At 41.3% G+C, this 125578-nt stretch overlaps 2 protein-coding genes across 2 annotated transcripts in view; both read left to right on the top strand.

Moving 5' to 3' along the window:
- Positions 1-11317: 11317 nt before the first annotated feature.
- Positions 11318-95581, top strand: LOC307064923 (phosphatidylinositol 3,4,5-trisphosphate 3-phosphatase TPTE2-like; the record flags this gene model as incomplete). The annotated part of the gene is made up of 23 exons (XM_079721630.1): positions 11318-11457; positions 32211-32255; positions 33060-33113; positions 36991-37044; positions 38494-38562; positions 39217-39270; positions 40926-40991; positions 49979-50029; positions 51201-51362; positions 52858-52977; positions 54460-54559; positions 54702-54765; positions 55524-55588; positions 61806-61866; positions 62639-62720; positions 62825-62913; positions 67713-67774; positions 69457-69537; positions 72847-72952; positions 78754-78845; positions 90283-90381; positions 91678-91748; positions 95455-95581. The coding sequence occupies 23 exons, from the start codon at positions 11318-11320 to the stop codon at positions 95579-95581; spliced, it is 1914 nt and encodes a 637-aa protein (XP_079577756.1).
- A 12833-nt stretch (positions 95582-108414) lies between these two features.
- Positions 108415-125578, top strand: part of LOC307064924 (phosphatidylinositol 3,4,5-trisphosphate 3-phosphatase TPTE2-like) — a gene marked incomplete at both ends in the record, with an annotated part of 90162 nt that continues 72998 nt past the window's right edge. Inside the window, one exon of the mRNA XM_079721631.1 lies at positions 108415-108554. Within this exon, the coding sequence (XP_079577757.1) occupies positions 108415-108554 (140 nt within the window). The remainder of the gene's footprint in view (positions 108555-125578) is intronic.

Consider the following 125578-nt stretch of genomic DNA (forward strand, 5'->3'; position numbering starts at 1 on the left):
CTGTGATTTATGTCATAGAGTGTTCTGCCTATGTTTTCCTCTAAGAGTTTGATAGTGTCTGGCCTTACATTTAGTTCTTTAATCCATTTTGAGCTTATTTTTGTGTATGGTGTTAGGGAGTGATCTAATCTCATACTTTTACATGTCCCTGTCCAGTTTTCCCAGCACCACTTATTGAAGAGACTGTCCTTTCTCCACTGTACATTCCTGCCTCCTTTATCAAAGATAAGGTGACCATATGTGTGTGGGTTTATCTCTGGGCTTTCTATCCTGTTCCATTGATTGATCTTTCTGTTTTTGTGCCAGTACCATACTGTCTTGATTACTGTAGCTTTGTAGTATAGTCTGAAGTCAGGGAGCCTGATTCCTCCAGCTCCGTTTTTCGTTCTCAAGATTGCTTTGGCTATTCGGGGTCTTTTGTGTTTCCATACAAATTGTGAAATTTTTTGCTCTAGTTCTGTGAAAAATGCCAGTGGTAGTTTGATAGGGATTGCATTGAATCTGTAGATTGCTTTGGGTAGTAGAGTCATTTTCACAATGTTGATTCTTCCAATCCAAGAACATGGTACATCTCTCCATCTATTTGTATCATCTTTAATTTCTTTCATCAGTGTCTTATAATTTTTTGCATACAGGTCTTTTGTCTCCTTAGGTAGGTTTATTCCTAGATATTTTATTCTTTTTGTTGCAATGGTAAATGGGAGTGTTTCCTTGATTTCACTTTCAGATTTTTCATCATTAGTATATAGGAATGCCAGAGATTTCTGTGCATTAATTTTGTATCCTGCAACTTTACCAAATTCATTGATTAGCTCTAGTAGTTTTCTGGTAGCATCTTTAGGATTCTCTATGTATAGTATCATGTCATCTGCAAACAGTGACAGCTTTACTTCTTCTTTTCCGATTTGGATTCCTTTTATTTCCTTTTCTTCTCTGATTGCTGTGGCTAAAACTTCCAAAACTAGGTTGAATAAGAGTGGTGAGAGTGGGCAACCTTGTCTTGTTCCTGATCTTAGTGGAAATGGTTTCAGTTTTTCACCATTGAGGACAATGCTGGCTGTGGGTTTGTCATATATGGCCTTTATTATGTTGAGGAAAGTTCCCTCTATGCCTACTTTCTGCACGGTTTTTATCATAAATGGGTGTTGAATTTTGTTGAAAGCTTTCTCTGCATCTATTGAGATGATCATATGGTTTTTCTCCTTCAATTTGTTAATATGGTGTATCACGTTGATTGATTTGCGTATATTGAAGAATCCTTGCATTCCTGGAATAAACCCCAGTTGATCATGGTGTATGATCCTTTTAATGTGCTGTTGGATTCTGTTTGCTAGTATTTTGTTGAGGATTTTTACATCTATGTTCATCAGTGATATTGGCCAGTAGTTTTCTTTCTTTGTGACATCCTTGTCTGGTTTTGGTATCAAGGTGATGGTGGCCTCGTAGAATGAGTTTGGGAGTGTTCCTCCCTCTGCTATATTTTGGAAGAGTTTGAGAAGGATAGGTGTTAGCTCTTCTCTAAATGCTTGATAGAATTCGCCAGTGGAGCCATCTGGTCCTGGGCTTTTGTTTGTTGGAAGATTTTTAATCACAGTCTCAAATTCAGTGCTTGTGATTGGTCTGTTCATATTTTCTATTTCTTCCTGATTCAGTCTTGGCAGGTTGTGAATTTCTAAGAATTTGTCCATTTCTTCCAGGTTGTCCATGTTTTTGGCATAGAGTTTCTTATAGTAATCTCTCATGATCTTTTGTATTTCTGCAGTGTCAGTTGTTACTTCTCCTTTTTCATATCTAATTCTATTGATTTGAATCTTCTCCGTTTTTTTCTTGTTGAGTCTGGCTAATGGTTTATCAATTTTGTTTATCTTCTCAAAGAACCAGCTTTTAGTTTTATTGATCTTTGCTATCGTTTCCTTCATTTCTTTTTCATTTATTTCTGATCTGATTTTTATGATTTCTTTCCTTCTGCTAACTTTGGGATGTTTTTGTTCTTCTTTCTCTAATTGCTTTAGGTGCAAGGTTAGGTTGTTTATTCGAGATGTTTCCTGTTTCTTAAGGTGGGATTGTATTGCTATAAACTTCCCTCTTAGAACTGCTTTTGCTGCATCCCATAGGTTTTGGGTCGTTGTGTCTCCATTGTCATTTGTTTCTAGGTATTTTTGAATTTCCTCTTTGATTTCTTCAGTGATCACTTCGTTATTAAGTAGTGTATTGTTTAGCCTCCATGTGTTTGTATATTTTACAGATCTTTTCCTGTAATTGATATCTAGTCTCATAGCATTGTGGTCAGAAAAGATACTTGATACAATTTCAATTTTCTTAAATTTACCAAGGCTTGATTTGTGACCCAAGATATGATCTATCCTGGAGAATGTTCCATGAGCACTTGAGAAAAATGTGTATTCTGTTGTTTTTGGATGGAATGTCCTATAAATATCAATTAAGTCCATCTTGTTTAATGTATCATTTAAAGCTTGTGTTTCCTTATTTATTTTCATTTTGGATGATTTGTCCATTGGTGAAAGTGGGGTGTTAAAGTCCCCTAGTATGATTGTGTTACTGTCGATTTCTCCTTTTATGGCTGTTAGTATTTGCCTTATGTATTGAGGTGCTCCTATGTTGGGTGCATAAATATTTACAATTGTTATATCTTCTTCTTGGATCGATCCCTTGATCATTATGTAGTGTCCTTCTTTGTCTCTTCTAGTAGTCTTTATTTTAAAGTCTATTTTGTCTGATATGAGAATTGCTACTCCAGCTTTCTTTTGGTTTCCATTTGCATGGAATATCTTTTTCCATCCCCTTACTTTCAGTCTGTATGTGTCTCTAGGTCTGAAGTGGGTCTCTTGTAGACAGCATATATATGGGTCTTGTTTTTGTATCCATTCAGCCAATCTGTGTCTTTTGGTGGGAGCATTTAGTCCATTTACATTTAAGGTAATTATTGATATGTATGTTCCTATTCCCATTTTCTTAATTGTTTTGGGTTCGTTATTGTAGGTCTTTTCCTTCTGTTGTGTTTCTTGCCTAGAGAAGTTCCTTTAGCATTTGTTGTAAAGCTGGTTTGGTGGTGCTGAACTCTCTCAGCTTTTGCTTGTCTGTAAACGTTTTAATTTCTCCATCAAATCTGAATGAGATCCTTGCTGGGTAGAGTAATCTTGGTTGCAGGTTTTTCTCCTTCATCACTTTAATTATGTCCTGCCACTCCCTTCTGGCTTGTAGAGTTTCTGCTGAGAGATCAGCTGTTATCCTGATGGGGATTCCCTTGTGTGTTATTTGTTGTTTTTGCCTTGCTGCTTTCAATATGATTTCTTTGTGTTTAATTTTTGACAGTTTGATTAATATGTGTTTTGGCGTATTTCTCCTTGGATTTATTCTGTATGGGACTCTCCGTGCCTCCTGGACTTGATTAACTATTTCCTTTCCCATATTAGGGAAGTTTTCAACTATAATCTCTTCAAATATTTTCTCAGTCCCTTTCTTTTTCTCTTCTTCTTCTGGAACCCCTATAATTCGAATGTTGGTGCGTTTAATGTTGTCCCAGAGGTCTCTGAGACTGTCCTCTGTTCTTTTCATTCTTTTTTCTTTATTTTGCTCTGCAGCAGTTATTTCCACTATTTTATCTTCCACCTCACTTATCCGTTCTTCTGCCTCAGTTATTCTGCTATTGATTCCATCTAGAGTATTTTTTATTTCATTTATTGTGTTTTTAATCGATGCTTGATTCATCTTTAGTTCTTCTAGGTCCTTGTTAACTGTTTCTTGCATTTTGTCTATTCTATTTCCAAGATTTTGGATCTGGGAAATAGAATCTTGGATCATCTTTACCATCATTATTCTGAATTCTTTTTCAGGTAGACTGCCTATTACCTCTTCATTTGTGAGGTCTGGTGGGTTTTTATCTTGCTCCTTCTCCTGCTGTGTGTTTTTCTGTCTTCTCATTTTGCTTATGTTACTGTGTTTGGGGTCTCCTTTTTGCAGGCTGCAGGTTCGTAGTTCCCGTTGTTTTTGGTGTCTGTCCCCAGTGGCTAAGGTTGGTTTAGTGGGTTGTGTAGGCTTCCTGGTGGAGGGGACTAGTGCCTGTGTTGTGGTGGATGAGGCTGGATCTTGTCTTTCTGGTGGGCAGGTCCACGTCTGGTGGTGTGTTTTGGGGTGTCTGCGGACTTTTTATGATTTTAGGCCACCTCTCTGCTAATGGGTGGCGTTGTGTTCCTGTCTTGCTAGTTGTTTGGCATAGGGTGTCCAGCACTGTAGCTTGCTGGTCGTTGAGTGAAGCTGGGTGCTGGTGTTGAGATGGAGATCTCTGGAAGATTTTCGCCGTTTGATATTATGTGGAGCTGGGAGGTCTCTTGTGGACCAGTGTCCTGAAGTTGGCTCTCCCACCTCAGAGGCACAGCACTGACTCCTGGCTCCTCAATTTGGGATGATTTGTTGTCTATTCGTGTATTCCACAGATGCAGGGTACATCAAGTTGATTGTGGAGCTTTAATCCGCTGCTTCTGAGGCTGCTGGGAGAGGTTTCCCTTTCTCTTCTTTGTTCTCACAGCTCCCGGGTCTCAGCTTTGGATTTGGCCCCGCCTCTGCGTGTAGGTCGCCGGAGGGTGTCTGTTCTTCGCTCAGACAGGACAGGGTTAAAGGAGCAGCCTCTTCGGGGACTCTGGCTCACTCAGGCCGGGCGGGAGGGAGGGGCACGGAGTGCGGGGCGAGCCTGCAGCGGCAGAGGTCGGCGTGACGTTGCACCAGCCCGAGGCGCGCCATGCGTTCTCCCAGGGAAGCCACCCCTGGATCCCGGGACCCCGGCAGTGGCGGGCTGCACAGGCTCCCGGAAGGGCGGTGTGGACAGTGACCTGCGCTCGCACACAGGCTTCTTGGCGGCGGCAGCAGCAGCCCCAACGTCCCACGCCCGTCACTGGGCTCCGCGCTTTCAGTCGTGACTCGCGCCCGTCTGTGGAGCCCCTTTAAGCAGCGCTCTTAATCCCCTCTCCTTGCGCACCAGGGAACCAAGAGGGAAGAAAAAGTCTCTTGCCTCTTCGGCAGCTCCAGAGTTTTCCCGGACTCCCTTCCGGCTAGCTGTGGCACATTAGTCCCCTTCAGGCTGAGTTCTCGCCGCCAGCCCCAGTCCTCTCCCTGCGCTCTGACCGAAGCCCGAGCCTCAGCTTCCGGCACCGCCCGCCCCGGCGGGCGAGCAGACAAGCCTCTCGGGCTGGTGAGTGCCGCTCGGCACCGATCCTCTGTGCGGGAATCTCTCCGCTTTGCCCTACCCAGGTATGTGGGGAGTTTCTTGCCTTTTGGGAGGTCTGGGGTCTTCTGCCAGCGTTCAGTAGGTGTTCTGTAGGAGTTGTTCCACGTGTAGCTGTATTTCTGGTGTATCCGTGGGGAGGAAGGTGATCTCCGCGTCTTACTCTTCCGCCATCTTACCCGGAAGTCCCCCTGCTTTGTTTTACATTTGTAATTTCGGATTTGTTAGAAAAGTAATTTCTAATTTCCTTCTTCTTCTTGATTTACAAACTATTAACGAGCATCAGAAATGGCAGCAAAGATTGTTTTAAAACCCCTCACCCCAGCTCACAACCAGCTTCACCTAAGCTTGGGGAACTCTGAAGTAAGGTCAAGTTTTCATTATAGACACTGGTTAGTCCTGTGTCCACAGGGAATCATTTTCTCTTTGGTACCAGGTGCTACTTTATTCTAAGTACTTTCACTGCCATTATCTTAAGGCCCTAATTGTCTTTGAAAACAGTTCTATGTTGGCTTGACTATTTGAGTGATTTTCCTTTTATTGGCAAGGCTCTCAACAATCTAGCCCAAGTTGAATTGATCAGGAAATGAAAAGTAGCAAATGATGAGAACCAGCGCCTCTGCTAAAACACAGGCACTCGTTACTGAAAAACCTTGCACTTTGCGAAAAGCACACGATAAACAAAATAGGGTTTCGGGGGTTGGGACAGACCATTCCAACTAAGCAGTGTTGTAACAGAGCACTAACCACTGGCCACTTGGGTTGGCAGCCCCAGGAGGTGTGGAGGTTGCCACAGGCAGTATTTTTTAAGGGAAACTAGAGCAACAGTTTATAGAGAAGGGTTGGTGGGTGCCAAGCTAGCAGGGATGGGAGGAGAGCCGCCAGCGTGGTGGCGTGGAAGGCCATGCAGGTGCTTCTCTCCCCCTCAAAATAGCCCCCAAAAAGCCCAGCTGCAAAGGTTATTCTACTCCCCTTAATCTGACTCCCCTTAGAGGAAGAGCTCTTGGAGACACAGCCTTTCAAACTCCTTCCATGTTATGACTACATTATTCCCTGTCATTTGGGTTACAGAAATGTATTGTGGCAGCCCAGGTTATTGCCTTTAAAATTCCTGCAGCTATAATCTGTGGAGGGCAGATCAGCGGGCAGGCCTAGGTGAATGGGAAAAAAAGTGAGGAGTAAGATCTACCTTTAATACTGGCACAAGTTGGGAAACCCCAGTTTTTCAGAATCTTGCTTTTTGAAATAAAGGAAATTAAAGTTGGGGGGGTTCTCTTCCCTAACCCTCCAAAATGGATTAAAATTTCTGGCAATTATGAGCTGTCACACTGGTCTGCTTTTGCTCATAAAGAGAACTTGTTCAGGGCCTCCAGCAGGGCTGCTTTCCTAGAACCCAGTGCGAAGAATTCGTTAAACAACTTGAGAAACTTAGATCATAATATATCAGAACGCTACTGGTTTTCTTGAATAGAATTTACTGATCTGGAACAGAACTATCCAAAACTTGATATCCAGAAGTTGATTTTAAAAAATAGAATGGCATCCTGCCAAATGAGTCACATCACATACAGAGCCTGGTGGAGGGAGAGTAATTCTAGTGGGCCACATTTCGTAACTGCAGTGTATACAGAATATGTATATCAGTAGTTATTTTACATCAGGAATCTTGCTGACAAAAAAAAACAATGCTCGCTGCAATAAAACCATCACCTTAAAATATCACCATACATAACTCAAACATTCCTGACAGTTGGTTCTTAGCCCGTAAAGTACTTAAAGAAATCATATAGTCAACTATTAGGCAAATTTAATGATAGAACACGAGAATTTCTTTAAACACAGTATTTCAAGTTACTCTATTTTTGTCTGGAGTACAGATTTGAAACGGTACAAATTGTACCCAAATACTGAACCATGAATTAAGCAAACAGAATGAAACGTAAAAAACACCAACTCTGTGTTAAGCTTCCATTCATTACTCCCACTCACTCTTACTTGCCTTAGACAGTTTCTGTTGAAGATATTCAGTTAAATGTTCACAGGACAACACGTGAGAAGACCTACTGCCAACAGGGCTTAGACAACAGGGGCCCGGTGGGCTCTGGAGCAGGTCACTTCCTGAGGGAAGCCAGTCCCATTTGCTGTTTTTGCTTCAATCCAGGCCTGTTCAGAAGAAGCACCACTCAGTAGCTACTGACCGTTTAAGTACGGACAAAAGTAAGGCAGAAAAATTGCTTTTCAAGAAAAGGCAAACGGAAGACCAGGCATAGCTCTGGAGCCGATCGCGCACAACAGCGGGCATCCCCCCTCCACTAAACGTCTGCCAGCAGCTGGCCTTCCCGACCCTCTCTGGCTTCTGGCCGGAGTCGCCACCGAGGCTGCAGGGAGAACAAAAACTTGTGCAAACTGGAGGTCTCACACAAGGCTTCCGTTCTGCCGACAGGGGCGGACATACCAGTGTGGATCATGATTACCACATCAGCCGCGGGGGTGGATTAAGCACTCTTTATTAGAGGCCTGGGGGGTCTCGGAGCAGCACAGAATGAGGCGGCTGACCTCACTGGTGACGACAAGGGCTCCCGTAAACCAGACGACCAGGGAACAGCTGCCCATCCCAAGTCTACGGGAGTCAGATGAAAAAGGGTTTGTTAGTAGTGCATACGTACGGCATAGTTTAATGAAATTACCTTGGCTTCGTTGATTAAGTCACACCCCAGAGACCACCATCACTGAAATTCACAACAGCCAGTACCCCACATTAAAGGCTCCAGCATGGCAAGGAGTGAGGGATCCCGAGACAAACTTCAGCCTGAGTCAGCCCTGACACCCCTCACGGGGAGTGCAAGCACGACAAAGACCACTTTGCCCACAAGCACCACCACTCCGTCCCCAGACGGGGAGCCAGGGCCTCTCTCGGCTTTGGCACGCTGCTCCCTGGAAGGGCTTGTGATGGGCAGAGGCAAGAAGGGCGTGGTCCAGAGTGGATCAGCAGCCCCACAGGTGGTCCCACAGACTTCTCTGGGATCCCGCCCAGGCCAGGACACACAGAGGCAGAAGCTCGGGGCCGCTGTCGGCCACAGTCTAAACAGAGCAGCCCAGGCCCCTCCCCTCAGCCCCTGCCTTGAGCTCAAGCCCAGCAGAGAGGAGCTCCTTGGGACGGGAGGAGGGGCTGGCACAGGCGAGGGCCGTGCTGCTTCCCAAAGGCTCTGGGCCACACCCAGCAATGTGTCCAAGCCTGGACTGTGATCCCGCCTGGACTGTGATCCCACCTGGAAGAAGATGGATGGCACTGTTGCCACCGAGGAGCACCTTGGGAAAATCCAGGACGCTTACTCTGAAACTTAAACCAAGAACACGGGAGCCACACCAGTATGCAGGTATATTCTCCTCTTTAGAATCTAGACGGACGCCTTAGTTTTCAAGCACCACAGGAAAACTTTTTAAAAACTTTAACCAATTATTATAGGGTACGTGCTCAGCAGATTTTAAAAGAGACCCACATCTAGAATGGATTAAGCATTTATAACCATCCTCATGAAACATGGTTACCTCTGTTTTTTTCTAGTGAGATCTGAGATTAAACATGGAACTAAATTGTGCTTCACTCACAACGCAGAACCATCTAAACTACATGTACACATACAGGTTTATGCAAAATCCCTTGATAGAGCTCTACTTAGCCTTTCTGATTAGGTACCTAGGGCCAGCAGCCCACCCTGTATGTCCCACCAAGGACAAGAGCAGCAACTTTTCCATTTCACTACAATTATGGGCAGAAATTATATAATATAAAAGAGAAGCTCTTCTATAAAGTTTAAGGTAGAAGATAGAAAAATGGAAGACACACAAAAAATTTCCACAAAATCAAAAAATTCCATATTGGTCTTATACTCCTCGAAACCCTGAGAACTGCAGTCCTCAAACAGCTTCACTTGGATCGAGGTTTGCCAGAACACTTCAGTATGCTTCAAACTGGCTCATCATCAACTTCCTGCTGTATTCATAGGCCAAAAAGAGCGCCCCATTGGCAGGGAACTCACGAATCATGGTAGGTTTCAGTCCAGAATATAAGGCCGTTATTCCTAGAAAACAAAAGGGTGACCAGAGACTGAACTCCTCCTCCTTGGAAATATCCCAGGAACCCACACAGCACAGATATTTTTACAGTTACAAATCCAGACAATAGCGCTAGAAACCAGCAGTGATGGAACAGGTTTCCCTGGGCTACTGGAAGTAGACAGACTAGTAGAAACAAGGGCAAGGGCAGGTCTGCAGCAAAGCTGGCGAGGCTCAGGGAACAGTCACCGATCCCGTGCCTGTTACCTCCTGGTAAGCGGGTCAGGCAGAGCAGGGGGCCTCACGTGGGCAGACAGGAGGCAGCCACAGAGCCACGGACGACAGCAACTTCGCAGCTTCACCTGGGGTGGCGAGGACCACGAGGCCCTGGGCCAGAACACAGAGCACTGACATTGACGTCGAAGACCTGTTTCTAGTATTAGCACCGCCCAAGGCAGTTCTGAAGATCCAGGCAGATGAGGGAGGTGTAAGTACTTTGGAAAACTATCAAGTGTAATGCAAATTTAAAAGGGGTTACTGTTAGTAATATGCAAAATGTCTGTGCTCTATTTGGGGTTAAAGCAACTTCTGCATGCCGTTACTGTGCTCACTTTCTCTCAAAATCAAGACAGAAAAGTGCACATCCAAGGTTTAAGACGTACAGTGGATGCTGGAAGGACAGGTCTTTACTCACCAGTGGCATAAAATTGGCTTTATACAAACACTACTTCAAACGTCTTTATCCACCTGTATAGCTAAAAACTGATAGCAAATCACCTTCAGAAATTGCTTAGTGCCTTTCTCATTGCAGAAGTCTTATCATTAAGGATGTACATTCTTTTAAATGCCTTACTGATATGCTGTTAGAGCTCATCTCCTGATGATATTGTTTAAAACAAGTGGTGCAGGACTTCCCTGGTGGTCCAGTGGTTAAGACTCTACGCTTCCACTGCAGGCGGAGTGGGCTGGATCCTTGGTTGGGGAAGTTTCACATGCCCCAGAGTGCAGCCAAAAAAAAAAGTGGTGCTAACTCTGAAACATTTGTCCTCTTAGACAAAACACATACTTCATAAATTCCCACCAGCTACTTACAAACAAAATGCTGGCTCAAAGGTTAGGAATCAGAGCTTTAAACATTTTTGAGGGGACTTCCCTGGTGGCGCAGTGGTTAAGAATCTGCCTGCCAATGCAGGGGACACAGGTTCGATCCCTGGCCCAGGAAGATCCCACATGCCGCGGAGCAACTAAGCCTGTGCACCACAACTACTGAGCCCGCACTCTAGAGCACGCAAGGCACAACTACTGAGCCCGCGAGCCACAACTACTGAAGCCCATGTGCCTAGAGCCCGTGCTTCGCAACAAGAGATGCCACCGCAATGAGAAGCCCGCGAACCGCAATGAAGAGTAGCTCCCGCTCGCTGCAACTAGAGAAAGCCAGCGCGCAGCAACAAAGACTCAACACAGCAAAAAATAAATAAACATTCTTGAGAATAATGAAGTAAGCTAAAGAAAGGGGTCTGGAAACAAATCCACAAATGTGAATTACATACACTGTTAGAAAAGTGAGGTGGTGGAAGAGAGCGATTACCCATCTGATCAACTTCGACAAGACTAGCAGCCAAATGACCACTCTCTATACGTACCTCCTCTGTTTCAGCAATTGGCAGACTCACCTTCATTTTTCACGATGCTTATAAAAGTTCCAATAAATCCTGCCTGTTTTCCAGACATGGAGAGAACTTGAATTCTGGATTTGATACAATCCGCTGGGTAATCAGCAAGCCAGAGGCAGATTCCACCAAATCCACCACTTAACATCAAAGGGACAGGGCCTAGAGAAGAAAATGAGCAAACAGTGTTTTGTCTCAAGAACAGCTGATGTGATATTTCCAGAGGTCAACGTAGTAGTGGCTGCAGGTAGGTGCAAATACAAACACTAAAGCTGAGGAACACAGTTCTCTGGGGCAACTGTCAAACTGTCTAAGAGCACAGGTTCTGTGTGGTAGCCTAGGGCTGTCCCTCATGACTCCAGGACAAGGGGCAGCCCTCGTGAGGGTCAGATTTAGGCTGGTCTCTGGGGCCGTCCTGCCCCATCCTCCAGAGGCCTGCCCCCCCAAGAACCAGCAGGCCCCCAGCAGCATGCCAACGCCCTACCATGAGGAGTGAGAACAGAGGCCACTGAAACCCAGGCTGCATCTTTTTCAACTTTCTCTTAAGTATTTTAATATATTAATGTCCCACAGCTCTGATTCTTCCTTTGCCATGAAAAAGCAAAGTTATTAAACGTAACAGTTAAGCCTAGGAGCTTGACTATCCCCAGAATAGGTCCAGAATACTAAAGGGATGTATTTAAGAAAAAAGTAACCACTCATGTGAGCCAAACATTGATACAGTTGTGTCAAGCAGTTAATCAGGATAAACTAGAAAGAAGTACACTTCTCACTGCTCTCAAAACACCATCAAGATTTATTACTAAGTTTAAGCTTATTGCAAGATGATTTATAGGAGATTTCCCCATTGGTTGGTGATATCCTACAGGGAAAGTAATGTCTGTATACTCCCCTAAAATGGACCCAGAGCAAATGGACAAATGTTATTCCAGTAAAAAAGTTTTGGTGGTGGGGGGGAACCTTCAAGATGGCGGAGGAGTAACATGCGGAGATCACCTTCCTCCCCACAGATACATCAGAAATACATCTACATGTAGAACACCTCCTACAGAACACATACTGAACGCTGGCAGAAGACCTCAGACCTCCCAAAAGGCAAGAAACTCCCCGCGTACCTCGGTAGGGCAAAAGAAAAAAGAAAAAACAGAGACAAAAGAATAGGGACGGGACCTGCACCTCTGGGAGGGAGCCGTGAAGGAGGAAAGGTTTCCACACACTAGGAAGCCCCTTCACGGTGGGGCTTGGGGTGGGGGGAGCTTCCGAGCCACAGAGGGCGCAGCAACAGGCGTGCAGAGAGCAAAGCGGAGAGATTCCTGCACAGAGGATCGGTGCCGACCAGCGCCGACCAGCACTCAGCAGCCCGAGAGGCTTGTCTGCTCACCTGCCGGGGCAGGCGGGGGCTGGGGGCTGGGAGCTGAGGCTCGGGCTTCAGAGGTCAGACCCCAGGGAGAGGACTGGGGTTGGCTGCGTGGACACAGCCTGAAGGGGACTAGTGCACCACAGCTAACCGGGAGGGAGTCGGGGGAAAAGTCTGGACCTGCCGGAGATGCAAGAGACCATTGTTTTGGGGTGCGCGAGGAGAGGGGATCCCTTCCCTGTCTGCCCACAGAAGGCAGAGCACCGCCTAAACGAGCTCCAGAGACAGGCACAAGCCGTGGCTATCGGCTCGAACACCAGAGATGGGCATGAAATGCTAACGCTGCTGCTGCAGCCACCAAGAATTGTGTGCAAGCGCAGGTCACTATCCACACCCACCTCGGGAGCCTGTGCAGCCCACCACTGCCAGGATCCCGTGATCCAGGGACAGCTTCCCCAGGAGAACACAGCACACCTCAGGCTGCTGCAACGTCACGCTGGCCTCTGCCGCCACAGGCTCACCCCACATTCCAATTACAACTACCGTACCCCTCCCTCCCCCCAGGACGAGTGAGCCAGAGTCCCCTAATCAGCGCTGCTTTAAACCTGTCCTGTCTGGGCGTGAACAGATGCCTGAGGGCAACCTACAGGCAGAGGCGGGTCCAAATCCAAAGCTGAACCCAAGGAGCTGTGCGAACAAAGAAGAGAAAGGGAAATGTCTCCCAGCAGCCTCAGGAGCAGCGGATTAAATCTCCACAATCAATTTGAGGTACCCTGCATCTGTGGAATACCTGAATAAACAACGAATCATCCCAAAATTGAGGCAGTGGACTTCGGGAGCAACTGTGGACTTGGGGTTTGCTGTGTGACACTGACTTGTTTCTGATTTTTATCTTAGTATAGTTTGTAGTGCTTGTTATCATTGGTGGATTTGTTTATTGGTTTGGTTGCTCTCTTTTTATTACTTTTTAATTTTATTTTAACTATTTTATTTTATTTATTATTTTTCCTTCTTTTGTTTTTCCGTCTCTTTTCTTCTGAGCCATGTGACTGACAGGGTCTTGGTGCTCTGGCTGGGTATCAGACCTGAGCCTCTGAGGTGGGAGAGCCAAGTTCAGGACACTGGACCACCAGAGACCTCCCAGCTCCATGTAATATCAATTGGCAAGAGCTCTTCCAGAGATCTCCATCTCAACGCTAAGACCCAGCTCCACTCAACGACCAGCAAGCTACAGAGCTGGACACCCTCTGCCAAACAACTAGCAAGACAGGAACACAACCCCACCCATTAGCAGAGAGGCTGCCTAAAATCATAAGTTCAGACACCACAAAACACACCATTGGACACAGCCCTGCCCACCAGAAAGACAAGATCCAGCCCCACCCATCAGAACAGGCACTAGTCCCCTCTATCAGGAAGCCTACACAAGCCACTGAACCAACCTTACCCACTGGGGGCAGACACCAAAAACAACGGGAAGTACGAACCTTCAGCCTGCAAAAAGGAAACCCCAATCACAGTAAGTTAAATGAAATGAGAAGACAGAGAAATATGCAGCAGATGAAGGAGCAAGGTAAAAACCCACCAGACCAAACAAATGAAGAGGAAATAGGCAGTCTACCTGAAAAAGAATTCAGAGTAATGATAGGAAAGATGATCCAAAATCTTCGAAAGAGAATGGAGAAAATACAAGAAACGCTTAACACGGACCTAGAAGAACTAAAGAGCAAACAATGATGAACAACACAATAAAGGAAAAGAAAAATTCTCTAGAAGGAATCAATAGCAGAATACCTGAGGCAGAACAACGGATAAGTGACCTGGAAGATAAAATAGTGGAAATAACTACTGCAGAGCAGGATAAAGAAAAAAGAATGAAAAGAATTGAGGACAGTCTCAGAAACTTCTGGGAAAACATTAAATGCACCAACATTTGAATTATAGAGGTCCCAGAAGAAGAAGAGAAAAAGAAAGTGTCTGAGAAAATATTTGCAGAGATTATAGTTGAAAACTTCCATAACATGGGAAAGGAGATAGTCAAGTCCAGGAAGCACAGAGAGTCCCATACAGGATAAATCCAAGGAGAAACACTCCTAGACACATATTAATCAAACTATCAAAAATTAAATACAAAGAAAAAATATTAAAAGCAGCAAGGGAAAAGCAACAAATAACATACAAGGGAATCCCCATAAGGTTAACAGCTGATCTCTTAGCAGAAACTCTGCAAGCCAGAAGGGAGTGGCAGGACATATTGAAAGTGATGAAGGAGAAAAACCTGCAACCAAGATTACTCTACCCAGCAAGGATCTCATTTAGATTCGACTGAGAAATTAAAACCTTTACAGACAAGCAAAAGTTAGGAGAATTCAGCACCACCAAACCAGCTCTACAACAAATGCTAAAGGAACTTCTCTAGGCAGGAAGCACAAGAGAAGGAAAAAACCTACAAAAACAAACCCAAAACAATTAAGAAAATGGTAATAGGAACGTATATATCAATAATTACCTTAAATGTAAATGGATTAAATGCTCCAAACAAAAGACACACACCAGCTGAATAGATACAAAAACAAGACCCATATATATGCTGTCTACAAGAGAGCCACTTCATACCTAGGGCCACATACAGACTGAAAGTGAGGGGATGGAAAAAGATATTCCATGCAAATGGAAATCAAAAGAAAGCTGGAGTAGCAATTCTCATATCAGACAAAATAGACTTTAAAATAAAGACTATTAGAAGAGACAAAGAAGGACACTACATAATGATCAAGGGATGAATCCAAGAAGAAGATATAACAATGGTAAAATATTTATGCACCCAACATAGGAGCACCTCAATACATAAGGCAAATGCTAACAGCCATAAAAGGGGAAATCGACAGTAACACAATCATAGTAGGGGACTTCAACACCCCACTTTCACCAATGGACAGATCATCCAAAATGAAAATAAATAAGGAAACACAAGTTTTAAATGACACATTAATAAACAAGAAGGATTTAACTGATATTTATAAGACATTCCATCCAAAAACAGTAGAATACACTTTCTTCTCAAGTGCTCATGGAATATTTTCCAGGATAGATCATATCTTGGGTCACAAATCAAGCCTTGGTAAATTTAAGAATATTGAAACCATATCAAGTATCTTTTCCGACCACAATGCTATGAGACTAGGTATCAATTACAGGAAAAAAACTGTAAAAAATAAAAACACATGGAGGACAAACAATATGCTACTAAATAACCAAGAGATCACTGAAAGAATCAAAGAGGAAATCAAAAAATACCTAGAAGCAAATGACAATGAAAACACAATGACACAGAACCCATGGAATGCAGCAAAGGCAGTTCTAAGAGCGAAGTTTTTAGCAATACAATCCTACCTCAAGAAACAAGAAACATCTCAAACAAACAACCTAACCATACACCTAAAGTAATTAGAGAAAGAGGAACAAAAAAAACCCCAAAGTTAGCAGAAGGAAAGAAATCATAAAGATCAGATCAGAAATAAATGAAAAAGAAATAAAGGAAATGATAGCAAAGATCAATAAAACTAAAAGCTGGTTTTCTGAGAAGATAAACAAAATTGATAAACCATTAGCCAGACTCATCAAGAAAAAAGGGGAGAGGACTCAAATGAACAGAATTAGAAATGAAAAAGGAGAAGTAACAACTGACACTGCAGAAATACATAGGATCATGAGAGATTACTAGAAGCAACTCTATGCCAAAAAAATGGACAACCTGGAAGAAATGGACAAATTCTTAGAAAAGCAAAACCTTCCGAGACCGAACCAGGAAGAAACAGAAAATATAAACAGACCAATCACAACCACTGAAATTGAAACTGTGATTACAAATCTTCCAACAAACAAAAGCCCAGGACTAGATGGCTTCACAGGTGAATTCTATCAAACATTTAGAGAAGAGCTAACACCTATCCTTCTCAAACTCTTCCAAAATCCAGCAGAGGGAGGAACACTCCCAAACTCATTCTATGAGGCCACCATCACCCTGATACCCAAACCAGACAAAGATGTCACAAAAAAAAGAAAACTACAGACCAATATCACTGATGAACATAGATGCAAAAATCCTCAACAAAATACTAGCAAACAGAATCCAACAGCACATTAAAAGGATCACACACCATGATCAAGTGGGGTTTATCCCAGGAATGCAAGGATTCTTCAATATACGCAAATCAATCAACGTGATACACCATATTAACAAATTGAAGGAGAAAAACCATATGATCATCTCAATAGATGCAGAGAAAGCTTTCGACAAAATTCAACACCCATTTATGACAAAACCCCTGCAGAAAGTAGGCATAGAGGGAACTTTCCTCAACATAATAAAGGCCATATATGACAAACCCACAGCCAACGTCGTCCTCAATGGTGAAAAATTGAAACCATTTCCACTAAGATCAGGAAGAAGACAAGGCTGCCCACTCTCACCACTCTTATTCAACCTAGTTTTGGAAGTTTTAGTCACAGCAATCAGAGAAGAAAAGGAAATAAAAGGAATCCAAATTGGAAAAGAAGAAGTAAAGCTGTCACGGTTTGCAGATGACATGATTCTATACATAGAGAATCCTAAAGATTCTACCAGAAAACTACTAGAGCTAATAAATGAATTTGGTAAAGTAGCAGGATACAAAATTAATGCACAGAAATCTCTGGCATTCCTGTATACTAATGATGAAAAAAAAGAAAGTGAAATCAAGAAAACACTCCCATTTACCACTGCAACAAAAAGAATAAAATATCTAGGAATAAACCTACCTAAGGGGACAAAAGACCTGTATGCAGAAAATTTTAAGACACTGATGAAAGAAATTAAAGATGATACAAATAGAAGGAGAGATATACCATGTTCCTAGATTGGAAGAATCAATATTCTGAAAATGACTCTACTACCCAAAGCAATCTACAGATTCAAGGCAATCTCTATCAAACTACCACTGGCATGGCATTTTTCACAGAATTAGAACAAAAAAATTCAAAATTTGTTTGGAAAAACAAAAGACCCCGAATAGCCAAAGCAATCTTGAGAACGAAAAACGGAGCTGGAGGAATCAGGCTCCCTGACATCAGACTATACTACAAAGCTACAGTAATCAAGACAGTATGGTACTGGCCCAAAAACAGAAAGATAGATCAATGGAACAGGATAGGAAGCCCAGAGATAAGCCCACGCACATATGGTCACCTTATCTTTGATAAAGGAGGCAGGAATGTACAGTGGAGAAAGGACAGCCTCTTCAGTAAGTGGTGCTGGGAAAACTGGACAGGGACATGTAAAAGTATGAGATTAGATCACTCCCTAACACCATACACAAAAATAAGCTCAAAATGGATTAAAGAACTAAATGTAATGCAAGACACTATCAAACTGTTAGAGGAAAACATAGGCAGAACACTCTATGACATAAATCACAGCAATATCCTTTTTGATCCACCTCCTAGAGAAATGGAAATAAAGACAAAAATAAACACATGGGACCTAATGAAACTTAAAAGCTTTTGCACAGCAAAGGAAACCATAAACAAGACCAAAAGACAACCCTCAGAATGGGAGAAAATATTTGCAAATGAAGCAACGGACAAAGGATTAATCTCCAAAATTTATAAGCAGCTCATGCAGCTCAATAACAAAAGAACAAACAGCCCAATCCAAAAATGGGCAGAAGAGCTAAATAGACATTTCTCCACAGAAGATATACAGACTGCCAAGAAACACATGAAAGGATGCTCAACATCTTTACTCATTAGAGAAATGCAAATCAAAACTACAATGAGATATCATGTCACACCAGTCAGAATGGCCATCATCAAAAAATCTAGAAACAATAAATGCTGGAGAGGTTGTGGAAAAAAGGGAACACTCTTGCACTGCTGGTGGGAATGTGAATTGGTACAGCCACTATGGAGAACGGTATGGAGGTTCCTTAAAAAACTACAAATAGAACTACCATATGACCCAGCAATCCCACTACTGGGCATATACCCTGAGAAAACCATAATTCAAAAAGAGACATGTACCAAAATGTTCATAGCAGCCCTATTTACAATAGCCCGGAGATGGAAACAACCTACGTGTCCATCATCGGATGAATGGATAAAGAAGATGTAGCACATATATACAATGGAATATTACTCAGCCATAAAAAGAAACGAAATTGAGCTATTTGTAATGAGGTGGATGGACCTAGAGTCTGTCATACAGAGTGAAGTAAGTCAGAAAGAGAAAGACAAATACTGTATGCTGACACATATATATGGAATTTAAGGAAAAAAATGTCATGAAGAACATAGGGGTAAGACAGGAATAAAGACACAGACCTACTAGAGAATGGACTTGAGGATATGGGGAGGGGGAAGGGTAAGCTGTGACAAAGCGAAAGAGCGGCACGGACATATATACACTACCAAACGTAAGGTAGATAGCTAGTGGGAAGCAGCTGAATGGCACAGGTAGATCAGCTCGGTGCTTTGTGACCGCCTGGAGGGGTGGGATAGGGAGGGTGGGAGGGAGACGCAAAAGGGAGGGGATATGGGAACATATGTATATGTATAACTGATTAAATTTGTTATAAAGCAGAAAAAATATATATAAAAACAAAAAAGAATGCACACAGACTACAAAAAAAAAAAAAAGATTTCCTTTAGCTTCCAGAAAGTCGAGTTTAGAATGCCCTGGAATCTTAATGATAGCTAGAGCAAGCAAGTAAAATTATTGCACCCAATAATTCCTAAACATAGGGGGCTTTTATTTGCACTGGAGTTAAGGAAATCACATTGCTTACACGACATTTTGAAATCATGAGCTGTTCTGAAAGCATATTTACTATCAGTATAAATATTGGCAGTTTTGCTCTTGGCTAAAGTGCAGGCCTGTGTAAGAGCATATAGTTCAGCCTCTTGGGTCAACATAGCCATAGGTAAGTGTGCTGCCTCAACCATATCAGAAGGAGTTGCACTAGCATACTCAGCACAATATTTGCCATTGTCACCGTTTAAATAAGAACCATCAGTGAGCCATGAGAAGTCAGTGTTACCCAAAGGAATTGCCTGCAGATCATCACGAGGAGTCAGGAGGTGATCCATCAGCATTAAGCAGTCAGGAGGGACTGTGTCGGGGACGGAGGGGAGAACAGCAGCAGGGTTAAGTTTACTACAATGTAAAAGGGTCACGTGAGGAGAGTTAATGAAAGGACTTCATAGGAAGTGAGCGACTGACTGAGAAATGTTGAGTATGATGAGAATTCAGGAGGGCTTTTACTGCATGAGGTGCCAAAGTGGTTAAAGGGGATCTCACAATGATATTCTCAGTGGTCTTAACCAAAAGGGCAGTGGCTGTAAGGCAAGAGGGGGTATGCCAGTGTCACAGGGTCCAGTTGCTGGCTATCATAGCCTATGGGTAAGTGGTGGGCCCTGTGTTTTTGAGTGAGTACCCCAAGGGCATTGCATTACTTTTCTTATACAAAAAAGGACAAAGGCAATCTGATCATTGGGGTGCCCAAGGGCAGATGGGTTCATCAAACTCTCCTATAACGCCTTAAAGGCTATGTTATGTGGTTTTTCCCATAAAATTGGGTCAGGGTTGTTATTATTTAGTCAAACATACTAAAGAGGTTAGGCTATAAGAAGGAAATTCGGAATCTAATTTTAGCAATAACCAACTAGCTTTGGTGCTTTTAGTTTGGGGTTTGAGGAAACTTAGGACATCATGAAATCTATCTGGATCTGGGTGTAGCCCTTGTTCTGATAGTAGATGCCCTAAATATCTAAAGTGGGTTTGGGCAAACTGTAATTTTCCTTGCTGACCTTATGTCCCTTTAAGGCTAAAAGCTTTAGCAGGTGGCTGCTGTCTTCCTGTGAAGGGGCTTGAGAAGGAGAGCAGAGAAGCAGATCATCCACATATTGCAACAAAGTGGAACCTCTAGGGAATTTTTTTATCATCAAGATCAGCCTTCAGGATTTGTAAGAAGTAAGCAGAGGTCTCAGTAAACTCTGAAATATTACTGTGCAGGTGAATTTTTTTTTCTTCCCAAGTGAGGGGGAAAAGGTATTGGCTAGTTTCATCAACTGGAATACTAAAGAATGCACTGTATAAATCAATTTCAGTAAAGAATGTGCTTCCTGTAGAAATGGATGTTAGCAATATATGAGGGTTAAGAAGAACAGGGTGGGGCTTCCCTGGTGGCGCAGTGGGTGAGAGTCCTCCTGCCGATGCAGGGGACGCAAGTTCGTGCCCCGGTCCGGGAAGATCCCACATGCCGCTGAGTGGCTGGGCCCGTGAGCCATGGCCACTGAGCCTGCGCGTCCAGAGCCTTTGCCCCGCAACGGGAGAGGCCACAGCAGTGAGAAGCCCTTGTACCGCAGAAAAAAGAACAATAGGGTGTTTAGGGATAACAATGTTGTTTCTTGTTCAGAAGTCCTAGAAAAACCCCCACCCTCACCCTTAGGTTTCCTCACAGGGGCAATAGGAGTATTACAGGGATTAGTAAAGGGATAATGAGACCTTGAGCCTGTAATCTTCTATTATGGGCTTTATGCCTTGAAGGGCTTCTTTACTTCTACGCTCTTGATTAATTCTGGGAAGAGGTTTTGAGGGGTCTATCTGAATCTTCATGGGAGGTGCACTGTGAATTTTGTCAATATCAGTGGAGATTTTGCCTGTAAGGAGGGTGGTAGCTGATTCAATAGGGACAAATGATTAGTGTTTCCAGGATCAGCTGTAGACAGAGCAAATAAAATATGTCACAGGGTCATTTAATTCATCTGATTGGCTGCTTTGATGCCTACTGTTAAATTCTAGAATTTTTCCCCCCAGAATTCCCTGGTGGTCCTGTGGTTAAGACTCGGGCTTTCCCTGCCGTGGACCTGGGTTTGATCCCTGGTCGGGGAACTCAGATCCCACCAGCCACAGTGTGGCCAAAAAAGAAAAAAAAAAAAAAAAAGAATTATTCCCCCCGTCTGAGAGAAGGAAATTCTGGCATGATACTCTAGGGGTGAAGGAACTAAGGAGAGAAGGGTGTGTGTCTCTCAAAGGGCCTAAACAAAAGGAAATAGGTTCAGAGACAGAAGCATCTTGAGGTTCATTAGAAGTCCCTACTGTTTGAACTGTTCTAGTACTCCAAGGCAGGGGCTACTTTATAGTAGTGGGGTTGATAACCAAGAGTGTGAATCTGATGTCAGTTAGGACTGGCAGAGATTCAGCCCCAATCTGGAGAAATGTTTCTCCAAGCCAGTTAGAGAGAGGATTGGGAAAGGCCCCTGTAGTTCCTCAGAGCTCCCTCATTGAGAATTGAGAGCCTGTTCAAAGGCTGGTTAGAGGGCTGCAGGTGCCTGAAGAGCTTACATTTCCAAGTCTCTTTTCCAGTGTCTCTGCAATAATAACAGAAACGAGGAGGGTTTTGCTTTTCAATTGCTGGAGTTGAAGATTAAGAATTTTGGTGGTCTTCCTTTTAGGTGACTCATCTAGCATTCAAGAGAGCTAGATTAACTAAATTTGGAGTGGACATAGTTTCCCATTTCATCCTGGTCCTTTTTACTAGAAGGAAAAGGTCCTGGTTTAGCCTGTAAATAAATATAGAGTTAAAAGCTACCTGAGTGGAATCAACATGTGAAGGAAGATCAGAATTTTCATTTAAAATAATCTGAAATTGACCGTAATACTCATGAACAGGCTCATCAGATTTTTGTGTGCAAGGCTGAATTGTGTTCCAATCAACAGGCTTTGGAAAAGCCCTAGAAATTGCCCTATGAAGCCACCTAGCGATCGTTGAGCCTGATCATATAAATTAGCAGGCTGGTTTTGAAACTGAAGGTAATCATCCGTTAGATCCATTACACCCGTAATGATCAAGTTCCCTTTAATTGTTTTTACAAAAACGTGCAGGTCCTCGAGTAGCCTAAACAATAAGAGGTTTGCCTGAGTTGTTTTTCAGGAGCTTGGAGTCAGCTGTGTCCAGTTTGAGCTCCAGCTGGTTAAGACTGGTTAAGACCACCGACCCTCCAACTGAGCATGCTCGGTGACCTTGTGACATCGGAAGGCAGGAAACGTCATCAGAGCGTGATAATACCAGTATTCTGAGCATGCGTACTGGGAAGAAGCCGGTAGGTTAGGTGTATCTCCGCAGAAAGAAGATCACCTCACGTTTTGCTTATCTCCAGTTAGCTTTCCCCGTGTTCCCCACGCCTTAGTTTTATCCCATAAATACCCCTAGCTCCCGGGCCGTTGAGGAGGTGGATTTCAGACTTGTTCTCCTGTCTTCTCGCTTGGCTGCCTTGTGAGTAAACCCCTTCGCTGCTACAAACTTCAGCGTCTCAGCATTTGGTGGCTTGCTGCGTGTTGGGCAAAGAAACCTGGTTCGGTAAGGCTTTTCCAGTTGTATTTCTCGGTACCTTTTAGGGTTTTCCCAATTAGCAGTCTTTATTCAGTGTTGGGGCTGGCCTTTGCCGACCAGCATATGGACTAGCTGCTACAAGTCAGAGAAAGCAGGCTGATAAGTTGAGTATCAATATTAAATTCCTCAGCAAGTCTGTGAGGCTCTTCCGTTACTTTGGGAAAAATCTGTGACGATGGCTCCAAGTTCAGCTTTAGCTCAGAGACTAGAAGAAATGAAGGGTTTAGTCTCTGGATCCTCAGTAGGCTTAATTTTAAAGGGACAGGTTCTGAAAAGTTGAGAGGAAAACGGGAGGGGGGAGAGTTTACGAGGAAAAGGGAAGTTAGCCAGGAGAGTTAGTGTGGGAGACGTGAGGGTATAGAGGAGGGGTGGACGGCAGAGAGGGGAAGAGCTGGTGCCAGAGGCCCGAGCACAAGGAGCCGAGGGAGAGAGGCAAGATGGGGCCAGAAGCCATTGTCTCTGTCTTGAATGGTAACCACTGGGCGATTCGGCGGTTCCGGGCACCTGAGGGACCCTCTAATCACTAGCTGACCATTATGGTGACCAAGCTGACTTCAGTAGTCATGCTGTACACAGAATAGAGTTCAGAAAGGTCACTTAACAAACAAAAAACAACAGTAGACCCTGGAGAAAGGGAAAAATCTGATTTCTATTTACATTATATTAGAAGTCCAGTTCTCAACAAAAATGTAAAACAGATAAAGAAACAAGGGGTGTGCTCTTCTGAAGAGTTTCTGAGTCTTTTTTCCGTCCTCTTATCTGAGACAGGAAGGCTGGAGGGGGCTGGGGTTATCTTACCGCCCTTCCCCAAGGTCAGATAAGGCTCTGGTAAACTAGGTTTCTTGAGGGCAGGTCTTCCTCACAGAAAGTAGGATGCTCTGGGCATATTTCAGAATGGTCTGGCCTTGAGGTCATCAACCTGACACTGAAGTCAGTGACCATGTTTTATTCATTTCTGTAACTTGCCAAGTGCTTTACAGACATAATACTAAGTAAATATGGCTTTAATCTTTTTTCCATGTCTTCAAGTGACCATTGATTCAGCTTCATCACATGTACCAACAGAGATGTGCAACTGGTATATTATTCCTCTTTTGGGGGTAATTTTTATATTGTAATTTCCATACAAAAATTCTAATGTTTCACCTATGTTTTAAAAACTTTTTGGGGGGAATTCCCCGATGGTCCAGTGGTTAGGACTCAGCGCTTCAGTGCCGTGGCTGGGGTTCAATCCCTGGTCAGGGAACTAAGATCCTGCAAGCTGTGGTGCGGCCAAAAAAAAAAAAAAAGTTGAAATTTAAAAACGTTCTTTTCCATATTTGTTTGGTATTAGTTTACACCTTTCAGATTTACTCAGGAAAATGGGTGTGTTTTTAATTTACAACTAATACTTGATTGTTTCTTCTCAATCCTATGAATTGATACCTTGAGTAAAATGATTTTGTTTCCTCCTCATTCCTGTATCAACCTTGCTTATTTTACTTAAAGTTAATATTAGCCAGAAAATATTCAGCCCTCTGGTCATTCTCTCCAGCCCATAGGGGAAGCCAAAAGCTCAATGTAACCTTTTTTAGAATGAGAATATGTAACAAGCATCCCCTCCATTAGATGCAAAACAAAAAGTAACAGGGGAGACAGTCCGCCCTGGGATGATTATCCTGGGCTCTTTGACCATCATACCCCACCCCTGCCCTTAAGGAGAACAGTGTCTGTTTTTAAGCCCTTGCAGCCTGGAACCAAGTTCATTGTATTCCCCACTCTGGTACATCTCCGGACCACCTGGAATCTGTTGTTTAGTGTTGCTATGGACACGGAGTTGTTATTCTAGCGTTGGCTTGCTAGCAGCACCAGGTAAAGACCTAGGGTGGAGGCCTCTGCCAAGGACGTCCCATCCCATCCTCTGCCGTTTATGTCGGCTCCTGTGGCCCTGTCACCCTCACATTGTGAGAAGAGTATAACGTTTTAGAGGCACAGCTGGAGGGTGTGGCGAGGAGGCACAGGAAGGGGGTCTTCGGACCCCGTAGGCAGGAAGGTTTGCCTTGTGCTCCGCTGTGCGGGGCCCTGATTAACGCTCCTCTTCCCTCCCGCTGACTCTGCAGAGCCCATCAGGGCATTGGGACATGGGACATGGGACCTGGAGGGGGAGGGGGCACTAGGCCGATGTAGGACCAACTAGCGGTAACTTTGTGGCTGGCCAGGAACTGGGCCGAGATTTCACTTAACGGATTTGATTTGGGGAAATTAAAAATAAGAAAGAATGGAAAAGAAAGAAGGAGAAAGGCATTATCCTGAAAGGCAGCGGGAGAGAGAACAGCTGCCAGGATCTTGAGGAAAGTTTGATCCCGCCTACGAAAGGCTGTACCCGACTCACAAAATGCTCCCCACTGCCCCGCAGCCCCTTCCGAGAGGCAGCGCCTCTGCCTTTGCTAAAGCAGCCTTGCCTGCAGGTAAGTGGGTCTAGGGCTTGCAGGGAGGGGGCCCAAGAACCCGGCTGTGCCATGGCCACCCTGGGTCTCGGGTCCACCTCGCCCCTGGAACACAGGCGGTACCTCCAAGCTTTGGGCTTCCTACTCCCACTGTGCATGAGCTGGTATGTCTCAAAGGTATGGGATTCACATGTGGCTGGGCCCCAAGCCCAAAACTCAGAATCAACATTTATGCCCAAACTGGTGTGTTTTTGAAAAAAAAAATGTGTTTTCTATTTCTTTTCAAATTTCTCTCCTTGCCCGGAATTTAGGGGCCGGTGGCACATTTCTGCCTGTCTCACGTGGACGTAGTATTACTGCTTGTTAACTTGGCCATCTACTTGGCAATGTGTTACTCTCCAGTGATTTCCAGTTTTCATCCATGAAATCTGCTCTATGAAATGCTGAGGGTCACATCTCTTAGCTTTCCCAATTCTCTCATTTATTCTGCAGAGAATACTTCAGGATGGAAATATCATAAGTCACTATGATGATGTAAAATTGGTTTGAAATGGGTTTTGCTTGGCTTCCTGGGTCCTGTCTAGCAAGTGGGTAATCTTTAAAGAGTCCTGTGCTTGAGCTAAGCTTAAATTTTATTGAACACACAAAAAATGTTTTTCTCTATTTCTTGAGCTAAAATGCATGTTTCACAGGATTGATAAAATTGCACAGTATTGGAGATTTTATGTTTGTGGATTCAAGACCTTGGAAATGCTGACCCATATGTGTGACTTTCTAATTGGGAGGATATCATATGTGTTTTAAACGTATCAAATATATAATGCATACATGCTTTTCTTTTTCTTAGATTAAATGCAGATTAAATTCAAGAATAAAACAAACCATGCCGAGATTAAAGAAGAATTCTTTATATGCCTGGTTCGTGCATCAAAAAAATAAGTAAGTGATAAGATTCAAATTTCCTGAATTTTAAGCATAATTCTCAGCCTTGGTTAACAGAATGGGGAAAACACGTGTACCTTCTTTTATAATAAATGTAAGCTGTATGCAAATGAAATTAGCAAACTCAAAATTTAAAGACCTTGTTTTATGCCTGTAATTTCCTTCAATACCACAGGTTAGGCAGTATGTCAGTAATAGTATGCATGGTCCCTTTAAACTTGTCCTTTAGCAGTGCTGGTTGCCCTAATGGAGGATGATCTGTCCATGGGTGGTGACTATTTTCCAGGGACGGCCACTACAAGGGCTCCAGTTGTCACATCTCCGTCAACACCTGAAATGTTGCTAATTACCACAGTGAAGGTCACAAATGCATTTTTATTAGTGAGATTAGTGGTTTACAAATCGGCATGATGGATATTAGAAATACAAAAATATTCAAGGTCTGTGAACTGGTGAAAATAAATAATAGTAACTATCTCAAGGAATGTAATGAGGACCAATTGAAGTAGTATTTGTGAAGCATCAGCACAATGCCTGGCCCTTAGTAAAGACCATTTAAATGTTTGTAAGGTGAAAGATCACTTTGTGATATTTCTTTAATTTTTGGAAAATTTATCCTTATTTTTTTTCAGCTTTTTCTTTTCCTTTTTTTCTCATTTATTCTCAGATGTCTATAATCCAGATGTTAGATATGATTTTATGCTCCATATCAGTTGGCTTTTCTTTGGTATGTTCTCCCTCTATATTCCTTTTTTTTCTTTTTAAATAAATTTATTTTTGGCTGTGTTGGGTCTTCGTTGCTGCACGTGGGCTTTCTCTAGTTGTGGCGACCAGGGGCTACTCTTTGTTGCGGTGTGTGGGCTTCTCATTGCGGTGGCTTCTCTTGTTGCGGAGCACGGGCTCTAGGCACACGGGCTTCAGTAGTTGTGGCACGCGGGCTCAGTAGCTGTGGCTCTTGGGCTCTAGAGTGCAGGCTCAGTAGTTGTGGCACACAGGCTTAGTTGCTCTGAAGCATGTGGGGTCTTCCTGGACCAGGGCTCGACCCGTGTCCCCTGCATTGGCAGGCGGATTCTTAACCACTGTGCCACCAGGGAAGCCCTCTCTATTCTTTTCTACTATTTTCTGGGAGAGTTTCTCAATCTCATCTTCCAACTCTAATTTGCTTTTCACATGTACCCAAACTACTCTTTATCCCATGAATGGATTCTTTATTTCAACAATTACACTTTTACACTGAAGATTTCCTCTTGGGTTTTTTCCTTATGGTTTCTTATTCTTATTTCATATTACTAACATCTTGTCATGTATCATTAAGTGTGCTTCTCATGTGTGTATTGAAAAATCTTACTACAGTAATCAAGACAGTATGGTACTGACACAAAAACAGAAATACAGATTAATGGAACAGGATAGAAAGCCCAGAGATAAACCCATGCACCTATGGTCACCTAATCTATGACAGAGGAGGCTAGAATATACAGTGGAGCAAAGACAGCCTCTTCAATAAGTGGTGCTGGGACAACTGGACAGCTACATGTAAAAGAATGAAATTAGAACACTCCCTGACACCATACACAAAAAACCCTCAAAGTGGATTAAAGACCTAAATGTAAGGCCAGGCACTATCAAACTCTTAGAGGAAAACATAGGAAGAACAACACACTTTGACATAAATCACAGCAAGATCTTTTTTGACCCACCTCCTAAAGTAATGAGCATAAAACCAAAACTAAACAAATGGGACCTAATGAAACTTAAAAGCTTTTGCACAGCAAAGAAAACCATAAACAGAACAAAAAGACAACCCTCAGGATGGGAGAAAATTCTTGCAAATGAAGCAAACAGCAAAGGATTCATCTTCAAAATATACAAGCAACTCATGAAGCTCAATATCAAAAACAAACAAACAATCCAATCCAAAACTGGGCAGAAGACCTAAACAGACATTTCTCTACAGAAGACATACAGATGTTTTGTTCATATCTGTTTGTTCTTTAATTCTTCCAGGTCTTTGTTAAACATTTCTTGCATCTTCTCAATCTTTGCCTCCATTCTTTTTCCGAGGTCCTGGATCATCTTCACTATCATGATTCTGAATTCTTTTTCTGGAAGGTTGCCTATCTCCACTTCATGTAGTTGTTTTTCTGGGGTTTTATCTTGTTCCTTCATGTGGTACATAGCCCTCTGCCTTTTCATTTTGTCTCTCTTTCTCTGACCATGGTTTTCATTCCCTAGGCTGCAGGACTGTAGTCCTTCTTGCTTCTGCTGTCTGCCTTCTAGTGGATGAGGCTATGTAAGAGGCTTGTGCAAGCTTCCTAATGGGAGGGACTGGTGGTGGGTAGAGCTGGGTGTTGCTCTGGTGGGCAGAGGTCAGTAAAACTTTACTCTGCTTGTCTGCTGATGGGTGGGGCTGAGTTCCCTCCCTGTTGATTGTTTGGCCTGAGGCGATGCAGTACTGGAGGCCAGAGGCTCTTTGGTGGGGCTAATGGTGGGCTCCAGGAGGGCTCATGCTAAGGAGTACTTCCCAGAACTTCTGCTGCCAGTGTCCTTGTCCCCACGGTGAGCCACAGCCACCCCCTTCCTCTGCAGGAGACCCTCCAACACTAGCAGGTAGGTCTGGTTCAGTCTCTATGGGGTCACTGCTCCTTCCCCTGGGTCCCGATGTGCACACTACTTTGTGTGTGCCCTCCAAGAGTGGAGTCTGTTTTTCCCTCAGCCCTGTCGAAGTCCTGCAGTCAAATCCCACTAGCCTTCAAAGTCTGATTCTCTAGGAATTCCTCCTCCCATTGCCGGACCCCCAGGTTTGGAAGCCTGATGTGGGGCTCAGAAACTTCACTCCAGTGGGTGGACTTCTGTGGTATAAGTATTCTCCAGTTTGTGAGTCACCCACCCAGCCGTTACGGGATTTAATTTTATTGTGATTGCACCCCTCCTACCGTCTCATTGTGGCTTCTCCTTTGTCTTTGGATGTGGGGTATGTTTTTTGGTGAGTTCCAGTGTCTTTCTGTGGATGGTTGTTCAGCAGTTAGTTGTGATTCTGATGTTCTCGCAAGAGGGAGTCATTTTGTTTACTTTTGATTCAGTGATTAGTTAGGAACTGACATTTCTATAAAGAAGACATACAGATGTCCAAGAGGCACATGAAAAGCTGCTCAACATCACTAATTATTAGAGAAATGCAAATCAAAACCACAGTGAGGTATCACACCGGTCAGAATGGCCATCATCAAAAAAATCTACAAACAATAAATGCTGGAGAGGGTGTGGAGAAAAGGGAACCCTCTTGCACTGTTGGTGGGAATGTAAATTGATAGAGCCACTATGGAGAACAGTATGGAGATTCCTTAAAAAACTAAAAATAGAACTACCATATGACCCAGCAATTCCACTACTGGGCATATAACCAGAGAAAAGCATAATTCAAAAAGACACGTGCACCCCAGTGTTCATTGCAGCACTATTTATAATAGCCAGGATATGGAAGCAACCTAAGTGTCCATCAGCAGAGGAATGGATAAAGAAAATGTAGAACATATGCAGTGGAATATTACTCAGCCATGAAAAGGAACGAAATTGGTCATTTGTAGAGACATAGATGGACCTAGAGACTGTCATACAGATTGAAGTAAGTCAGAAGGAGAAAAACAAATATTGTATATTAACGTATACATGTGGAATCTGAAAAAATTGGTGTAGACAATCTTATTACAAAGCAGAAATAGAGACACAGACGTAGAGACAAACGTATGGTTACCAAGGGGGAAAGCGGGGGTGGGATGAATTGGGAGACTGGATTGACATATATACACTATTGATACTATGTATAAAGAAGATAACTAACAAGAACCTACTGTATAGCCCTGGGAACTCAGTGCTCTGTGGTGACCTAAATGAGAAGGAAATCCAAAAAAGAGGGGCTATATGTATACATATAGCTGATTCAGTTTGCTGTACAGTAGAAACTAACACAATATTGTAAAGCAACTATACTCCAATAAAAAATTTTTTTAATTAGAAAAAATACCTTAGTCATTGTGTTGCAATGGTTCTGCTTCAGATGGTATATGATGTTCAGTTTGTTGTATTTTTCAGGAGTCATACTCCTCAGGTATCTATTTTGACTTGTGAGTTCACATTCCTTGTGCACATTGGCCCCTGTGTCTGGTAACTTGTATTAGGAAAGAGCTGAAAGTTGGGGACCGTCTCAGCATGATTATTAATAGCGCATTCTTGTCACTTTCAAAAGTATCCTGGCTTGGATGACCTATTATAATGTCGCTCTTGTTGAAAGCTAAGATCCAGGGTGTGTTTTCCTCAGTAAGTTTAACATGAGTGGAGGTGATGAGCCTGGGCACAGAGAGTCTCAGGAACCATGAAACACTGTGACCAGGCAAATCCTCTGATCAGGGTATGTCACCTTTCAGCTCCTGGGCGAGGCAGCGTTGGGGGAGGCAGTCACCCTAGGTTGTCACCTGGGGCTTTGGAGATGGGGCGTGGACGAGTGAAGGCCCAAGGATTGCTCTTCAGCCCTTTCCTGTTTTCATCAGCTAACCTAACCCTACCCTAACTTTATCCTAACTACGTCTGGGTAGTTGCTACTGGCTTCTACTGAGGAGGCACTTATTGTCTCCAAGCAACTCAAGGGAAAGGCAAGAACCGAACTTAAAATTTCCCCTCCCCTTGAGTCCCTCCAGGCTGCCCTTGGCAGCCCTTTTCCTCAGTCTGTCCACCAGTTAAGGGTCGACTCTTTTTTTTTTTTAAATTATTTTATTTTTGGCTGCATTGGGTCTTTGTCGCTGCACGCGGGCTTTCTCTAGTTGTGGCAAGTGGGGACTACACTTTGTCGCGGTGCACATGCTTCTCATTGCGGTGGCTTCTCTTGTTGCAGAGCACGGGCTCTAGGTGCGCGGGCTTCAGTAGTTGTGGTGCGTGGGCTCAGTAGTTGTGGCTCGCGGGCTCTAGAGCGCAGGCTCAGTAGTTGTGGCTCACGGGCTTAGCTGCTCTGCAGCATGTGGGATCTTCCCGGACCAGGGCTCGAACCCGTGTCCCCTGCATTGGCAGGCGGATTCTTAACCACTGCGCCACCAGGGAAGCCCAAGGGTCGACTCTTTAGAGTCTTCCAGTTTTGTGTTATTTCTTGGAATCCATACTTCCATTCGTCTTTTATAGTTTTGGGAGGAAGGCTATTATGTCATCTTGGATAGGAACCCAAGATTTCCCAGGGAATTACTCTGAGAATCTTGAAGTGTTTTTGAAATTTAAAATATGTATCAGTTTATATTGTTTTCCTGTACTGATTTTTTGAGGCATAACGTTTGATGAAGGCAGGCTGCCTAAAAACGAATAATATGTGTGAAATGGTGACTATTCATCATGATCTTATGAAGTTGACGGATGCAAAGTGCATTTTTATGTGTCTTATTTTACAGATGAGGAAATTGAGTTATAGAGAGATTAAATTATCCAAACCAGTGATTTGGTGGTGGGAAGTCTTGGTTTTGGATAATATAACCAAATCTCTTTTTGAAATAAATCCAGAGAAAAATAAAAAGGAATCATTCTAAACATGCTCTACTTCTAGTTCAGAAAAAAAAATTAAAATATTATACAGGCCATCCTTGATCTACCTACCTGTTTCTTCTCTATTGAATGCTGACCAGTGACTAGTCCTTGGTGTTTGAATATTCGTTGTTCTGGCATTTTCTTCCTTTCTTTTTTTTTTTCCTGTAACCCTTCATTAGTTATTCCCTGGATCCACCTCCTCGTCCCTATACTCTTGGCTCTTTCATGTTTCCCAAATTGATTCCAGGGTGTGTGCATGGTTGGCAAAATGGGGAAGGAGAAAGGAGGTTTAATAATGAATGCTACATCTCCTTTGCTTCTTTCTGTCACTTTCCAGTGGATTCACCAACACACACACAGCCCAGAGGCTGTCTCAGAGAGCCCAGTGCTGTACTCAAACTGTTTGTTTAGTTTTTTCCATATTCATGATTTTACTTTTCATGTCTTGAAATTCTATTGGGAAAAAGAAACGAATTGCCTTCCAAAGTGTCTGACGTATTTTTTTGTATGATTTTTACTCTTTGGCAGAGTTGTGGATGCCTCTTCAGGCTCCTGTGACGACGTTGACAAGGGGTGAGTTGACTGAAGTGGGTGGTGAAAGGTATTGGGAGCGCTGACCGCAAAGGGAGGTCTCTCTCCATAAGAGACTGGAAGCTTCTATAGGTAACTTTCTTTTGGGGTCTAGATGGAAAAAAGAAGAGGTCATAAGTGGGCCAATCCTTACTCATGGTCTCTTTGTGACCTTTAGTAACTAGTAGCCCAAACTCTTAGGAAGCTATCAGAATGTGTGTGTGTGTGTCTCTGCTAGCGTGGGCCAGGAAAGGAGGAAGGACGGGACAGAAGAGAGCAGCCCTGCTCCAGCTCGGCTCTGGCCCTCACCCTCCAGAGCTCTGCCTCCATCTAAGGCTAGTGTCCCAACTGTAAACCCACCATCATATTGGAGAGAGCCCCTGCCTCGGGCTTGTTGTTCTTTGAACCAAACTGAGGAACAGCAAAGGAGTACCCAGTACAAGAAAAGTAGGGCTGCAGGGGAGGGAAGGATAATCAGGAAGTTAGAAGGGGCTGGAAGTTTGTAGATCTACAGGCTGAAGTTGAATTTTGAAGTAAATGCAGCCTCAGTGCAGTTACACATGAGAGTTAGGTTTAGAAATGAAGAATGGTACTTTTCTGGATTTGTCAGTCTTCTTGGACAGGCCTAAGGTCTTCATTACAGCTAAGAAAGCCCTGTTTCTTGGGAAAATTGAAATACTGATTGCCAAATAAGTAACTTGCATGTAGATTTTTAGGGTTCAACCAGTTTACAAATTGAAGACTACTTGTAACTAATTAACTCTATGAAGTCATTTGGAGTTTGATCCTGTGTTTTTAATTCCTTAGAAATGACCCCTATGAATTGACCTCAGTAATCTGTGACGGAGCCACCTGTGAAAGGTGAGGTATATATTGAGGGGTGGGGGACCAGGGGAAGTGAAGTGGAGAAATTTAGTCTCGGGATTATCCATGGCAATGCAGAATTTTCTGGACAATGATCTAAAATTCTTTCTAAAAACATAGGAATTGCAGTGAGTTGTTATGTTTACTATATTTTTAAGATTCAAGGAATCCTTATTGTTCAGAAATTCATTATATGACTATTCCATGTAGAATATCACTAATGATAAATTTCTGCATACTAGTGAAGTAAAATAGAACAATTCTTGAGGGTCGATGATGGTAATAAAGATGTTAACTTTGATAATTCATATGAATGAGTCTGTGAAGTTGCAAAGGAGGGAACTGGTGGTGGATCTCTTATCATTGGGAAGATAGGGTTTATACTGACACATGAAGAAAAGGGAAAACTATGGAAAGTAAAGATATAGTGGCACTGAACAGCACCTTCAATCAACTGGACCTAATTGACATTTATAGAAGAGCTCACTTAACAAGAGTGGAATATATACGCTTCTCAAGCTCACATGAAACATTCACCAGTATAGATCACTTGTTCAACAAAATAAACTATTTAAAAAAATTTACAACCACAAAGGAGTATCACCTAATGCCTGTTAGAATAGCATCGTTGGGCTTCCCTGGTGGCACAGTGGTTAAGAATCTGCCTGCCAGTGCAAGGGACACAGGTTCAAGCCCTGGTCCAGGAAGATCCCACATGCTGTGGAGCAACTAAGCCCGTGTGCCACAACTACTGAGCCTGCGCTCTAAAGCCCACGAGCCACAACTACTGAGCCCGTGTGCCACAACTACTGAAGCCCACATGCCTAGAGCCTGTGCTCCTCAACAAGAGAAGCCACTGTAATGAGAAGCCCTCTCACCACAACGAAGAGTAGACCCCGCTCGCCGCAACTAGAGAAAACCCGAGTGCAGCAACAAAGACCCAACGCAGCCAAAAAAGTAAATCTAAATAAAATAAAAAAATATGTATGTATAGAATGGCATTGTCAGAAAGATAAAAAATAACAAGTGTTGACAAGGATGTGGAGAAAAGGGAAGGCTTGTGCACTGTTGGTAGGAATGCAAATTGTTACAGCCACTATGGAAAACACTATGAAAATTTCTCAAAAAATTAAAAATAGAATTGTCATATGATCCAGCAATTCCACTTCTGGGTATTTATCTGAAGAAAATGAAAACACTAGCTTCAAAAGACATGTGCAACCCCGTGTTCATTGCATTCTTTACAGTAGCCAAGACATGGCAACAACGTGTCCGTTGACCAGTGAATGGAAAAAGAAGCTGTGGTATATATGTGTGCAATGGAATATATTCAGCCATAAAAAAAAAAGAATGAAATCTTGCTATTTGCAACAGCATGGGTAGAATTCCCGGACTTTTACGCCAAGTGCAATAAGTTACAGAAAGAGAAATACCATGTGGTCTCACTTGTGTGTGGAATCTTAAAAGGAAAAAAAGCTTATAAATAAGAGAAAAGATTGGTGGTTTCCAGAAATGGGGGGTGAGGGCTGCGTAGGGGGTGGGTGAAATGGGTGAGGGAAGTCAAAAGGTACAAACTTCCAGTTATAAAATAAGTCACCCTGGGGATGTACAACCCCTGCTGGAACGGGTTGTACAGCATGGTAACTATAGAGAATCCTACTAATAATACTGTATGAGGGATGGTACCTGCAAACTACAGTTGAATTTGAAGTAATTGCAAACACAAAAACCAGTTACACCTTGGGATTAGGTTCAGAAGTAAAGAAATGTTTTTAATCTTGATCCATTAAGGATTCTTTTACAGGCCTAGGAATTTCATTGCCACCATGTGAAGCTGCATTTCTAGGGTAAAATGAAATACTTATTTCCAAATAAGCACATTATGCATGAATTTGTAATTTTCAATTCATAATTGAAAATGTATCTCTCTACAACTTAGCCAATTTGAATGAAAAAAGTAAGTCTATGAAATCACGTGATGTTTCTGTACATTTTAATCCTTAAGCTATGAGCAGAATGAATTGATATCTGTAACCAATAAGGAAGCCATCACTGAATGGTGAGATTATATGTAGATAGATAGATATGTAAAGATGCACACACAGAGATATTGAATACTAAGTTTCTTGTATGCCTTTTCTAAAATGTTGGTATGTTCTGTATGTAGCATTCTTTTTTTGATCTAGTTGGATAAAAGAGAAACAGATCAGAAGAGGGAGACTTACTCCCATCTGAGTGACTAGTAGCCAAAACTCTTAGAAACCTGTCAGATTGCCTGTGTGAGACTCTGCTAGAACGGGTTGTATTCGTTTGCTAGGGCTGCTGTAACAACATATCACAAATTGAGTGGTTTAAACAACAAAACTTTGTCTCAATCCTCAAGGCTAGAAGTTGGTATCAGGATGTTGGCAGGGGTGGTTTCTTCTGAGTGCTGTGAGGAAGAATCTCTTCCATGCCTCTCTCCTAGCTTCTGGTGGCTGCCGTCAATTGCTCCAATCTCTGCCTTCATCTTCACATGGCATCCTTTCCTTTTGTATAAGGACATCCGTCATATTGGATTAGGAACCCACCCTAACCAGTAGGACCACATCTTGACTAATTACTTCTGCAACAATGCTACTTTCAATAAGGTCACATTCTGAGTTAAAGGGGATAAGACTTCACCATATGAATTTTAGTGGGACAGTATTCAGTCTACAACGTGGGACAAATGAGGAGAGATTCGTATTTGGAAACAAGGGGAAGGCTAGCTGTGGCCTGGGAAGAGACGAGCCCTCAACAGAAGAGAATGGAGCTAACAGCCCCTAGATCTGTCCCACACCCTCCAGAGCTCTGCCACTACGTAAGGGTCCTCCAACCCAAACCCGTGATGGCAGTGGAAGTGGCTGGAGCCATCACTGCCTCAGGTCTGCAGTTGTTGACCCTGTGTGAGGGGCAGGAAAGGTGACCAGGAGGGGTGAAAATAAGGAAGTGACGGAACTGGAGAGTCAGGAATTTAGATGCAGTAAGAGGGCTGCGTACCTACAAACTGAAGTTAAATTGAAATAAATGCCATCACAAAAAGCTGTGAGCGTTCGGATTAAAGGAATAGTAAACAACTTGAGGCATTACTATTTTCACAGGCCTAAGATATCAATTACTGCCATGTAAAGTCTCATGTTTAATGAAAATGACATACCAGCTTCAATTTAGTGTTAAATACATGAGTTTTTTAAAGATCAACAAGTTCATAACTATAGTAATTGTAGCCATTTAAATGACAAAAACCAAGTCAGTCAATTACATGTGATGTCTGACAATGTAGCTTTTAAACTCTTTAGCCCATATCTGAATGAATTGATTGATATCAGAAACACGAGGAAGCCACCAGCAAAATATGAGATATAAAAGAATCAAGATATATATATAATTAATATACATACACATATACATATTTCTATAACGCAAACACATGCTCACACACAGACATACAACACAGAGAGAGAGATTGAAATTTGTGAAATTTATTCTAAGGAGCATTCACAGCAATAAGAGTGTGTTTGACACTGTTTCTAAGTCGAGTCCTAGTAGGATGTGTAGGTAACTCTGTCTGCTCTGGGTCCAGTTGGAAAACAGAGTAGCAAGTCATAAAAGGGCTGCTGCTTTCTCTAAGTGTGCTACCACTACTTACAGGCCGAAGATCATCATTACCACCTTATAGAAGGTCTCATTTCTAATAAAAATGACATAGCAGGCTCAGTTTTGTGATATATACATGAATTGTTAAAGATCAACCAGTTCAAAAGTTGTAGAGTAACTGTAGCTATTTGAATGAAAAAAAGTAAGTCTAGAATTACGTGTGGTGTGTGAACCATGTATCTTCTCAATCTTTTAGCACTGCCCGGAATGAATTGACATCAGAAACCGATAAGGATGGCAACAATGAAACGTGAGATATAAATGAATATTAAAGATAAATGTTTTATACATACATGTATGCACATATATTTATATACTCTTATTAATATGAACACACAAACACATAATCATAAATACTATGGAAGAAAAAGAGGTGCAGTTTTCAAATTCATTCTTAGGAGTATCCATGACAACACAGTGTCTTTGACATTGTTATTAAATCTTCTCACTGTAACACCTGTTAGTAACTTTCTATCTTTTTTGGATCTAGTTGGATAAAAGAGGAACAGGTCATAAGAGGAATCCTTCCTCCTGCTAATAACTACCAGCCAATTCCTGAGTCATGAACTTTTCTGATAGGTCAAAAACATTTATTACAAATGTATATAGAATCATTTCTGGGAAAAATGAGATACCAGATTTCAAATAATTGAGTTACATGTGAATTTTCTAAGAGCCAACCAGTTTATGAGTTCAAGGGTAATTATAGCCCACCTGAACTAAAAAAGTAAAAGTCTAGAAGTCTTGTGGTATTTTATTTTGTCTGTTTTTAATCCTTTAGCACTGCCCCGAGTGAATGGACAGCAGCGTCCTCTGAAGGACTCTCCAATTCAAAGTGAGCTCTGATGAATAAATATGTATGTAATATGTACACACACACATATGTGCATAGTATACATATACAGAGAGATTGAGAATTGGGATGTTCACCCTTAGGAGCACCTATGGAAATATAGAGTTCCCTCGATACTGTTTCTAACGTCCTCTCATGGTAAGGTTCTATGTGGAATAGTCTTTGTCTTTTGAATTGAGGTAGAAAAAGAGGCACAAGACATAGAGGGAGCCTTCTTACTCACAGTCTTGAGTCTCAGTTACTGGCAGCCAGACTTTCGGGAACCTGTCAGATTGCCTGTGCATGAGACTGTCCTGGAGTGGGTGTGGGGAAGATGAAAGCCGTCTGGAGCAAGGAGAATAATAATAAATTGTATCAGCTACCATGTGAGGCTGATAACCCAAATCCAGACCCATGTTCACATCAGATGGAGCCCCTGACTCAGGCCTGTAGTTACTTGACCTTGTGTGAGGGGCAGGAAAGACGAGCATGCTTCCTGTGGAGCACAGACGTGGTCAGGGAGTTAGATTGGTCAAGAAAGTTGGGTACCTACAAGCTGAAGTTGAATTTGAAATAAATTCCACCCCAAAAGGTTGTTACACATTGGATGAGATTCAGTAGTAAAGAACTGTACTTCAATCTTGAGTCATTACCTTTTTGACAAGTGTAAGATATTCATTACAAATACATAAAGCCTCATTTCTGGGGAAAATGACCTACCAGGTTTCAAGCAATCGATTTACATGTCAGTTTTTAAAGGGTCATCTAGTTTTATAAGTGAAAGCATTAATTGAAACTAATTTGAACCAGAAAGTTTAACTGAGAAAATTATAGGGTGTCTGACTCTGTGCCTTTTTAATCCTTTAGCACTGCTTTGAGTGAATTGACAACAGGAAGACCTGATGGACCCACCACTGTTGGACCCACCCCGGATACGTGAGACAGAAATAAAGATAGAGAGATGTCAACAAAAAAATACATATGTATAGAAATGCAGAGAGGGAGAGCATGCGAGAGTGAGAGAAAGAGAGGTTGATTCTATTAGGGAGGTTCATTTTTAGGAGGATTCGTGACATAACAGAGTGTCTTTGACATTGTTTCTAAATCTTTTTACTGTAGCCTATGTAAGTATGTTTCTTTCTTTCTTTCTTTTGTATCTAGTTGGATAAAACAGAAACAGGTCATAAGAGTGATGCTTCTTACTCATCTGTTTATCACTCTTAGATGCAGCCGAAACCCCTAGGGAAACTATCCAAATGCTTGTGTATGAGGCTGTACTAAAATGGGCCAAGAAAGGAGAGAAACTTATTTTGCAAGGAGAAAGTTGTACTCCTGAAGGGGTTCAGGAGTCAAGAAATGTCTATAAACTTGATTCATGACTTCCCCCCGCCCCACTGAGGACGAAGATTTTCATTACAAATGTATAAAGCCTCACAGGGGAAAATGAAATACCAGGTTTTAAATAACTGATTAGAATGTTATTTTTAGGACAACTAGGTTATGAATTGTAAAGCTATTGTAGCTAATGTGCATTGAAAAATAAGTCTAGGGAGAGGTGAAGTCTTACCATGTGCATTTATAATCCTTTAGCCATGACCAGAGCCAGGTGGAAAAGGTAACTTGTGTTGAACCCTTCAATGAAAGGTGAGATATAAATATATAGAGATAGTGTAAGGGGGGGTATTGAGATTTGTGAAATTTATTCTGGGGAACATCTGTGGCAATACAGTTTCTTGGCCGCTTTATCTAAGGGTTCTGTTTGTTTGTTTTGCCAGCCTCAGTATGTTACTTTCTTTCTTTTTTGGATCTATTTGGGGGGAAAAAAGAACAGGTCATAAAAGGGAGTGTTCTTACCCCTAGCCTGTTTGTTACCCCGAGTTAGGAGCAGCCCCTATCTGATACTTTCCCTTAGGAAAGTATCAGATTGCCCATGCGTGGGCCAAGAGAGCACAGAATCATAATAGGAGTTAGGAGAAGGTCTCAGTGGATGGAGAGCAGAGGGGAGCCCTCAGCAGAAAAAAGTGGATCTGATAGACCCTGCATGTGTCCCTCACCTTCCAGAGCTCTGCCACCATGTGAGGCTGGTGCCCCAAACCCAACCCCGCCATCACATTGGAGGGAGCCCCTGCCTTGTCTTGACCCTGTCTGAAGGGCAGGAAAGACATCTATGATTCGTGAAGGGTTACTAGGTGTGGTGTAGGGACTTGAGAAGGCAGGAAGTTATAGGACAAGTGAGATGAGTACCTACAAACTCAAGCTGAATTGGAAGTAAATTTAATCACAAAATGGTGTTACACTTGGGGATTAGGTTCGGGAGTAAAGAAATGTACATAAATTTGATTTATTAAGTTTTCCCACAGGACTAAGATTTTTATTACCAACGGATAAAGTTCATTTGTACAGAAAAATTAAATACCAGGTTTAAAATAACTGATTAGAATATTATTTTTAGGGCAACTAAATTATAAGCTGCAGAGTAATTATAGCTAAATTGCATTTAAAAACAAATCTATAAGACGCATGGAGTCTTACTATGTCCACTTTAATCCGTTAGCCCTGACTCATGTGACTTGAGAGGCTGAGGTGAAAGGTGAGATATAAACAGAGAGGGGAAAAGGGGAGGATATTGAGATTTGTGAAATCCAGTGAGTTATGGAGTCCTTGTCTCAGGCAGTTATTTGAATCCTATTCAAGGAGGAAACAAGATATCCATAATATGTGAAACGTAGGTGGTGCAGGGACCCAGGTTCCAAATAACTAATTGACATATAATTGTTTTAGAGTTCAACCAGTTCATAAGTTCTAGAGCAAGTGTATCCAATTTCAGCCAAAAAAAGTGAAGTCGTTTCGTGCTATGTACATTTTTAATCCTTCACAATGACCCAAATAAATTGACGTCAAAGGTCTTTGACTACTTTGATATAGCTTGCCTTTTAATTATGGTGCCTTCCAAGGCTGCTGATATAATTTACTTGCATCAGTGCTATCTATATCTTATGAATCTCTATCTTTATAGAAAGAGTGAGACAGAAAGAGAGAAGCAGACACGGAGACAAGAGACATAGGGAGAAACAGAGAGGGAAAGATTTGCAAAATTCAGTCTTGGAAGTATCCATAGGAATACAGAGTTTTCTAGACAATGATTCTAAATTTCTTTCTGTAAGATTGGGTCATCCAGTGAGCTAAGTCATGGTTCCTTTAGATTTAAAGAATTCTTTTTCTTCAAATAAGTTTCTCACATCACTGTTCCGTGTAGCAAATCTCTAATGATATATTTTTGCATTTGTTGGCGGTTAAAGTATGATGGGACTGCTGTCCAAGATCGATGATGGTGAAGAAGACAGTGACTCTCTCAATTCACATTAGTAAGTCAGTTTGAAGTTCGGAGGGAGGGAGCTGTTGATGGCTTTCTTATCTTTTAGAAGATGGGGCTCATGCTGAGGAGAAAAAAAAAGAGCTATGGAAAGATAGCAAAATGTTGGGGAGGGAGGGTATACAATGATTCCATTTGAATTTGCATATAAGTACCATACTTGAAAAAATATTTCCACGTATTCACAAGTAAATGTTCTTCTAGTTTGAAAATGTGAAAATATCCTTAGTAGAGACTAATTTTATGACAAAGTTTCTTTCTAATCAGAGGATTGCCAAATGCTACTTGCTCTTCACTTGTGTTCCTTTCTCATTTTTCTTGGATATGTTCTGATTCCTAGTTTTGTTGATTTTGTCTATGAGCAAATGGGACTGAGAGCCAAAGCAAACATGTTTTGCTGATTAAAGACCGCTTCATGTCCATTGGGATTTTATGAATTTTGACTTGCTCCTGAGTAATCTCATGAGAGTACTTCCTGTTGCACTGATCTGAAGGCATTTTTACCTGTGCTCAATGACAAGGACACGATACCTTCTTAAAATCACACACGTCTGACTCTCCCTCCCCCAAACTACTATGTATAAAATAAGCATCAAGGATCTATTGTACAGCACAGGGAAATATAGCCGTTATTTTGTAATAACGTTAAATAGAATATAATCTATAAAATTATTGAATGACTATGTTGTACACCCAAAACTAATATAATATTGTAAATTAATTGTACTTCCAAAAAAAGCCCATGTGTCTGGACTGCAGAATTATTCCTGCAATTTTTCTTCTGCTACTCTCTTGGTCAGTTACTTAAGCATTCACCGACTTGAATTAATGTTGGGGAGTGAGTATTGCTAAAGAGGCATTGAATTGGTTACTGTTGTAATCTGTTGGTGTCTAGACAAAAACAACGTGAAAACTAAAGGGGCGACTAATGAATACAAATAGTTCTTCAAATTACCCATGAATTTCCATTTTCTGTTTTTTTATCATGGGCCATCAATGAAGAGTTCACGCTGCTACTTAATTAAATGATATGTCTGCCTATTAACTATATATTTTCTGCAATGAGGCTGCCCAGGGCAGGGGCAAAATTTGAATAGACTGAGCAAGGCAAGCATTTCCTTCTTCTTACAAACAAAAAGTGTTAGTTTAGTTTTGTTTTTTAAATTACGAATGCTTATGGTATAGATTTGGGTGGCATTTGCAATACTCCCTGTGTGAGAGACACTGGTGTTTCAGACCAGGGGATGGTATTAGATTTGGAGTAAGACCTGGAATCAGTGCTTGGCTTTGGCATCTAATACGCACTGGACACTTGGCAAAATACTAAACTACTTTAAATTTTAGGTCTTTTATCTGTAAACTGGTAATAATGCTATCTACAATATCTATCTACTGGGTGCTAGGTGTAGTATAGTAAAAAACTAAAACTAAATGTGGAGTAATATGTGCACACATATTATTCAGTGTGAATTTAAAACTCCAAAGCACTGTAAATAAATTTTATACTAAAAACCAAAACTAAAGCAACAAAATTTCACTATTAGGAAAATCAGAAAATACAAGCAATAAAACCTCCCATGAAGAGGCATTCCTAATGTTTAATAGATGCCCTTCAAGGTTCTTTAGGCTTATATATTTTTTGTTTATGGATATGGTATCATACATTGTTTTAAAAATAACCTTATTACTTAGTGACATATCATGACTATATTTCCATACATTTGCAACATTATATATTTTTTAATTTCAGATTTTTTATTGTTGCCTGAAGTTCTGCCTATATTTGACTTTATTGATTTTTAAATTTGCAACATTCCTTTTGACAGCTGTATAATATTTCATGGTATAGATGTTTAAATTGTCATTCATTTAAATTGTCAGATATTTCTGGACATTTCAGCTGTGACTGATTACAAAAAATGATGAATAACTTTGAGACCACACCTCTGTATATTTGATTTCTTTATAATACAAATTCTCGGAGGTGGAAATTGTGTGTCAAAAGGAACGTTTGTGAGGCTATTGATTTTGCTACTTTCCACACCAAGATGCAGTGTGCATTTCTTCCCCGTTCACGCTAGCCATCGTTCATCTTTTCAATGTTAGTTAATCTGTTTGTTCTAATGCACATTTGACATTGTTTTTGTTTCTACTTTTTTCATAGAACTTGTATTTCATTGTTTTCAAACTACCTTTGCCCGTTTAAAATTGGGGTATTTATCACTGCCATTGGATAGAAAAGTTAAATATATCCTTTTTATATCATAGATAGGGCAAGTATTTTTTCCCAGGTTGCCTAGCTTTTCACTATATAGAAGCTTATAATCCTCATACAGTTGAGTACATCTGTCCTTCTCTTTATGATTGATGCCTTTAGTGTCAGAAAGTCTTTCTCTACCGAAGATTTTACTATATTCACCGAAATTCATCTATGTTTTGAATTTATTTTCTACATTGAAAGAGAACATCTGCCCAGGATTTATTTTGTATTAAGGTATAAAATGTAGGCGTCTACTTTTCTCCCAGGTGACTACTTAGTTTTCCCAGCATCAAAGTTGCATCCCCCTCCATTGTCCTTACCCTAATTTAATGATCCTTATTGCATTTATCACCTTCTAACTTACTACCTTATTTACTTATTTATTATATTTATGGTCTGCACGAGACAGAATTGAAACATCATGATGGAAGAAAATTTTGTCCATTTTTTTAACTGCTGTATCTCCAGTGCCTCAAACAGTGCCATGGCACATAGTAGGCACTCAGTGAGTTTGGTTGAATGAATGAACCCATTATTGAAAACATTTATATCTTGTTCAAAGATTTTTAAATCCATCTCTATCACGTTGTGAATCTTTATACGCTGGGTCTTTCCAGAATCTATTTTATTTAATCATTTTTCTAGCCTTCTGATTTCAGCATGCTTTTCACACATGATGATATAATTTATAGTGAACTAAAGCATTTTTTAAAAACATAAGGTCCATCCTTTTCCTCTTCCCCTTTTGTTTTTGTAGTCTCAAATTACCTGTTTATGTTTAGTGAGTTTGTTACCAAACTGTAGATAGCTATAGTTATTTTTCTGCTTTCTTTTTTTGTCTCCCTTTAACCTTTATACTCTAATAAAGTATTTAAAAATCTATCTTGGTAAAGAGTGGCAATTTTCTGGTTCTATTTATCACCTTGCTGAAAGTTTTGTGTATTTCTGTCATTTTGTTTGTGATAGAAGAGTTCCTTTCAACATGTCTTGTAAGGCAGGTCTAGTGTTGATGAACTCCAGCTTCTCTTTGTCTGGGAAAGCATTTATTTCTCCTTCATATCTGAATGATAACTGTGTTATATACAGTATTCGTGGGTGACAGTTTTTATGTTTCAGTATTTTGAGAATGTCATTCCACTCCCTCTTGGCCTGTAGGGTTTCTGCTGAGAAATCTGCTGATAGCCTAGTAGTGGGGGTTCCCTGGTAGGTTACCATCCTTTTTGCCCTGGCTGATTTTAAAATTCTTTGTCATTCACTTTTAACAGTTTTAATATTATTTGTCTTGGAGAAGGTCTTTTTGCATTGAGGTAATTAGGTGTTCTCTTAGCTTAATGGACTTGTAACTCCAGTTCCTTCCCCAAGTTTGGGATGTTCCCAGCTATTGTTTCTTTAAATAAACTCTCTGCTCCCTTTTCCCTCTCTTCTCCTTCTGGGATATGCACTATCCTAATGTTGTCCTTCCTGGAAGAGATAACTCTCTCAGGATTTCTTCCTTTTAAAAACCTTATTTCTCTTTCCTCTTCTACTTGTATCATTTTTAGATTGCTGTATTCCAGCTTGCTAATTCTCTCTTCCATATTGTCTGCTCTGTTTCCAGTGCTTCTAATGTGTGTTCTTTATCTCATTTATTGAGTTCTTGAGCTCCAGAGTTTCTTTTTGCTTCCTTTTTATTTATTTATTTATTTAAATTATTTTTTATTGACGTATAGTTGATTTACAATGTTGTGTTAAGTTTCTGCTGTACAGCAAAGGGCATCAGTTATTCCTATACATATATATCCACTCTATTGAGTAGAGTTCCCTGTACTACACAGTAGGTTCTTATTAGTTATCTATTTGATATATAGTAGTGTGTATATGTCAATCCCAGTCTCCCAATTGTTTCTTTTTAGAGTTTCAGTCTCTTTGGTAAAATATTCTTTCTGATCATTCATTTTTATTCCTGAGCTCATTAAACTACCTTTCTGAGTTTTCTTATATCTCATTGAGTTCATGGGCTGTGCCACTGCAGGTGGGGGAGTGGCAGTGAGGTTGTGGTCACCTCGGTGGCTGGAGGGACAGGATGCCAGGCCCCAGTGTTGGTCAGTTACATGTAGCCATGGGTGCTGGTGTGGTCTGGAGCCTGTAGTCATGTGTGCTGCTTCCCCTGCTGCTACTGTGTTCTCTGAAGCTGTGGGCACAGCTGCTGTGGTCAGAGGGCCAGGATTGCAGGCACTGATTCCACTGTTCCCTCGTTCCATCTCTTCTAAGTGTTCCAATTCACCTGCCTTTAGATGTACAGGTGTGTGGAGTCCTCTGGCAAACTGTTGTGTTGGACAGTGGCACCTTTGTTGAGTTGTGGGTTTTATTGGTTGTAGATTGAAGGGGAGAGACCAAGGTAGTTTTTCACTCTGTCATGTTTCTGACATCACTGTGAATGTACCATATTTTCTTATCCATTCACCCATTGATGGGCATTTGGATTATTTCCAGTTTTGGCCTGTCATGAGTAATGTGGCTATGAACATTTACGTACAAGTTTTTTGTGTGGACACAACTTTCATTTATCTTTGGTTAGTGCCAAGGAATAGGGTTGCTGATACTTATGGTAAAGTGTCTGTTTAATTGTATGAGAAATAGTTTCCAAAATGGCAGTACCATTTCACATCTCTTCTTATCTTTAGGTTTTCATTTTCTTTCATCAAGTTTTGTAATTTTCAGCACACAGATCCTGCACATATTTTGTTACTTTATAAAAAAGTATTTCATGGGTTTTGGTGCTAATATAAATGGTTCAGTTGCTTACATTTCTACTTTTCAATCATTCATTGCTAGTATATCGAAATGTAGTTGAATTTTGTATATTGCCCTTTTATACAATAACTATTAAACTCACTTATTCTGTTAGCTTTTTTGTAGATTCCTTGGGATTTTCTAGGTAGGCAAGCATCTCCTCTACAAATAGTGAGAGTTTTATTTCTTCCTTTTCAATCTATAGGCCTTTTATTTCCATTTCTTGCTTTATTACATTGACTCCAATATAATTTTGAGTGGAAGAAGTGTGAACTGACATCCTAGATTCCTAATCATTGGAAGAAAACATTCAGTCTCACCATTAAGATTGATATCAGCCATAGGTTTTTTGTTTGTTTGTTTGTTTTGGGGGGCATAAATGCCCCTTGTCAGGTTAAGGAAGTTTCCTTTTTTCCTAGTTCACTGAAAGTTTTTATCATAAATGGATGTTAAATTTTGTTTAAAAATTTTTTTACCTCTATTGAGATGATCATATGTTTTATTTTCCTTAGTTTATTGACATGGCGAATTACATTATTTTTAGAATGTTGACCCATCCTTGAATTCCTGGAACAAACACCAAGTGGTCATGAATTTAAAAAATATATATACTGCTGGATTCAATTTATTAATGGTTTGTTAAGGATTTTTGTATCTATATTTATGAGGGATATTGGTAATTTTCTTGTCAGGTAATGTCTTGACTGGTTTTGGTATCAGGGTAATGCTAATCTCCTAAAATGAGTTTGGAAGCAGTCCCTATTCTTCTGTTTTATGGAAGAGTTTGTTTCGATTTGTATCTTCCTTAAAGAATTAAGTAGAATTCTCCAGTGAAGTCAGTTGGGCTTGGACTTTTTTGTTGTTGTTGGAAAGTTTTCAACTACAAGTTCAATTTCTCTACAAGACATATTAACTTTTAAGCTATTCAGGTTATCTATTTTTTCTTGAGCACATTTTAGTAGCTTGTGTCTTGCAAACAATATCTCCATTTAATCTAAGTTGTCATATGTGGCACCTTTAAAATTTCTGTAGTGATAACATGCAATTAAATATCTTGTATAGTACTCTCCCACTTCACTGGTTTTATTAAATCGTGGTCAGAAAATGTAGTCTGAATAATTTTTATATTTTAGAGTACCATTAAAGTTTTTTATCTTCTTGTAGGATAAATTTCTTTTAAAATTTCATAGAAATGCTTTAAATATGTTTTATCTGCACAATAGAAACTATATATATATAGTTTTAAAATATATATATATATATATACATATATATATATATATATATATATATATATATATATGTAAATGGATAGCGTTTGACCAGGGACACTCAGATCTTATCCTTGCTACCAACACCCCACTCCAAAGGGAAGTATATCCCTGAGGACCAAGCCGGGCAAAGGACACTCCTAGGTACTTTGGAGGCTCCTCTCTAAGTCCCAGTAAAGAATCCTAATGAGCTAACTTAGGTTGGACTCAGATCTAAAGCCTGACTCTGCTCTCTTCAACCTGAGTTTAATGTAGGAATATAGCCTTGTCTGTTGTGGATAGTTTGGTGGTGTAGGGGGACCCAGAGCCCTGGAGTGAGAGTAGGAAAACCAAAGAATCATCCCAGTGCCTTTAATGCTTTGAGTATGACCGCATGCCTCCCTCCACGATCTGTGCAGAGAAATAAGTGTCCAATGGGAAAGATAGGACCTGCCCCCAATGCAGATCCCACCCCTGTTCAGTACGGTCTTAATAGTATCTTATAGAGTCTACCTTCTATCAGGATAAAATAAGTCTTGGTCATCGTTAATATTTTTTCTTTGAATTCAACTTTGATATTAATATTACAACTTTTCGTGTTTTGAGATTTAACATTTGCATCTGATATCTTTGTCCATCTCTTTATTTTCAAACTATCATTTTAATTTAGTTTTTGTCCTTGTATACAGCCTATAGTGCATTTAGTTTTTAAACTTATCTAAAAGTATTTGTCAGTATTTGGTATGAGAGTAATGTGTTGGTATTTATTATCATTTCAGGTATGTTTGGTTTTATTTGCTATCATTTTACTTTGTTTTCTGTATTAAACACTTCCTTGATATTTTTTCTTTAATTTTTTTTAACATTATGCTATTAGTTGATTTGTTTTTATTCAAGTTTTAATAATATGAAAGTTATAAACCTATTTTTAGAAAACATAATTGTACCTTTGTTTCTCCATCCATATCCATTTTAAAACTGGACTTGTACCTGGGAAGATAGAAATGCAACATGCTTTTACTTCTGTCTTCTGAGAAACCTAAATTAATGTGGAACAACCCTGCAAATTTAAATCCATACTATTATCGAGAATTTTGTTATTTATCTTGGCTTTTAGAATCATTTGTTTACATTTCCACGTGCTACATTAACAATGATTATTTGGACTTAGTTCTGAATTTGTATGATTTTATTTCTTGACACCTTTTCTCTATAAGACATCTTCCTTATTCTTGCCTTCTTCATATTTTTATTCCTTGCTCAGTTGGCTCAAGCACTTCTCTGAGTAATCATTTTTGGGACCATTACATGGTTGCACTGGGTGTTGGAGAGTGTATGTCTGCTGCTCCCAAATATGAATAACACTTTTTCTAAATGTATAATTACTGAGTTACAGTCCTTTCCCAGCAAACTCCACACACATTGTTTGAAGCTGCATTTATATAGCACACTCTTTTTTTTTTTAAAAAAAATCTCAATTCTACATTTACTTGGGGTGGGGTAGTTTTGGGAGGCACTGAAAGTGATAGTAGAGCCTAAAGCCACCCCAAGCCATCCTTTTGTGCCCCAATGATTCTGTCGGGCATGGTTCTGTAAATTCACTTTGTCAAGTAAGTTGTGATTTGTTGTAACATTTCTTTGCTACCCAGAGATCTGATAGTCTGTCTGGGATCAGAAAGGGCTTGTATTAAGAGAATGGCAACCTCAGGGGAGGTTCACCTCTTTTGGCCAATCAGTTCCCCATCCACATCGACCTTTTCTCACTAGGCCTGGGCAGAGGTAGTGGGTGCAGATGGAGCAGGGAGAAATTAGAGGGGGTGGGGAGATCTTATAGCTCAGCTTAGCCCAACAGTATCCATCTGTGGCCCGTTGCATTGGGCAGTGCCCCAGTTCTATTGGGCATATATCCTCCCTCTTCTCCAGTCTTGGGCACAGTCTGTGAGCATTGCTTTGGGATTAAATCCCACTTGGGGTGGAATTTGGGTCACGTGTTGGAGGCTTCAGCAGGGCAAGAAATTGCTCCTCAATGACTACCTTGTCTCCAGCCCTAGTGTAAAATGAGGCACAACTGCTGGCGCTCTAAAACCGTCTCCTCCTCCTACTAAGGGAAGGAGCCCAGCCTCCAGTGTGTTTCCCCTTTGAAATGTATCTTACTGACATTCCTCACCCCCAAAGTGCAGTTCCCCCCCCAGCTGTGAGTCTCATTAATGTGTAACTGTCTTATTCATGGGGTGACTTGTTTCAAGAAATGAATATTGCAAGACGAGCTTCCCTGAAGTGCCCTATTCTATTGCTGTAGAACAGGTCTGGCCATAGTTTGATGACTTGCCCAGGATCCCACAGCTCACTCTTGGGAGAGCTGGAACACACATCTCTTCTACCATTCCCTTCTGTCTCCATGCTCTGTTGCTTTAGTTGATGACCCCAAGCTTAATCTTATCATTAAGTTGGGATTAGAGCTTTACAGTCAAGGGAAAGTTTAGTGTTTTTTTTCACATATATTCTACATAGGAAAGAAAAAAAAAGAATCAGGTGACATTTTTACAGTTATTAGCAAAAAGCATTTTGTTAGGCAACTTCTGGAGACTTTAAAAATTATATTTATAAAGGCCTTTGTTGGTTAAATTCATACTATATGTTAGGAAAAATCTGATACACCTGAAAGCTCTGAAATTTTATTTTTACTTCTTATTGCAGCAGCAGGATTAAGAGAATTGTGTACTTGATTGTATCATCCTTCCCTTTCAGGTATGTGAGACTCTAGAAAAGAAGGTAATTAAGTATGTATTACATTTAATATCAATATTTTTTAATGGCAGAGGATCTGGGAGGGGAAAAAAAAGCATTTCCACTGTCAGTATGTCGCTAAATAAACTTTGTGCCCGATTTAATGCAATCTAATTTATCTTGGAATTTTAATTGAAGCTGAACATTAAGAATTGCAAAGAAATGGCATGTACGGAGTCTAATAGCAACATATTACCATGTTTTTTTCTACCTGTCAAAGTAAAAATAATGAAACATGCATTTCAAAATTCTATAGTTATAAGGAAAGTGTTTTAGTAAATACCTTATTCACCTAGAATTACTCCTTAATTCTGGAAACATTTTACTTAGATCTTTCTTCTCTACATGATAGTAAGATTTCATACTATGTTACAGATTCACACAATGTACTTGCTTCCTTTTAAATTGATAATATTTGAATTTGCATTGCAATTGTGAAAAAGTGCTTTAAGATTAATTTATCTTCATAGATGACACAAATAGTACAATCAACTTCTAGAGAATATGTTGAGCATATATAGGAAAAAGGCTTAGGAGTTACTTTAGAGTTCAATTATGTATGTATTCATTGAATTGAATTCCTTCTTACGTGCCCAGAACTGTGCCAGAACCATCCATTGATATGTAATCTTATATTTGTTGATAATCTCACTGATAAGAAGCCTTACTGGTCAAAGAAGTCTTTTAAGGGCTTATGTTAGTCATGCTTTCACTTGGTTTTTATTACTCAATTCTTTAAAAATAGCAAGGTGAATGAGGTTACTTTATTGTGGGAAATTGGTAGAAGACCCTTCAAAATTCTTAAATTTTAAGAAGAGTTTACAAGTGGAAACATGTCATTTTAATGTAGTTTGCCTATTCTGTCTTGGAGTGTTGGTCTGATGTGTCTTAATATAAAAGGGCATGATATCATGAAGTGGTTTAGTGGGAAGTTTCTTTCCCTAACAACTGCTTCTATTGGGTGAAAGCAGAGTGATTTATGTTGAGATTCTAAGAGCAGTTCTCCCTACCACTGAACGGTTTAACCCAAAATAATGACATTTTGATATCAGATCATGGGGCTGAAGTTAGTCTACCTATAGATGTGAAAACCACTTGATCCTTATTTGGTTTATTTATTTGTTTGTTGTAGAATACTTGGAATTTTGCTGACCTTTGTGGATGTGTCCCTCATCATTACAGACATACTTGTCTCTGATAGCACGATATATATTCCTTTGGAGTATCGTGCAGTTTCTTTAGCTATGGCTTTATTTTTTTTTATGGACGTTTTTCTTCGAGTGTTTATAGAAGGGTAAGTATGATTAATTTTTTAAAAGCACATAGAGCTATTTTGTACTGCTATGAGAAGCATCTCAAGTAATGACCAGGTCAACCTAACTAAATATGCCCCTTTTTATCAAAATAATTCTCCTTGAAGGCATCCTCCACAAGAGAAACAACACTCCAAATCCCAATTTCTATCAGACTGAGCTTTAATATTACTCTTGCAACTGGCACTCTAGTCTGCAAACCATGTATTCTCGATGGTTCCTTCAACAGGTACAGCTTAAAGGGTTTGCAAAATGGGGCCAGGCAGCTAATATGTCTACATGCACATTATTAAGAGGAATGTGTATGTGAAGTATAACTATTGATATTTTAATTGAGTTCAATGTAAATAAAAGCTGACAGTATATTAAGTACTAGATAATAGATCATGAGCAAACCCTACCTCAGTTAAAATAAAAATTTGTGGTACTTCCCTGGCAGTCCCGTGGTTAGGACTCCATGCTTCCGCTGCAGGGGGCATGGGTTCGACCCCTGGTCGGGAAACTAGGATCCTGCAAGCTGCACGGCCAAAAAAAATTTTTTTAATGAGACATTTAAAAATAAATGAACAAAAACTTGTGTTAAGCTCTATGGGAGAGCGAGTCAGGGACTAAAGTCCCCAGCCTCACTTCATCCAGAGCATTTCGGAACATGCTTGTCTCCTTTCTGGCTGAATTTCTGTCCTCGTGCCTCTGAGCTGAGGACAGTTGCCCACTCCCAGGTTACTCAGAGCCTAAAGGAGCTATCCCAGGACTAGAAGATTTCCCTGGAGCCCCAGTGCCCATGGCTGAAGGAGCTAGTGTTGAGGAGGAGGTGCCAGCGCTGAAAGTTCAGCTTTGCACAGAGGAGGCCACACCAGCTCACTGGGATTCCACTGTGAGTGCAAAGCTAGGTGATGAGTTTGCGGGCCAAAGTAGTGGACCCGTCTTCCTCTCACAAGCTCCTTTCATGCACTTCTCACAGCCCGTTTCTCTAGGGCTGTGACATGTTCAGCTTCCATTGTCCGATAGCATCGCTCACCATCCCATCTCTCTCTCCCCGCTGTGTCCAGGCAATGCTTGCCTCTTGTTCAATGGTTTGGTTATATCTCTTACTGTACTTATGGCTCTACTTGCCATATTGATGTTTTTGTCCTATATAAGTATAAAATGAGTCTGAATATTTTTTTTCCTTAATCTAGTCTAGTAAATGCACTTTAAGTCATTCATCAACGCTGAATTCCTTTTAAAAAACTATTTATTTATTTTGGCTGCGCTGGTTCTTAGTTGCAGCATGCGGACTCTTAGTTGCGGCATGTGCATGGGATCTAGTTCCCTGACCAGGGATCTAACCTGGGCTCCCTGCATTGGGAGCGCAGAGTCTTACCCACTGGACCACCAGGGAAATCCCAAACCGGAAATCTTAAGGGTGCTTTTAAAATATCCCTACCTCTTCTTTGGGGAAGCATAAACTTATATCTTTTTTGTTTTTTGTTACAGGGTACGACGGTATTTTTCCGATATGTTGAACTCCTTAGATGCTTCCATTATTGTGGTGACTCTACTGGTCAATATTGCTTATATTTTCTATGACTTCAAGTTTCTTAAAAATTTCCCCAAGTAAGAAACATATGCTTCCCTTCTCTTAACGTTTTTCTTTCTTAAAAAGTATTTTCTGTGGCTTTCATTTTGTGTAATCTTTTTAACTCTGAATGTGCTAATTCTGTGCTAAATAAGCTGCTTGAAAATGAAACGTTGAGTTAAATTTCTATCTGGAAACTAAAGGATGGTGGTGTTTAGGGACAAGTGAAGGGTGTCCACACTGAGTACCTTTAGTTGAGTGAAGAAGATGACGCCCCCAAAGAAGAAACTGGGGACTTGCCTCTTGTACCTAACTTGAACTTCTCTACCTTTTGAAATTCCCACTAAATTCCCAGTTGCGCTTCAACCACACATTTCTTACACGTGAAATTCCTGGGTTTTTCCTATAACCAAGAGAGTACTGGTGTGAGTTGATGAAAAATTTGAGTGACTCCAATGATGATTCTCTAAAAAGGCACAAATGGAAGAGAAAAACGAGGTGACATGGGTAGAAACACAGAGGTGGAATGTTTGCAGGACAGTTAACATGACGGAAGCTGAGGCAGAGTTAGAACTGTTAGGGGTCAAAGCAAAATGTGTATGAGCCACCGATGGCTTTTTTCTTTCTCCTCCTCTTTCTACTGTGGCAGTGAGAAAAAGAAGAGCAAAAGTGTTCTAGGATGTAGCTGTTGGGTGGCTCACTAGGCTTATTCCTTAGTCAGATAGCTTGCCACTTCCTGCACTCCAGCTTCTCAGGACTTTCCCTCAGGTCCCAACAAAACTTGATGTGATAAGCTTTTGGAGTTTTTGAAAAGAACCCAAACCAGTATGGTCTTCAGACAGGCCACCTCAGCATCACGGAAGAGCTTGTCAGAAATACCAGAAGACAAACACCTCAGGGCCCACTCTAGACCTACTGAATCAGTATGCACACTCAAGCTAGAGAAGCGCTAGCCCAGACCATCAGTTCTTTGCCATCGTGTTTCTTCCTGATGGTAGGAGACACACTTGGGAAGTAACTCATCTGCTATCTGCCTGATGTGTGTTCACAGCTCTAGTGAACCCCTGTTACGCATGGGAGTAACAGAGGGGAATAAGAATTCTGTTTTGATGGGAAAAAGACTGAAAAATGCTTGTCTTAAACCACAGAAGTTAAACCCACAAATTCTGAGAGTCTACCATATGACTTTTTCTTTAAATCAGAGTTTCTCAACAGCAGCACTACTGGTATTTTGGACAGATACATTTTTAGTAAGGGAGCTGTGCTGTGCGTCGGTACTGAGCAGCATCCCTGGCCTCTAACCACTAGATGCAAGTAGCAGCCCCTCACAGGCAGTTGTGACAGCCAAAAATGTCTCTGAACATTGCCAAATATGCCCAGGGTGGGTGGGGTGGGTGGGAGGCTTAGGCCAGGGGGTGGTGTGCAAAATTTTGTCCCTGGTTAAGAGCCACTGCTCTAAACTTAGTCCATACTGACAAGATCCTCTGTTTCTAAAGCAAAAATGAATCTTTTATTGTTAGATTGAGAATTCTTTTACTACCTCTACGACTTACCCTTCTGTCAAGAGCTTTTCATCTGGCTCAGCAAAACAGACATCTTGCAATGCTGACCAGGAGGAGGGTAAGTGGGCAAAATATGTTTATGATTCAGAAAAAATGTTTGTGCTTCAGGAAATCCTGGCAAGGGTTGTAGATATCTATATATTGTTCTTTTTTTATGTTGATTTATGTTTTACAAATGAATGATTGTTTTAAACCCTCAGGTTTCGGAAAACAAACGGCGATACAAGAAGGATGGATTTGACTTAGACCTCACTTACATTACCGGTTTGTGAAGTTTCTCTCTTGATTTGCCTATATTAACATCACATTTTTCTTGTGTGTGAGTAGGTAATTATATGCTAATTTTGTTCTTTCCCTGTCTGAGGCATGTTCTTTTAAAGCATTTTTTATCCATGAAGACATATGCCACTCTGATAGTGTGACATATTTGGAGTTTAACCCTGCAAATGGAAAAATCTTAATTTTCATCTCCATTCAGGGCTACTTGCTTATAGTATAGGAAGTTAAATGGATTTTCAGCTGACTCCATTTGTTTGGTTTAGAATTTATTGAGTTCTAGTAGTTATCCTCGGGCCCAAGGATTTCAGAGAGACCTGTTCTCTTCCTAGAACGCTAGAGATGAAGTCATTGCTTTGTAGGTCTCGGGTTTCTGAGTCAGGGGAACACTGGAAAGCATCCTAGGAGTTCCCAACATTGCTCATTTTTCTTTGGTGTTTAAATAAGAAAGAAATTCCCACCACAGGGGGCCCTCCAGACTAAAGTCAACGCAAATCTGTTGCATAAGGCTGGAACCAGCTGAGACTTGGGAACACTGAATGTAATGGTCCAAATAGTGGATACTTTAATATCCAGTATTGGATATTAAAGTTGATTACCCTGAGGGTTAGTTAGCTTTTTTCCTGTCATTCTCAATCCTGAAAGTTCTCTTCTATGAAAACAGTCTGATTATATATGTAAGTCGAGTTCTCATATATTGTTTCCCATGTATAACATTTGTTAATAGTGACTGTTTTGACTTCCAGAGCGTATTATTGCCATGTCATTCCCATCTTCTGGAAAGCAGTCTTTCTATAGGAATCCCATTAAGGTAAGAGTTTTTATCTAACAAATGCTCACATTTCTCAGTAAACCTAGACTGTGGAATTGTAAGATAATGTTGGCCCAGAGATGACAGTGTTGTTCTCCTAAAAATTTACTCTTTCAGGTAAAACATTACCATGGATTGCTATCAATTAGCTTTCGCTGTGTGATGAATCACCCGCAAACTTAAATGACTTATAAGAGCAAACCTTTACTTTGCTCGTGATAATGTGGTTTGTGAATTTGAGTTGGGCTTAACTGATCAGGGACACGCTTAACTAATTTCAGCAGAGCTAACTCATGCATGTATGGGCAGCAACTGGGCATCTGAGGGTTGGCTAGTCTAAAATGGCCTTGCTGGATGGCTCCAAGTGATGTCTCATTCTGTAACAGGCTAGCTCAGGCTTGTTCACATAAGGCAGTGGCAAGGACCTCACTAGCATCAAGCAAAAGAATGCAGAGGCCCTGGCTCTCAACTAGTATAATGTGGCTTCTACCTTATTCTATTGGACAAGCAAACTACAAACCCAGTTCAGATTCAAGCAGACACAACAGATGCCGTCTCTGGAAGGCAGGAATTGTGGTGAATTGTGGCTGTTTTTCATGGTCTGTCATAGGGAAGAAGATTGAGAATTCTTGAACTAAAATGTGTATTCTTAGATTGAGATCCTAAATTACAGTGGCTCCATACTGCTTTAGGTTCTGTAGATTAAATAAAGTTCAAACATCAGGTGATGCTTACTATGAAATGCCAGTTAAAAGTCATTGTTTAAGAAGTTTGCATATGTGTGTGGGTGTGTATACATTAGTGCAATTTACAGTATTTGTTCTATCTCAAGGAAACTAATTATGTATATGTGTGTATGTCTATATATAAGTATGTGTATATGTAATTATACTTTGAGGCATAAAAATTACTGTAAATTGTGGGAATCTCATGTATATCTTGATAAAATTATATATAGGTGTATATACAGCCAACACCCCTATCAAAATATAGACCATTTCTTGCTCTTTTTCAGTCAATACCCCAACACACTGGAGGTAATTACTCTTCTCACTTGTGTCACAACAGATTAGTTCTGCTTTTTCTTGAATTTCACATAAATGGAATCATAGACTACATCTTCTGTAACCAGCTTTTTATGCTTAAAATGAATTCTGTGGGATTTATCTAATATTGTTGGGTGTACAGTAGTTCTTTCTAAATAATATTTATTGCTTCTAGAATACTGATTGAAAGCTCAAGCGTTCAGTTTACTTACAGAAATTATACAATTATACATTGCTTCACAAAGGCAGCAAACACATTACACTTTAAAAAGTCTACTTTACAGAAAATTAAAAATTCTAAATAACAAAAGGTACATCTGAAGAAACAAGTATAAATTTGGCAGCCAGTAATTTTGACAGGAAGTTGTACAGCTTGCATGACTTTAATCTGTGAATATGACCTTCAGTCATTTAGCTCAAGTTCATATTAATTTATTTTTCCAGTATAATTGTGTTTCATACCATTGACATTTGCATACTCTAGAATATGTTAGAAAGAAATGTGTAGTATTCACAAATGTTCAGAAAAGCAAGCAGAAGTTCTGTGAATCTGCCCAGTTCTTCTGAGATGGTCTCACATCAGCTTCCTAAGCATATTCAATCCTACAAAATAGTAAGCTAATGTTTGAACACAATTTCCAAGATAAAGCACATTTTCTCACCAATAGTGAAGTCTTTTTCTCAAGCACCACAAAAGTATACAAAAGAATTTGAGTTTGAACAGATCTCTCAAAACGTGTTTAACCTGATATTTCAACAGACTTAAAATTTCCATGGTTTCACAAGGACCAGATGTTTAATTACTTAGAGGAGAAAGAAACGGCCTTGAAAGATGTGGACTCGATCATTACCAATAGAAAAAGTATCCAATGCATATCTTACAGAAACAGAAAAATAGAATATTGCCCCTCTCAGAATAATGTGTATATAATTATATGTAATATACATTATATATACTATAGAGCATATGTAAGGTAATGTATAGTTGTACATGTAATTATATAATATATAATACATTTCCCTCTTAAAATAGTGTATATTTAAATAAAATGTATATTTTAGTATATATTAAATATGTATTAATATATAATGTGTAATATATAAAATTAGAACATAGTAAATGTAATATATATCATGTTATATATAACTGCGTATAAATGTTATATAGTATAACTATACATTATTCTATTTATAAATATATATTACATATATATCTTATCTCTTATAGAAACAGAAAAATATAACATTTCCCCCTTAGAATAATACATGTATACTCATATATAATATATATTATACAGAATAATATATAATTACATGTATAAATAATAAATTCTATGTATATGTCTTATATAACATGTAAATATATTATTCCATTTATAAATCTATAATCTAAACTCATCTCATAGAAACAGAAAAATATAACATTTTCCCCTTTATAATAATATATTTATATATAATATATTATGTTATATATAATTATCTAATGTATAAGTTATACAACTGTATATTACATATCATATAATTATATAACAATAATATATACGTATGCATATATTATGACTATATTCACATCATAAATGTATAATACTTAAGTATATAGCTATGTAACTTATATAAATTCATAATTTATATATTATATAATTTATATTTTGTATGAATGATATGTAAATTACAATTTATATATCATTTATACAGTATATAAATCTGTTATATATATTATTTGCATATAATGTTATATATGTTATATTACTTTATCTTATATTATATGATATGTATTATGTTACATACATTATATCATATAACATATATCACTATAAAATATGTTACATGTAAATATACATATATTATTCTAAGGGAGCAAATTTTTAATTTTTCTTGTTTCTGTAAAAGATGAACATATATGGAATTTATATTTATAAATATAAATAATACAACTACCATGAAACCCTTTAATTCATATGGTAAATGTTGAAACTATGACCAAAATATGAACACTGCCAGAGCTGTTAGAAAAAGACTAGAAGCCTTGTCACATATGTATAATCTAAGCATGATACTCTCCAAAAAAAAAAAAAAAAAGAATTGTAATTATTACCTTCCAGTTTGAAAACTTTAATTCTAAATTTAAAAAAAATCTATACACAAGCCATTGATTTAACGAGATCCTCCCCCGCCCCCCCAAAAAAGTGTTTAGTAAGCAGGACCCAGAGGAGCTGATATTCACTGCTCCTACAAGAACAACTCTTTCAGGGTTTATCCCATGAAGTACTTTATTTTACAACCTTCTTCTCGTGCAAAACTAAAGGTCCATTTGATTACACAGAAATTTCATACAGTGTAAAAGTAGAACTGAGTGTGAAATACTGCATGTAAGTATTTCTAAATAGTCTTGTTCCATCGGTTCATCAGTGACTTCTGTGGCTTTATAGTCATTTTCTGTGGAGGATTCTGAGAGAATCTCTCCAGTTCTACTGGAATTGGAGCCTCCTAGTTCTTCTGTTTCATGGCAGTCGGAATCCTACTTGCAGGGCCTCTGTTTTCACTGTCTTCAGAATGTAAATCTGTCTCATCCTGAGACAGATGAGATTCCTCTATTTGATTCTTTTCCATAGAATTCTCTTCATTTATAGTTAAGGCATCATCAGATTCTTTCTCTTGAATTTTTTTTTTCTGGAATCATTTCTGGGTTTTTTTTTTTTTTTTTTTTTTTTTTTGCGGTACGTGGGCCTCTCACTGTTGTGGCCTCTCCCGTTGCGGAGCACAGGCTCCGGACGCGCAGGCTCAGCGGCCGTGGCTCACGGGCCCAGCCGCTCCGCGGCATGTGGAATCTTCCCAGACCGGGGCACGAACCCACGTCCCCTGCATTGGCAGGCGGACTCTCAACCACTGCGCCACCAGGGAAGCCCCATTTCTGTCGTTCAAGACACTCTTCCTCTTCATCCTCTTCTCTTTGTCTTTCTTCTTCGATGAAGCTGGTTCTTCTGTTTCTTCTGTCATAACTGAAGAAGTGTGACTAGAAGTTGTTTGGTCATCTCTGACTTCACCTTCTTTGTCAAACTTGAGTTTTTTAACCCCATGTCCCTCAGCTCCCAGACCATATTCATTTGGATGTTTATTTTCTATACGGCTCACTGAGGAGCTCCTGATCCAGATGTCAGAGTCACTGTGAATTTTGTCCTCATCATGCTGTAAGTTTGTAAAGACTCTTTGCTCACTGTGCTCTGAGGCAAAAACCATTCCTCCCTTCCTCCCTCCCTTCTTTCCTTCCTTCCTTCCTTGTTCTCTCCCTTCCTCCCTCTCTCCCTCCCCACCCCATTCTCTCTCTCTCTTTTTTATTGTACAAGTTGCAGGAGTACAGCATTAAAATTCAACATCTGTATACACTACAAAGTGATCACCAGCACAAGTCTAGCTGCCGTCTGTCACCATACAGCTGACCTTCTACCTATTTCAGCCACACCCCAAACCCCTTCCCCTCTGGTAACCAGTAATCTGTTCTCTGTATCTGTGTTTGGTTTTGTTCGCTTTTGTTTGTTCATTTGTTTTATTTTTTTAGATTTCACATATGAGTGAAATTGTATGGTGTTTGTCTCTCTCTGCCTGACAATTTCACTTAGCATAATACTTTCAAGGTCCATCCATGTTGTTGCAAATGACAGGACTTCATTCTTTTATGGTTGAGTAGTATTCATTTGCGTGTGTGTGTTTGTGTGCGCGCGCATGCACGCGTATTTATCACATCTTTATTCATTCATCAGTGGACATTTGGGTTGTTTCCATATCTTGGCTGTTGTTAATACTGCTGCATTGAATATAGGGGTGCATATATCTTTTGGAATTATAGTGTTTTTTTGTGTTCTTTGGCTAAATACCCAGAAGTGGAATAGCTGGGATCATATGGTATTTCTAGTCTTAATTTTGGGGGTAATCTCCATGCTGTTTTCCATAGTGGCTGCTCCAATTTACAGTCCCACCAACAGTGTTTGAGGGTTCCCTTTTCTCCACATCCTCTCCAAAATTTGTTATTTCTTACCCTTTTGATAATAGCCATTCTAATAAGCATGAAGTGATATCTTATTGTGGTTTCGATGTGCATTTTTCCCTAATGATTAGCGATGCTGAAGATTTTTTGTTGTGCCCATTGGCCCTCTGTATATCTTCTTTGGAAATTTGTCTATTCAGGTCCTCTACCCATTTGTTAATTGGGTTGTTTTTTTGTTTTGAGGTTGTATAGTTCATATATTTTGGATATTAACCCCTTATTGGATATATAAATTGCAAATATTTTCACCCATTCACTAGGTTGCCTTTTCATTTTGATCATGGTTTTTATCACCGTGCAGAAGCTTTTTAGTTTGATGTAGTCCCATTTGTTGACATTGGCTTTTGTTTCCCTTGCCTTTGGAGTCAGATCCACAAAAACATCACTAAGAGCAATGTCAGTGAAATTACCAGCTATGTTTTCTTCTAGGAATTTTATGTTCTCACATCTTACATTCAAGTCTTTAATCCTTTTTGAGTTAATTTTTGTGTATGGAGTGACATGGTGGTATAGTTTCATTCTTTTGCATGTGGCTGTCCAGTTTTCCCAACACCATATATTAAAGAGACGATCCTTTCTGTATGTTCTTTGCTCCTTTATCATAACTTAATTATCCATATATGTGTGGGTTTTTTCCCGGGCCCTCAATTCTGTTCCATTGATCTATGTGTTTGTTTTTGTGCCAGTACCCTACTGTTCTGATGACTTCAGCTTTGTATCAATAGTATAGTTTAAAATCAGGGAGCATGATAACTCCAGCTTTGTTCTTCTTTCTGAAGATTGGCTATTCAGGATCTTTTGTGGTTCCATACAAATTTTAGAACAAATTACAATTTTCTTAAAGCTTGTTAACCACCTAACTTCCTTCTCTGGTAGCTGTAAACAATGTGTATTTAGAGTAGAGGCTAATCAGAGTAGTCATCCCAACTTTTGTGGGCTATTTGCAAACCATCAGTGGGTTAGATATGACTTGGAATGTATGTACCTTTTTATTCCCTGAGTCTCCCCTGAAAGGTGCTAAGTGACGGACCAGTGAATAAAAGGGTGATACTCATTTTAGGTTAGTCCTAGGAAAAGGCTTATGTTGGTGCCGTGTGGAATATGTAAGGTATGTGTCCATCTTTTTTAGGAAGTTGTACGGTTCCTGGATACCAAGCATCAAAACCACTACCGAGTCTACAATCTCTGCAGTATGTACATGACTCGATATTTTGCTACTCTAGATAGAAAACAGGTCACTCACTGCATGTAAGAAGTTGATTTAGTTTTTACATTTCATTTAATCATAGGTATTTGTGGGTGGTGGGAAGTGAGTTTTAAAAAGTCTCCATCTTGTGCTGGCTCTGTTTGGTAGGAAAAGAAAGTGCAACAGCACACAGTGCCCTGTGAGGTAGGCAGGAGACTGGGGGCAGAGCCATTTTAGGAGAGTCAGGTCTAGTGGTAGTAGGTTTTGGAAGATATTTGTTTTTTTCCTGCCAGCTTGTGTTTTGAAGGCAATTCAACAAATGCACACTGTAACCCACTAGGAATGAGGTGTGAGGAGACCAGGGTCCTGCATGGGAAAAACCCCTCCAAACCCTATAGCAAACAAATTATAGCCCAGCTGACCCTCTTCCTGTATATTAAGTGGACATTTTCAGGAGGCAAGTATTTTGGCTGGCCGCGTTGGCTTCTGCTCTGTGTAACCTTCTGATAATGCAGTGAGTAGCCTGCTAGAAAAGTACAAGTAAGGCCTATTAAACCCAAATAATTTGGGCTTATGTTACTCAAGATGGACAAAACACTACTCTACTTTTATTTTTGAGACCCTTACGTTTCTTTTAGAGCAGCAGGAGCCAGACAGAAAGCTCCTTTTAAAGGTAGAGGAGGAATTTCTAATAGAAAAGTATAACTTACTTACACCTTGACCATTTACTGTGTTTATTAGGGTTAGAGATATGACCCGTGCATCATTTATTTCAGGTGAAAGAGCTTACGATGCTAAGTACTTCCATGATAGGGTCTGTCGATACATGATTGATGATCACAATGTCCCCTCTTTGAGGTAAGTTGGATGCCAAGCTGGCTGTCAGACTAGGGCTAAATACACAGGGCTTGATTTTTTGGGAAGTCTTTTCAGTCAACTAAAAATCTTTCACTTTGAATCAGTGAGATGGTGGCGTTCACCAAGGACGTAAAAGAGTGGATGGCTCAAGATGAGGAAAACATCACAGTGATTCACTGTAAGGGGGGCAAAGGTAAAAAACGTTTTTCTTTTTCTTTCTCTTTTTCTAAAGAAATTTGAAAAAGATATTAAAGTACACCCACAAGATACGTTCTGCTATTAACCGGTATTAATCATTGTTAACGTTTTTTAATATTAGCGTGAAGACTAAAGGAAGGGAAGGAAAGAGGGAGGAAGGGGGGAGGAAAGGAAGAAAGAGTAAAGAAGAGAAGAAAGTAGGGATAGAAGAACTGAGGAAGGTTACGTGTGTTTTCCCTTGTTTATTGACTCTTTGGGTTTCTTCATTTTTGATTTGCCAAAATACAAACACTGTTTAACTTTCGAAACCATCAGAGCACTTTTCATTTTATTTAAGGTTGTTCTTAAACTTTGTGAGGACCTTTTAAAGTTAAGAGTGTCAACAGCAATGCCATTTGAAAGACCCAAAATTAGACTGCAGTTTTTACAGTGTAATGATACATAGAAGTTGATTTTGGTGGGGGGAAAATGGGGGTGGTGGGAAAGCCAGTTGTCAATTCAACCAATTTAACTTGAGTCAGGTTTTCTCTCATTCAGATTTAGGCTTTTAATAATCATCTAGGCATATTTCACAATGTTTGACAAATAAGGAATTATGGTTTTGTTGGGCTGTGAAACAGTTTTTTATATTAAATTCCAGGAAAACACACTTTAAAACTGCCTTCTGTAATTGAGTAGAATAAAGTTTGAGTCTTATTTGAAAAGTCGTTTCAAGCTCATGAGTTAGTAGGCAAGTTCCATCTTTAGTTCCACAGGTCAAAATATTCTGTATGTATGGCCATTTACAATATTGTGCCTAAATGAAGAATACAGAGGTTGAACCACGTGGAACTGCCTTTCTTTGGACCATCTTTTACTTTAAAAAAAGGCCATTTAATATGGCTCAGCCAAAATATTATAATCTAAGAGTTGGCTTTAGTTTTCTTTTAATCAGGTTAATTCCTTGCTTAAAGGAGGACCTTCATTTCAAATTTAATTTTTTTTTTCTGAGAGCAGACTTCCATTATTCTGTGTTCATGTGTGTTTCATTGCTTTTCCTTTAGGATTGTTTGGAAGGCTAGTGTTCAGTTGGTCTGTACCAGAGCAGCTCCTTTTTTCAAGTTTTCATTCATCTTGGTTTTGCTTCTTTTTGTTGGTTGATGTCTGCACATTACCAGTGATATCATGATAGCCCAAATATTTTGTTATTGATTTTATAGGACTTCTTTAAATAATCTGGGTGCTAATTTTTTGTTAGCAGTTTATATTGCAAATATCTTCTTCCACTGTGTTGTCTTTTAAATTTGATTATGATTTATTTTGTCATATGGAAGTTTTTAATTTTTAATGTAGTGAAGTTTATCAATATTCTGTGTGTGCGTGGTTCGTGCATTTTGGTCATGTTTAAGAAATCCACCCATACACTGAGGTGGTGAAGATATTCTCCTTATAAAATAGTAAAGTTTTGCTTTGTACATTTAGGTCTTTAATTGGAATTTGGGGAGGGAGATTTTTTTTCCATACGGATAGACAATTGTCCTAAAACCATCTATTACATGCTCATGTAGTCCCCATCAACTTGTAGTCCCTTCTCAGTCATATACCAAGTTTCCATTCGCATTTCGGACTGTCTGTGAATTTTCTATACCACGCTCTTGTAATTTTTATAGCTTTATAATATATCTTGATAAAGACAGAAATCTCTTGACTCTTTGTATATTTAATTTTAGAATTATTTGATCAAGTTCTACGTGAAAATATATTTGGGATTTTGATTGGAACTGCATTGAATCTATAGATGAATTCAGAAGCATGGAGAACTTTGCAATATTGAGCTGTACATGAATGGTTTTCTATTTATTTGAATCATCTGATCTTTTAATAATATTTTATACTTCTCTTCATGATGGTCTTGTATATCTTTTGTTAAATTCATCCCAAGACACATTGCTACTGCAAAAGGAAGCTTTTTTCTATTATATTTGGATTGGTTCCAATTTTTACTATTATAATGCTGCTATGAAATACATTTTTCTTGTTGCACATGTGCCCACATTTCTGTTGAGTGTAGACCTTGGACTAAAATTGTTTTGTCTTAGGATAATGAATCTCAAACTTTCATAAATGATGTCATCTGTTTTCCAAAACAGTTGACAATTTACACTCCCCTGGCATTGCATGAAAGTTCCAAGTATTCCACATCCTTAAGCAACACTTGGATTTCTCAGTCATTTTATTTTTAGCTGTTGGGTGGGTGTGTAGTTGTATCTCATTATGGCTTTCATTTGCATTTCTATGGTTACTAATAAGATTGAGAACGTTTCCATAGGTTTATTATGATATCCTTGGATATTCTTTTTTGTGAAGTATCTGTTTAATTTCCTTGTCTATTTTTCTCCTGGATTGTTTGCTTTTTTCCAATTGACTTGTAGGAATTCATTATATATTCTCCATTTCAACTCTGTGGTTTGTTATATGTATTATACAGTATTCCAAGATACCTTTTCTGCTGTGTGATTTGCCATTTCTCTCTGAGTATCTTTTGGTTAACAGCACTTCTTTTCTAACATAGTCAGTGTACATTGTTCTTTGTCTTCTTAAGGTTAGTGTTGTGTGTCCTAATGAAGAAATCTTTCCCTGAGTTTAAAAAGACATAGTCCTGTATTATCTTATATAAGTTTTATTTCGTTTGGAATTGATTTATGTGTGTGGTGTGAGGAAGGGGTCAAGTTTTATCATTTTCCATATGGCTGTCTAATTGTTTCAGCACACTGATTTCATTTCCTTGCCGTTCTGCAGGACATGGGTCTGTTTCTGAACTTTCTAATCTGTTCATTGCTTTTTCATCTACCTGTGTGCTAGTAGTTGTATTGCATTGTGGTCAGAGAACATATGCATTTTTTAAATTCTTTGAGACTTATTTAGACTTGCTTTATCGCCCAGCATTTGGTCAGTTTTATCAAATGTTTTCTGTGCACTTGAAAATAAAGTGTATTATGCATTGTCCTGAACAGTGTTCTCTATGTGCCCATTAGGTTGTTTGTTAATTGTTTTATTCAAATCTTCTATATCCTTACTGATATTTTATTTTGGTTTGCTTGAATTCTTTGCAGCATAATTCCTTCCTCCCACCCCCGCCATTTGCTTGGAAGTCATATACTCTTTTTATATTCCTTAGGAATTTCTCTAAAGGTTTCAACTGACATCCCTTATTTAGCTATCAGTTTTTGCTTTTTTCGTAGTGTTGACCTTGTATCTTCCTGAACTCGTTCATTAGTTTTAGGGGTTAGCCTATAGATTTACTTGGACTTTTCTAGTCTGCAAATAATGAGAGTTTGTTTCTTCTGTTTTGATCCCTATACATTTTTTCTTTTCTTACAATACTGGCTAAGCCATGTAGTAAATAGAAGCAGTGAATAGTAGACATTTTGTTTAGTTCCTGGCTTTAAGAGGAATGTTATCATCATCTCATCATTAATATGATATACCTGGTAGGTATTTTGGTAGATTCCTTTCATCATAGTTAAAAACTTAAAACCTTTGTCCAATAGCAAAAGTTTAGTGAATGAATATATGTTTATGTTTTAAGTTAAAATACTGAAGACAGGTGTAAATCATTTTAATGATTCCTTGCATACCTGACTTGACTGGATGAGAGGGCATCTACTTTGTCTGTGGTTGTGCTTATCCATAGCCACTGGGACATGAATCTGCAAGTTTTTTTTCAAATGGGAATATATAAGGGCTGTAAGACTCAGAGATGTCCTCCAGAATTGAAATGTTAACCATCCATGCTAGAGAGCTAGAGAGCTAGATTGTTAATGGTCAGTAGCCTCCTTTAGCAAGAAGCTTTTACTTATCAGAGCACAGGGTGGTACAAAGTCCTCTTTGGAAGTACTTGGCTTAGAATATTGTTTTTCAAACTATTGGTTGCCAAATAAATTTAGTGGTTCATGTTTTTAAAAGGATAGAATAGAAAATAGAGTGCATCTTAAGGTAAAAGGATAAGTTTGGAATTACATAAAATAAAGTTCAGCATATACTGGCTAAGACAAAAGCTACAGATCATTGTAGAAGAACAGATGCAATGTACTTTTTAACTCACATTTTGTATGGCAGGACAAAAATATAAATTGGAAAAAAACCATGAGACTTTGAGGATAAAATGACATGAAATCAAGGATTTGCTTTAACATGCTGGTGGGGGGGCTGGGGTGCGTGTAGAGAGGGGGAGGGAAAGAAGGATGAGGGAAGAAAAGGAAGAAACAAGTCTAACAATCAATCTGATAATTATCGAATCTTGGAACAGGTATATGGGGGCTCATTATTCTGTTCTTTCTACTTTAAGATGTGTTGTACCACACAAAACACTGTAACTAAAATGGAAGGGATAATAGGTATGGCAAATGCTCCGTGGTGTTTTGGGTTCTGTCCATGTTTGATCTTTTATAGTTTCTTTTATTTACATTAGTAGGAAAACAGGGTGTGTAATTAGCTCTTAACTGGTAGGTATCTCTTTAGCTTTAGAGTCCTGGAGCAGAGCTCATTGCCTCTGCCTGTTACTGCAGCCTCCAGGGGTCAAGACTCAGAACAACATACACGTGCACATCCATGCACACAACTAGCACAGAACTCCAGGTAGAAGCTCAGAGCAAGCAGTGTAAGGGCTTTGTGTATCTCTGAATTGAAATATTTTGAGCCAGCACTTTCACAGTGGAAGAAAATCAATCCAAAATGAACTCTAAATACTTGTGAGCGTAGTTTTATAGCAAGTACTGCCATGAGCAATGGTTCATGAACTAACTTCTTTTCTAGGAAGAACTGGAACTATGGTCTGTGCCTACCTTCTTGCCAGTGAAATATTTGCAACCGCAGAGGTATGAAAGATGCTCCTACCAATGCTGTCTTAGGCTGATTGAATCTGCTAGCTCTGAAACCTCATTGGTGGGATGGTAACATGATTCCTGAGTCATGGTACTTAATGGAGTTGTAATTGGAGAGGTGATTATTAGAAAGCCTGGTTTGGATACTTTCTGGTTTAACTGGCACTAGTTAGTAACTGACCTCAGGGCCTCTTTGGGACGGGATGGAGGGTGAGGTCAGTGAGACGCTCACCTTGGACACAAAATTTAAGGGAATGCCAAAAATCTCAGTAATTAAGTTAAATAATATTCCAGTGCAGCATTGAAAAAATCTAAGTTAATGCCAAAAAATCCATCGTGGATACAATATGAATATTTTAAATAAAGACAGGACACAGCAGAGTCCAGATTAATGTGAAATGAGTGAGGTCAAGTTGTGAAAGTGCAAAAAAACCCTCAGCAATACAGAAGCTTGACTTGCCTCCCCCAGACCCAGAACTGCTCTGACATAATCCCACCAGCTCCAGGCCTTCCTCCTTTCTCACGAGAATAAGAAGAAGATGGGTTAGGGAAATTTTCTAAAGGACCTTGAACATCCTTGCAAGTGCTAGGGAGGTAAAAGGCATCGTTTTCCAACTCAGAACAAAGTCTCCCCTGGGTGTTATATCTTTGCACAGTCAACATCTGTGGGACCTGTGCCCTCTGGAAATTCCTGAGAAGACTGGATGGGCTGTTGCTATGTCTTGCAGCAGGGTTCCCACTCTGTTTCTGCCACGATCTCGCTGAAAAGTCACCTCTTAGAGGGCACGCTTTCAGCCGTTCTGCTTCTCTCTCAGCCTGCAGCCCAGATAAGAGACGCTGGGGGTTCTGATCTGGGCCCAGCACCCTGATTCCACTGCCTTCTTTATTTCAAATTTGAGACACACAGGTTAGGAAAATGGATGCTCTAGGACAGTGTTTTTCACACTATGGATCAGTTTATCAGTGAGTTGTGAAATCAACTTATTGGGTTGTCACTTGCATTTTTTAAATAAAATGGAATCGATTAGGAAATATCAAAAGGTAAGTATTGTTTGTGAAACTTGTTTCAGTTCTGTGTGTGTGAGAGAGAGAGAGTGCGTGTGTATGTGTGTGTGTGTATCTCCCAGGTTTATGAATGTGGATTGTAGCTTTAAAAATAAAAAGTTTGAGGGACCTCTCTGGAGGTCCAGTGGTCAGGACTGCACGGTTTCACTGCCGAGGGTTGAGTCCCTGGTCAGGGAACTAAGATCCCGTAAGTTGTGTGGCGTGGGCAAAATCAGTAAATATATAAAGTTTGCAGGCTGTTGGTCTGGAGCCCTAGACAGAGCCAGAGGCCAGTGCTCAGGCCTTTGCTGTCTCTGACAGGCTGCATGCATCTCCATGGCAGGTCACTTGGTTTTCTTTTGGTCCTAATCTTCTCCATTTGTAAAATAGAAAGACAGCAAGAAGGACCAGATTATCTCCAAAGTCTTCCAGCTCTAAAGTTGCCCGTCTTTATGCATCTTTGAATGAGAGTAGGCCTTGATGTGGCTTTGTTAATTCTGTTATTTCGGGTATAGCCTCTGCCCAAAGACCGCTGACTTAAGGAAATCATGTGGCCTTAGAAACTTCAGAATGCCTTATACAGGAAAGGGACGTGCAGATGACCCATGCTTGGACTGTCCCCTTTTTTATAGGACAGCCTTAATTATTTTGGAGAACGACGAACGGATAAATCCATCAGCAGTAAACATCAGGGAGTAGAAACTCCTTCTCAGGTAAGTGTTCTTTCTTTAAAAGGGGTCACTCTGGGTAATTAGGTTAAGATTGGCATCTATTACCTGGTTTCATTTTAGACTCTCTTCCTTGGGTGATTCCTTAGGTGATCTTCCCCTTGGGTGGTCTTCTCCTTGGGTGCCCCGTGACAGGCCTTGATCCCTTCCATAGGCCAGGAGCCCTGCCTCAGGTGTTGCTTGGCTTTGCAAGCACTGAGTTCTCCCCAGAGCACCCTGCTTTCCATTTTAATTGGTTATTGTTTGAAGAGTTCAGGAGTTGATTCCCTTCCCAAGGTAGGAAGGTCCGATTCCTAAGGTTTCAGACCCCTGAAGATGATCTGAAGTCACTAGCCTTTTATTTCCATGTAAAGAGGAACTGAGTCTTTCACAAACCCCTATTAGGGCAATTCAGCCCTTGTAGAACATTGTGTGTGTGTGTGTGTGTGTGTGTGTGTGTGCGTGCACGCATGGGCGTGCACATGTGTAAGGGAGAGACAGACAGTGACAGAAAAAGACAGAGACAGAGTCGGTGGGAGGGGGGCTGCACTTCAAAAGAGAAAGGAAAGGGAAAAGTAACATTTTTCAAAAACCTATTTTATACTAGACACTATTGTACTTTTACATATATTGTCTCATTTAATACTCAGACAACCCATGTGACTCATATGTTATTTTTTTTTCCCCTTTGAAAACATTTTATCCTGGACTTTTTCATAAAAAGTCAAGACAGTCATACAATAAACCCCCTTCTATTCATCACACTGCTTCAGCAATCATTTCGTCATGTGGCCAACCATTCATTCCCTCCCCACTCTACACAAACACACACACACACACACACACACACTTCATTTTCACACTAAACTTGGATTATTTTGAAGGAAATCCCAGACATCAGATCATCTTATCCCCTAAGCATTTTAATATGACCTCTAACATAAAGACTCTAAAAAAAAAACCCCTTAAAACCATTGACATATCTAACAATAGTATACCTTAATAGTATCAAATGTCTAGTCCTCGTTTAAATTTCCATAATTATCTTAAAATCTTTTTAAAACTTAGTTTGTTTCAGTCAGGATCCAAACAAGGGCACACGTTTCATTTGGTTGCTATGTCTCCTTAAGTCTCTTTTACTTGATAGGTTTCCCACCTCTCTTTTTTTTTCTTCCTTGTAAATTGTTTATTGCAGAAACCAGGCCATTTATCCTATAGAGTTTACAACATTCTAGACTTTGTTGAATCCTGCTAAGGGTTTTGCATTCATCATCTAATATAATATTCTGAATAACGCAATGAGTGGGCACCGTTATGATTCCCATGTTATAGACTGGGAAATCGAGGTTCAGGGAAACTAACTGTTTGAACTAAGAACTCAAATGCAGATCTTTCAGACTCCAAAGCCCATTACTTCCCATCCTGTGCACAGCTTCTCATTCGGATTGCCTTTTGTATACGGCCCCTCAAACCCAAGTGAGAGATGGTTGGGAATTCTTAAGTAAATGTGGATGTGGCCATGAAGGAGAGTTTTCTTTGAGTGAAGTGATGAAAGCTGATACCCTTGGCTTAGTTAGCAGAACACTGTAACTGCTGGCTCTAGACATTTCATTTGGGATCAAAGAACTCAGCCTTATCCATTCATACTTTTCTGCCAAACTCAAGCAACACAAGAAAGTAAAAAAGATAGCCATAGGCTATAAGTAATACATCAACTTATTGAAGCCCAGCTCGAATCATGCCATTTCACGCTCAAAATCCGTAATGGCTTCTGACTGCCAATGGCAACAAATATGTTTTAACCTGGCACTGCCAACCTAGATAGGATTTTTCCAACCGCTTCTCCCACTATGTGCATTCACACGCTCTAAGGCGTTTGGATTGTTTGCCGTTTCCCAGCCTGTTTATACTTTACACCCATGTTCTCACAAGGGCCCCTTGTCCTGGAGTCCCTTTGCCCTCCCAGCCTGAAGTAGTCTCCTGCTTTTTCAGGAGTTCTTATAGCCCTTTGTGTTCCTTTTAGGGACTAAGTTGCTTTACGTTATTTTCCAGCTATTCGAAGTTGTGTCTTCTCTACCCTTTTTGCACGCCCACGTCTTGCCCATCTTTCCACCCTGGCAGCCCGAAGTGCCTCATATAGTATCTCCTTTGTCTGTAGTGAGTGCTTACTAAGTGTATGTTGGTTTTATTAACTTCTGCTATGTGCGCCTGTTGTTTGGGGCTGTAGGGGAAAGAAGCGTGAGAGCTAAAGCAGCTACAGGGCCACGGCAGGTTACAAGCCTTTAGTGGAAGGTCAAGAATCTGGTGGCAGGAGCCAAGGGGACGTTAGATGTAGCTCCTTGAGGCACATCTTCCCTTCCCCATTTCCTCTGCAGTCACGTGCAGGGTCTCTAACTTACTCCAGGACTGGCACACCCTAGCCTGCAGCTGAGTCTCTTCTGATTCACTGGGCTAGCCGTGCAGGGGCCCGGCCTCAGGCTTGAGGGCTGTGTTGGCGAGGCCCCAGGACAGAGTTCCCTGCGTGTGCGGCAGTAATTCTCAGACACCATCCCCTCCTGACCCTGCAGCGTGGCCATTCAATGCACTACATACATTTCATCCACCCCTGAGTTAAGAGCTTGACTGGTCCTTTCCAATGCAGAGGATGGTGGTTAATTTTATTAACACTTCCCAATGGGTGGGGAAGAGTCTATGAACTTTTCAGTCCGGTTGATTCTGTACCAGAACTCTTCTTAACCTCTAGAAGAAAGGAGAGCCCTTGTGAACAGCTTGCCATAGGAGACGGACTAGGCTAAGAGAATCCCCAGGCTTCCTTGCAAACATGGAATTGGGGGAATGGGACGTGGAGAGATGCTCACTGGCTGGGACTAGAGAAGGATGTGAATGTGCTGCTGGCCCATGGAGCTCTCCCCCGAGCTCTTATGTCTTCCCTTCTCTCATGCCGAGGAGGCTACTGCTCCCCAAAGCACAAACCTTTCTTTAACTCAGCCACAATGAAGCTTCTACCCCAGACCGACCTCTCCCACATTTGCAGTTAATGGCATCTTGCTGTCATGTGGTTCTAGCTGTTTTGTTGGTTCTGCTTAGTTGCTCTCTCAGTCCCAGCAGCCTCTAAGCCACACCTGGCTCCTTTCTTGTTCCTTGCCTGTTGCTCTTCATTCAGTATTTGTTTTCTAAGGTAGATATTTAGTCATGAGGCAACAAATGCCTAGTTACATAATGGCACCCAATCAACGTTTCCTTCATCAATTATTTTCCTTAAACAAATCAGGACTTTTTACCTTCACTTAAATCGAGACTTCTTTTGTATTGCAGAACAGATTTGTTGGATATTTTGCAATGGTGAAAAATACCTACAAGTTGACTCTTCCTCCAGTGAAGAAACTCACGATGAAAACAATCATTATTTATTCAATTCGTGGTAAGTGCTTTATGTATAATTGGAGACTTGGCAGGAGGGCCAATGTTCTTGCTATTCGGGAGGGTTTTCTCATGGTTATGTGCAGAGACAACCCCAACGCATAGCTGTCTTTTTGTGTAGCCTCCGGTACAAACCCCTCCCCCTGGAATTGCCCATCAGCCCAGCGCTGCTGTGGCCACGTTACCACTGCTTAGGTGTCCTCTCCTTTCCCTTCCCATCACCAATCTGGGGGGCTCCATCCCCCCTTCCCTTTCTCCTGTTCTCATTGCTGCTCTGGCCTCAGCCCAGGGTGTCCTTTTCAGAGTAGAACCTCCGAGATCAAAGGGAGGGAAGGTCCCCTGAGACCCGGAGACCACTTCTTTCTCACGCCCGGCTCTGGTTCAGGGTTTGTCTTGGGAGATGCATCCCTGTATCATTTTCTCTCCTACTCCTCTCAGAAACCTTCTTTTTCTCTTGTCTCCTGATCTCTCCCTTTCCCCGCCCTCTTCCCCCATCGTCCCCTCTCCCCCAGCAACCCCATCAGGATGTCTTAAATACCCGAACAGCAAATGAATGTTGTTGCCACAAATTCTTTTGCAAATAACTGCTGAGAACCGCTTTGGGCCAGGCCCCCTGCTCGTGTTTCTTTGCCCTTCAGGAGCCCCTGCGTGTAAGCAGAGGAGAGGAAGGTACACAGATGAAGAGCTGACCACAGTGTTGGACAGCTTCCTAGGAGAACAGCACTTAGGTCTTCCCTACCTGAACCTACAGGAACACAAAAAAGGGTTGGGAGAAACCTGGCCTCTGCGGGGGGGCTCTCTCAGCCCCCTAGCTGTGACCAGTTCTTACCTAGAGTAAAAGTCCTATAAACTTCAAAAGAGCTGACGATGCCTGCTTCGGGAGTGTAAGGAGGAAGAGGGGACCTGCCGTCACCCCGAGAGGCAGAGATATTGGTCAGATCGTCCACCTCTGGCACTTGAAAGAAAAGGAAGGGAGAGGGATGGGCCTCAAGGCCATGTCTCTATTTCTCTGTCACCCGCCTAGCTTCCCTGTACAGCTCACCCTCAGGGAGGTGGAAACAGGGACCCCTCAGTGTGGAGGGGATGGGGCCTCACTCAGTGCCAGAGGCGCAGCAGGAGGTGATGCTCCTGATTCCCTAAAGCAACAGCCAGCTTGTGGAGCGCGAGGCGCGGTGCTGAGTGCCGGGCCTGTCCTGGGCCTGGCTGCGGGGCGAGGGCGCTGGCGTCCACCCGGACAGCCTGTTGCTTTTAGCCCTCTGAGGAGTCCCGCAAAGTAAGATCTAGACATGTATTTTTTAACGCTTCGTCCAATTATTCAGGAATAAGAGAACCCTTTAGAATATATGTAAAAACTGCATAGTCAAAAAAAAGTACAGTTGTTAGTTAAAATATAAAATGCTTTTTTCCAAATTATTTACATATTTCTCCCTTCTTCTCCAAATGCCCGCATCGCCGCCACTTCTTGGCAGGGGTGAGGAATTGTGAGAGTTACCACGAGCAGATTGCATGGGTTTCTGGCTTCTGGAAAGAAACTTCAGCCCAGCAGCGTGGTTTCTGTGGGAAATTTTGGTGTAGATTTCCAAACAAGCGTCGTGCAGGCAGACCCTGGAAACACAGCCTGTTCCAGCAGGAGGCTGCCTGTGTGTGTAAAGGAGCAACTGTGCGAAGGCTTTGTGGGCTGCAGAGTGCTCTAGGAGGTCCGTTCTGACTGTGACGTGTGTGTGTCACGTATGAGGGACAGGGTTGGAGTGGAGCCTCGCTCAGAACACCATCTGCCTTCGGACATCCCCAGGGTAGAGCCAGGCTTGTCCGGCAGCTGGTGGGTGGGAAGGGACAGCAGTGCCTGGCTCCCCATCGTTTCCTGCAGAAAGTGCAGTGTGAGAGGCCACCCAGGTGGCTGGTGGAGCAGCGTCCTCCTCTAGGTAATTGAAACTCAGCTCTAAAACCAAGTTGGTGGCGTGAGAGCCTGTTTTGTACCTGAGTGTATCCTCTCCCTCAGGGTCCTCTTGGTTAACAGTGGGAATCCAGGCATCCCTCGTTTTATTGCTCTTTGCTTTATTGCGCTTCGCAGACGTTGCACTTGTTCAAAAAAATGAAAGGTTTGTGACAATTCTGAGTTGTCAGATGATGGTGAGCAGTTTTTTTTTTTTTTTTTTTTTTTTTAGCAATGTGGCAATCAAGTTTTTTTTATTTAATGGTTTGTGTTAGAATTTTATGTATTTATTTATTGGCTGCATTGGGTCTTTGTGGCTGCTCGCGGGCCTTCTGTAGTTGCTACTCTTCGTTGTGGTACACGGGCTACTCGTTGCGGTGGCTTCTCTTGTTGTGGAGCACGGGCTCTAGGTGCGCGGGCTCAGTAGTTGTGGCTCGTGGGCTTAGTTGCTCTGCGGCACGTGGGATCTTCCTGGGCCAGGGTCGAACCCGTGTCGCCTGCATTGGCGGCGGATTCTTAACCACTGCGCCACCAGGGAAGTCCTGATCAAGTATTTTTTAATGAAGTTATGTACATTTTTTTAGACATAATGCCATTGCACACTAAATAGACTGCAGTCTAGTGTAAACATAACTTTTTGTATGCACTGGGAAAGCAAAAAAGTTTGTGTGACTCGCTTTGTTGGGATATTCGCTGTATTGCAGTGGTCTGGAACCGAACACACAGTATCTCCGAGGTAACCCTATAACAGTATCTATACAACCCTCTGTGAGTATTAAACTATTCCAAACGGACAAAAAGGCATTTAGTCTGATGGAGTTTCGATGCATTTCTCTAACGTGAACAATGAAAATAGGAATAGTTTCTCAAACTTCTAAGCTTAAAAATGGTTTTAATAAGTTCTAGCATTTCATATATTGTCCCAGTCTGATATCATATCCGAAGACTGTGAGTTCTATCTTCATTTTTGAATTTTACTTCACCTCTGTGGAGATACTGTTTAGTTAAAACTGTAAAGTGCAGATCTAGAGAACAGAGGAACTAACACAAATTTATAAGTACTGTAGGTGAAAACTGGTGGAGAATTTTACGGGTTTGGTTTCCTCATCTCAGGCTAACATAAAATAGAGGATTTTAAAAGTCGAATTTGAGATCCTCATAGAGGCTTCCGGACAGAAAGTTGTGCCCTTTGCAGCTGTTCTTACGGTGTGGGCCTCGGCTGGCAGAGCCCACTTAAGAAGGCCTGCCTGGTCCGCCAAAATTCTTGCTGCGCCCACGTAAATAAGCAGGCCGCAGCCAATGACAGCAGCCTTCTTTTGGAAGAAGAATTATCCCCTTTGAGGGAGATCAAGGTGGCGGAGTAGAAGGACGCTGAGCTTACCTCCCCCCATGAACACATCAAAAATACAACTACCTGTGGAGCTACCTGGAGGCTGGCAGAAAGGCCCTTCTACGGCCCAAGCTGTAAAGAAAAATCCGCATGGAGTCTGGTAGGAAGGGAGGAGAAGTGATCTGGTCGACACCTGCACCCTTGGTGGGGCACCCAGACGTGGAGGGGGGTGTCATGGGCTTGGGGAGCCTCCCTGGGGAGCAAGGGGTTTGAGCCACACATTTGGCACTCCAGCCCTGGGGTCTGACACCAGGAGGATGAGTCCCCTTAGCTGTTTTGAAAGCCAGTGGGGCTCAGCGGAGGCTGTACACCACTGAGCCCTCACTCAGAGAGTGAGTGGTTGCTTATACCCCCATCCTGGCAGACGCAGCAGCCTGAACACTCTGACCAGGGAGAAAGCAGCCTTGGCCAGTGCTCGGTCACTGCCCACATTTAGGAGTGAAACTACTCCAGGCCAGGGACTGACACCGCCAGCGGGCAAGAAACCAGCTCAGCAGTGAGGCACCAACCCCTCCGGCCCTGACCCAGCCTCTAACCAAGGGTGCTCAGTGGGGAAAATGTAAAACCAGCACAGAAGTGCAGCCCCAAACCCTTGAGCCCCTGCTGCATCCCAAACCAAGGTGGAGACGGCCGTGTGTCACACACAGGGTCGCACCTGGCTCCGGCTCTAGCCCCTCCATCTCCAGCCCCGCTTCCCACCAAGGTGCTGGCTGCCACCGCACCCCAGGGGCAGATGGGACCTGTGCTCACTTCTCCCACCAAAGCCACTGAGCATACGCAGACTACATAGTCCTGCACAAGGGCACGCCTTCAAGACTGGGATAGGTAACTGATTCACTTAATTTCATAGAGACAGAGAAAGGTAAACAAAATGAGAAGACAAAGGAGTATGTTTCAAATGGAAGAACAGCAACAAAAAAAAAACCCCTAAAGAATAATCTTCCTTTGAGATGATGATCACAGCAGACTGTCAGGAAAAAGTGTGATAGATTCTGAAATGGGCAGTGTCTTCTCTAGGCCTACCTCCAGGGTTACCTTCACCTCTCATGGTCTTTAAGCTATTTTACAACTCTAAGTGGTAGAAAACTGATAATAATGCAAATAATTTTTGTACATAAAAATGCAGATTAGTTAGTTGTGTCTAGCAGAATGCAACTGATTATTGACCTGTTTTGTATTTATTTGTAAATTCATTTCATCATTCCTTATCTGCCCATAAATGTGCAGTACTTTGAAACAGCTGTAGCATTTGACTTGTTCCTTAGTAATAAGTTAAAATGTTTGACGTGTTAAAAAATGCATGTACAGGACAGTGCTGTGGCATACAACAATTTCTATAAAACAAAAGGAGAATATATTTGTTCGTGTGTATATACATATATAAAACCTCTGGTAGAATATATATTCATATTTGATTATATATGCATAAAAAACTAGAAACTAGTAATAGGGGTTATCTGTTTGGGGCTGGAGAACTAAACAGGTGGGAGATAGGGAAAATGGAGACTTTTCACTTCATGCCTTTTATACCTTTTATTTGTAAATCGTGCAAATATACTTAAATTATTTAAAAAGTTTTAAATTGTATGGGAATTAGTTTAAGCTCATAAAGCAATGCCCTTTTCCTGTCACGTGAGAAGTGTCTGACTTCGTCTAGCTCTACGTTTTCACTGACTTCTGGTTGACCTCCGTCGAAGTTCCGCAGGGGGGTGGGACAGAGGGAACTGAGGCAGAGAAAGCCTGATTCCTCAGGACACGTTGTGTCAGTGAGAACAAGGTTAAATGAGCACAGAACAAACTGAATGTAACAGTTAAGAGTGATGGATACATGACTTTATGAGAATATTTGTTTTAGTTCTGTACCTCTAGTTCTGTGCGTATTTAAGTGAAATATGCAGGGTGGAAGGGAAAGCTGGAAAAATTATTTGGAGGCTTGAGAAACCAGCCCTTTCATGAAATGCTGGAGTAAGTGGGTCAATTAAATTGAAAAAAGAAAGGTGAAGAAACCATTTGTCTGTAAATATATGCTGAACATAGCAGGAATATTGGGATACAGCTATCCTATATTTTCCATAAACTGGATTTAAACTAGCGCAAGAGGAATTTAGACTATTTATTATTGAGAAACATCACAATTAGAAGTCTGAAGAAAGCAACACATCAACAAGAAAGGTTGCACATCCCCTTCCCTAATTTTTTTTTTGTTCTATGAAGGTGAAGTGATGGGATTCTAAATCTTAGAAGCTGAACAATGTCTTTTTTTTTTTTTTTTTCCTCCAGCCTCATAAATTCTGCTTTAGGGGACAGAACTGAACTTGAAGCCTTGTCTTTCAAAGACAAAATCCATGCAAGAGCCCAAATGATTCAATATTGACACACTGTTAGCTGGGATAATTTTTTCTCTTTTTAATCCATATTGTTAATTGGTGAGACATTTTGATCTTTGCTCTAACCAGCCTAACTTTTTAATTTCATTCAGGTGTTGGAGAAGGCAATGGAAATGATCTAAAAGTACAAATAATAATGCAAGGACAGCCTGTCTTCTTCTGTTCTGCTTCCAAAAACTGTAGGGTAAGAGAAAGCATAGAAACTGAAAATTCTAGTGTTTGTTTTAAATCTCAGTGTCAAATCAGCATGTGGCCCTCCCCAAACCATCCCTCACCACAGGGAGAGGCTGTGTTGCTTTCTGGTTACCATCCAACTTGGTGTCCCTGGGTTTGGATTTGAGTCAAGAGTTAAATTTATTGTTCAAAATAGTGTTCAGGGGAAATAGTTTTCCAGAATATATTTTCAGTTCAGAGTGGTGCTTTGCCTTTCACTTTTCCACAAATGCCAAGCATGTTCCCAGGAATCTATCAGAGTTTTAAATTCATGGATCTGTCACTTTTAGCCATATTCTCTTCTTCTTGGTCATTTTTATTATATGGCACTGATTCTGAAATTTTAATGTGCATGAAAATCACCTAGAGACTGGTAAAGATGCAGATTCCTAAGTTATACCCCCAAAGTGTGATTCAGGAAATGTGGAAAGGGGCCCAGGAAACTCTACACTTGGCAATGTCTCAAGTGATTCTAACTCAGCTATCCTATGGGACTGCACAGTGAGAAGCAGCGCAGGGGTGTATGGATCGGGGAGGAATGTCTTTGGGACCAAATAGTCAGTTTTCTCAAAGGCTGAAGAAAAGGTTAAGACTACAAACCTTTCCTGGAGCAACAGGAAAGCTTCCTTCATGGGTAAGAAATATAAACTTTTATTTTTTATTTTTTTTTGCGGTACGCGGGCCTCTCACTGTTGTGGCCTCTCCCGTTGCGGAGCACAGGCTCCGGACGCGCAGGCTCAGCGGCCATGGCTCACGGGCCCAGCCGCTCCGCGGCACGTGGGATCTTCCCGGACCGGGGCACGAACCCACGTCCCCTGCATCGGCAGGCGGACTCTCAACCACTGCGCCACCAGGAAAGCCCAGAAATATAAACTTTTAAGATTCTTTCTCAGGCTTTGGTCTCTAGTTCTCCTATTACCTCTCCTCTTCCTTCTTTTTACTCCCCTGACCCCCGGGAGGGGGCACTCCCCCCAGGCCTCATCCCTGGCTTTCTGTTCTTATCTCCACACATACTCTATTCTTGGTTCTACACATCCATTCCCCTCCTTTAAACTATAATATCTTCTTTCATTCACTTGACACATATGTATGAGCCCCATACACGGGGTGGACGCAGGAGCTGCAGTGTGGGCATTCTTTACCCCAGCAATTCAAACACAGTTGTCAATCCAAATTTATCCAATGAACTTTTCATCTGCTTCTGCAAATGGCACCAGCATTCTCTTACTCATACTTTCAAATCTGGTATCATCTATGATTCTCTCTCTTTTTTTTTTTTTTTTTTTGGCGGTACGCGGACCTCTCACTACTGTGACCCACCCGTTGCAGAGCACAGGCTCCGGATGCGCAGGCTCAGCGGCCATGGCTGACGGGCCCAGCCGCTCTGCGGCATGTGGGATCTTCCCGGCCCGGGGCACGAACCCGCGTCCCCTGCATCGGCAGGCGGACTTTCAACCACTGCGCCACCAGGGAAGCCCTTTGATTCTCTCTTTGCCCGTGGCCCCTAAATCTAGTCAGTCACCAATTCCTGCTGATGAGACCACTGGAATCTCTCTTCACTCGCTCCCTTCCTGTCCCCATTGCCACTACCCGGTGTAGGACCTCATTTGCTCATGCCTAGACTTCTCCAGTGGTCTCCTTACCTTAGCTTTCTCCTTATACAGGGCAGTATATAGGGTCCTGCAATATGCATCCTGAAATACTGCTGTCAGTGTAAAAAGCTGTAGCTAGAGCAGAAGACACACTGTGTACCCACGGTCAAAGCTAGTTAATATCTTTGGCGCAATATCCTTTCTTTTTTCTGGCTGTGAGGCATGCGGGATCTTAGTTTCCCAACCAGGGATTGAACCCATGCCCCCTGCAGTGGAAGCGTGGAGTCTTAACCACTGGACCACCAGGGAAGTCCTTTTGGCTCAGTATTCTTATCTGTAAAATAAAGGTTACATCTCAAGTGTTGTGAGGATTGAATTAGATAATATATGTGAAGTTGCTTTGTGAGTTATACATCACTAAATAAATGTTAGATGTGATCATTACCAGCCCAACTTTATCACCTAGGAAATGCTCCACTCTAATCTTCAACAACTTCATTCCTATTTTCCTGGGTCTTGAATTCTCAAGATAGAGCCCTATCATACCTGAGCTTATTCGCATTAGTAACGTGGCCTGCTGTCTCCATGCCAGGTAGACTGGGTCCCCTCTGGCCCTTGGAACACAACACTCTAATTTCTGTTTCCTGTTTTTGCTGGTCTTTCCCCTCTTTCCCCTCCTCCAGCCCTGCCCTCCCAGTCCCCTGTCTGAACTGGATTCTCTTTAAAGAGCTCCTCTTTTTTAAAAATTGAAGTATAATTGACATACAATATTATATTAGTTTCAGGTGTACAGCATAGTGATCTGACATTTATATACATTATGAGATGATCACCGATAAGTTTAGTTACCATCTGTCACCATTTAAAGTTATTACAACATTATTGACTATATTCCCTATTCTGTATATTACATCCCCATGACTTATTTATAACTGGAAGTTTGTACCTCTTATTCCCCTTCACCTATTTCACCCATCCTCCTATCCCCTGCCAACCACCAGTTTGTTCTTTGTATCTATGAGTCAGCTTCTGTTTTATGTTCATTTGTTTTTTAGATTCTACATGTAAGTGAAATCATGCAGTATTTGTCTTTCTTTGACTTAATACACTTAGCATAATACCTTCTGAGTCCATCCATATTGTCACAAATGAAAGATTTCCTTCTTGTATGGATAATATTCATATATACATACATGTGCATATATATATATATACAGACACATATATACCTCACATTTTCTTTGTTGATGGACTTAGGTTGCTTCCATATCTTGGCTATTGTAAATCATGCTACAGTGAACATAGGGGTGCATATATCTTTTCAAATTAGTGTTGTTGTTGATGGTTTTTTTTGGATAAATACCCAGAAGTGGAATTGTTCAATCATGTGGTAGTTATATTTTTAATTTTTTGAGGAACCTCCATACTGTTTTCCATAGTGGCTGCACCATTTTACATTCCCACCAACAGTGAAAGAGGGTTTCTTTTTTTCCACACCTTCACCAATGTTATTTTTTGTCCTTTTGATAATAGTCATTCTGACAGGTATGAGGTGATGTTCTGGTTTTGAATTGCATTTCCCTGATGATTAGTAATGATGAGCATTTTTTCATGTGCCTGTTGGCCGTCTGTATGTCTTCTTTAGAAAAATGTCTGCTCTAGGTCCTCTGCCCATTTTTCAATTGGATTGTTTCTTGTTTTGATGTTTCTTTTTTAAGTTTTATGAGTTATTTTTATATTCTGGATATTAACGTCTATTGGATACATAATTTACAAGTATCTTCTCCCATTCAATAGATTATCTTTCCATTTTATTGCAGGATTCCTTCACTGTGCAAAAGCATTTTAGTTTGATGTCCCACTTGTTTATTTTTGCTTTTGTTGCCCTTGCCTGAGGAGACGGATCCATAAAGGTATTGCTAAGATCAAAGTCAAAGAGCTGACTGCCTATGCTTTCTTCTAGGAGCTTTATGGTTTCAGGTCTTACATTCAAATTTTTAATCCATTTTAACTTTATTGTCATATGTGGTGTAAGGTAGTGGTCCAGATTCATTCTTTTGCATGTAACTGTCCAGTTTTTCCAACACTGCTTATTGAAGAGATTGTCTTTTCCACTTTGTATATTCTTGTCACCTCTGTTGTAGATTAATTGACCATAAGTGTGTGGATTTATTTCTGGCCTCTCTATTCTGTTCCATTGATCTATGTATCTGTTTTTGTTCCAGTAACATACTGTTTTGAATACTATAACTCTGTGATATAGTTTGAAGTCAGAAAAACGGATACCTCCAGTTTTGTTCTTTTAAAGATTACTGTGGCTATTTGGGGTCTTTTGTGGTTCCACACAAATTTTAGGATTCTAGTTCTGTGAAAAATGCTCTTGGTATTTTGATAGGGATTACATTGAATTTGTATATTGCTTTGGGTAGTAGCATGGACATGTTAACAATATGAATTCTTCCAATCCATAAGCACAGTATACCTTTCCATTTAATTGTGTCACATTTACGTCTTTCATCGACATAGTTTTCAGAGTGCAGGTCTTTCACTTCCGTGGTTAAACTTATTCCTAAGTATTTTATTCTTTTTGATGCAATTTTACTTATTTTTTATTTATTTAAACTTTTTTATTTATTTATTTTTGGCTGTGTTGGGTCTTCGTTTCTGTGCGAGGGCTTTCTCTAGTTGCGGCGAGTGGGGGCCACTCTTCATCGTGGTGCATGGGCCTCTCACTGTCGCGGCCTTCTCTTGTTGCAGAGCACAGGCTCCAAACGCGCAGGCTCAGTAGCTGTGGCGCATGGGCTTAGTTGCTCCGCGGCATGTGGGATCTTCCCAGACCAGGGCTCAAACCCGTGTCCCCTGCATTGGCAGGCAGATTCTTAACCATTGTGCCACCAGGGAACTCCCACGGCCTTTGTTTTTAAAAATTGGTTTTATTTTTGGGGATTTTTAAATTGAATTATAGTTAATGGACAATATTATATAAGTTACAGATGTACAACATAGTGATTCACAATTTTTAAAGGTTATACTTCATTCACAGTTATTATAAAATATTGGCTATATTCCCTGTGTTATACAGTATATCTTTGTAGCTTATTTATTTTATACATAATTTGTACCTCTTAGTCCCCTACCCCTATCTTGCCCCTCCCCCCGTCCATCTCCCCACTGGGAACCACTAGTTTGTTTTATATCTGTGAGTCTGTTTCTTTTGTTATATTCCCTAGTTTGTTTTATTCTTTATATTCCACATATAAAGGATATCATACGGTATTTGTCCTACTCTGACTTATTTCACTTAGCATAATACCCTCAAAGTCCATCCATGTTGTTGCAAATAGCAAATTGTTCTTTTTTATGGCTGAGTAGTATTCCACTGTGTGATATATATGTGTGTGTTTGTGCGTATATATATATCTATATATCTATATATATATCTATATATATAAAGTATATGTTTATCTATCACACAGTGGAATACTACTCATATGCCACATCTTCTTTATCCATTCATCTGTTGATGGACATTTAGGTTGCTTCCATATCTTGGCAATTGTAAATAATGCTGCTATAAACTTTGGAGTGCATGTATGTTTTCGAATTAGTGGGAGTTTTTTCTGTATACATACCCAGGAGTGGATTGCTTGGTCACATGATAGTTCTGTTTTTTGGTTTTTTGAGAAGCCTCCATACTGTTTGCCACAGTCGCTGCACCAATTTACTTTCCCACCAACAGTGTATGAAGGGTCCCTTTTCTCCACATCCTTGCCAACATTGGTTGTCCTTTTTTTTTTTTAATCTTTATTGGAGTATAATTGCTTCACAATTCTGTGTCAGTTTCTGTTGCACAACAAAGCAAATCAGCCATATGCATACACATCCCCATATCCCCTCCCTCTTGAGCCTCCCTCCCACCCCCCCATCCCACCCCGTAGGTCATCGCAAAGTACCGAGCTGATCTCCCTGTGTTATGCTGCTCCTTCCCACCAGCCAACTGTTTTACATTCGGGAGTGTATGTATGTCGATGCTACTCTCATTTCGCCCCAGCTTTGCCCTCCCACCCCATGTTCTCAAGTCCATTTTCTATGTCTACCTCTTTTTTTTTTTTTTTTTTTTTTTTGCGGTACACGGGCCTCTCACTGTTGTGGCCTCTCCCGCTGCGGAGCACAGGCTCTGGGCGCGCAAGCTCAGCAGCCATGGCTCACGGGCCTAGCCGCTCCGCGTCATGTGGGATCTTCCCGGACCGGGGCACGAACCCGTGTCCCCTGCCTCGGCAGGCAGACTCTCAACCACTGTGCCACCAGGGAAGCCCCTATGTCTACCTCTTTATTCCTGCCCTGCAACTAGGTTCATCAGTACCATATACATATATTTTTTAGATTCCATATATATGTGTTAGCATACGGTATTTGTTTTTCTCTTTCTGACTGACTTCACTCTGTACAACAGACTCTAGGTCCATCCACCTCACTACAAATAACTCAATTTCATTTCTGTTCATGACTGAGTAATATTCCATGGTATATATGTGCCACATCTTCTTTATCCATTCAATTCATCTGTCAGTGGACATTTAGGTTGGTTCCATGTTCTGGCTATTGTAAATAGTGCTGCAATGAACATTGTGGTACGTCTTTTTTTTTTTTTGGCTGTGTTGGGTCTTTGCTGTGCATGGGCTTTCTTTAGTTGCAGTGAGCAGGGGCTACCCTTCGTTGCAGTGCACGGGCTCTCTTTGCGGTGGCTTCTCGTGTTGCAGAGCAAGGTCTCTAGGCGCCTGGGCTTCAGGAGTTGTGGCTTGTGGGCTCTGGAGCGCAGGCTCAGTAGTTGTGGCGCACGAACTTAGTTGCTCCACGGCATGTGGGATCTTCCCGGACCAGGGCTCGAACCCATGTCCCCTGCAGTGGCAAGCGGATTCTTAACCACTGTGCCACCAGGGAAGCCCCATGTCTCTTTTTGAATTATGGTTTTCTCAGGGTATATGCCCAGTAGTGGGATTGCTGGGTCATATGGTAGTTCTATTTGTAATTTTTTAAGGAACCTCCGTACTGTTCTCCATAGTGGCTGTATCCATTTACATTCCCACCTACAGTGCATGAGGGTTCCCTTTTCACCACACTCTTTCCAGCATTTATTGTTTCTAGATTTTTTGATAATGGCCATTTTGACTGGCATGAGGTGACCTCATTGTAGTTTTGATTTGCATCTCTCTAATAATTAGTGATGTTGAGCATCTTTTCATGTGCCTCTTGGCCATCTGTATGTCTTTCTTGTGAAATGTCTATTTAGGTCTGCCGCCCATTTTTTAACTGCACTGTTGTTGTTTGTTTGTTTGTTTGTTTTTTACGGTACGCGGGCCTCTCACTGCTGTGGCCTCTCCTGTTGCAGAGCACAGGCTCCGGACGCTGTGGCTCACGGGCCCAGCCACTCTGCGGCATGTGGGATCCTCCTGGACCGGGGCACAAACCCGCGTCCCCTGCATTGGCAGGTGGACTCTCAACCACTGCGCCACCAGGGAAGCCCTGTTTTTTTTTTTTGTGTTTTTTTTTTTGTTTGTTTGTTTTTTTTGCAGTACGCGGGCCTCTCACTGTTGTGGCCTCTTCCGTTGCGGAGCACAGGCTCCGGACGCGCAGGCTCAGCGGCCATGGGTCACGGGCCCAGCCGCTCCGCGGCATGTGGGATCTTCCCGGACCGGGGCACAAACCCGTGTCCCCTGCATTGGCAGGTGGACTCTCAACCACTGCGCCACCAGGGAAGCCCTGTTTTTTTGATATTGAACTCCTTGAGCTGTTTGTATATTTTGGAGGTTAATCCTTTGTCCATTGTTTCATTTGCAAATATTTTCTCCCATTCTGAGGGTTGTCTTTTCATCTTGTTTATGGTTTCCTTTGCTGTGCAAAAGCTTTTAAGTTTAATTAAGTCCCATTTGTTTTTTTTTGTTTTTATTTCCGTTACTCTAAGAGGTGGGTCCAAAAAGATCTTGCTGTGGTTCATGACTGTCAGAGTGTTTTTCCTATGTTTTCCTCTAAGCGTTTATAGTGTCTGGTCTTACATTTAAGTCTTTAATCCATTTGGCGTTTATTTTTGTGTATGGTGTTAGGTAGTGTTCTAATTTCAGTCTTTTATATGTAGCTGTCCAGTTTTCCCAGCACCACTTATTGAAGAGGCTTGTCTTCTTTTTGATGATAGCAATTCTGACAGGTTTGAGGTGATATCTCATTGTGGTTTTAATTTGCATTTATCTGATGATTAACAACGTTGAGCATCTTTTCATGTGCCTGTTGGTCATCTGCACGTCCTCTCTGGAAAAATCTCTATTCAGGTCTTCTGCCCATTTTTTAATTGCCTTTTTTTTTTTTAATGTTGAGTTGTAGGAGCTGCTTATATATTTTGGATATTAACCCCTTATCAGTCATATCATTTGCAAATATTTTTCCCCATTCAGTAGGTTGTCTCTTCATTTTGTCATTGGTTTCCATTGCTATGTAAAAGCTTATATGCTTAATTAGGTCCCATTTATTTTTGCTTTTGTTTCATTTGATTTAGGAGACAGATCCAAAGAATTATTGCTCTAATTTACATCAAAGAGTGCTCTGCTTACGTTTTCCTCTAGGAGTTTTATAGTATCCAGTCTTACATTTAGGTCTTTAATCCATTTTGAGTTTTTGTACATGGTGTTAGAGAATGTTCTTTTACATGTGGCTGTCCTACAGCCTTTGTTTTAAAGTCTGTTTTGTATAAGTATTGCTACCCCACATTTTTGTTTCTATTTGCATGGAATATTTTTTTGTATCCCTTCACTTTCAGTCTGTGTGTGTCTTTAGATCAGAAGTGAATCTCTTGTAGGCAGCCTATAGATGGGTCTTGTTTTTTTTTTTTTAATCCATCAGTCACCCTATGTCTTTTGATTGAAGAATTTACATTTAAAGTGATTATTGATAGTTTGTACTCAATACCATTTTGTGAATTATTTTCTGGTTGTTTTTGCAGTTCTTCTATGTTCCTTCTTCTCTCGCTGTCTTCCTTTGGAATTTGATAACTTTCTTTAGCATTATGTTTGAATTCCTTTTTCTAATTTTTCTCAATATTAGGTTTTTGGTTTGTGGTTAATTTGAGGTTCGTGTATAGCAGCCTATGTGTATAGCAGTCTATTTTAAGTTGATTACTTAAGTTCTACATTTTTACTCCCCCCACTCCATGTTTTATGTTTTTGATACATTTTACATCTTTTGATTTTGTATACCTACTAATTATTGTAGTTATAGTTGATTTTACAACTTTTGTCTTTAAACTTTATAACCTTTGTAAGTGGTTGATCCACTGCCTTTACTCTACATTTGCTTTTACCAGGGAGATTTTTCCTTTCACATGTTTTCTGATTTCTAGTAATGGCCTTTTCTTTCTTCCTTAAAGAAGTCCTTTTAACATTTCTTGTACGACTGGTTCAGTGGTGAACTCCTGTAGTTTCTGCTTGTCAGGGAAACTTTATACCTCCTTCAATTCTGTGCAATAACCTTGCCGGATAGAGTATTCTTGATTGTAAGTTTTTCCCTCTCAGTACTTTGAATATATTGTGCCACTCGCTTATGGCCTGTAAAGTTTCTGCTGAAAAATCAGCTGATAGTCTTATAGGGATTCCCTTGTACATCACTAGTTGTTTTTCCATTCTTTTGCACCTAATATGCTCTTGACTCCATCTACTGTATTGTTCCTTTCAGTAATTGTATTCTTCAGCTCTGATTGGTTCTTTTTTATATCTCTTTGTTGAAGTTCTCACTGTGTTCATTCTTCTTCCAAGTTTGGTGTGTATCTTTATGGGTATTTGAACACTATCAGGTTGATGACTTATGTCCATTTCGTTGGTTCTTATCCTGAAGTTTTGTCTTGTTCTTTCATTTGGAACATATTCCTGTCTCCTCATTTGTTTCTGTGTATTAGGTAGATTAGCTACATCTTCTGGTTTTGAAGAAGGTTTTGTAGGTGGTTTCCTGTGGGGCCCAGAAGAGCAATCCCTGCTAGTCACCAGAGCCAGGGATGTTTTCTGTGTGGGCTGCATGTGCCCGTCCTGTTGTGTGGTGCCACAGTTGCTGCAGTCACACTGGTGGAAGGGGCTGGCCCCCAAGCCAGCTGCCTGTGTGGCCTGGCCCCAGCTGCTGCACATTCACTGGTGGACAAGGCTGGCCCCAGTGTGGCTGGCTGTGGGGCCCAACCACAACAGTTGCAGGTACAGTTGTGAGTGGGATTGGCTCCCACCCTGGGAGGAGGGGGACTATAACCAGCCAAGGACTCCCGCTGGATATGGCAGGGTGGCAGCTGCTTTGGAGGGGTGCCAGCTGGGAGGAGCTGCTTTGGGCAGGAAAGGTCTACAGGGGAATACTGGTGTTGGGGTGAGTGGTGGTAGCAAGGTAGATGGCAAATGTTTTGAAATGGCACCTGCCAGTGCTGGGCCAGCCTAGGTAGAAGGAGAATTTTTTAAATGATGCCCACCAGCACTTTGTTGCCCAGAGGCGTTTCTTCCCCCCCTTTGGCACTCACCCTCAAGTTCATGAATGTACTTCACATACGGCCTGGGCACTTTGCAAAGTGCTGCCTCTGTCCTGGGACTCAAAGTGAGTGAATTTGTGTGTGTGCCCTTTAAGAGCAGAGTCTTGGTTTCCTACAGCTCTCCTGGATACAAGCCCTGCTGGTTTTCAAAACCAGATGTTCTGGGGGCTCATTGTCCTGGTGCAGGTCCCCAGGGCTGGGGTGCCTGATGTGGGGCTCAAACCCCTCTCTCCTTAGGGAGAACCTCCGTGTTCTTGAGGTCCCCTCCCACTTGGGGGTAGCCGTGTTGGGGGTATGGGTCCTGCTGAGACCACATCTCTGCCCTCCTCCTGTCTCAATGTGTTTTTTTCTTTATATCCTTAGTTGTAGGAGAGCTGTTCTGCTAGTCTTCAGGTCTTTCTCAAGGAGAGCTGTTGCACACGCAGCTGTAGTTGTGGAGTGTCCGTGGCAGCATCTTCCTACTCCACCATCTGGATCCCGCCTCAGTGCTCCTCTTCATTTATACAAATCCTTCCACGCCCATCTCAGTTTCTACCTCCTCGGTGACACTTTCTCACTCTACGCCTGGTAGCCTCCCTGAAGCACACAGCTGCACCCTTACTCTTCATCATACAGCTTAACACGTAGTTCTATGCTATTCTGCTATTGTTCCTGATGTGTTTTACTCCCTGAAGCATCAACGGAGTCTTCACTTTCTTTTGTATTTTTCACAGGGCCTAGCACAGACCTTTCTCACTGTGGGGGTCATTATCATACAAGGGTGTATCCGTAACAAATAATCAGTATAGCTTCAGAGTCGTTCATTCCAGAAACTTGGCCTACCTTTGGTCACTCCATCCAGCAGTCTGCTACTGACAAGGCCTAGGATCCCATCAGCAAACACATTTTTGATAAAATGTGAGCAACAAGGCATTGCTTTTTAAATACGCCTACTAGCTTTAAAATTGAGCTTCTTATATATTCCCAACATATGAAAATTAGGTGACACACATTCAACACTCATGTTTACTTGGTTAAAGTCTAATAGAAAATTGAATACCTTGCTTTTCAAGTGTTCCACCATAACCCTCAACCACGATGGCCTGTTAAAAATGTTAGCAGTATTGCAACTTTATAGAAATAAATATTAACATTTATACATGTAGTCATTGGGCTATGAGACCAAGAGTACGTGATTAAATAGAAGAAGCCTCAGTAAGTGAACGTGAACTTCACTGTTGTCTCATTATCAGTTAAGTTTATAGTTCTGAATTCCATGTGTTCATCCACAGATGGTTCATGATGCTGAAACAGACAGAGTAATAATTAATCTATCCAACTGTCCACCTCTGTATGATGAGGTGAAAGTGAAATTTCTCTCTTCTTCTTCGGTGAGTAATCAAGAAACAATCTATGCTGCTAATCTTGTCTAGTCTTCTGAATGATTCTGGTTTGGGATTTCCTTTGCTACAATTCCCAACAAGGGAGATGACAGGAGATGTCAACCCCTAGTCAGGGATGGGGAGAAAAAACAAGTCAGATTTCTATATCGAATTTTTTTGTAAAAAGAAAATATGTAATTAAATATATTTTTGCTCATTTGTTTTCTAAATTATATACAATTTGCATGTATTAATTTTCAAATAAGAAAAAAATACAAAAACCCAGATGTTAAAAACAAAAAAAACCCCCAAGGTATAAAGTACATAGCAGTGATATTTTTGGTTTGTATCTTTAAAACACATTGCTCCCCATAACTTATAAAATACGTTAAAGTGAGGGAGATTTTGCTTTCCTCTCAATTGATGTATAATTCATTTAAAGTAGCATATTTAATCCAATATTTATGAAAAATAATATCTGCCATTGTCATTACAGTATAATTGATGTTACCATTTATCAAATGTTTGTCTGATTATTCTGTATATAGCAAATTTCTAAGCCCCAATAGTTTCATTTTCCTATTAAATCATCAACCAGATCCGCCAACGTATAACTGTGTTTGCTCAATTTAAAGCTTATTTCCTGTGCCCTCCTGCATCCCCTGCTTTCTCCCTGTTGGCGGAGAATTTACTAAGTTTGAAATGGTACATGTGTTGAAGCAAGTGGCTGGGATAGCTCCCCTTGAATAACGGAGCCAGTCTGAATTCTCTGAATCAGTGGTCTCTAAGCAGAAGCACTGGTGTAGGGGCACTAGCTAAGGGGATGTTGGTGATACCTGGCCTTTGTGATTGTCAAGGGTCATGAGATGAAAGCACTTTCAGAAATCTTAGGTATTTCTATCATCATCAATCGTGGTTAATTATCCAATGTAGCTGCTCCTTGTAGGAACGGATGATATTATTGGGGCAGAAATAGACATAGGTACTTAGTAGATTCCGTTTAGCACTATCCGAACGAGATTAAAAGACCAGTGTCTAAATTTATAAATATCTATCATAGAGAAAATACATGTCCTTAAAAATTTTGCTAGAAATGGCGAGAGAAAGGAACAGCAATCTCTCAAAGTCTCTGTCTTGGTGTCTTGAGTATAATGTTGACGGTAAGTGCTGCATATTCAATAGCTGCAGTTATTTGATGAATGTACAGATGAATAAAGGAAGGGATTTTAATCCCTTTGGAAAGATTATTTTTCACAGTAAAATGGAAACTAAGAACTAATTTTTGTTTTTACCATGTCTTTTTAGGCTCTTCCTAAATACTATGACAACTGTCCATTTTTCTTTTGGTTCCATACATCATTTATACAAAATAACAGGTATGGCTATGGTATAATCCAGTAGAAACAGCTTAGTCTCGAATGTTTATGTAAGAGGTAATGACAAGTCTTTTGCTAATTGCCATAAGCCCAATTTATAGAAACCAAAAAATCCTTGAGTCACTGTTCTTCATTGCCTTCCTTATTGTGATCTGATTATTTAAAAAATATGCCTATTTTTTTAACATCTTTATTGGAGTATAATTGTCTTACAATGTTGTGTTAGTTTCTGCTGTATAACAAAGTGAATCAGCTATATGTATACATATATCCCCATACCCCCTCCCTCTTGCGTCTCCCTCCCACCATCCCTATCCCACCCCTCGAGGTGGACACAAAGCACCGAGCTGATCTCCCTGTGCTATGCAGCTGCTTCCCACTAGCTAGCTATTTTACACCTGGTAGTATATACAAATCCATGCCACTCTCTCACTTCTTCCCAGCTTACCCTTCCCCCTCCCCGTGTCCTCAAGTCCATTCTCTATGTCTGTCTTTATTCCTGCCCTGTCCCTAGGTTCATCAGAACCAATTTTTTAGATTCCATATATATGTGTTAGCATACAGTATTTGTTTTTCTCTTTCTGACTTACTTCACTCTGTATTATAGACTCTAGGTCCATCCACCTCACTACAGATAACTCAATTTCATTTCTTTTTATGGCTGAGTAATATTCCATTACATATATGTGTCACATCTTCTTTATCCATTCACCTGTTGATGGACACTTAAGGTTGCTTCCATGTCTTGACTATTGTAAACAGAGCTGCAATGAACATTGTGGTACATGACTCTTTTTGAATTATGGTTTTCCTCAGGGTATATGCCCAGTAGTGGGATTGCTGGGTCATATGGTAGTTCTATTTGTAGTTTTTTAAGGAACCTCCATACTGTTCTTCATAGTGGCTGTACCAATTTACATTCCCACCAACAGTGCAAGAGGGTTCCCTTTTCTCCACACCCTCTCCAGCATTTATTGTTGGTAGATTTTTTGATCATGGCCATTCTGACTGGTGTGAGGTGACACCTCATTGTTATTTTGATTTGCATTTCTCTAATGATTAGTGATGCTGAGCATTCTTTCATGTGTTTGTTGCCACTGTGTATATCTTCTTTGGAGAAATGTCTTTTTAGGTCTTCTGCCCATGTTTGGATTGGGTTGTTTGTTTTTCTGATATTCAGCTTCATTTTTCATATTGAGCTTGTATATTTTGGAGATTAATCCTCTGCCAGTTGCTTCATTGGCAAATATTTTCTCCCATTCTGAGGGTTGTCTTTTCAACTTGTTTATGGTTTCCTTTGCTGTGCAAAAGCTTTGAAGTTTCATTAGGTTCCATTTTTTGTTTGTTTTTATTTCCATTTCTCTAGAAGGTGGGTCAAAAAGGATCTTGCTGTGATTTATGTCATAGTGTTCTTCCTATGTTTTCCTCTAAGAGTTTTATAGTGCCTGGCCTTACATTTAGGTTTCAAATCCATTTTGAGTTCATTTTTGTGTATGGTGTTAGGAAGTGTTCTAATTTCATTCTTTGACACGTGGCTGTCCAGTTTTCCCAGCACCACTTATGGAAGAGGCTGTCTTTCCTCCATTGTATATTCTTGCCTCCTTTATCAAAGATAAGGTGACCACATGTGTGTGAGTTTATCTCTGGGCTTTCTACCCTGTTCCATTGATCTGTATTTCTGTTTTTGTGTGAGTACCATACTGTCTTAATTACTATAGCCTTGTCATATAGTCTGAAGTCAGGGAGCCAGATTCCTCCAGCTCCGTTTTTATTTCTCAAGATTACTTTGGCTATTTGGGGTCTTTTGTGTTTCCATACAAACTGTGAAATTTTTTGCTCTAGTTTTGTGAAAACTGCCATTGGTAGTTTGATAATTGCATTGAATCTGTAGATTGCTTTGGGTAGTATACTCATTTTCACAATGTTGATCCTTCCAACCCAAGAACATGGTATATCTCTCCATCTGTTTGTATCCTCTTTAATTTCTTTCATCAGTGTCTTACATTTTTCTGCATACAGGTCTTTTGTCTCCTTAGGTAGGTTTATCCCTAGGTATTTTATTCTTTTTGTTTGCAGTGGTGAATGGGAGTGTTTCCTTAATTTCTCTTTCAGATTTTTCATCCCTAGTGTATAGGAATCAAGACATTGCTGTGAATTTTGGATCCTGCTACTTTACCAAATTCATTGACTAGCTCTAGTAGTTTTCTGGTAGCATCTTTAGGATTCTCAATGTATAGTATCATGTCATCTGCAAATAGTGACAGTTTTACTTCTTTTCCGATTTGGATTCCTTTTCTTCTCTGATTGTAAAAATATGGCTATTCTTGAGACCCACTGTTGCATTATCCTCAAGGTCCATGCCATAGGACTGTGTTATAAAACATACTAGAAGCAGATCTTGAGTGTGGCAACAAATCCCTCCCATGAAAGTTTAATATGAGTGTGTTCAGTACCTTGAATATGGCAGGTCCTCAGTATGTGTGGATTTACTGATGACTGACCAACACCAAATTCTGTGCCACAGGAAGGTGTCATCCAGGGAGACTTCAGCTAGTTTAAAAGCGAGTTGACACACTTACATCTAGGGCAGAAGTTATAAGACACAGTAAGTATCAGTGAGGACAGCTTTTAAAAAATCAGTAATAGTCTCGCATTTAAAACTGATTTTCTTATAACTAAATCGGGTAATCTATTTTTAAAAAGTAATTGATTTGAAGAGTATTCCAAAGAACCTCTATCGTATCTGAAACTCATTCCTAAATCTAGAAGTTCTCCATGTCTTCTATTCTGTGGTGCTGAAAATTTGAGGTTGGTATCACCATACCATTCAATACAAAAGGAAAGATAACATTCAAAAAACCATACAGAAGAGTTTTGAAGAAGTGGTTATGATTGTATGTGGCATGAATTGACAGTTCCCATGACATACAATCCTAGCCTTTTCTTCAAATGTAGACTGCATCTAATCCCACCTCAAGTCCACTAAGGTGCTGGTAAATAAAAACCTAGACTAAACACCTACAATGCACACACATTTAGTGGATATTGATAGAGTGAACTTTGGATTTGATGGAACATTTTTACCAATTTTGTCCCCTGGATGTATCCAGACAGAAAACTGCGACTTATAACATGAGCGAAGTCCCTCACATAGACATCGAGGTGGAACTTCATTTGGTACTACTTCTCAAAAGTGGTTCTTGCTAAAGGGCACAGTTTTTTCCTTTAAAACACCATGTTCCTAGTAGAGAAGCAACATGCTAGATCACTTTTCTCCTCACTTTTATACTTTCTGAAGATTTAACGTGTGAATGTCCATACTCCTTGGTAAAGCTGTTTTTATTATGCGACTTAATTTACCCAAAATGCCAACTTCATCATTTAAAAGACACTTGTTGTTACTGGGTTTTAATATACATCTAGTCTGCTTTATCACATATAGAAATTAAATGTAGATGTTCATTCCATAAAAGGCACTATTAAAAGGATCAGTGATACGTTCTTACTGAAGGTCATGATATTTTTGTGTCTTAAGAGAGAAAGTGGGAGAGCTGGTCTTTGAAAGCTAATTAGATGCAGAGGAGGGGTCGAGACTGATGGTGGCCAGCAAGGCTTTTTTTTTTTTTAAAGCTCTAACAAGGGTGTCCTACAGCATGGCTTTTCTGTTAGCCCTACAATAAAATGTAATTTTTTTTTTCTATTCTAGGCTTTATCTTTCAAGAAGTGAATTGGATAATCCCCACAAACCAAAAACATGGAAAATTTACCATCCAGAGTTTGCAGTCGAGGTCTATTTTGATGACGTGACCAACTGTAGCTCCCCTTCTGGCTAGAATCATGTTCTTCCCAATCCTTGCTACCTATTAAACCTATTTCCTTGCTGATATATTTACATATATATATACATATGTCCTTGAGAACTGTATTAAATATATACAAGGGAGAATGTCAATGGCAATCGTTTTTTTTGAAAGAAGTCACAGTTTTCATTTGTATTGAGATAAATTTGAAACAGTACACAGGAACGTCAGTTGTCACTGAAGGACTCAGAAATAAAACTTTCCTATCAAAGTAACATATTTATAAATTGTGATTACCCCCAATACTGTGGGTTTATTTACTTATATATTTTTGGACAAGTATTCATTCCCTGCTTTGTTTTTTATTTTTTTATTTTTTTTATTTTTTGCTTTATAACAAATTTAATCAGTTATACATATACATATGTTCCCATATCCCCTCCCTTTTGCGTCTCCCTCCCACCCTCCCTATCCCACCCCTCCAGGCGGTCACAAAGCACCGAGCTGATCTCCCTGTGCTATGCGGCTGCTTCCCACTAGCTATCTACCTTACGTTTGGTAGTGTATATATGTCCATGCCACTCTTTCACTTTGTCACAGCTTACCCTTCCCCCTCCCAATATCCTCAAGTCCATTGTCTAGTAGGTCTGTGTCTTTATTCCTGTCTTACCCCTATGTTCTTCATGACATTTTTTTTTCGTAAATTCCATATATATGTGTCAGCATACAGTATTTGTCTTTCTCTTTCTGACTTACTTCACTCTGTATGACAGACTCCAGGTCCATCCACCTCATTACAAATAGCTCAATTTCATTTCTTTTTATGGCTGAGTAATATTCCATTCTATATATGTGCCACATCTTCTTTACCCATTCATCCGATAATGGACACTTAGGTTGTTTCCATCTCCGGGCTATTGTAAATAGGGCTGCTATGAACATTTTGGTACATGTCTCTTTTTGAATTAAGGTTTTCTCAGGGTATATGCCCAGTAGTGGGATTGCTGGGTCATATGGTAGTTCTATTTTTAGTTTTTTAAGGAACCTCCATACCGTTCTCCATAGTGGCTGTACCAATTCACATTCCCACCAGCAGTGCAAGAGTGTTCCCTTTTTTCCACACCCTCTCCAGCATGTATTGTTTCTAGATTTTTTGATGATGGCCATTCTGACTGGTGTGAGATGATATCTCATTGTAGTTTTGATTTGCATTTCTCTAATGAGTAAAGATGTTGAGCATCCTTTCATGTGTTTCTTGGCAGTCTGTATATCTTCTGTGGAGAAATGTCTATTTAGGTCTTCTGCCCATTTTTGGATTGGGTTGTTTGTTTTTTTGTTATTGAGCTGCATAAGCTGCTTATAAATTTTGGAGATTAATCCTTTGTCCGTTGCTTCATTTGCAAATATTTTCTCCCATTCTGAGGGTTGTCTTTTGGTCTTGTTTATGGTTTCCTTTGCTGTGCAAAAGCTTTGAAGTTTCATTAGGTCCCATGTGTTTATTTTTGTCTTTATTTCCATTTCTCTAGGAGGTGGGTCCAAAAGGATCTTGCTGTGATTTATGTCATAGAGTGTTCTGCCTATGTTTTCCTCTAAGAGTTTGATAGTGTCTGGCCTTACATTTAGGTCTTTAATCCATTTTGAGCTTATTTTTGTGTATGGTGTTAGGGAGTGATCTAATCTCATACTTTTACATGTCCCTGTCCAGTTTTCCCAGCACCACTTATTGAAGAGACTGTCCTTTATCCACTGTACATTCCTGCCTCCTTTATCAAAGATAAGGTGACCATATGTGTGTGGGTTTATCTCTGGGCTTTCTATCCTGTTCCATTGATTGATCTTTCTGTTTTTGTGCCAGTACCATACTGTCTTGATTACTGTAGCTTTGTAGTATAGTCTGAAGTCAGGGAGCCTGATTCCTCCAGCTCAGTTTTTCGTTCTCAAGATTGCTTTGGCTATTCGGGGTCTTTTGTGTTTCCATACAAATTGTGAAATTTTTTGCTCTAGTTCTGTGAAAAATGCCAGTGGTAGTTTGATAGGGATTGCATTGAATCTGTAGATTGCTTTGGGTAGTAGAGTCATTTTCACAATGTTGATTCTTCCAATCCAAGAACATGGTACATCTCTCCATCTATTTGTATCATCTTTAATTTCTTTCATCAGTGTCTTATAATTTTTTGCATACAGGTCTTTTGTCTCCTTAGGTAGGTTTATTCCTAGATATTTTATTCTTTTTGTTGCAATGGTAAATGGGAGTGTTTCCTTGATTTCACTTTCAGATTTTTCATCATTAGTATATAGGAATGCCAGAGATTTCTGTGCATTAATTTTGTATCCTGCAACTTTACCAAATTCATTGATTAGCTCTAGTAGTTTTCTGGTAGCATCTTTAGGATTCTCTATGTATAGTATCATGTCATCTGCAAACAGTGACAGCTTTACTTCTTCTTTTCCGATTTGGATTCCTTTTATTTCCTTTTCTTCTCTGATTGCTGTGGCTAAAACTTCCAAAACTATGTTGAATAAGAGTGGTGAGAGTGGGCAACCTTGTCTTGTTCCTGATCTTAGTGGAAATGGTTTCAGTTTTTCACCATTGAGGACGATGCTGGCTGTGGGTTTGTCATATATGGCCTTTATTATGTTGAGGAAAGTTCCCTCTATGCCTACTTTCTGCAGGGTTTTTATCATAAATGGGTGTTGAATTTTGTCGAAAGCTTTCTCTGCATCTATTGAGATGATCATATGGTTTTTCTCCTTCAATTTGTTAATATGGTGTATCACGTTGATTGATTTGCGTATATTGAAGAATCCTTGCATTCCTGGAATAAACCCCACTTGATCATGGTGTATGATCCTTTTAATGTGCTGTTGGATTCTGTTTGCTAGTATTTTGTTGAGGATTTTTACATCTATGTTCATCAGTGATATTGGCCAGTAGTTTTCTTTCTTTGTGACATCCTTGTCTGGTTTTGGTATCAAGGTGATGGTGGCCTCGTAGAATGAGTTTGGGAGTGTTCCTCCCTCTGCTATATTTTGGAAGAGTTTGAGAAGGATAGGTGTTAGCTCTTCTCTAAATGCTTGATAGAATTCGCCAGTGGAGCCATCTGGTCCTGGGCTTTTGTTTGTTGGAAGATTTTTAATCACAGTCTCAAATTCAGTGCTTGTGATTGGTCTGTTCATATTTTCTATTTCTTCCTGATTCAGTCTTGGCAGGTTGTGAATTTCTAAGAATTTGTCCATTTCTTCCAGGTTGTCCATGTTTTTGGCATAGAGTTTCTTATAGTAATCTCTCATGATCTTTTGTATTTCTGCAGTGTCAGTTGTTACTTCTCCTTTTTCATATCTAATTCTATTGATTTGAATCTTCTCCGTTTTTTTCTTGTTGAGTCTGGCTAATGGTTTATCAATTTTGTTTATCTTCTCAAAGAACCAGCTTTTAGTTTTATTGATCTTTGCTATCGTTTCCTTCATTTCTTTTTCATTTATTTCTGATCTGATTTTTATGATTTCTTTCCTTCTGCTAACTTTGGGATGTTTTTGTTCTTCTTTCTCTAATTGCTTTAGGTGCAAGGTTAGGTTGTTTATTCGAGATGTTTCCTGTTTCTTAAGGTGGGATTGTATTGCTATAAACTTCCCTCTTAGAACTGCTTTTGCTGCATCCCATAGGTTTTGGGTCGTCGTGTCTCCATTGTCATTTGTTTCTAGGTATTTTTTAATTTCCTCTTTGATTTCTTCAGTGATCACTTCGTTATTAAGTAGTGTATTGTTTAGCCTCCATGTGTTTGTATATTTTACAGATCTTTTCCTGTAATTGATATCTAGTCTCATAGCATTGTGGTCAGAAAAGATACTTGATACAATTTCAATTTTCTTAAATTTACCAAGGCTTGATTTGTGACCCAAGATATGATCTATCCTGGAGAATGTTCCATGAGCACTTGAGAAAAATGTGTATTCTGTTGTTTGTGGATGGAATGTCCTATAAATATCAATTAAGTCCATCTTGTTTAATGTATCATTTAAAGCTTGTGTTTCCTTATTTATTTTCATTTTGGATGATTTGTCCATTGGTGAAAGTGGGGTGTTAAAGTCCCCTAGTATGATTGTGTTACTGTCGATTTCTCCCTTTATGGCTGTTAGTATTTGCCTTATGTATTGAGGTGCTCCTATGTTGGGTGCATAAATATTTACAATTGTTATATCTTCTTCTTGGATCGATCCCTTGATCATTATGTAGTGTCCTTCTTTGTCTCTTCTAGTAGTCTTTATTTTAAAGTCTATTTTGTCTGATATGAGAATTGCTACTCCAGCTTTCTTTTGGTTTCCATTTGCATGGAATATCTTTTTCCATCCCCTTACTTTCAGTCTGTATGTGTCTCTAGGTCTGAAGTGGGTCTCTTGTAGACAGCATATATATGGGTCTTGTTTTTGTATCCATTCAGCCAATCTGTGTCTTTTGGTGGGAGCATTTAGTCCATTTACATTTAAGGTAATTATTGATATGTATGTTCCTATTCCCATTTTCTTAATTGTTTTGGGTTCGTTATTGTAGGTCTTTTCCTTCTGTTGTGTTTCTTGCCTAGAGAAGTTCCTTTAGCATTTGTTGTAAAGCTGGTTTGGTGGTGCTGAACTCTCTCAGCTTTTGCTTGTCTGTAAACGTTTTAATTTCTCCATCAAATCTGAATGAGATCCTTGCTGGGTAGAGTAATCTTGGTTGCAGGTTTTTCTCCTTCATCACTTTAATTATGTCCTGCCACTCCCTTCTGGCTTGTAGAGTTTCTGCTGAGAGATCAGCTGTTATCCTGATGGGGATTCCCTTGTGTGTTATTTGTTGTTTTTGCCTTGCTGCTTTCAATATGATTTCTTTGTGTTTAATTTTTGACAGTTTGATTAATGTGTTTTGGCGCATTTCTCCTTCGATTTATTCTGTATGGGACTCTCCGTGCCTCCTGGACTTGATTAACTATTTCCTTTCCCATATTAGGGAAGTTTTCAACTATGATCTCTTCAAATATTTTCTCAGTCCCTTTCTTTTTCTCTTCTTCTTCTGGAACCCCTATAATTCGAATGTTGGTGCGTTTAATGTTGTCCCAGAGGTCTCTGAGACTGTCCTCTGTTCTTTTCATTCTTTTTTCTTTATTTTGCTCTGCAGCAGTTATTTCCACTATTTTATCTTCCACCTCACTTATCCGTTCTTCTGCCTCAGTTATTCTGCTATTGATTCCATCTAGAGTATTTTTTATTTCATTTATTGTGTTTTTAATCGATGCTTGATTCATCTTTAGTTCTTCTAGGTCCTTGTTAACTGTTTCTTGCATTTTGTCTATTCTATTTCCAAGATTTTGGATCTGGGAAATAGAATCTTGGATCATCTTTACCATCATTATTCTGAATTCTTTTTCAGGTAGACTGCCTATTACCTCTTCATTTGTGAGGTCTGGTGGGTTTTTATCTTGCTCCTTCTCCTGCTGTGTGTTTTTCTGTCTTCTCATTTTGCTTATGTTACTGTGTTTGGGGTCTCCTTTTTGCAGGCTGCAGGTTCGTAGTTCCCGTTGTTTTTGGTGTCTGTCCCCAGTGGCTAAGGTTGGTTTAGTGGGTTGTGTAGGCTTCCTGGTGGAGGGGACTAGTGCCTGTGTTGTGGTGGATGAGGCTGGATCTTGTCTTTCTGGTGGGCAGGTCCACGTCTGGTGGTGTGTTTTGGGGTGTCTGCGGACTTTTTATGATTTTAGGCCACCTCTCTGCTAATGGGTGGCGTTGTGTTCCTGTCTTGCTAGTTGTTTGGCATAGGGTGTCCAGCACTGTAGCTTGCTGGTCGTTGAGTGAAGCTGGGTGCTGGTGTTGAGATGGAGATCTCTGGAAGATTTTCGCCGTTTGATATTATGTGGAGCTGGGAGGTCTCTTGTGGACCAGTGTCCTGAAGTTGGCTCTCCCACCTCAGAGGCACAGCACTGACTCCTGGCTCCTCAATTTGGGATGATTTGTTGTCTATTCGTGTATTCCACAGATGCAGGGTACATCAAGTTGATTGTGGAGCTTTAATCCGCTGCTTCTGAGGCTGCTGGGAGAGGTTTCCCTTTCTCTTCTTTGTTCTCACAGCTCCCGGGTCTCAGCTTTGGATTTGGCCCCGCCTCTGCGTGTAGGTCGCCGGAGGGTGTCTGTTCTTCGCTCAGACAGGACAGGGTTAAAGGAGCAGCCTCTTCGGGGACTCTGGCTCACTCAGGCCGGGCGGGAGGGAGGGGCACGGAGTGCGGGGCGAGCCTGCAGCGGCAGAGGTCGGCGTGACGTTGCACCAGCCCGAGGCGCGCCGTGCGTTCTCCCAGGGAAGCCACCCCTGGATCCCGGGACCCCGGCAGTGGCGGGCTGCACAGGCTCCTGGAAGGGCGGTGTGGACAGTGACCTGCGCTCGCACACAGGCTTCTTGGCGGCGGCAGCAGCAGCCCCAGCGTCCCACGCCCGTCACTGGGCTCCGCGCTTTCAGTCGTGACTCGCGCCCGTCTGTGGAGCCCCTTTAAGCAGCACTCTTAATCCCCTCTCCTTGCGCACCAGGGAACCAAGAGGGAAGAAAAAGTCTCTTGCCTCTTCGGCAGCTCCAGAGTTTTCCCGGACTCCCTTCCGGCTAGCTGTGACACATTAGTCCCCTTCAGGCTGAGTTCTCGCCGCCAGCCCCAGTCCTCTCCCTGCGCTCTGACCGAAGCCCGAGCCTCAGCTTCCGGCACCGCCCGCCCCGGCGGGCGAGCAGACAAGCCTCTCGGGCTGGTGAGTGCCGCTCGGCACCGATCCTCTGTGCGGGAATCTCTCCGCTTTGCCCTACCCAGGTATGTGGGGAGTTTCTTGCCTTTTGGGAGGTCTGGGGTCTTCTGCCAGCGTTCAGTAGGTGTTCTGTAGGAGTTGTTCCACGTGTAGCTGTATTTCTGGTGTATCCGTGGGGAGGAAGGTGATCTCCGCGTCTTACTCTTCCGCCATCTTAGCCGGAAGTCCCCCTGCTTTGTTTTACATTTGTAATTTCGGATTTGTTAGAAAAGTAATTTCTAATTTCCTTCTTCTTCTTGATTTACAAACTATTAACGAGCATCAGAAATGGCAGCAAAGATTGTTTTAAAACCCCTCACCCCTGCTCACAACCAGCTTCACCTAAGCTTGGGGAACTCTGAAGTAAGGTCAAGTTTTCATTATAGACACTGGTTAGTCCTGTGTCCACAGGGAATCATTTTCTCTTTGGTACCAGGTGCTACTTTATTCTAAGTACTTTCACTGCCATTATCTTAAGGCCCTAATTGTCTTTGAAAACAGTTCTATGTTGGCTTGACTATTTGAGTGATTTTCCTTTTATTGGCAAGGCTCTCAACAATCTAGCCCAAGTTGAATTGATCAGGAAATGAAAAGTAGCAAATGATGAGAACCAGCGCCTCTGCTAAAACACAGGCACTCGTTACTGAAAAACCTTGCACTTTGCGAAAAGCACACGATAAACAAAATAGGGTTTCGGGGGTTGGGACAGACCATTCCAACTAAGCAGTGTTGTAACAGAGCACTAACCACTGGCCACTTGGGTTGGCAGCCCCAGGAGGTGTGGAGGTTGCCACAGGCAGTATTTTTTAAGGGAAACTAGAGCAACAGTTTATAGAGAAGGGTTGGTGGGTGCCAAGCTAGCAGGGATGGGAGGAGAGCCGCCAGCGTGGTGGCGTGGAAGGCCATGCAGGTGCTTCTCTCCCCCTCAAAATAGCCCCCAAAAAGCCCAGCTGCAAAGGTTATTCTACTCCCCTTAATCTGACTCCCCTTAGAGGAAGAGCTCTTGGAGACACAGCCTTTCAAACTCCTTCCATGTTATGACTACATTATTCCCTGTCATTTGGGTTACAGAAATGTATTGTGGCAGCCCAGGTTATTGCCTTTAAAATTCCTGCAGCTATAATCTGTGGAGGGCAGATCAGCGGGCAGGCCTAGGTGAATGGGAAAAAAAGTGAGGAGTAAGATCTACCTTTAACACTGGCACAAGTTGGGAAACCCCAGTTTTTCAGAATCTTGCTTTTTGAAATAAAGGAAATTAAAGTTGGGGGGGTGTTCTCTTCCCTAACCCTCCAAAATGGATTAAAATTTCTGGCAATTATGAGCTGTCACACTGGTCTGCTTTTGCTCATAAAGAGAACTTGTTCAGGGCCTCCAGCAGGGCTGCTTTCCTAGAACCCAGTGCGAAGAATTCGTTAAACAACTTGAGAAACTTAGATCATAATATATCAGAACGCTACTGGTTTTCTTGAATAGAATTTACTGATCTGGAACAGAACTATCCAAAACTTGATATCCAGAAGTTGATTTTAAAAAATAGAATGGCATCCTGCCAAATGAGTCACATCACATACAGAGCCTGGTGGAGGGAGAGTAATTCTAGTGGGCCACATTTCGTAACTGCAGTGTATACAGAATATGTATATCAGTAGTTATTTTACATCAGGAATCTTGCTGACAAAAAAAAACAATGCTCGCTGCAATAAAACCATCACCTTAAAATATCACCATACATAACTCAAACATTCCTGACAGTTGGTTCTTAGCCCGTAAAGTACTTAAAGAAATCATATAGTCAACTATTAGGCAAATTTAATGATAGAACACGAGAATTTCTTTAAACACAGTATTTCAAGTTACTCTATTTTTGTCTGGAGTACAGATTTGAAACGGTACAAATTGTACCCAAATACTGAACCATGAATTAAGCAAACAGAATGAAACGTAAAAAACACCAACTCTGTGTTAAGCTTCCATTCATTACTCCCACTCACTCTTACTTGCCTTAGACAGTTTCTGTTGAAGATATTCAGTTAAATGTTCACAGGACAACACGTGAGAAGACCTACTGCCAACAGGGCTTAGACAACAGGGGCCCGGTGGGCTCTGGAGCAGGTCACTTCCTGAGGGAAGCCAGTCCCATTTGCTGTTTTTGCTTCAATCCAGGCCTGTTCAGAAGAAGCACCACTCAGTAGCTACTGACCGTTTAAGTACGGACAAAAGTAAGGCAGAAAAATTGCTTTTCAAGAAAAGGCAAACGGAAGACCAGGCATAGCTCTGGAGCCGATCGCGCACAACAGCGGGCATCCCCCCTCCACTAAACGTCTGCCAGCAGCTGGCCTTCCCGACCCTCTCTGGCTTCAGGCCGGAGTCGCCACCGAGGCTGCAGGGAGAACAAAAACTTGTGCAAACTGGAGGTCTCACACAAGGCTTCCGTTCTGCCGACAGGGGCGGACATACCAGTGTGGATCATGATTACCACATCAGCCGCGGGGGCGGATTAAGCACTCTTTATTAGAGGCCTGGGGGGTCTCGGAGCAGCACAGAATGAGGCGGCTGACCTCACTGGTGACGACAAGGGCTCCCGTAAACCAGACGACCAGGGAACAGCTGCCCATCCCAAGTCTACGGGAGTCAGATGAAAAAGGGTTTGTTAGTAGTGCATACGTACGGCATAGTTTAATGAAATTACCTTGGCTTCGTTGATTAAGTCACACCCCAGAGACCACCATCACTGAAATTCACAACAGCCAGTACCCCACATTAAAGGCTCCAGCATGGCAAGGAGTGAGGGATCCCGAGACAAACTTCAGCCTGAGTCAGCCCTGACACCCCTCACGGGGAGTGCAAGCACGACAAAGACCACTTTGCCCACAAGCACCACCACTCCGTCCCCAGACGGGGAGCCAGGGCCTCTCTCGGCTTTGGCACGCTGCTCCCTGGAAGGGCTTGTGATGGGCAGAGGCAAGAAGGGCGTGGTCCAGAGTGGATCAGCAGCCCCACAGGTGGTCCCACAGACTTCTCTGGGATCCCGCCCAGGCCAGGACACACAGAGGCAGAAGCTCGGGGCCGCTGTCGGCCACAGTCTAAACAGAGCAGCCCAGGCCCCTCCCCTCAGCCCCTGCCTTGAGCTCAAGCCCAGCAGAGAGGAGCTCCTTGGGACGGGAGGAGGGGCTGGCACAGGCGAGGGCCGAGCTGCTTCCCAAAGGCTCTGGGCCACACCCAGCAATGTGTCCAAGCCTGGACTGTGATCCCGCCTGGACTGTGATCCCACCTGGAAGAAGATGGATGGCACTGTTGCCACCGAGGAGCACCTTGGGAAAATCCAGGACGCTTACTCTGAAACTTAAACCAAGAACACGGGAGCCACACCAGTATGCAGGTATATTCTCCTCTTTAGAATCTAGACGGACGCCTTAGTTTTCAAGCACCACAGGAAAACTTTTTAAAAACTTTAACCAATTATTATAGGGTACGTGCTCAGCAGATTTTAAAAGAGACCCACATCTAGAATGGATTAAGCATTTATAACCATCCTCATGAAACATGGTTACCTCTGTTTTTTTCTAGTGAGATCTGAGATTAAACATGGAACTAAATTGTGCTTCACTCACAACGCAGAACCATCTAAACTACATGTACACATACAGGTTTATGCAAAATCCCTTGATAGAGCTCTACTTAGCCTTTCTGATTAGGTACCTAGGGCCAGCAGCCCACCCTGTATGTCCCACCAAGGACAAGAGCAGCAACTTTTCCATTTCACTACAATTATGGGCAGAAATTATATAATATAAAAGAGAAGCTCTTCTATAAAGTTTAAGGTAGAAGATAGAAAAATGGAAGACACACAAAAAATTTCCACAAAATCAAAAAATTCCATATTGGTCTTATACTCCTCGAAACCCTGAGAACTGCAGTCCTCAAACAGCTTCACTTGGATCGAGGTTTGCCAGAACACTTCAGTATGCTTCAAACTGGCTCATCATCAACTTCCTGCTGTATTCATAGGCCAAAAAGAGCGCCCCATTGGCAGGGAACTCACGAATCATGGTAGGTTTCAGTCCAGAATATAAGGCCGTTATTCCTAGAAAACAAAAGGGTGACCAGAGACTGAACTCCTCCTCCTTGGAAATATCCCAGGAACCCACACAGCACAGATATTTTTACAGTTACAAATCCAGACAATAGCGCTAGAAACCAGCAGTGATGGAACAGGTTTCCCTGGGCTACTGGAAGTAGACAGACTAGTAGAAACAAGGGCAAGGGCAGGTCTGCAGCAAAGCTGGCGAGGCTCAGGGAACAGTCACCGATCCCGTGCCTGTTACCTCCTGGTAAGCGGGTCAGGCAGAGCAGGGGGCCTCACGTGGGCAGACAGGAGGCAGCCACAGAGCCACGGACGACAGCAACTTCGCAGCTTCACCTGGGGTGGCGAGGACCACGAGGCCCTGGGCCAGAACACAGAGCACTGACATTGACGTCGAAGACCTGTTTCTAGTATTAGCACCGCCCAAGGCAGTTCTGAAGATCCAGGCAGATGAGGGAGGTGTAAGTACTTTGGAAAACTATCAAGTGTAATGCAAATTTAAAAGGGGTTACTGTTAGTAATATGCAAAATGTCTGTGCTCTATTTGGGGTTAAAGCAGCTTCTGCATGCCGTTACTGTGCTCGCTTTCTCTCAAAATCAAGACAGAAAAGTGCACATCCAAGGTTTAAGACGTACAGTGGATGCTGGAAGGACAGGTCTTTACTCACCAGTGGCATAAAATTGGCTTTATACAAACACTACTTCAAACGTCTTTATCCACCTGTATAGCTAAAAACTGATAGCAAATCACCTTCAGAAATTTCTTAGTGCCTTTCTCATTGTAGAAGTCTTATCATTAAGGATGTACATTCTTTTAAATGCCTTACTGATATGCTGTTAGAGCTCATCTCCTGATGATATTGTTTAAAACAAGTGGTGCAGGACTTCCCTGGTGGTCCAGTGGTTAAGACTCTACGCTTCCACTGCAGGCGGAGTGGGCTGGATCCTTGGTTGGGGAAGTTTCACATGCCCCAGAGTGCAGCCAAAAAAAAAAGTGGTGCTAACTCTGAAACATTTGTCCTCTTAGACAAAACACATACTTCATAAATTCCCACCAGCTACTTACAAACAAAATGCTGGCTCAAAGGTTAGGAATCAGAGCTTTAAACATTTTTGAGGGGACTTCCCTGGTGGCGCAGTGGTTAAGAATCTGCCTGCCAATGCAGGGGACACAGGTTCGATCCCTGGTCCAGGGAGATCCCACATGCCGCGGAGCAACTAAGCCTGTGCACCACAACTACTGAGCCCGCACTCTAGAGCACGCAAGGCACAACTACTGAGCCCGCGAGCCACAACTACTGAAACCCATGTGCCTAGAGCCCGTGCTTCGCAACAAGAGATGCCACCGCAATGAGAAGCCCGCGAACCGCAATGAAGAGTAGCTCCCGCTCGCTGCAACTAGAGAAAGCCAGCGCGCAGCAACAAAGACTCAACACAGCAAAAAATAAATAAACATTCTTGAGAATAATGAAGTAAGCTAAAGAAAGGGGTCTGGAAACAAATCCACAAATGTGAATTACATACACTGTTAGAAAAGTGAGGCGGTGGAAGAGAGCGATTACCCATCTGATCAACTTCGACAAGACTAGCAGCCAAATGACCACTCTCTATACGTACCTCCTCTGTTTCAGCAATTGGCAGACTCACCTTCATTTTTCACGATGCTTATAAAAGTTCCAATAAATCCTGCCTGTTTTCCAGACATGGAGAGAACTTGAATTCTGGATTTGATACAATCCGCTGGGTAATCAACAAGCCAGAGGCAGATTCCACCAAATCCACCACTTAACATCAAAGGGACAGGGCCTAGAGAAGAAAATGAGCAAACAGTGTTTTGTCTCAAGAACAGCTGATGTGATATTTCCAGAGGTCAACGTAGTAGTGGCTGCAGGTAGGTGCAAATACAAACACTAAAGCTGAGGAACACAGTTCTCTGGGGCAACTGTCAAACTGTCTAAGAGCACAGGTTCTGTGTGGTAGCCTAGGGCTGTCCCTCATGACTCCAGGACAAGGGGCAGCCCTCGTGAGGGTCAGATTTAGGCTGGTCTCTGGGGCCGTCCTGCCCCGTCCTCCAGAGGCCTGCCCCCCCAAGAACCAGCAGGCCCCCAGCAGCATGCCAACGCCCTACCATGAGGAGTGAGAACAGAGGCCACTGAAACCCAGGCTGCATCTTTTTCAACTTTCTCTTAAGTATTTTAATATATTAATGTCCCACAGCTCTGATTCTTCCTTTGCCATGAAAAAGCAAAGTTATTAAACGTAACAGTTAAGCCTAGGAGCTTGACTATCCCCAGAATAGGTCCAGAATACTAAAGGGATGTATTTAAGAAAAAAGTAACCACCCGTGAGCCAAACATTGATACAGTTGTGTCAAGCAGTTAATCAGGATAAACTAGAAAGAAGTACACTTCTCACTGCTCTCAAAACACCATCAAGATTTATTACTAAGTTTAAGCTTATTGCAAGATGATTTATAGGAGATTTCCCCATTGGTTGGTGATATCCTACAGGGAAAGTAATGTCTGTATACTCCCCTAAAATGGACCCAGAGTAAATGAACAAATGTTATTCCAGTAAAAAAGTTTTGGTGGTGGGGGGGAACCTTCAAGATGGCGGAGGAGTAACATGCGGAGATCACCTTGCTCCCCACAGATACATCAGAAATACATCTACATGTAGAACACCTCCTACAGAACACATACTGAACGCTGGCAGAAGACCTCAGACCTCCCAAAAGGCAAGAAACTCCCCGCGTACCTCGGTAGGGCAAAAGAAAAAACAGAGACAAAAGAATAGGGACGGGACCTGCACCTCTGGGAGGGAGCCGTGAAGGAGGAAAGGTTTCCACACACTAGGAAGCCCCTTCACGGTGGGGCTTGGGGTGGGGGGAGCTTCCGAGCCACAGAGGGCACAGCAACAGGCGTGCAGAGAGCAAAGCGGAGAGATTCCTGCACAGAGGATCGGTGCCGACCAGCGCCGACCAGCACTCAGCAGCCCGAGAGGCTTGTCAGCTCACCTGCCGGGGCAGGCGGGGGCTGGGGGCTGGGAGCTGAGGCTCGGGCTTCAGAGGTCAGACCCCAGGGAGAGGACTGGGGTTGGCTGCGTGGACACAGCCTGAAGGGGACTAGTGCACCACAGCTAACCGGGAGGGAGTCGGGGGAAAAGTCTGGACCTGCCGGAGATGCAAGAGACCATTGTTTCGGGGTGCGCGAGGAGATGGGATCCCTTCCCTGTCTGCCCACAGAAGGCAGAGCACCGCCTAAACGAGCTCCAGAGACAGGCACAAGCCGTGGCTATCGGCTCGAACACCAGAGATGGGCATGAAATGCTAACGCTGCTGCTGCAGCCACCAAGAATTGTGTGCAAGCGCAGGTCACTATCCACACCCACCCCAGGAGCCTGTGCAGCCCACCACTGCCAGGATCCCGTGATCCAGGGACAACTTCCCCAGGAGAACACAGCACACCTCAGGCTGCTGCAACGTCACGCTGGCCTCTGCCGCCACAGGCTCACCCCACATTCCAATTACAACTACCGTACCCCTCCCTCCCCCCAGCACGAGTGAGCCAGAGTCCCCTAATCAGCGCTGCTTTAAACCTGTCCTGTCTGGGCGTGAACAGATGCCTGAGGGCAACCTACAGGCAGAGGCGGGTCCAAATCCAAAGCTGAACCCAAGGAGCTGTGCGAACAAAGAAGAGAAAGGGAAATGTCTCCCAGCAGCCTCAGGAGCAGCGGATTAAATCTCCACAATCAATTTGAGGTACCCTGCATCTGTGGAATACCTGAATAAACAACGAATCATCCCAAAATTGAGGCAGTGGACTTCGGGAGCAACTGTGGACTTGGGGTTTGCTGTGTGACACTGACTTGTTTCTGATTTTTATCTTAGTATAGTTTGTAGTGCTTGTTATCATTGGTGGATTTGTTTATTGGTTTGGTTGCTCTCTTTTTATTACTTTTTAATTTTATTTTAACTATTTTATTTTATTTATTATTTTTCCTTCTTTTGTTTTTCCGTCTCTTTTCTTCTGAGCCATGTGACTGACAGGGTCTTGGTGCTCTGGCTGGGTATCAGACCTGAGCCTCTGAGGTGGGAGAGCCAAGTTCAGGACACTGGACCACCAGAGACCTCCCAGCTCCATGTAATATCAATTGGCAAGAGCTCTTCCAGAGATCTCCATCTCAACGCTAAGACCCAGCTCCACTCAACGACCAGCAAGCTACAGAGCTGGACACCCTCTGCCAAACAACTAGCAAGACAGGAACACAACCCCACCCATTAGCAGAGAGGCTGCCTAAAATCATAAGTTCAGACACCACAAAACACACCATTGGACACAGCCCTGCCCACCAGAAAGACAAGATCCAGCCCCACCCATCAGAACAGGCACTAGTCCCCTCTATCAGGAAGCCTACACAAGCCACTGAACCAACCTTACCCACTGGGGGCAGACACCAAAAACAACGGGAAGTACGAACCTTCAGCCTGCAAAAAGGAAACCCCAATCACAGTAAGTTAAATGAAATGAGAAGACAGAGAAATATGCAGCAGATGAAGGAGCAAGGTAAAAACCCACCAGACCAAACAAATGAAGAGGAAATAGGCAGTCTACCTGAAAAAGAATTCAGAGTAATGATAGGAAAGATGATCCAAAATCTTCGAAAGAGAATGGAGAAAATACAAGAAACGCTTAACACGGACCTAGAAGAACTAAAGAGCAAACAATGATGAACAACACAATAAAGGAAAAGAAAAATTCTCTAGAAGGAATCAATAGCAGAATACCTGAGGCAGAACAACGGATAAGTGACCTGGAAGATAAAATAGTGGAAATAACTACTGCAGAGCAGGATAAAGAAAAAAGAATGAAAAGAATTGAGGACAGTCTCAGAAACTTCTGGGAAAACATTAAATGCACCAACATTTGAATTATAGAGGTCCCAGAAGAAGAAGAGAAAAAGAAAGTGTCTGAGAAAATATTTGCAGAGATTATAGTTGAAAACTTCCATAACATGGGAAAGGAGATAGTCAAGTCCAGGAAGCACAGAGAGTCCCATACAGGATAAATCCAAGGAGAAACACTCCTAGACACATACTAATCAAACTATCAAAAATTAAATACAAAGAAAAAATATTAAAAGCAGCAAGGGAAAAGCAACAAATAACATACAAGGGAATCCCCATAAGGTTAACAGCTGATCTCTTAGCAGAAACTCTGCAAGCCAGAAGGGAGTGGCAGGACATATTGAAAGTGATGAAGGAGAAAAACCTGCAACCAAGATTACTCTACCCAGCAAGGATCTCATTTAGATTCGACTGAGAAATTAAAACCTTTACAGACAAGCAAAAGTTAGGAGAATTCAGCACCACCAAACCAGCTCTACAACAAATGCTAAAGGAACTTCTCTAGGCAGGAAGCACAAGAGAAGGAAAAAACCTACAAAAACAAACCCAAAACAATTAAGAAAATGGTAATAGGAACGTATATATCAATAATTACCTTAAATGTAAATGGATTAAATGCTCCAAACAAAAGACACACACCAGCTGAATAGATACAAAAACAAGACCCATATATATGCTGTCTACAAGAGAGCCACTTCATACCTAGGGCCACATACAGACTGAAAGTGAGGGGATGGAAAAAGATATTCCATGCAAATGGAAATCAAAAGAAAGCTGGAGTAGCAATTCTCATATCAGACAAAATAGACTTTAAAATAAAGACTATTAGAAGAGACAAAGAAGGACACTACATAATGATCAAGGGATGAATCCAAGAAGAAGATATAACAATGGTAAAATATTTATGCACCCAACATAGGAGCACCTCAATACATAAGGCAAATGCTAACAGCCATAAAAGGGGAAATCGACAGTAACACAATCATAGTAGGGGACTTCAACACCCCACTTTCACCAATGGACAGATCATCCAAAATGAAAATAAATAAGGAAACACAAGTTTTAAATGACACATTAATAAACAAGAAGGATTTAACTGATATTTATAAGACATTCCATCCAAAAACAGTAGAATACACTTTCTTCTCAAGTGCTCATGGAATATTTTCCAGGATAGATCATATCTTGGGTCACAAATCAAGCCTTGGTAAATTTAAGAATATTGAAACCATATCAAGTATCTTTTCCGACCACAATGCTATGAGACTAGGTATCAATTACAGGAAAAAAACTGTAAAAAATAAAAACACATGGAGGACAAACAATATGCTACTAAATAACCAAGAGATCACTGAAAGAATCAAAGAGGAAATCAAAAAATACCTAGAAGCAAATGACAATGAAAACACAATGACACAGAACCCATGGAATGCAGCAAAGGCAGTTCTAAGAGCGAAGTTTTTAGCAATACAATCCTACCTCAAGAAACAAGAAACATCTCAAACAAACAACCTAACCATACACCTAAAGTAATTAGAGAAAGAGGAACAAAAAAAACCCCAAAGTTAGCAGAAGGAAAGAAATCATAAAGATCAGATCAGAAATAAATGAAAAAGAAATAAAGGAAATGATAGCAAAGATCAATAAAACTAAAAGCTGGTTTTCTGAGAAGATAAACAAAATTGATAAACCATTAGCCAGACTCATCAAGAAAAAAGGGGAGAGGACTCAAATGAACAGAATTAGAAATGAAAAAGGAGAAGTAACAACTGACACTGCAGAAATACATAGGATCATGAGAGATTACTAGAAGCAACTCTATGCCAAAAAAATGGACAACCTGGAAGAAATGGACAAATTCTTAGAAAAGCAAAACCTTCCGAGACCGAACCAGGAAGAAACAGAAAATATAAACAGACCAATCACAACCACTGAAATTGAAACTGTGATTACAAATCTTCCAACAAACAAAAGCCCAGGACTAGATGGCTTCACAGGTGAATTCTATCAAACATTTAGAGAAGAGCTAACACCTATCCTTCTCAAACTCTTCCAAAATCCAGCAGAGGGAGGAACACTCCCAAACTCATTCTATGAGGCCACCATCACCCTGATACCCAAACCAGACAAAGATGTCACAAAAAAAAGAAAACTACAGACCAATATCACTGATGAACATAGATGCAAAAATCCTCAACAAAATACTAGCAAACAGAATCCAACAGCACATTAAAAGGATCACACACCATGATCAAGTGGGGTTTATCCCAGGAATGCAAGGATTCTTCAATATACGCAAATCAATCAACGTGATACACCATATTAACAAATTGAAGGAGAAAAACCATATGATCATCTCAATAGATGCAGAGAAAGCTTTCGACAAAATTCAACACCCATTTATGACAAAACCCCTGCAGAAAGTAGGCATAGAGGGAACTTTCCTCAACATAATAAAGGCCATATATGACAAACCCACAGCCAACGTCGTCCTCAATGGTGAAAAATTGAAACCATTTCCACTAAGATCAGGAAGAAGACAAGGCTGCCCACTCTCACCACTCTTATTCAACCTAGTTTTGGAAGTTTTAGTCACAGCAATCAGAGAAGAAAAGGAAATAAAAGGAATCCAAATTGGAAAAGAAGAAGTAAAGCTGTCACGGTTTGCAGATGACATGATTCTATACATAGAGAATCCTAAAGATTCTACCAGAAAACTACTAGAGCTAATAAATGAATTTGGTAAAGTAGCAGGATACAAAATTAATGCACAGAAATCTCTGGCATTCCTGTATACTAATGATGAAAAAAAAGAAAGTGAAATCAAGAAAACACTCCCATTTACCACTGCAACAAAAAGAATAAAATATCTAGGAATAAACCTACCTAAGGGGACAAAAGACCTGTATGCAGAAAATTTTAAGACACTGATGAAAGAAATTAAAGATGATACAAATAGAAGGAGAGATATACCATATTCCTAGATTGGAAGAATCAATATTCTGAAAATGACTCTACTACCCAAAGCAATCTACAGATTCAAGGCAATCTCTATCAAACTACCACTGGCATGGCATTTTTCACAGAATTAGAACAAAAAAATTCAAAATTTGTTTGGAAAAACAAAAGACCCCGAATAGCCAAAGCAATCTTGAGAACGAAAAACGGAGCTGGAGGAATCAGGCTCCCTGACTTCAGACTATACTACAAAGCTACAGTAATCAAGACAGTATGGTACTGGCCCAAAAACAGAAAGATAGATCAATGGAACAGGATAGGAAGCCCAGAGATAAGCCCACGCACATATGGTCACCTTATCTTTGATAAAGGAGGCAGGAATGTACAGTGGAGAAAGGACAGCCTCTTCAGTAAGTGGTGCTGGGAAAACTGGACAGGGACATGTAAAAGTATGAGATTAGATCACTCCCTAACACCATACACAAAAATAAGCTCAAAATGGATTAAAGAACTAAATGTAATGCAAGACACTATCAAACTGTTAGAGGAAAACATAGGCAGAACACTCTATGACATAAATCACAGCAATATCCTTTTTGATCCACCTCCTAGAGAAATGGAAATAAAGACAAAAATAAACACATGGGACCTAATGAAACTTAAAAGCTTTTGCACAGCAAAGGAAACCATAAACAAGACCAAAAGACAACCCTCAGAATGGGAGAAAATATTTGCAAATGAAGCAACGGACAAAGGATTAATCTCCAAAATTTATAAGCAGCTCATGCAGCTCAATAACAAAAGAACAAACAGCCCAATCCAAAAATGGGCAGAAGAGCTAAATAGACATTTCTCCACAGAAGATATACAGACTGCCAAGAAACACATGAAAGGATGCTCAACATCTTTACTCATTAGAGAAATGCAAATCAAAACTACAATGAGATATCATGTCACACCAGTCAGAATGGCCATCATCAAAAAATCTAGAAACAATAAATGCTGGAGAGGTTGTGGAAAAAAGGGAACACTCTTGCACTGCTGGTGGGAATGTGAATTGGTACAGCCACTATGGAGAACGGTATGGAGGTTCCTTAAAAAACTACAAATAGAACTACCATATGACCCAGCAATCCCACTACTGGGCATATACCCTGAGAAAACCATAATTCAAAAAGAGTCATGTACCAAAATGTTCATAGCAGCCCTATTTACAATAGCCCGGAGATGGAAACAACCTACGTGTCCATCATCGGATGAATGGATAAAGAAGATGTAGCACATATATACAATGGAATATTACTCAGCCATAAAAAGAAACGAAATTGAGCTATTTGTAATGAGGTGGATGGACCTAGAGTCTGTCATACAGAGTGAAGTAAGTCAGAAAGAGAAAGACAAATACTGTATGCTGACACATATATATGGAATTTAAGGAAAAAAATGTCATGAAGAACATAGGGGTAAGACAGGAATAAAGACACAGACCTACTAGAGAATGGACTTGAGGATATGGGGAGGGGGAAGGGTAAGCTGTGACAAAGCGAAAGAGCGGCACGGACATATATACACTACCAAACGTAAGGTAGATAGCTAGTGGGAAGCAGCTGAATGGCACAGGTAGATCAGCTCGGTGCTTTGTGACCGCCTGGAGGGGTGGGATAGGGAGGGTGGGAGGGAGACGCAAAAGGGAGGGGATATGGGAACATATGTATATGTATAACTGATTAAATTTGTTATAAAGCAGAAAAAATATATATAAAAACAAAAAAGAATGCACACAGACTACAAAAAAAAAAAAAAGATTTCCTTTAGCTTCCAGAAAGTCGAGTTTAGAATGCCCTGGAATCTTAATGATAGCTAGAGCAAGCAAGTAAAATTATTGCACCCAATAATTCCTAAACATAGGGGGCTTTTATTTGCACTGGAGTTAAGGAAATCACATTGCTTACACGACATTTTGAAATCATGAGCTGTTCTGAAAGCATATTTACTATCAGTATAAATATTGGCAGTTTTGCTCTTGGCTAAAGTGCAGGCCTGTGTAAGAGCATATAGTTCAGCCTCTTGGGTCAACATAGCCATAGGTAAGTGTGCTGCCTCAACCATATCAGAAGGAGTTGCACTAGCATACTCAGCACAATATTTGCCATTGTCACCGTTTAAATAAGAACCATCAGTGAGCCATGAGAAGTCAGTGTTACCCAAAGGAATTGCCTGCAGATCATCACGAGGAGTCAGGAGGTGATCCATCAGCATTAAGCAGTCAGGAGGGACTGTGTCGGGGACGGAGGGGAGAACAGCAGCAGGGTTAAGTTTACTACAATGTAAAAGGGTCACGTGAGGAGAGTTAATGAAAGGACTTCATAGGAAGTGAGCGACTGACTGAGAAATGTTGAGTATGATGAGAATTCAGGAGGGCTTTTACTGCATGAGGTGCCAAAGTGGTTAAAGGGGATCTCACAATGATATTCTCAGTGGTCTTAACCAAAAGGGCAGTGGCTGTAAGGCAAGAGGGGGTATGCCAGTGTCACAGGGTCCAGTTGCTGGCTATCATAGCCTATGGGTAAGTGGTGGGCCCTGTGTTTTTGAGTGAGTACCCCAAGGGCATTGCATTACTTTTCTTATACAAAAAAGGACAAAGGCAATCTGATCATTGGGGTGCCCAAGGGCAGATGGGTTCATCAAACTCTCCTATAACGCCTTAAAGGCTATGTTATATGGTTTTTCCCATAAAATTGGGTCAGGGTTGTTATTATTTAGTCAAACATACTAAAGAGGTTAGGCTATAAGAAGGAAATTCGGAATCTAATTTTAGCAATAACCAACTAGCTTTGGTGCTTTTAGTTTGGGGTTTGAGGCAACTTAGGACATCATGAAATCTATCTGGATCTGGGTGTAGCCCTTGTTCTGATAGTAGATGCCCTAAATATCTAAAGTGGGTTTGGGCAAACTGTAATTTTCCTTGCTGACCTTATGTCCCTTTAAGGCTAAAAGCTTTAGCAGGTGGCTGCTGTCTTCCTGTGAAGGGGCTTGAGAAGGAGAGCAGAGAAGCAGATCATCCACATATTGCAACAAAGTGGAACCTCTAGGGAATTTTTTTATCATCAAGATCAGCCTTCAGGATTTGTAAGAAGTAAGCAGAGGTCTCAGTAAACTCTGAAATATTACTGTGCAGGTGAATTTTTTTTTCTTCCCAAGTGAGGGGGAAAAGGTATTGGCTAGTTTCATCAACTGGAATACTAAAGAATGCACTGTATAAATCAATTTCAGTAAAGAATGTGCTTCCTGTAGAAATGGATGTTAGCAATATATGAGGGTTAAGAAGAACAGGGTGGGGCTTCCCTGGTGGCGCAGTGGGTGAGAGTCCTCCTGCCGATGCAGGGGACGCAAGTTCGTGCCCCGGTCCGGGAAGATCCCACATGCCGCTGAGTGGCTGGGCCCGTGAGCCATGGCCACTGAGCCTGCGCGTCCAGAGCCTTTGCCCCGCAACGGGAGAGGCCACAGCAGTGAGAAGCCCTTGTACCGCAGAAAAAAGAACAATAGGGTGTTTAGGGATAACAATGTTGTTTCTTGTTCAGAAGTCCTAGAAAAACCCCCACCCTCACCCTTAGGTTTCCTCACAGGGGCAATAGGAGTATTACAGGGATTAGTAAAGGGATAATGAGACCTTGAGCCTGTAATCTTCTATTATGGGCTTTATGCCTTGAAGGGCTTCTTTACTTCTACGCTCTTGATTAATTCTGGGAAGAGGTTTTGAGGGGTCTATCTGAATCTTCATGGGAGGTGCACTGTGAATTTTGTCAATATCAGTGGAGATTTTGCCTGTAAGGAGGGTGGTAGCTGATTCAATAGGGACAAATGATTAGTGTTTCCAGGATCAGCTGTAGACAGAGCAAATAAAATATGTCACAGGGTCATTTAATTCATCTGATTGGCTGCTTTGATGCCTACTGTTAAATTCTAGAATTTTTCCCCCCAGAATTCCCTGGTGGTCCTGTGGTTAAGACTCGGGCTTTCCCTGCCGTGGACCTGGGTTTGATCCCTGGTCGGGGAACTCAGATCCCACCAGCCACAGTGTGGCCAAAAAAGAAAAAAAAAAAAAAAAAGAATTATTCCCCCCGTCTGAGAGAAGGAAATTCTGGCATGATACTCTAGGGGTGAAGGAACTAAGGAGAGAAGGGTGTGTGTCTCTCAAAGGGCCTAAACAAAAGGAAATAGGTTCAGAGACAGAAGCATCTTGAGGTTCATTAGAAGTCCCTACTGTTTGAACTGTTCTAGTACTCCAAGGCAGGGGCTACTTTATAGTAGTGGGGTTGATAACCAAGAGTGTGAATCTGATGTCAGTTAGGACTGGCAGAGATTCAGCCCCAATCTGGAGAAATGTTTCTCCAAGCCAGTTAGAGAGAGGATTGGGAAAGGCCCCTGTAGTTCCTCAGAGCTCCCTCATTGAGAATTGAGAGCCTGTTCAAAGGCTGGTTAGAGGGCTGCAGGTGCCTGAAGAGCTTACATTTCCAAGTCTCTTTTCCAGTGTCTCTGCAATAATAACAGAAACGAGGAGGGTTTTGCTTTTCAATTGCTGGAGTTGAAGATTAAGCATTTTGGTGGTCTTCCTTTTAGGTGACTCATCTAGCATTCAAGAGAGCTAGATTAACTAAATTTGGAGTGGACATAGTTTCCCATTTCATCCTGGTCCTTTTTACTAGAAGGAAAAGGTCCTGGTTTAGCCTGTAAATAAATATAGAGTTAAAAGCTACCTGAGTGGAATCAACATGTGAAGGAAGATCAGAATTTTCATTTAAAATAATCTGAAATTGACCGTAATACTCATGAACAGGCTCATCAGATTTTTGTGTGCAAGGCTGAATTGTGTTCCAATCAACAGGCTTTGGAAAAGCCCTAGAAATTGCCCTATGAAGCCACCTAGCGATCGTTGAGCCTGATCATATAAATTAGCAGGCTGGTTTTGAAACTGAAGGTAATCATCCGTTAGATCCATTACACCCGTAATGATCAAGTTCCCTTTAATTGTTTTTACAAAAACGTGCAGGTCCTCGAGTAGCCTAAACAATAAGAGGTTTGCCTGAGTTGTTTTTCAGGAGCTTGGAGTCAGCTGTGTCCAGTTTGAGCTCCAGCTGGTTAAGACTGGTTAAGACCACCGACCCTCCAACTGAGCATGCTCGGTGACCTTGTGACATCGGAAGGCAGGAAACGTCATCAGAGCGTGATAATACCAGTATTCTGAGCATGCGTACTGGGAAGAAGCCGGTAGGTTAGGTGTATCTCCGCAGAAAGAAGATCACCTCACGTTTTGCTTATCTCCAGTTAGCTTTCCCCGTGTTCCCCACGCCTTAGTTTTATCCCATAAATACCCCTAGCTCCCGGGCCGTTGAGGAGGTGGATTTCAGACTTGTTCTCCTGTCTTCTCGCTTGGCTGCCTTGTGAGTAAACCCCTTCGCTGCTACAAACTTCAGCGTCTCAGCATTTGGTGGCTTGCTGCGTGTTGGGCAAAGAAACCTGGTTCGGTAAGGCTTTTCCAGTTGTATTTCTCGGTACCTTTTAGGGTTTTCCCAATTAGCAGTCTTTATTCAGTGTTGGGGCTGGCCTTTGCCGACCAGCATATGGACTAGCTGCTACAAGTCAGAGAAAGCAGGCTGATAAGTTGAGTATCAATATTAAATTCCTCAGCAAGTCTGTGAGGCTCTTCCGTTACTTTGGGAAAAATCTGTGACGATGGCTCCAAGTTCAGCTTTAGCTCAGAGACTAGAAGAAATGAAGGGTTTAGTCTCTGGATCCTCAGTAGGCTTAATTTTAAAGGGACAGGTTCTGAAAAGTTGAGAGGAAAACGGGAGGGGGGAGAGTTTACGAGGAAAAGGGAAGTTAGCCAGGAGAGTTAGTGTGGGAGACGTGAGGGTATAGAGGAGGGGTGGACGGCAGAGAGGGGAAGAGCTGGTGCCAGAGGCCCGAGCACAAGGAGCCGAGGGAGAGAGGCAAGATGGGGCCAGAAGCCATTGTCTCTGTCTTGAATGGTAACCACTGGGCGATTCGGCGGTTCCGGGCACCTGAGGGACTCTGTAATCAATGGCTGACCATTATGCTGAGCAAGCTGACTTCAGTAGTCATGCTGTACACAGAATAGAGTTCAGAAAGGTCACTTAACAAACAAAAAACAACAGTAGACCCTGGAGAAAGGGAAAAATCTGATTTCTACTTACATTATATTAGAAGTCCAGTTCTCAACAAAAATGTAAAACAGATAAAGAAACAAGGGCTGTGCTCTTCTGAAGAGTTTCTGAGTCTTTTTTCCGTCCTCTTATCTGAGACAGGAAGGCTGGAGGGGGCTGGGGTTATCTTACCGCCCTTCCCCAAGGTCAGATAAGGCTCTGGTAAACTAGGTTTCTTGAGGGCAGGTCTTCCTCACAGAAAGTAGGATGCTCTGGGCATATTTCAGAATGGTCTGGCCTTGAGGTCATCAACCTGACACTGAAGTCAGTGACCATGTTTTATTCATTTCTGTAACTTGCCAAGTGCTTTACAGACATAATACTAAGTAAATATGGCTTTAATCTTTTTTCCATGTCTTCAAGTGACCATTGATTCAGCTTCATCACATGTACCAACAGAGATGTGCAACTGGTATTTTATTCCTCTTTTGGGGGTAATTTTTATATTGTAATTTCCATACAAAAATTCTAATGTTTCACCTATGTTTTAAAAACTTTTTGGGGGGAATTCCCCGATGGTCCAGTGGTTGGGACTCAGCGCTTCAGTGCCGTGGCTGGGGTTCAATCCCTGGTCAGGGAACTAAGATCCTGCAAGCCGCGGTGCGGCCAAAAAAAAAAAAAAAGTTGAAATTTAAAAACGTTTTTTTCCATATTTGTTTTCATTTGTTTTGTATTAGTTTACACCTTTCAGATTTACTCAGGAAAATGGGTGTGTTTTTAATTTACAACTAATACTTGATTGTTTCTTCTCAATCCTATGAATTGATACCTTGAGTAAAATGATTTTGTTTCCTCCTCATTCCTGTATCAACCTTGCTTCTTTTACTTAAAGTTAATATTAGCCAGAAAATATTCAGCCCTCTGGTCATTCTCTCCAGCCCATAGGGGAAGCCAAACGCTCAATGTAACCTTTTTTAGAATGAGAATATGTAACAAGCATCCCCTCCATTAGATGCAAAAGAAAAAGTAACAGGGGAGACAGTCCGCCCTGGGAAGATTATCCTGGGCTCTTTGACCTTCATACCCCACCCCTGTCCTTAAGGAGAACAGTGTCTGTTTTTAAGCCCTTGCAGCCTGGAACCAAGTTCATTGTATTCCCCACTCTGGTACATCTCGGGACCACCTGGAATCTGTTGTTTAGTGTTGCTATGGACACGGAGTTGTTATTCTAGTGTTGGCTTGCTAGCAGCACCAGGTAAAGACCTAGGGTGGAGGCCTCTGCCAAGGACGTCCCATCCCATCCTCTGCCGTTTATGTCGGCTCCTGTGGCCCTGTCACCCTCACATTGTGAGAAGAGTATAACGTTTTAGAGGCACAGCTGGAGGGTGTGGGGAGGAGGCACAGGAAGGGGGTGTTCGGACCCCGTAGGCAGGAAGGTTTGCCTTGTGCTCCGCTGTGCGGGGCCCTGATTAACGCTCCTCTTCCCTCCCGCTGACTCTGCAGAGCCCCGTCACCATCAGGGCATTGGGACATGGGACATGGGACCTGGAGGGGGAGGGGGCACTAGGCCGATGTAGGACCAACTAGCGGTAACTTTGTGGCTGGCCAGGAACTGGGCCGAGATTTCACTTAACGGATTTGATTTGGGGAAATTAAAAATAAGAAAGAATGGAAAAGAAAGAAGGAAAAAGGCATTATCCTGAAAGGCAGCGGGAGAGAGAACAGCTGCCAGGATCTTGAGGAAAGTTTGATCCCGCCTAGGAAAGGCTGTACCCGACTCACAAAATGCTCCCCACTGCCCCGCAGCCCCTTCCGAGAGGCAGCGCCTCTGCCTTTGCTAAAGCAGCCTTGCCTGCAGGTAAGTGGGTCTAGGGCTTGCAGGGAGGGGGCCCAAGACCCCGGCTGTGCCATGGCCACCCTGGGTCTCGGGTCCACCTCGCCCCTGGAACACAGGCGGTACCTCCAAGCTTTGGGCTTCCTACTCCCACTGTGCATGAGCTGGTATGTCCCAAAGGTATGGGATTCACAGGTGGCTGGGCCCCAAGCCCAAAACTCAGAATCAACATTTATGCCCAAACTGGTGTGTTTTTGAAAAAAAAAAATGTGTTTTCTATTTCTTTTCAAATTTCTCTCCTTGCCCGGAATTTAGGGGCCGGTGGCACATTTCTGCCTGTCTCACGTGGACGTAGTATTACTGCTTGTTAACTTGGCCATCTACTTGGCAATGTGTTACTCTCCAGTGATTTCCAGTTTTCATCCATGAAATCTGCTCTATGAAATGCTGAGGGTCACATCTCTTAGCTTTCCCAATTCTCTCATTTATTCTGCAGAGAATACTTCAGGATGGAAATATCATAAGTCACTATGATGATGTAAAATTGGTTTGAAATGGGTTTTGTTTGGCTTCCTGGGTCCTGTCTAGCAAGTGGGTAATCTTTAAAGAGTCCTGTGCTTGAGCTAAGCTTAAATTTTATTGAACACACAAAAAATGTTTTTCTCTATTTCTTGAGCTAAAATGCATGTTTCACAGGATTGATAAAATTGCACAGTATTGGAGATTTTATGTTTGTGGATTCAAGACTTTGGAAATGCTGATCCATATGTGTGACTTTCTAATTGAGGGGATATCATATGTGTTTTAAACGTATCGAATATATAATGCATACATGCTTTTCTTTTTCTTAGATTAAATGCAGATTAAATTCAAGAATAAAACAAACCATGCCGAGATTAAAGAAGAATTCTTTATATGCCTGGTTCGTGCATCAAAAAAATAAGTAAGTGATAAGATTCAAATTTCCTGAATTTTAAGCATAATTCTCAGCTTTGGTTAAGAATGGGGAAAACACGTGTACCTTCTTGTATAATAAATGTAAGCTGTATGCAAATGAAATTAGCAAACTCAAAATTTAAAGACCTTGTTTTATGCCTGTAATTTCCTTCAATACCACAGGTTAGGCAGTATGTCAGTAATAGTATGCATGGTCCCTTTAAACTTGTCCTTTAGCAGTGCTGGTTGCCCTAATGGAGGATGATCTGTCCATGGGTGGTGACTATTTTCCAGGGACGGCCACTACAAGGGCTCCAGTTGTCACATCTCCGTCAACACCTGAAATGTTGCTAATTACCACAGTGAAGGTCACAAATGCATTTTTATTAGTGAGATTAGTGGTTTACAAATCGGCATGATGGATATTAGAAATACAAAAATATTCAAGGTCTGTGAACTGGTGAAAATAAATAATAGTAACTATCTCAAGGAATGTAATGAGGACCAATTGAAGTAGTATTTGTGAAGCATCAGCACAATGCCTGGCCCTTAGTAAAGACCATTTTTTGTTTTGTTTTGTTTTTTGCGGTACGTGGGCTTCTCACTGTTGTGGCCTCTCCCGTTGCGGAGCACGGACTCCAGACGCGCAGGCTCAGCAGCCATGGCTTACGGGCCCAGCCGCTCCGCGGCATGTGGGATCTTCCCGAACCAGGGCACGAACCCGTGTCCCCTGCATCGGCAGGAGGACTCTCAACCACTGCGCCACCAGGGAAGCCCAGTAAAGACCATTTAAATGTTTGTAAGGTGAAAGATCACTTTGTGATATTTCTTTAATTTTTGGAAAATTTATCCTTATTTTTTTTCAGCTTTTTCTTTTCCCTTTTTTTCTCATTTATTCTCAGATGTCTATCATCCAGATGTTAGATATGATTTTATGCTCCATATCAATTGGCTTTTCTTTGGTATGTTCTCCCTCTATATTCCTTTTTCTTTTTTTTTAATAAATTTATTTTTGGCTGTGTTGGGTCTTCGTTGCTGCACGTGGGCTTTCTCTAGTTGTGGCGACCAGGGGCTACTCTTTGTTGCGGTGTGTGGGCTTCTCATTGCGGTGGCTTCTCTTGTTGCGGAGCACGGGCTCTAGGCACACGGGCTTCAGTAGTTGTGGCCCGCGGGCTCAGTAGCTGTGGCTCTTGGGCTCTAGAGTGCAGGCTCAGTAGTTGTGGCACACAGGCTTAGTTGCTCTGAAGCATGTGGGGTCTTCCTGGACCAGGGCTCGACCCGTGTCCCCTGCATTGGCAGGCGGATTCTTAACCACTGTGCCACCAGGGAAGCCCTCTCTATTCTTTTCTACTATTTTCTGGGAGAGTTTCTCAATCTCATCTTCCAACTCTAATTTGCTTTTCACATGTACCCAAACTACTCTTTATCCCATGAATGGATTCTTTATTTCAACAATTACACTTTTACACTGAAGATTTCCTCTTGGGTTTTTTCCTTATGGTTTCTTATTCTCATTTCATATTACTAACATCTTCTCATGTATCATTAAGTGTGCTTCTCATGTGTGTATTGAAAAATCTTACTACAGTAATCAAGACAGTATGGTACTGACACAAAAACAGAAGTACAGATTAATGGAACAGGATAGAAAGCCCAGAGATAAACCCACGCACCTATGGTCACCTAATGTATGACAGAGGAGGCTAGAATATAGAGTGGAGCAAAGACAGCCTCTTCAATAAGTGGTGCTGGGACAACTGGACAGCTACATGTAAAAGAATGAAATTAGAACACTCCCTGACACCATACACAAAAAACCCTCAAAGTGGATTAAAGACCTAAATGTAAGGCCAGGCACTATCAAACTCTTAGAGGAAAACATAGGAAGAACAACACACTTTGACATAAATCACAGCAAGATCTTTTTTGACCCACCTCCTAAAGTAATGAGCATAAAAACAAAACTAAACAAATGGGACCTAATAAAACTTAAAAGCTTTTGCACAGCAAAGAAAACCATAAACAGAACAAAAAGACAACCCTCAGGATGGGAGAAAATTCTTGCAAATGAAGAAAACAACAAAGGATTCATCTCCAAAATATACAAGCAACTCATGAAGCTCAATATCAAAAACAAACTAACAATCCAATCCAAAACTGGGCAGAAGACCTAAACAGACATTTCTCTAAAGAAGACATACAGATGTTTTGTTCATATCTGTTTGTTCTTTAATTCTTCTAGGTCTTTGTTAAACATTTCTTGCATCTTCTCAATCTTTGCCTCCATTCTTTTTCCGAGGTCCTGGATCATCTTCACTATCATGATTCTGAATTCTTTTTCTGGAAGGTTGCCTATCTCCAC

Source organism: Hyperoodon ampullatus, assembly GCF_949752795.1.
Source record: "Hyperoodon ampullatus genome assembly, chromosome: 16".
NCBI lineage: Eukaryota > Metazoa > Chordata > Mammalia > Artiodactyla > Ziphiidae > Hyperoodon > Hyperoodon ampullatus.